This window comes from Oncorhynchus clarkii, chromosome 21, assembly GCF_045791955.1.
Source record: "Oncorhynchus clarkii lewisi isolate Uvic-CL-2024 chromosome 21, UVic_Ocla_1.0, whole genome shotgun sequence".
NCBI lineage: Eukaryota > Metazoa > Chordata > Actinopteri > Salmoniformes > Salmonidae > Oncorhynchus > Oncorhynchus clarkii.
Window position 1 is genome coordinate 31,428,672 of NC_092167.1, and position 137,693 is coordinate 31,566,364.

The window sequence follows — 137,693 nt, forward strand, 5'->3', positions numbered from 1 at the left end:
TGGCAGGGTCTACAGTCAATCACGGACTACAGGAAGAAACCCAGCCCAGTCACGGACCAGGATGTCTTGCTCCCAGGCAGACTAAATAACTTTTTTGCCCGCTTTGAGGACAATACAGTGCCACTGACACGGCCTGCAACGAAAACATGCGGTCTCTCCTTCACTGCAGCCGAGGTGAGTAAGACATTTAAACGTGTTAACCCTCGCAAGGCTGCAGGCCCAGATGGCATCCCCAGCCGCGCCCTCAGAGCATGCGCAGACCAGCTGGCCGGTGTGTTTACGGACATATTCAATCAATCCCTATACCAGTCTGCTGTTCCCACATGCTTCAAGAGGGCCACCATTGTTCCTGTTCCCAAGAAAGCTAAGGTAACTGAGCTAAATGACTACCGCCCCGTAGCACTCACATCCGTCATCATGAAGTGCTTTGAGAGACTAGTCAAGGACCATATCACCTCCACCCTACCTGACACCCTAGACCCACTCCAATTTGCTTACCGCCCTAATAGGTCCACAGACGATGCAATCTCAACCACACTGCACACTGCCCTAACCCATCTGGACAAGAGGAATACCTATGTGAGAATGCTGTTCATCGACTACAGCTCGGCATTCAACACCATAGTACCCTCCAAGCTCGTCATCAAGCTCGAGACCCTGGGTCTCGACCCCGCCCTGTGCAACTGGGTACTGGACTTCCTGACGGGCCGCCCCCAGGTGGTGAGGGTAGGCAACAACATCTCCTCCCCGCTGATCCTCAACACTGGGGCCCCACAAGGTTGCGTTCTGAGCCCTCTCCTGTACTCCCTGTTCACCCACGACTGCGTGGCCACGCACGCCTCCAACTCAATCATCAAGTTTGCGGACGACACAACAGTGGTAGGCTTGATTACCAACAACGATGAGACGGCCTACAGGGAGGAGGTGAGGGCCCTCGGAGTGTGGTGTCAGGAAAACAACCTCACACTCAACGTCAACAAAACTAAGGAGATGATTGTGGACTTCAGGAAACAGCAGAGGGAACACCCCCCTATCCACATCGATGGAACAGTAGTGGAGAGGGTAGCAAGTTTTAAGTTCCTCGGCATACACATCACAGACAAACTGAATTGGTCCACTCACACAGACAGCATCGTGAAGAAGGCGCAGCAGCGCCTCTTCAACCTCAGGAGGCTGAAGAAATTCGGCTTGTCACCAAAAGCACTCACAAACTTCTACAGATGCACAATCGAGAGCATCCTGGCGGGCTGTATCACCGCCTGGTATGGCAACTGCACCGCCCTCAACCGTAAGGCTCTCCAGAGGGTAGTGAGGTCTGCACAACGCATCACCGGGGGCAAACTACCTGCCCTCCAGGACACCTACACCACCCGATGTCACAGGAAGGCCATAAAGATCATCAAGGACATCAACCACCCGAGCCACTGCCTGTTCACCCCGCTATCATCCAGAAGGCGAGGTCAGTACAGGTGCATCAAAGCTGGGACCGAGAGACTGAAAAACAGCTTCTATCTCAAGGCCATCAGACTGTTAAACAGCCACCACTAACACTGAGTGGCTGCTGCCAACACACTGACACTGACTCAACTCCAGCCACTTTAATAATGGGAATTGATGGGAAATGATGTAAATATATCACTAGCCACTTTAAACAATGCTACCTTATATAAATGTTACTTACCCTACATTATTCATCTCATACGCATACGTATATACTGTACTCTATATCATCGACGGTATCCTTATGTAATACATGTATCACTAGCCACTTTATACTATACTATGCCACTTTGTTTACATACTCATCTCATTTGTACATACTGTACCCGATACCATCTACTGTATCTTGCCTATGCTGCTCTGTATCATCACTCATTCATATATCCTTATGTACATATTCTTTATCCCCTTACACTGTGTACAAGACAGTAGTTTTGGAATTGTTAGTTAGATTACTTGTTATTACTGCATTGTCGGAACTAGAAGCACAAGCATTTCGCTACACTCGCATTAACATCTGCTAACCATGTGTATGTGACAAATAAAATTTGATTTGATTTGATTTGATTTATGATCGATAAGGCCAAACTGGTTTGAGATCAGTAATCATACTAAATGACATAGTCATAGTTCTGCAGGGAGCAAAAATTCAAATTTTCTAGTCACAACATTGAAGCATTGTTGCCCACCAGGAGAGTTAGAGCAAATTACATGAGTACACTCTTAAAAATAAAGGTGCAAGTTGGAACCAAATAAGGTTCTTGAGAGCGATGCCATAGGGGAACCATTTTAAGATCTCTGAAGAACTATATGGGATGATTCGTTGAAGAGTCATAAAAAAATCAAAAACCAAAAATGTTTGGCCCTTTAGGACCAAAATTTAATAGCCCTGCTAAAGGTTTTTAAGATTTATTTGTATATTTCCCAGGGTGCCTTTCCAGTGAATTTTAGAGTTACTAGTACCACCCATAACTGTGTTTGCGAGTGACTGGTTGTTACATTCATACATTTTCACTTATATGGCCTTCACCACGTGAGAGCCTAAGTGAATATGTTGTCATTAAAATACAATTATTAAAGACAATACAATACATATTTCATAAGGCCTTTTGAGTTAGTTTAACCCTAAAAGTGTTGCTTGAAATTCGTAGTTTACAGGTCTCATTAGGCATCCAAGTCATATTATGCTGGATTGCAAAGTGATGTGTAATTCCTTTTTAGAATGTTTTACTCTTAATGACTGCCAGAGTTGGGGAAACTAAAATGAGACTGCCTTAATAATCTAAACTGGGACAACCATTTCAGTAACGGATGCAATAAGTCCAAGTAACAGATTGGAAAACTTCAGAAAAAAATGGTTATTTATATTTGAGTAGCATAATATTAATTAATCAATCAATGTACATGCAAAAACATAGATGTTGAAACAAACAATGGTAAAAAATCAACCTGCAATAGAGCATGCTGAGAAATATAATAATGATGGCCATATTTTTGATTCAACTCTGGTTATTAACACCAACACTGGAGTTATTTTACACCACTGAGTGTTCATTTAACTCTTCACAGTTTTAATTTAACTATTGAATCAACACAGAAATGTTTGACTGAAAAATCAACACTAGTTATCACTGGCCAATGTGTTGTGTGCTATGAAAGGTTTGCTGTGTGCTATAAAAAGGGACACATCTGCAGGCTTCCATACATTTCAAGAACCTTTTAGAATTCTGAAGATGCCACGTCAAGAACCCCACACTTAACTCACAGTTTTTTTTCAGTGCACCTGATAATGTTCTCTTTCTCTCTACTGAACACTTCAGTTTACCAGAGGTGCAGTTTGGAGTGCTGGCTCTGGATCACTCGCTCTTTCTCTTTTTGCCTCTCTCGCTCTCTCTTTTTCTGCCAGTGGTGGGTGGTCGTGATGGGTTATCCATCAGACATGGATGCAAACACTATTAGTTTCCTTTCAAATAATTCATCTGTGCTCCATTGAGCTTGTATGGCCGCAATAAGGACAGTGAAATTGTCCCAGAAGTGCAGACCTCAAACCCTGTCGCAAATCTAGCACTCCAGACATCAAGCTCAAGCGAAACCATCTTTTCAAAGTAATTGTAAAATATTTCCAATACTGTTTGAACCCAGGTGGTATGGTGTATCAGTGTGTGCGGCAGGCAGGGTCAGTGCGTGGGAGAGAGAGTAGATGAGACTCGTCAACAGTAGGCAGATAGAAGAACAGTAGCTTCAGGGGCTTCAAGTGGCTGTTTACATCAGCGATTGAAGTGGGCTATGGTCCATGGCTCTGTGACCGAACACATTAGTTCACACATCAAGAGGACACTAGAGGCATGTGTGGGGGGAGATAGCTTGAGAAGCTAAAAGGACTCTGAATAAACAACACACACACACACAAACATACACACACACACACACACACACAGAGTAATAGACACGCACACATGCACGCACGCACACACAAAAGTGAGAGATAGAGATTGAGAAAAAAAACGCAGTTGAAGAAGAGAGATACTTTGAATAAGATGCAAATGAGCTGACACAAACGGATGAGTATAATATGGAGAAATCCGGAGGGAGGACCAGGTGGAGAGGAGGAATATTGAGGAGACGTAGGTGGGGAAGGAGTGGGCATGGAGTGAGAGAAGGAGAGAGGGAAGATAGAACCAAATAATATTTACAAACTCAAAGGAGACAGCCAGCCTTGACACACGTACACACACACACACAAACACGCACAGCATTGGCGATTGGACATTTTTCAAACTGTCATTCTGTTGGCTGCCGATGCTCTATTCTAGTTCTTTTGGATTTCAGTGCCGCATTTCAGACAATGGATCGAAACATCTCTATTGACCGGCTGGAGAGGTGGGTGGGAATCTCTGCCGTTGCCCTCGACTGTTTCAGGTCATTTCTATGTGGCGGACCTTTCTCAGTGAGCATGGGTGGCTCTGTATCGTCTCCAGCACCTATTCACTATGGTGTCTCTCAGGGTTCAATTCTGGACCCCTATCCTTTTTTCCCCTGTACATGCTTCCCCTTGGTGACATCATCCACAATCATAACAATCAGTGTCACTGCTGTGCGGATGAAAAGCATTATTACTTACCAATCAGACCCTGTGAACAAGCTAGCATAGCTACCCTTCACAAGTATTTTGCGCACATCAAATGTTGGATGTCTGACCATTTTCTCCTGCTCAATGATAAGAAAGCAGAGGTTGTTTTAACCTTGGTCATTTGTCCACCAATGTAAAGCCTACGGCCAGAAACCTTGGTTTCTTCTTTGACCCTGACCTAAACCTCAGGTTAAATGTAAAGAAGGCTGTACAGTCCTGCTTTTATCATCTATGAAATATAGCTAAAGGCCCATCTTATTTCAGTTGCTGATCTGGAGATCAGTCACTTTTACAATATCTTTTAAAATTGTATTAATCATGTTTAAGGCTAGGCTTGGTTTAGCCGCATCCTATGTCTCTCATCTTTTATCTCACAACAAGCCAGGAACTATGAGATCCTCCGGCAGGTCACCGTTGACCATTCCAAGGTCTAGGTTGAAAATAAAAAGAGACCGAGCATTTGCCATTAGGGGCCCTAGACTTTGGAATTGGTTTGCCAGAGGAGATCAGGGTTGCAGATTCAGTGGCTCTTTTTAAATCCCCGCTGAAGACACTCAATCTCGAGATTGCTTTAAATGTAGGATTTAAATTATTTGAATAAGCTATTTTTTTCCTTCTCAATCCTCCTGTCTCTGTTTCTTTGTTAGTACTTTTATTTTATTATTTTATGATGTGAATCACTTTGTTACCTGTATTGAAAAGCACTATACAAATACAGTTATTAATATTATTAGGGATTCCACAGGGAAGCCTCATATCCACCGCCCGTTTGACCTAGAGACTTTAAACTTTATATGCAGGTGTCTTTCCTCATGTCCAACAAATTTTGCCTCAAGGACCCATACGCTCCGTCAGGAGAGATTTTCCTCCATCTTAGAAATGTTTGAAAATATTTTTGAGTCCAAATATCACCACATTCAGTATGTAGATCCCATGGATGGTAAAATTTAAATAGTTCTCCAAGTTTCAGTTTATGTGACAAAACAAGCACGCATAGTGTAGAGGTCATTCTACCATCTAAACCGCTGTGAAATCTATTTTCAATAACCAAAAATATTGTATTCCTGTGCTTAACTTTTCTTTTTGCGTCTTTTACTTTCGGTTTTGTATACCAACTTCAAACAGCTGAAAATAACCAAAAATATTGTATGGAAAATATATTTCACTGCAGTTTAGATGGTACAATGATTCTGTACACAATGACTGCTTGTTTTGTCACATAAACTGAAACTTGGAGAACATTAGAATTTTTGCAACCAACCAGGAAATGGCGGAGCGAATTCTTCATATTGCATCTTTAAGAGAAGGCGGAGCTTATAATAAATCTGAAAATCTGATTTTATGTGCCCATTTAAATCCTTTGTAAATCCTATTCGCAATGGCCTATCAAATCACATCAAAATGTATTAGTCACATACACATGTTAAGCAGATGTTATTGCGGGTGTAGCAAAATGCTTGTGCTTCTAGCTCCGACAGTGCAGTAATATCTAACAAGTGATATCTAACACTTTCACAACATATACCCAAAATACACGAACATCTAAGTAAGGAATGGATTAAGAATATACAGTTTTGGAAAAAATTAAGAGACCACTGCTAAATTATCAGTTTCTCTGGTTTTATTATTTATAGGTGTGTGTTTGGGTAAAATTTACATTTTTGTTTTACTCTATAAACTACTGACAAAATTTCTCTCAAATTCCAAATATAAATATTGTCATTTAGAGCATTTATTTGTAGAAATTGACAACTGGTCAAAAAAACAAAAAAGATGCAGTGTTGTCAGACCTCGAAGAACACAAAGAAAAAAAGTTAATATTCCTTTTTAAAACAACACAATACTAATGTTTTAACTTAGGGAGAGTTCAGAAACACTATTTGGTGGAATAACCCTGATTTTCAATCACAGTTCTCTCCAGCAGTCTTTCACATTGATGTTGGGTAACTTTATGCCACTCCAGGTGCAAAAATTCAAGCAACTAGGCTTTGTTTGATGGCTTGTGACCATCCATCTTCCTCTTGATCATATTCCAGAGGTTTCAATGGGGTTCAGGTCTGGAGATTGGGCTGGCCATGACAGGGTCTTGATCTGGTAGTCCTCCATCCACACCTTGATTGACCTGGCTGTGTGGCATGGAGCATTGTCCTGCTGGAAAAACCAATCCTCAGAGTTGGGGAACATTGTCAGAGCAGAAGGAAGCTAGTTTTATTCCAGGACAACCCTGTACGTGGCTTGATTCATGCGTCCTTCACAAAGACAAATCTGCCCGATTCCAGCCTTGCTGAAGCACCCCCAAATCATCACTGATCCTCCACCAAATTTCACAGTGGGTGCGAGACACTGTGGCTTGTAGGCCTCTCCAGGTCTCGCACCCACTGTGAAATTTGGTGGAGTATGATAGCGGGGTGAACAGGCAGTGGCTCGGGTGGTTGATGTCCTTGATGATCTTTTTGGCCTTCCTATGGCATCGGGTGCTGTAGGTGTCCAGGAGGGCGGGAAGTTTGCCACCGGTAATGTGTTGGGCAGACCGCACCACCCTCTGGAGAGCTTTGCGGTTGTGGGCGGTGCAGTTGCAGTACCAGGCGGTGATACAGACCGATAGGATGCTCTCAATTGTGGACCATTTCAGTTTGTCATTGACGTGTAAGCCAAGGAACTTGAAGATTGTGGCAGGTAAGGTGGAGGTGATATGATCCTTGACTAGTCTCTCAAAGCACTTCATAATGACAGATTTGAGTGCTACGGGGCGATAGTAATTTAGTTAAATTACCTTTGCTTTCTTAGGTACAGGGACAATGGGGGCCATCTTGAAGCATGTGGGGACAACAGACTGGGATAGGGAGAGATTGAATATATCTGTGAACACACCAGCCAGCTGGTCTGCGCATGCTCTGAGGATGCGGCTAGGGATACCATCTGGGCCGGCAGCCTTGCGAGGGTTAACACTTTTAAATGTCCTACTCACATTGGCCACAGAGAAGGAGAACCCACAGTCTTTGGTGACGGGCCGCGTCGGTGGCATTGTATTATCCTCAAAGCGAGCGAAGAAGGTGTTCAACCTGTCCGGAGGCAAGACGTTGGTGTTTTTGACGTGGCTGGTTTTCCCTTTATAATCCTTGATTGTCTGAAGACCCTGCCACATACGTCTCATGTCTGAGTCGTTGAACTGGGACTCAACTTTGTCCCTATACCGATGTTTAGCCTGCTTGATTGCTTTGTGGAGTGAATAACTACACTGTTTTTATTCTTCCATATTCCCAGTCTTCTTGCCCTGGTTAAATGCGGTGGTTTGCTCTTTCAGTTTTGTGTGAATGCTCCCATCTGTCCACGGTTTCTGGTTGGGGTAGGTTTTAATAGTCACATTGGGTACAACATTTCTTATGCACTTCCTGATAACTCATTCACCGTGTCGGTAGATGTGTCAATATTATTTTCTGAAGCTACTCTGAACACATCCCAGTCCGCGTGATCAAAACAATCTTGAAGAGTGGATTCGGATTGGTCAGACAAACGTTGAATAGTCCTCACCACAGGTGCTTCCTGTTTGAGTTTCTGCTTATTAGGAAGGGAGGAGCAAGATGGAATAATGGTTGAGGGTTTTAGCAGCACGAGTACAGCAATCAATATGTTGATAGAATTTTGGGAGCATTTGTTTGTTCAAATCCCCAGCTACAATAAATGCATCCTCAGGATATGTGTTTTCCAGTTTGCATAAAGTCCAGTGAAGTTCTTTGAGGTCCGTCGTGGTATTCGCTTGGGGGGGGGGGGGGGGGGGGGGGCAAATGTAGACCGCTGTGGCTATAATTTACGAAAATTCTCTCGGGAGATAGTACGGTCAGCATTTAATTGTGAGATATTTTAGGTCGGGTGAACAGAAGGACTTGAGTTCCTGTATGTTATCACAGTTACACCATAAGCGTTAATCATAAAACATACACCTCCACCCTTCTGCTTCCCAGAGTGATGTTTGCTCCTGTCGGCGCGATATACTGAGAACCCAGCTGGCTTTACAGAGTCAGACAGTATATCTCGAGAGGGCCATGTTTCCGTGAAGCAGAGTATGTTACAATCCCTGGTGTCCCTCTGAAAAGCAACACTCGCCTTGAGCTCATCAATTTTATTATCCAGAGATTGGACATTAGCGAGTAAAATACTCGGAAGCGGTGGGTGGTGTGCACGCTTCCTGAGTCGGACCAGAAGACTGCCTCGGGTACCTCTCCTTCGCCGGGCGTTGTTTTGGTTCAGCCTCTGGAATAAGTTTGATTGTCTCGGGAGTGTAAACAAAGGATCCACTCCAGGGAAGTCATAAACCTGGTCGTAATGCGTGAAGTTCTGGTGAGTTACCGCCGCTCTAATATCCAATAGTTCTTCCCGGCTGTATGTAATGACACAAAACAATTCCTGAGCTAATAATGTAAAAAAAAATAGTACATAAACAACAAAATACTGCAGAGTTGCTTAAAAGCTAGTCGCGATGCTGCCATCTCCGTCGGTGCCATAATGTCTTCAAAGACATTACCTTGATGAACCATGTGAAGTTTGCCATTGATATCTTAAAAAACAAGGAAACTATTAACAACAAACTTTTTTGATGATGTAACGCTAATGCTTAAAATAAACATAACAAATATTTTCTCATGGACTGAAAGTCAGATTCACTCCAAGTTTGGTCTTTGGAATCATCACAATAGTCCCTAGAGAGTTTGAGAAAATAACGTTGATGCATTCAACGACACAATGGCAAAGCTAGCGTGGCGAGGTGGAATACAATGTCCCGCCCTTTTACATTTTGAGCATGTTAGCGTATGTGCTTATATACCAGTAGATGCCTATAAGTACATATGCTAACATGCTCAAAATGTTAAATATTCCGCGGCGGGACATTGTATTCCACCTCGCCACGCTAGCTTTACCATTGTCTCAGCACTAGCAAGCAAATTAGGTAGTGATAGGTATCAACACTCCAATCCACCTTCGATTGTTCAGGCACACTGCGATGTAGCAGAGTATTTGCATAAAGATCAGCTTTCCCCAACTTTGGTCCCACACGGTTCACGTCCCTTGCCCATGCTCGCTCAGCCCAACGGTCCCACTGACCACTTTGCTTCCTTTCATTGGAAATGAGTGGGACTCCGTGGCTTCATCACCCCCAATTGAACCAGTTAAGACATACCGTTAGCTCGACTGCTTCTCGACTCGGGAGCTCATCGGGGCTTTAGGAGCCAGCAGGCTCTAATTTGGAGTGTTCCATCTGAGATTTCAATTAACATAGTAATGCTTTCACTGATTACCCATAAAGGAAGTTCCTACATGATAGTGCTCGCTTTGTTATCCAACTGATTTTATGTCCTTTCTGTCATCCTGTGAACCCCGTTCATTGTTGCTCGCAGCTATATTTATTATTATTATTTCTCAGAGCTCTGTGTTTTTGCCCTCCCTTGGCAGCATCACACACATGCGCACACACATCGCCCCCTCCCCTTGCACAGAAATACCCCAGGCACGCATGGAAGGCAGGCAGATTATTTCTTTAGAGCCTATCATTTAATTTAGCTTTTTGCCCATAACTAAGTTAAATTGATGACGGCAGCAGTTCTAGGCCTCATGATGCCGGGGCGTCATGATTTAAGGTTGACACTGTTTCCCAAATGGCGCCCTATTCCCTACTACAAAGGGAATAGGGTGCCAATTGGGGTGTAGATTTAGACACCGCAGCATTGCATGAATGTATAATCCTGCAGCAACAGGATTATAATTAATGGCAATTTTTGTAGAGGTTGATACATTTTTCATATGGGAAAAATGAAGTCTGAAATTTCAAATAAAAAACTTCCCGAAGCCTTTTTTATTTAAACCTCAAAATGTAAGGAATGACGCTGGAGATGAGAATCAGGTACGGGGAGTCAAAAACATTTCATCGGGAACAGACCTAGAACAAGACAGGAACAGCGTCAGCACACGGGTAACACGGACATATGACAAACAATGCAGCAGCGGGGAACTGACAAGTATAAGGGAGTATCGCTGATGCGGGTGACGAGGGAAGGCAGGTGTGCGTAAAATGATGGCGGCAGGAGTGCGTAATGCAGGGCAGCCGGGGGAAGAGCGGGAGCACGGGTGACACAAATACACTACACTTTTAAAATGTCCTGCATTTTATGTCCTGCAGGTGGTCAACTGAAGATCCTATATCTGTATATCTTCACAGCTCTCTCTGGTACAGACATTACTCTCTAGCAGTTCAGCTCCATATAGCCTGGTCCCAGATCTGTTTGTGCTGTTTTTCCAACTCTTAATGATATGGGACTAGGGTCCATAATCAGGTCTAGGATATGTTTTGCTATTTAGATCATGATGAATAAGATTACATGGACAGGGGGGGGGATCTGATCCTAGATAATCACTCCTACTCTAAGATACTTTGTGAATATGGGTTCAGAGAGCTGAACTGCTAAAGAGCCATGTCTGTACAGGAGAGAGCTGTGAAGATATATGGTCTTCATCCCAAATGGCACCCCATTCCCTACATAGTGCACTACTTTTGACTAGGGCCTATAGAGTAGCACTTTATATTGAAAATGATACAGGGAATATGGTGCCATTTGGGATGCAGCCACGGTCTGTTCTTTGAAGTTATTATTATGGTCTGTACTCTGTAGGCTACTGTCTGGGGGAGTTTCTTCATATACATTTCATGAACCTTCACCTCAGCTGTTGGTGGGAAGAAAGTCCACTTTATCAGCAGGTTTGCGTTGGCAGAGGTTGCAAACTCTGCAAGTTTATAGCGATTTTAAAAATCACCGCTTGGCAAGAAACTAGTTGAGATAAGTAGTCTTTGTACCAATTGGACAGTGTGTGTGTGTGTGCGTGTGAGAGAGTGCGTGCGTGTATCTGTGCCAGAGAAAGCTCTCTCTACCCAAACACTTGATGTCACTCACTATCCGAGCGGGAGCATCTTGTGTTACCAGCTACTCACAAAGCAAATAACGGCCTCACTGTTGTCGGCCCTGTCGATACCTCAACTGGCCCTCAGAGAGACAGAATGGCCCATCGTACAGGATCCCTGCAGCTCTTTTCAAAGCCATTCTTCCCCCCCTTCTCCCTCTCTCATGCTCTCCCTCTCTCTCTCTCTCTCTGGCTGTATAGGGTCCCTGTAAAAGCATGTAACTCTAGACTCTGATAAAAGCACTGTGTTATTGGGTTATCGAATGGGGAGGACGGAGAAGTAGGGGAGTCGTTTCAGCTGTCCACCGTGGACGAACTGGGTGCTGCTGGGATTTTGAAAACGAAGGGGATTGGTAGGGGTTGGGGGGGTCATGGGTTGTTTTTGTGTCAATGTGTAATTTGACTCCCTATTCACATTAAAGAACTCTGCCTCTGTCTGAGCCTCTCTCCATTCCCCCTCCCTCTGGAAGACAGCTTTCAGAATTGGATTACAGAGACTGAATGGGATTTGTTCCCCCTTCGATGTGTTTTTGTTCAGACCCCCCTCCTGTGTGTGTCTGCCTCTCTTCCAGGCAGCCATGCCCTCATTAACAGGGTAAATATATGCATGTTGTCTCCATTGTCTGGGACTGAACATCCCTCTTAGAGGAATAATGACAATGCTTGTTGTGTTGTGATCACAGTCAATGAACCCTTGTTGTGCCCTGTTGACCGAATCTGAAAGTGGCCCTATTCTCTACATGCCCTTCTAGACCCTAATGCATATTATTATATAGACCTAATCCTTGAACAGCAGTCAAGAAGGAGGCCTTGTCTAGTTAAATAAAATAAATAAAAGAACAAGTCAGTTAAGAACAAATTCTTATTTACAATGACGGCCTACACCGGTCAAACCCAGACCCAGACCATCCTGGGACCGAATCTGAAAGTGGCAAGATTCTGTACTGCAGGGCCTGTATTCATAAAGCTTCTCAGGATAGTTGTCCTGATCTAGGATCAGTTTTGCTTTTTAAATCATAATGAATATTATTATATGGACCTGATCCTAGATTAGCAGGATTAGCCGAGGACGAAATCTGAAAGTGGCTGGTTCTCTACTGTGGGTCTGGAGGAAACAAAATCCAGTGATTCGCTCACAGGGCCAACAGACTAGACAGGATTTGACAGGTGAACCCAAAGCAAGCGCCGTGTCTCCAATGGCTACCTATCCATTGGGCTCTGGTCAACAGTAGTGCACTAGGAAATAGGGTGCCATTTGGGACACAAATGAGAATTCAGTAAATAATATTGTATATTGTACCAGTTTTGTTCTAAATCCCCACACAAGAATATTCCTCACTGGAAAATAAAGTTATTTTAATTGAATAAGATTTTTCTATTATTGACAGTATCTACGATATTATCTGTACTATCTGGTGTGCCGTCTGTCTTACTCCTGTGAGAATGTGCATGGTTAATTTGATTAGCATGACTCTTTTCCCTGACAGACTTCCACTGCTCTCTCTCTCGTTCACTCTCTCCCTTTCTCGCTCTCTCTGTCCCTCTCTTACTCTCTCTCGGTGTGGGTAGGGGGAAATGGATGGAGGAGGGATTATACAGCTGCAACTATCGTGCAAATTTGCGATTGCTTTTTAAATAATATTGCATTACTGTCGTTGAGGCTGTGTTTTAGCCAAGCCTAGTCTGGCAGATTAATTTGGTAGCGGCACAGGGATTACCCCAACATGACTTGTCACAATCATGTTTTTGGTTATATTTCCCATCAGTCACTTGCCTGACTGGCTGACACACACACACACATGCACGCACACACACTCTTGCCTGACAGTGTGATGATGTCTCACTTTCATATCTCTCTCTATCTCATCCAATCATGTTCTTTTACTATCTGGACTGTGTTTTCTCGTTCTCTCCCTCCATCTCATCAGATCCCTCCATCTCTCTCCCTCTTCATCAGATCCCTTCATCTATCTCATCAGCTCTCTCTCCCTCCATCTCATCAGATCCCTTCATCTCTCTCTCTCTCCCTCTTCATCAGAGTCGTCTTAAGGTCTTTAAAAAAAAAAGTGGTGAGAAACCTATTATGAACGTGTGTGGTGTCTAAGTGTGTTTATTATTTGAGGCGGCACAGTGAGATGACTAATGCTGAGTAATACAGACTGTTAATGTGGTTGGAAAGTCTTAAGCAGCCCTTTGGCACATAAGAGATGGGGGAAAAGTCATTGAAACATTTACACACACAGACATGCACACGCAATCGCGCACCTTGGCCGTGTCCAAACTATGTCTATTACTTACTAAAACAACATGCGGTGTAATAATTGTACTACATACTATTTAGAATGTTCCATTTAGTTCAAACGAATGCAGTAAGCAAAAAATATCAACATACTAGGCTCACCTCACAGTAGGCTGCTGAACAGCTCATAATAACATCCAAGATGACTGGATGTTACATTTCAAGAACCCTCCCCCCACAAGCCTGTATGACGGGTGCAGTGTTTTTTCCCCCTTTTTTAAAAATTTAACTAGGCAAGTCAGTTAAGAACAAATTCTTATTTTACAATGACGTTCTACCCCGGCCAAACCCTCCCCTAACCCAGGCGATGCTGTGCCAATTGTGCGCCGCCCTATGGGACTCCCGATCACGGCCTGTTGTGACACAATGCCTTAGACCGCTGCGCCACTCGGGAGCCATGGCTGGTCTTTGCTAATGTTACCAACTAAAATATCGAGAAGATGAACCATTATTTGGTTTTTGTAAAGACCCCAAAATACAGAGGAAGTGGGAGAACCTATTTAGGTAAGTAAATACCTTTTTTACTAACTACAGTAGGCCACTTTGTAGACTAACTCAACTGAGCTTCTAGCTAGCTAATTTTAGACACTGTTTAGCTAAGTGAATTAAATATCAGCTAGCTAACTTCGTATTAGCTAGCTATCTTGGGGTAATCATTGTAAATTAAAGTCAGTCTCTAAATGCATTTGTAGATAACAGCCATGGAAGAGGGTGAAATTAGAGCTCCAGCTGTCAGTAAAGAGAGAGTGTAGACTCCTGGATAGGGCAGGGTACTTTGTGTGACGACATTGTGAAGAGATTCTCCAGTTCCTGTCCATAGAGGGTTAAACTTTGAGGACAGAGAGATAATAGCAACATAATATTCAGTGCTGTCAAATTGAGGATATCGAAGCCAGTTTCTTTATGTTGTTTTCTGTCCTCAGATATGGAAAGCCTGTTTGCAGATGAAGAGAAATATCCCAAGATACTACGGCTATATCGTATATACCGTGGGTTATATGTGTAGGCCTACCTACAGTATGTTAGCAAATGTTGTACACAAAAATACAGTTAAACATCACACACAATGTATAAACCAATTACAATTGGAGCAGGCCAACCCTGCTGGAGGTCTGCTGGCCCAGCCATAACACACCTGATTCAACTAATCAAATCTAATGAGTTGATAATCAAGTGTACGTTTGCTGGGCTGGTAGAAGTCTGCTGACCCAGAAGATCAGGGATCAGCGGAGAAAAGTTGGCCACCGCTGCAATGGAGTTTTTTTTGGTTCACCTGAAATGGATGCTTTGGTAATAAGCCTACCTGTTACTACTCAATTATCGACTGTTGTAAAGACTAAGATGACCAATCTTTACATAAGAGTTGGCTTATCTGTACATTTTTTAAGTGATGAAGTGTTGATTCTTTGAAGTGAAGTGTTTAAACTTGTTTTAATTGTTGAACTATTATTCAAAATGAACTAGTATCCATGTTGATTAGAGGGGAAGAGGTTTTGTCTCTGTCTGTGTTTGTGTTGTATTCTCAAATGAACAGTTCCTTTTTGTTAAGTTGTAAGATTTTCAATCTGTTTTATTTGATTGTCACTCTCTCAGTATGTCAGCTATGTGACTCCATTTTGCAGCTTATCATAGGGCATACATCACCAATGCAGCCGTAGGCCTACAGTATGATGGCATTACTGGACTTATGAGCATCTGTCGTCTGAAGCAGAGAATAGCTAAACTCACATGGTTCACATGTTGAGCTAGCTATATGTTCTCAATTTAAATTCATAACAGCAGACAATGTATGCTGCAAACATATCCGATGTTGTACATGCCTTTTAAGTGTTGGCACCAAATTGTTTAGTGCAAATCCACAGTATTAAAGGTACAGTGTGAAAATAAGGATATGACAATTAGGCTACAGGATATGAGCATTACAGGTAGCATTTTATGAGGTTCAATTTAATACATTTTCATTTTAGCAATATTGCTTGCAAAGTATTTGCAGTTGTTCCCATAAATATAAAGCATGTTTGCAATATGTATCAATGACGCTGGATAAGCTAGCGACTGGGCTAACACAGCTAACCTTTTAGGTCAATAATATGCTGTTTTTATGAACATTTTGTTGGCTTTATAATCGTGAGAGAAATTGAACTCGCTAGTTAGTTATACCTATTACCTAGGTAGCTCTGTCTCCCGAGTGAGCGGTCACTACAAACCCGGGTTTGACCCCGGGCTGTATCACAACTACCGTGATTAGGAGTCCTATAGGGCGTGCACAATTGGACCAGCATCGTCCGGGTTTGGCCGGAGGGGGGCTTTACAAGTAAGCCATCATTGTAAATACGAATTTGTTCTTAACTGACTTGCCTAGGTGTAATAATTGTACTACATACTATTTAGAATGTTCCATTTAGTTCAAACGAATGCAGTAAGCAAAAAATATCAACATACTAGGCTCACCTCACAGTAGGCTGCTGAACAGCTCATAATAACATCCAAGATGACTGGATGTTACATTTCAAGAACCCTCCCCCCACAAGCCTGTATGACGGGTGCAGTGTTTTTTCCCCCTTTTTTAAAAATTTAACTAGGCAAGTCAGTTAAGAACAAATTCTTATTTTACAATGACGTTCTACCCCGGCCAAACCCTCCCCTAACCCAGGCGATGCTGTGCCAATTGTGCGCCGCCCTATGGGACTCCCGATCACGGCCTGTTGTGACACAATGCCTTAGACCGCTGCGCCACTCGGGAGCCATGGCTGGTCTTTGCTAATGTTACCAACTAAAATATCGAGAAGATGAACCATTATTTGGTTTTTGTAAAGACCCCAAAATACAGAGGAAGTGGGAGAACCTATTTAGGTAAGTAAATACCTTTTTTACTAACTACAGTAGGCCACTTTGTAGACTAACTCAACTGAGCTTCTAGCTAGCTAATTTTAGACACTGTTTAGCTAAGTGAATTAAATATCAGCTAGCTAACTTCGTATTAGCTAGCTATCTTGGGGTAATCATTGTAAATTAAAGTCAGTCTCTAAATGCATTTGTAGATAACAGCCATGGAAGAGGGTGAAATTAGAGCTCCAGCTGTCAGTAAAGAGAGAGTGTAGACTCCTGGATAGGGCAGGGTACTTTGTGTGACGACATTGTGAAGAGATTCTCCAGTTCCTGTCCATAGAGGGTTAAACTTTGAGGACAGAGAGATAATAGCAACATAATATTCAGTGCTGTCAAATTGAGGATATCGAAGCCAGTTTCTTTATGTTGTTTTCTGTCCTCAGATATGGAAAGCCTGTTTGCAGATGAAGAGAAATATCCCAAGATACTACGGCTATATCGTATATACCGTGGGTTATATGTGTAGGCCTACCTACAGTATGTTAGCAAATGTTGTACACAAAAATACAGTTAAACATCACACACAATGTATAAACCAATTACAATTGGAGCAGGCCAACCCTGCTGGAGGTCTGCTGGCCCAGCAATAACACACCTGATTCAACTAATCAAATCTAATGAGTTGATAATCAAGTGTACGTTTGCTGGGCTGGTAGAAGTCTGCTGACCCAGAAGATCAGGGATCAGCGGAGAAAAGTTGGCCACCGCTGCAATGGAGTTTTTTTTGGTTCACCTGAAATGGATGCTTTGGTAATAAGCCTACCTGTTACTACTCAATTATCGACTGTTGTAAAGACTAAGATGACCAATCTTTACATAAGAGTTGGCTTATCTGTAAATTTTTTAAGTGATGAAGTGTTGATTCTTTGAAGTGAAGTGTTTAAACTTGTTTTAATTGTTGAACTATTATTCAAAATGAACTAGTATCCATGTTGATTAGAGGGGAAGAGGTTTTGTCTCTGTCTGTGTTTGTGTTGTATTCTCAAATGAACAGTTCCTTTTTGTTAAGTTGTAAGATTTTCAATCTGTTTTATTTGATTGTCACTCTCTCAGTATGTCAGCTATGTGACTCCATTTTGCAGCTTATCATAGGGCATACATCACCAATGCAGCCGTAGGCCTACAGTATGATGGCATTACTGGACTTATGAGCATCTGTCGTCTGAAGCAGAGAATAGCTAAACTCACATGGTTCACATGTTGAGCTAGCTATATGTTCTCAATTTAAATTCATAACAGCAGACAATGTATGCTGCAAACATATCCGATGTTGTACATGCCTTTTAAGTGTTGGCACCAAATTGTTTAGTGCAAATCCACAGTATTAAAGGTACAGTGTGAAAATAAGGATATGACAATTAGGCTACAGGATATGAGCATTACAGGTAGCATTTTATGAGGTTCAATTTAATAAATTTTCATTTTAGCAATATTGCTTGCAAAGTATTTGCAGTTGTTCCCATAAATATAAAGCATGTTTGCAATATGTATCAATGACGCTGGATAAGCTAGCGACTGGGCTAACACAGCTAACCTTTTAGGTCAATAATATGCTGTTTTTATGAACATTTTGTTGGCTTTATAATCGTGAGAGAAATTGAACTCGCTAGTTAGTTATACCTATTACCTAGGTAGCTCTGTCTCCCGAGTGAGCGGTCACTACAAACCCGGGTTTGACCCCGGGCTGTATCACAACTACCGTGATTAGGAGTCCTATAGGGCGTGCACAATTGGACCAGCATCGTCCGGGTTTGGCCGGAGGGGGGCTTTACAAGTAAGCCATCATTGTAAATACGAATTTGTTCTTAACTGACTTGCCTAGGTGTAATAATTGTACTACATACTATTTAGAATGTTCCATTTAGTTCAAACGAATGCAGTAAGCAAAAAATATCAACATACTAGGCTCACCTCACAGTAGGCTGCTGAACAGCTCATAATAACATCCAAGATGACTGGATGTTACATTTCAAGAACCCTCCCCCCACAAGCCTGTATGACGGGTGCAGTGTTTTTTCCCCCTTTTTTAAAAATTTAACTAGGCAAGTCAGTTAAGAACAAATTCTTATTTTACAATGACGTTCTACCCCGGCCAAACCCTCCCCTAACCCAGGCGATGCTGTGCCAATTGTGCGCCGCCCTATGGGACTCCCGATCACGGCCTGTTGTGACACAATGCCTTAGACCGCTGCGCCACTCGGGAGCCATGGCTGGTCTTTGCTAATGTTACCAACTAAAATATCGAGAAGATGAACCATTATTTGGTTTTTGTAAAGACCCCAAAATACAGAGGAAGTGGGAGAACCTATTTAGGTAAGTAAATACCTTTTTTACTAACTACAGTAGGCCACTTTGTAGACTAACTCAACTGAGCTTCTAGCTAGCTAATTTTAGACACTGTTTAGCTAAGTAAATTAAATATCAGCTAGCTAACTTCGTATTAGCTAGCTATCTTGGGGTAATCATTGTAAATTAAAGTCAGTCTCTAAATGCATTTGTAGATAACAGCCATGGAAGAGGGTGAAATTAGAGCTCCAGCTGTCAGTAAAGAGAGAGTGTAGACTCCTGGATAGGGCAGGGTACTTTGTGTGACGACATTGTGAAGAGATTCTCCAGTTCCTGTCCATAGAGGGTTAAACTTTGAGGACAGAGAGATAATAGCAACATAATATTCAGTGCTGTCAAATTGAGGATATCGAAGCCAGTTTCTTTATGTTGTTTTCTGTCCTCAGATATGGAAAGCCTGTTTGCAGATGAAGAGAAATATCCCAAGATACTACGGCTATATCGTATATACCGTGGGTTATATGTGTAGGCCTACCTACAGTATGTTAGCAAATGTTGTACACAAAAATACAGTTAAACATCACACACAATGTATAAACCAATTACAATTGGAGCAGGCCAACCCTGCTGGAGGTCTGCTGGCCCAGCAATAACACACCTGATTCAACTAATCAAATCTAATGAGTTGATAATCAAGTGTACGTTTGCTGGGCTGGTAGAAGTCTGCTGACCCAGAAGATCAGGGATCAGCGGAGAAAAGTTGGCCACCGCTGCAATGGAGTTTTTTTTGGTTCACCTGAAATGGATGCTTTGGTAATAAGCCTACCTGTTACTACTCAATTATCGACTGTTGTAAAGACTAAGATGACCAATCTTTACATAAGAGTTGGCTTATCTGTAAATTTTTTAAGTGATGAAGTGTTGATTCTTTGAAGTGAAGTGTTTAAACTTGTTTTAATTGTTGAACTATTATTCAAAATGAACTAGTATCCATGTTGATTAGAGGGGAAGAGGTTTTGTCTCTGTCTGTGTTTGTGTTGTATTCTCAAATGAACAGTTCCTTTTTGTTAAGTTGTAAGATTTTCAATCTGTTTTATTTGATTGTCACTCTCTCAGTATGTCAGCTATGTGACTCCATTTTGCAGCTTATCATAGGGCATACATCACCAATGCAGCCGTAGGCCTACAGTATGATGGCATTACTGGACTTATGAGCATCTGTCGTCTGAAGCAGAGAATAGCTAAACTCACATGGTTCACATGTTGAGCTAGCTATATGTTCTCAATTTAAATTCATAACAGCAGACAATGTATGCTGCAAACATATCCGATGTTGTACATGCCTTTTAAGTGTTGGCACCAAATTGTTTAGTGCAAATCCACAGTATTAAAGGTACAGTGTGAAAATAAGGATATGACAATTAGGCTACAGGATATGAGCATTACAGGTAGCATTTTATGAGGTTCAATTTAATAAATTTTCATTTTAGCAATATTGCTTGCAAAGTATTTGCAGTTGTTCCCATAAATATTAAGCATGTTTGCAATATGTATCAATGACGCTGGATAAGCTAGCGACTGGGCTAACACAGCTAACCTTTTAGGTCAATAATATGCTGTTTTTATGAACATTTTGTTGGCTTTATAATCGTGAGAGAAATTGAACTCGCTAGTTAGTTATACCTATTACCTAGGTAGCTCTGTCTCCCGAGTGAGCGGTCACTACAAACCCGGGTTTGACCCCGGGCTGTATCACAACTACCGTGATTAGGAGTCCTATAGGGCGTGCACAATTGGACCAGCATCGTCCGGGTTTGGCCGGAGGGGGGCTTTACAAGTAAGCCATCATTGTAAATACGAATTTGTTCTTAACTGACTTGCCTAGGTGTAATAATTGTACTACATACTATTTAGAATGTTCCATTTAGTTCAAACGAATGCAGTAAGCAAAAAATATCAACATACTAGGCTCACCTCACAGTAGGCTGCTGAACAGCTCATAATAACATCCAAGATGACTGGATGTTACATTTCAAGAACCCTCCCCCCACAAGCCTGTATGACGGGTGCAGTGTTTTTTCCCCCTTTTTTAAAAATTTAACTAGGCAAGTCAGTTAAGAACAAATTCTTATTTTACAATGACGTTCTACCCCGGCCAAACCCTCCCCTAACCCAGGCGATGCTGTGCCAATTGTGCGCCGCCCTATGGGACTCCCGATCACGGCCTGTTGTGACACAATGCCTTAGACCGCTGCGCCACTCGGGAGCCATGGCTGGTCTTTGCTAATGTTACCAACTAAAATATCGAGAAGATGAACCATTATTTGGTTTTTGTAAAGACCCCAAAATACAGAGGAAGTGGGAGAACCTATTTAGGTAAGTAAATACCTTTTTTACTAACTACAGTAGGCCACTTTGTAGACTAACTCAACTGAGCTTCTAGCTAGCTAATTTTAGACACTGTTTAGCTAAGTAAATTAAATATCAGCTAGCTAACTTCGTATTAGCTAGCTATCTTGGGGTAATCATTGTAAATTAAAGTCAGTCTCTAAATGCATTTGTAGATAACAGCCATGGAAGAGGGTGAAATTAGAGCTCCAGCTGTCAGTAAAGAGAGAGTGTAGACTCCTGGATAGGGCAGGGTACTTTGTGTGACGACATTGTGAAGAGATTCTCCAGTTCCTGTCCATAGAGGGTTAAACTTTGAGGACAGAGAGATAATAGCAACATAATATTCAGTGCTGTCAAATTGAGGATATCGAAGCCAGTTTCTTTATGTTGTTTTCTGTCCTCAGATATGGAAAGCCTGTTTGCAGATGAAGAGAAATATCCCAAGATACTACGGCTATATCGTATATACCGTGGGTTATATGTGTAGGCCTACCTACAGTATGTTAGCAAATGTTGTACACAAAAATACAGTTAAACATCACACACAATGTATAAACCAATTACAATTGGAGCAGGCCAACCCTGCTGGAGGTCTGCTGGCCCAGCAATAACACACCTGATTCAACTAATCAAATCTAATGAGTTGATAATCAAGTGTACGTTTGCTGGGCTGGTAGAAGTCTGCTGACCCAGAAGATCAGGGATCAGCGGAGAAAAGTTGGCCACCGCTGCAATGGAGTTTTTTTTGGTTCACCTGAAATGGATGCTTTGGTAATAAGCCTACCTGTTACTACTCAATTATCGACTGTTGTAAAGACTAAGATGACCAATCTTTACATAAGAGTTGGCTTATCTGTAAATTTTTTAAGTGATGAAGTGTTGATTCTTTGAAGTGAAGTGTTTAAACTTGTTTTAATTGTTGAACTATTATTCAAAATGAACTAGTATCCATGTTGATTAGAGGGGAAGAGGTTTTGTCTCTGTCTGTGTTTGTGTTGTATTCTCAAATGAACAGTTCCTTTTTGTTAAGTTGTAAGATTTTCAATCTGTTTTATTTGATTGTCACTCTCTCAGTATGTCAGCTATGTGACTCCATTTTGCAGCTTATCATAGGGCATACATCACCAATGCAGCCGTAGGCCTACAGTATGATGGCATTACTGGACTTATGAGCATCTGTCGTCTGAAGCAGAGAATAGCTAAACTCACATGGTTCACATGTTGAGCTAGCTATATGTTCTCAATTTAAATTCATAACAGCAGACAATGTATGCTGCAAACATATCCGATGTTGTACATGCCTTTTAAGTGTTGGCACCAAATTGTTTAGTGCAAATCCACAGTATTAAAGGTACAGTGTGAAAATAAGGATATGACAATTAGGCTACAGGATATGAGCATTACAGGTAGCATTTTATGAGGTTCAATTTAATACATTTTCATTTTAGCAATATTGCTTGCAAAGTATTTGCAGTTGTTCCCATAAATATAAAGCATGTTTGCAATATGTATCAATGACGCTGGATAAGCTAGCGACTGGGCTAACACAGCTAACCTTTTAGGTCAATAATATGCTGTTTTTATGAACATTTTGTTGGCTTTATAATCGTGAGAGAAATTGAACTCGCTAGTTAGTTATACCTATTACCTAGGTAGCTCTGTCTCCCGAGTGAGCGGTCACTACAAACCCGGGTTTGACCCCGGGCTGTATCACAACTACCGTGATTAGGAGTCCTATAGGGCGTGCACAATTGGACCAGCATCGTCCGGGTTTGGCCGGAGGGGGGCTTTACAAGTAAGCCATCATTGTAAATACGAATTTGTTCTTAACTGACTTGCCTAGGTTAAATAACAAATTGAAAGGTTTGCTGATTTTTCTAAAAAAAAAACGAATTGTTGCCTAGCTACTTAATGTCCCTCATGCTAGCCTTTACAGCCACATATCACAAGAGAAACGTCCAAATTAATATTATCGATATGGCCAGCATTGTAGACCATTTCTCCCCTCTTGATGCAGATTTAACTCATCTCGAAATAACAGAGAAATACTGTGAAAACCAGCGTGCTGCAAACGCTAACAAAAAGGTTTTGTCCTCACGCACTGCAGCTCCAACTGCACCAATCTGCTGAGCAGGATTAGAGCTCCGCCCCAAGCAGGGCATTTGATTGGGTTGACGTTTGCGAGGCGTCACTGATTTCTGCCGCGTTCAAAACAAAACTCATATGACGTCAACGGCACTACACCGGGTTCTGATCCTCTTCAGCTGATTTCTACCATGGGACTTCCCAAGGCTTCCGGTTATAGGAAAGTCTGGTTCACGACAAGGATCACCCATCTAATGTGCAATTGCGTTGTTTCCTGCCATTAGTTCAGCTAGCGCATCCCCTTATCTAAAAATAAACTGTTGTCAAACAGTCAGTGCTAATGCCACGTTCAAACACTGGGAACTCGGAAATCAATTCAATGGGCTTTATTGGCATAAGAAACGTATTGTAATGACCTGGCTAGATTATAAATGAACACATCCAGACAGAAGATTGCGTTAATACATTTCTGGTTTATTAACCAAACTCAACACAGGCTATTGTCTGGCCTTAGCCCACGCCAAATAAACAAAGGAAAACAGTGACCCATCACTTGTTAAGACCAGATGTAAAGAGAGAGAACAATGGCTAAGCATGGTCTTAAATTTGTGGTGCCCCCACAAGTCTCCGACTTCAGTGCTTTCAAGACAACTGGGAGCTCGGAAAGAATACTAGCCCCGACTGGAATTTCAGCCTGTTCAGGTAGGATGGAGTTTTTGGCCCACAGCATGACATCACAATCTGATCTGATTATTCTGACCAATGACCAGTCATCTTTTATTTGCATATGTATCTTCCTACTTTGAAGGGGTAGGCTCTAGAGCAGGGGTGTCAATCTCATTCCATGGAGAGCCTACTAGTGTGTCTGGTTTGTGCGTTCAGTTAAGACCTAGACAACCAGGTGAGGGGAGATAGTTACTAATTAGTGAATTTAATCAATCCAGTACAAAGGAGAACCGAAAACCCGCAGACACTCTGTGGAATGAGTCTGACGTGCTCTAGAGTAGAGACGATCCTTATCGTTCAATCAGGACGGTGTATGTAAATATATTTACATTTGTATCAACACGCCGCCACACAATCAGACTGAGCATTTCAATGGTAAAAGGAGGCTCAGGGAAATAAATGATTTTTAAAAATACATGGAGTTATTTTCACGAATTTAGCACACTGATTTATTAGACATACAGTGATTTAAAAAAAAACATGTAAAAGACTGCATGGGGGCTTTCAAGCACCCCCCAAAGATACCCCAAATATCTACTATTTAGAGCACAAGTACGGGTATTCCCACATAGCCACACACACACACATCCATTCCCACACCTTTGCCTTCGATCACTCTCAAACACTGTAATACATTGTTTACTATAATCTTCTCCATTCCACCATTATTTGAGCATTAGCTCTCCGAATCGTTATCATGAATGGCACCCTATCCCCCATGTAATGCACTATATAGGGAATAGGGTGCCATTCTGGACGCTCAGAATAGCCAGAACAGCTGCAGTAGCACATCCTCATCCCCCCCAACCCTTGTATTGAATTTGATGTGAGCAATGTTCATGTCCTTGCTATCAGTCAGAGTGAGAGACTTCTACCCCAGCGTTCAGACTGAATAACATCAGTTTCCTTTTATTTCATACTTCACACTGTGTGTGAGTGCGTGCGACGTGTGTGTGCTCGGGGCTCTCTCTGTCAGCTCCAGCTGACTAATTAATAACCGGCTAGATGGGTTTGGTTTCCCAGCCGCTGTCTGTGTGTGTGTTTGTGTGTGCGTGCCAAGCACGAAGCATCAAGCTGGTTATTTTTCCAGTCAGTGGATATGGAGCCCAGAGTGATCTACTGGCAAGGAAGGGGAGGAGAGTGTGTGAGTCCCAGATGCCACCCTATTCCCTAAATAGTGCACTACTTTTGACCGGTGGCCATTTGAGACACAGCAGGGTCTGGTTCTGTCCTGTCATGGCACAAACCCTGGGAAAGTTTACTGTTGGACACATAACATTGTTATTAACATCTGGGTCTGACTGGAGGTTACTTGGTGGATGGAGAAAAACTTTGATTGTTCTAAAATAAAAAGAGACTGTATACAACGACATATACTTTTGTTCCATTCAAATGTTATATCTTATCCATATGCTGTTACATTTGCCCATGGCATCCTAATTGGCTAAGAAAAACATATTCAATACTAATAACTAACTTACAGGTAAAGGTCAGAAATCATTAGGCTGTTGAATGTACATACAGTTGAAGTCGGAAATTTACATACACCTTAGCCAAATACATTTCAACTCAGTTTTTCACAATTCCTGACATTTAATCCGTGTAAAAAATCCCTGTTTTAGGTCAGTTAGGATGACCATTTAATTTTAAGAATGTGAAATGTCAGAATAATAGTAGAGAGAATGATTTATTCCAGTTTTTATTTCTTTCATCAGATTCCCAGTAGGTCAGATGTTTACACTCAACAAATGTTATATAGGATTGAGGTCAGGGCTTTGTAATGGTCACTCCAATACCTTGACTTTGTTGTCCTTAAGCCATTTTGCCACAACTTTGGAAGTATGCTTGGGGTCATTGTCCATTTGGAAGATCCATTTGTGACCAAACTTTAACTTCCTGACTGATGTCTTGAGATGTTGCTTCAATATATCCACATAATTTTCCTCCCTCATGACACCATCTATTTTGTGAAGTGCACCAGTCCCTCCTGCAGCAAAGCACCCCCACAACATGATGCCGCCACCCCCGTGCTTCACGGTTGGGATGGTGTTCTTTGGCTTGCAAGCCTCCCCCTTTTTCCTCCAAACATAACGATGGTCATTAAGGCCAAACAGTTCTATTTTTGTTTCATCAGACCAGAGGACATTTCTCCAAAAAGTATGATCTTTGTCCCCATGTGCAGTTGCAAACCGTAGTCTGGCTTTTTTATGGCAGTTTTGGAGCAGTGGCTTCTTCCTTGCTGAGCGGCCTTTCAGGTTATGTCGATATAGGACTAATTTTACTGTGGATATAGATACTTTTGTACCCGTTTCCTCCAGCATCTTCACAAGGTCTTTTGCTGTTGTTCTGGGATTGATTTGCACTTCTCGAACCAAAGTACGTTCATCTCTAGGAGACAGAACGCGTCTCCTTCCTGAGCGGTATGACGGCTGCATGGTCCCATGGTGTTTATACTTGTGTACTTTTGTTTGTACTGATGAACGTGGTACCTTCAGGTGCTTGGAAATTGCTCCCAAGGATGAACCAGACTTGTGGAGGTCTACCATTTTCTTCTGAGGTCTTGGCTGATTTCTTTTGATTTTCCCATGATGTCAAGCAAAGAGGCACTGAGTTTGAAGGTAGGCCTTGAAATACATCCACAGGTACCCCTCCAATTTACTCAAATTATGTCAATTAGCCTATCAGAAGCTTCTAAAGCCATGATTTTCTGGAATTTTCCAAGCTGTTTAAAGGCACAGTCAACTTAGTGTATGTAAACGTCTGACCCACTGGAATTGTGATACAGTGAATTATAAGTGAAATAATCTGCCTGTAAACAATTGTTGGAATAATTACTTGTGTCATGCACAAAGTAGATTTCCTAACCGACTTGCCAAAACGAGACATTTGTGGAGTGGTTGAAAAACGAGTTTTAATGACTCCAACCTAAGTATATGTAAACTTCCGACTTCAACTGTATACTTTATATATTCTAGCTATAACAATAACATTTATACCATACGTGTCTTAAATGTGGTATATTGCGACATCCAGCGGATGAATGAGGGATTACAAGGTGTAATCTACCCATTACGCACCTGTCTCCAAAACCTCAATGTGCGCCGCGCTGCGCTCGACTAGTGCTGCATCCCTTTTTAGGACACGACTTTTCCCAATCCCCTGCAGTACTATGCATAATCAACTTCAGATGTGTGTACACATTTTTAAATACATATATGCGTCCAGAAATGAAAACTAACGCATGCATTATTACAATTTGGATGTCCATGTTACCTCACCTCTCCGAATTAACAACTAGACAACAACTACATATATTTAAAATTAGTAGAGGAAGATACTAATCATCTTTATCTTTACTGAAGTCATCATTATACAAATTGGATGCAAAAGCCGACCACCTACATTTAAAAGGAGTACAGGCACATTCTCTAGGTATAGGACACAAAAGACTTTGTTGATATTTTACTAGAGTTCTATAGAATGTGAACGAGGAGGGGAGAGAGAGAGCGAGTGGTTTGAGCGGACCTTTGGGGAAACAGTCCGTCCGTGGGGGGATTGGAACACAATCACTACAGAACTTCTCACGCTATGATACAACGGCGCATTCCCGAAAAGACCATTCACAGCATGGCACTCACTGAAAGAGAGACTTTCGCCAAAGGGCAAATGTTGCGGTTACCTGTATCCCCAAATCCCATGGATTTTTAACTGAACAAGAAAAAACACCCAACGAACATCAAGTTAAGCATCTTAAGAAGAATATAAAAAATAGGATAGCAGAGGTAAGTAGTTAAATGTAAGTATGTGGGGGCACCTTTGAACTGCTCTTTCGAAATCACCTGAAGAGCGAGCGGAGTGCCATTTATGCATGTTTATTGTCAGACCTATCGTTACGAAAGAGAAGTTACGGGGAATTGGTAATTACTCGAACTTACTCAGTCGGAACTGCCACGCGCATCATCATGGGGGTGTAATTATATTGTTCATTATTTTTCTTCCTCGCTCTCAAGAACCGTTCCTTCCCCAATCTTCATGCCCGGAAACTTAAAGTCGCGTTGGCGGTAATTGTTTTGGTGGACACTGGACAGTAGGCTACCTCTCAGCTATTTTCAGTAATTTATGCACACTTTGTGTCTAACTTTATCTATTCCAGGCCACTATAATCATCTATGAGTCATGTACAATAATTGTTGGTTGTTTTTTGCTATTATTGTTGTCACATTACGAAAATAGCTGTCTGATGGCACACACAGGTATGGAGCTTCAGACCTGTATCCTTGTCTATTTGATAATAAACTATATATACAAAAGTATGTGGACACCCCTTCAAATTAGTGGATTTGGCTATTTCAGCCACACCGTTGCTGACAGGTGTATAAACTCGAGCACATAGCCATGCAATCTCCATAGACAAACATTGTCAGTAGAATGGCCTTACTGAAGAGCTCAGTGACTTTCAACATGTCACCGTCAAAGGATGCCACTTTTCCAACAACTCTGGAGCAGTGGAAACTCGTTATCTGGAGTGATGAATCATGCTTCACCATCTGGCAGTCTTACGGTGCTTCCCTGATGCCAGGAAAACGCTACCTGCCCGAATGCATAGCGCCAACTGTAAAGTTTTGGTGGTGGAGGAATAACGGTCTGGGGCTGTTTTTCATGGTTTAGGCTCCTTAGTTCCAGTGAAGGGAAATCTTAACGCCACAGCTTACAATGACATTCTTGATGATTCTGTTCTCCCAACTTTGTGGCAACAGTTTGGGGAAGGCCCTTTCCTGTTTCAGCATGACAACAGCCCCGTGCACAAAGCAAGGTCCATACAGAAATGGTTTGTTGAGATCGACGTGGAAGAACTTGACAGGTCTGCACAGAGCCCTGACCTCAACCCCTTCGAACACCTTTGGGATGAATTGGAACGCTGACTGCGAGCCAGGCCTAACTGCCCCAACATCCATGTCCAAACTCACTAATGGTCGTGGCTTGATGGAAGCAAGTCCCCGCAGCAATGTTCCAACATCTAGTGGAAAGTCTCCCCAAAAGAGTGGAGGCTGTTATAGCAGCAAAGGGGGAACCAACTCCATATTAATGCCCATGTTTTTTGAATGAGATGTTTGACGAGCAGGTGTCCACATACTTTTGGTAATGTAGTGTACATGTAGAGGAAGTGGAAGGAAATGGCCAAATTTAAGCAATCTGTTCTGGATTGGTAACCAAATAAAACAGGACTGTTATTCTATGGTATCACTCATCAAAATAGTGTGTGTTACATTGAAAACAAACAACCAACAGTGATATTTTGGACGTCCGCTGTTCAGGGACAGTCAGCAGGTCTGGCTATTGTCTGTGTCCTTATTGACACATTAAAGTGCACAACATTGTCTAGGGAATAACTAGCTTCTTAATAGTAGTATTTGCATACACTTATGTTGCTTTCAATTGTATTTGGTTGCACAAAAACAGTCAACAGGAAACCAGAAGTTAAATACAATTACATTTAAACTTACTGTGCCGGTGGGCCGGAAGGTAGGCGATTATGACGGGGGGGAATTTGAGACAAAATATAAAAAGGATCATATTATTGAACAGACTTTCCAAACGTGGGTCCTCTGCTTACCTCATGTCAAAATAAGTCCCCCACGAGTTATTCCTTTTTTTTTGTCCACATATGGTGCACGTGCAGGACTTTTATTGTGACACGAGTTAAACCTAGAGGAAGTTGAAACAGTAAGTTGAAATTGAATTGTATTTAACCTCTGGCTTCCTGTGGACTGATTTTGTGCAACCCAATACAATTGAAAGCAACATTAGTATATGTAAATACACCCGCGTTGCTAAAAAATAGCTAGGGAATAGCGTGCCCATCCCAAATGCCTCTACTTTTGACCAGGATCTATAGGGCTGGTGCTATATAGGAGCCATTCCATTCAGACTGGCTATTGTCTCTGTTCACCGGGTACCTCAGATTGTGATTTCACACGATTGGATTGTTATATAAGTTTAGCAGAGTGCCATCCTCCTCTCATCCATCCTGCCTGTCTGCGTAGGAGGGCCTCTACTGTTCCACCTCTCCTTTCTATCGTTGCTGTAAAAATCCATGTACATTTGATGTGCTTGAAAAGGTTTTACTCTGCTCTGCATCATGGTGTGAAACATCACTCTGACCAAAAAAAAAGTCATTTTGAAATCAAGTTAATACACTATAATTGATCGATATTGAGCATCTGTCACAACGTATTTTTGTCATATGGAGAATGAATGTGCGGGTTGATGTTATGTTAATATATGGAGAGGCATGTCAACCCCTAGAGTCCCTGTGTGTGTGTGTGTGTGTGTGTGTGTGTGTGTGTATTGGGGGAGGATGGGGCTTGATCCCAGCCTGTTTTGAGGGGGTGGAGTGTGAGTGTGATAGCAGTGTGAAAAGGCATAATGCTGATCTCTCTCTCGCTCGCTCGCTCACTCACTCACTCACTCACTCACTCACTCACACACACACACACTAATGTGCAGTCTGCTGTTCTACAAGTGGTGCCTCCATGAACACTCTAGTGTACTGTACTCTGCTGTACTCTGACTAACACACAGTATGGCAACCCCACAGTCACCTACTGATGACATCATCATAGCCATGGCTGATGTCACACCTACCACTGTAGTTGGAGAGCCAATGACTGACTTTTTTTTAAAGTCCCAGTGCAGATTTTCCACATTATGAGGTTAAAATAATATTGTGAAAATTATGATAATTCCCTTTTAGTGTAAGAGCTGTTTGAAAAGATCACCTGAAATGTCTGCCTGTTTTGGTGGGGTGGAGTTTTGTCCTGCCTTGTGACATCACCAGTCAGTAAAGTAGTTAGTAGACCAATAAGGAAGGGAGTTCCAAAACGCTCTGCTAATAACAGCTAGTTTTCAGTTTTCCCCTCCCCACTCAGACCACTCCCAGACAGTCATAGCAAAATTATTGTGTGAGAAATGTCTCTGCTCAGAAGCTATTTTTGTTTCTTTTTTTTTTACCATTTTAATTGGAAACAATGACAGTAAGGTACTTAATTGTGTCCCAGAAATGATTTGATATTGAGCTAAAAACGGCTACATTAGACATTTTTAACCTTTCTTTAACCAAGAAGTCCCATTATCAAGGGAGACCAGGCCAAGAAGTGCATCTCAATAAAAAACACAGATCATTCAACAGGGTGAATGAGGGAGGTTACAAAATGTTCATACATTCTCACTTTCTAGTGCTTTTCCTATCTCTATTCCTCTGTACATTTATTTTCCAAAAAATCATTACTATTTCTGCGAGGACTGAAACTTTCCTAATATGTCCTGAAAAGCAATTTTGAAAAATGATTTGTTTCAGATAAATATAATATTCACTCTCACTCCACATCAAGTCAAAATCATGTGACATTATCCTACAGTCCATTTTTTTTGTTTTATTGTTCCAAGTGCTTTAGAGCCCATCCCTGTCCATCCAGTATTATTAATTGACATAAGATAGAGGTCTGAACATCCATTAACTGTGAGTTTGGAGATATTTCCACCCATCACTTAGTGACACATCACTTTATCTCAAGGGGTCTGTTGGCTATTTTTTCCCTCTCTTAACACAAGCGTCAGCCAGGCAGCCTGGTCCGTTCTGAGCGCTAAGTAAGAGGGGGAGGGGGGTTTGTAATGACTGCATATGGGGCTGTCGTCACTGATCCAGGACCCGTTTATAACTACAAGTGCCTCAGCCCTGTCCTAGGCCCTTGGATGGAGAAAAAGCTAACCTGATCATAGATCAGTGCACAGGGAAAATGTATCGTCTACACACCATAATCTGTTATGAGCTTCTCTTGATCAAAAACATTGACACACCTACTCACTCAACTAGTCTCGCTCGCTCGCTCACTCGTTCACTCAAACACAGATAACGATAATAGATGTTAGCCAGCTATCAATGAAGATTTAAAACTGTTGATCTGATGAGATAAGCTGAGATGGAGTTGGATACTTATCATCACAATGCCTGGTTGGTCTGAATCACTGTCCTAGCCGTTGGCCGTTTCAGGTCTAAAATTATGAATATTCACAGTTATGCTAGCAGGTCTTCTCTCCTTGCTACTTCTCCCACAGCCTAAGGGATGGTCTGACTCACTCTGCTACTGCTGCCTGCCTCCCTATCTCTCTCTCTCTCTCTCTCTCTAAATTACAGAAAAGTCCATGTTACAAAAAATGGAAAACAAGACAAATAAATTAAATGATCTTCGTAGAGGTATTGCACATGAGCGCCCCCTCTCCCCCCTATCTCACTCTCTCTTTCTTTCTCGCCTGTCACTCTTCCCTTAAACTCCCCAACAACAGCTCTATATTTCAGGCACTCAAAACAGACACCTGTCTGACGGACCCCTTTTCCCCCCTACTCTCCTCACATACACACACAGCGGAGTCACACATATGGCTTTGACTTAATTGGCTAGAACGTGATGACATCCAATGACACCCGATCTAAAGATGGGCAATTCCACGGTAACGGAATTGCGCTGAGACTCAGATTTGTCACTTTAAATGTATGCCAAACAAAGAACATTTGACAAAAACACATTTACTAGAATAATGTTTGTAAAATTTCCCTCTGCTTTTTGAGTCCACCTTTTCCAAAAAACTATCTGCTCCGAATGAAGATTCAACAATGTCGGCAGATAGAATGATATGATATGACGTGACACCTTGACTTGAGCATTGAGCCTTTTGTTATTGAACGACAGTAAGTGAAGGGGATTTACATCCAGTCATGGAATTGCGGTAACAGAATTTCATCATGGGTCACTGATCTGTACTACACAGAAACACATATTTATGGATATGAATGTTATTCTCTTCTGTATCCTAAATATGTGCACAAAAGTATAAATATGCAATATCCTCCTTTGCATATTTGAGTATTATTCTACACACAGGCTATTATTTTAATTAGCTTTGCCCCCAAACAAGACCAAATTTGGTTGGTCCAAAACTGAACCAATCATAGATGTCTATGTTTCACAAGTTTGGACAAAGTACAGCTCAGTAGAGTACAGCACAGAACAGTAGAGTTCAGTAAAGTACAGTAGAGCATAGTACAGCAGAGTACAGTACATTAATGTCCTCAACTCTAGTGTGCTCAACTGTGTACTGAACACTACTGCACAGAACTCTACTCTACTTTTCTTTCCTGTACTGAACTGTGCTGTACTGAACCATACTCTGCTTTTCTTAACAGTGCTGTACTGTACTGTGCTGTCCAAATTTGTAAAGCCATCTGTAGTTTGTGACTACAATGATTTTCCATTGTAGCCCATTCGATTGCAAAAATGTGTTTGATTTTTTGAATTTTAATCACTTAATAATTCATAAACAGAATTGATATCAGTAAAAACAGTAACTAATTGATAGGTCTACCTTTACTTTCATTATCGTCTCTCATGAGGGAGAGAAATTAGAAAAGATCTTAAAGATATGTGGGTTTTTGGTAACGGAATTTCAAGGTACCACACAATGTATCTTAAACTTACAGAAGGCAGAGCATTTCTCCAAAACTAAATCATAAGTGTTGATATTAGTTGGCAGGGATCTTCAACATTATTTGGTTTTGATGTATTTCTAATACGTTTTAAGACTTTTTTTGTAAGATGCCTTTTCCATCCGTTTGACCAGAAATCAAAGCATTTGCTTTATTTTATTTTTATTTTTTTGGAAAGTGGTTGAAAAATGTATATGCCTTAATTTCTCAAATATAGTCTCTTGCTTTCATTTGAGTCCCAATTTGATATGCTCTTATAAACCACATTGGTGCTCACGGGCCCATTTACATGAAAATGACCAGATATCATGTAGTATGTCCCTATTCTGACGAGCAGTTTCACTTTGCCCTCTCCGTAGTCAACGGATGACTTCGCCATTATCATCCCCCAGACATTAGAAAGCCTGCATTGTTATTCAGAACGTATTCTCAGTCATCATAAATTAACAGTATTCCAGAATCTACTGTTTACACTCCAAATGTCAGAGTTCCAGAATAATAAAACAAGGTACTTCTACCAGGTGCGTTCCACTCTATTCCAATACGCTGTAAATAATACTCAAGTGTCTCCCTCATCTTCTCCCTAACTGCCAACCGTATTCTCCATGCCTGACATTCACTGCCAGATTTTCTTATTCTCTCTCTTTCTTCCCTTCCTCTTCTCAGCCCCCTCATTTCCTTTCCTCTCTCTCTCTCTCCTCCTTCGCTGTCACTGCTGCCTGCTGCTCACTTTCTCACTGTGGTGCCGTAGACAGACATGCGTCTCTTCTCGGTCTCTCCCGGTCTCCTTTTCAATCTATCGCTCCACTTCTTACATTCCCTCGCTTCCCCTGGGGGTCTCCCCTACCAGGCCTGCCGCGCTTTCATCCACGCGCTCTCTTTTCCTCCTCCCTCTTTAGACTCTGTCCCCCTCGCCTCTTCTCCCTCATTAGCAAGCTAGATCTCTGCATACGGTACCAAACTGCTCTACAACATCATCCTGTCGACCACTGTTGAAGAGTGGAAACCATTTTAAGTAGATTATATGCTTGTCATTGTTCTCTGTCAATCACATTTTCATATAGACCAGTTGGCTACCCCCTCCGAAAATCAAAAATGTAATATGGATGCCAATGTTTTGTTCTGGCTTTGTGCACACACATTTGCTCTACTTCCCGTCTGGGGCAGCATGGTGCCCATATTGCAAGGCTGATTAGATACACAGACTGGTGTGCGCGAGAGTGAGAACACGACATGCAATCAATGTTTGGTTTTGATTTGGAGAGGGGGGTGTATCATGTAAAAACTGGATTTAATAGCATAGTCTTGTGACGGCGAGGCGTTCTTGTGCGCTTTTGAGTAAATTGTGTCATACCAACTTTTTAAAACTGTTATTAAACATTCCTAGTCTGGTTTTAAATATGCCTAAAAGTGCAACATGTTCCCAGAACTGTTTGTGCTTTTGCCTACTCCATTGTCATTGTTTTTGCATTAACATTCCATTAGGAGTTGAAAGCAGAAATAGACTGGCACCCAGGCTGAACAAGTGCCCAATTAGCTGTGTAATTAGAGGGAAATACTTTTTCTTCAGTTTGTGCATTTATTTTCGACTGCCTACTTTGTGTTTGTCATGTGACTGATGCTCCACTCTTGCACGTCCTCGTTCTACTATGAGGAGCGTCCGCTAACATGTGCGTTTATATCCGCGGTTGCTACCCTTTTTCCCGCAGGTTTTATCATTTTGGTTATGTGCACCCCTGTTTGTTGAGGCAATGGTTTTACCCACAGAATCTCAATGTATTTCTACCTGGTTTTGCCGCTGTTCTGTAAACTCTGAAAAGGATTTAGTTTTAATTGTAGCCTAGCCACTCCTGTTTATTTGACCTTTTATGCCTAAAGGATTATTTATCCTAACCACTGCTACCATCACAACCATTAGTTTGTGAATGAAACCACAGTTTTTGCACTGTCATTATTCTTTCCCTTCCTGCCTGGACTCGTTCTTTAAATGTTATTTTATTTAACTAAGCAAGTCAGTTAAAGAACAAATTCTTATTTACACTCACGGCCTGCCCCGGCTAAACCCTAACCCAGACGACGCTGGGCCAATTGTGCGCTGCCCTATGGGACTCCCAATCCCTGCCGGTGTTGTAATACAGCCTGGAATCAAAAACGGGCCTGTAGTGACGCCTCTAGCACTGATATGCAGTGCCTTAGACCGCTGCGCTAGTTTTCATTATAAAATGCTAGCCGCGATGACTGAAGCCAGGCAAACAAGAGTTGTCATATGGGTGTGGTTTTTATGCTGATGTGTCATTCAATCACAACAAACAAGTGCAGTAGTGAATACAGCGAGGTAAAATAAACTAGCTTTTGCTTTGGGAGAGAACAAAGTTTTGAAGTTGAGGACTTCTCCCCTGACTCACCCATCTCAACATGGTCCGCTAATTCAGTTCTATGTGTAGGCTAAAGCCTGCCTTGACCATGTGTTTAACCAAGATGACAGCATCTTGCTAGCATAGCTTGGTCATAGCTGTTTTGTGTCGTTGTTGTTTTTTTAGCTTGGTGATAGCTGCAGCGGGCAATCCTATCTGGTTGTTATTTTTTCTGTCATCCGTTATGGCAAGAGCCAGTATCTGGAATGTGTTTCATAAAACACTCGTTTTACAACGCCTTGCTACGAAAGTATCTTGCAAATTAGTTTAAACGTTTCATCAAAGTCGGTAAAGTATGAAGCTAAAAGTGCTTCTCCAATAGAAATCCCCGATCACACTTGTAGGCGAGGTCATACCGACGAGGCTCGCTAAACTCATGCATAGAAAACGGTCTAACGGTCGTCTAGCGCCGAACTGCGCGTGTGCAGGCCGTCAAATCAAAGCCACTAATTCGATAAAAGTTGTTTTTGACAAAAATGAAAACGTGTCAGTTTGTCGCTTTCACAAGGTTGGAGTAATAACATGTTCAACTACTTAAGACATTGGCTCAAATTTATACTTGCCTTTAGATTTCAAGAAAATGAACAACTAAGGAATACTTTTTTTCCTCAAACCCCGGCCTGGTCTGGCAAGTTTTCCTGGAAGTATGGGGTTAGGAACTCTGGTTTCATCACGCCATGTAAATACATATTACCGTGGAAATGATACAAACTACTGAGTGTTGAATGCCCGTGGTCTTCAATCAGCTCAAATGTCCAACAGCATAATATTCTATAATGTCGTGAAAAAAAAAATATTTTTCATTTGTTTTGTATTCTATCAGAAGAAATACATACTTGACTTTCAGAAAAACATATTGGTCAAGCTCAGGCACTTAAATCCTAATAAATATAGGCAGGTTGTTCACACATGGACCATGGGCTATTTCACACCTGTTAGGGACATACACATAACTATCTGAAAGTGTGTTAACAATGCATGTATATATCTAGAGTTAGATTTTCTAAGACATCAAATGTCCCTTACTTTATTCCATTAATTTATTTTCTTCAAATAATTATAAATCAATGATTATTGAGCAAAACATGTTATTTTCAGAACCTGGGCTTGCTTCATGTGCATCACATTTTTTTGTAACAGAATTTGGTCAATATTTTTGCATATGTAGTTGACCCCTTCTATCTCTACAAATGACCACAAAGATATGCATAACATTTGATGGTATTGTTCAATTATGATTTTAAATGACTGACCTAACAGGGTGGAATAAAGCATAACAGGGTGGACAGCCACCCAGCCATTTTATGAACTTTGAAATCTGTGAAATGGTTAAAAATATATATATATTACATTTATAATTAGAACAACTTTCTGTCTTTTTGTCTTTTTAAAAACATTGTCAACCTAAGTTTGTAAAACAACATAAAAACAGATTATTAAAACACGTGTATTAGAACAACATAGCTAGATGTAAAACAATTGGAATCTCTTTAAAAAGATTGCCACTTCACTCCCTTCCGAAACCCTTTCCACATCACCCCTCTCTCGCCTTTTCTCCACTCCACTCCATCCCCCCTCCACATACTGCAAGTCCCTTTGCTCCAGTTGTAGCTCAATTGTTTCCAAAGTGGTCCTCCAAGTACACTTTTCCATTTGTACAGACCTTTTATTAAGTGCCTGTGGCGCTGGGATCAGGCATACTACCTGGTGGTCAGAGAACCAGCTGATGTCGTCGCGTTGGCTTGGCCAGAATATATTTTTTATTCCGTTATGGTGCATGCACCTGGATGTTATCCTCCTCCACATCTGTTATGATTCCTGGATATGGCTCATTGTCGTAGCACACCACACACCACTGACAGAAATGCTGAGAGTGAATGGCCTCTGGTCGCCTCGGCAGCTTCTAGAGTTGATATTGGAGCCTCAGCAGTTTCTAGTGACAGAAATGCTGAGAGTGAATGGCCTCTGGTCGCCTCGGCAGCTTCTAGAGTTGATATTGGAGCCTCAGCAGTTTCTAGAGTTGATATTGGAGATCGGCAGCTTCTAGAGTGGATATTGGAGCCTTCGGCAGCTTCTAGAGTGGATATTGGAGCCTCGGCAGCTTCTAGAGTGGATATTGGAGATCTCCAGCTTCTAGAGTTGATATCGGAGATCTCCAGCTTCTAGAGTGGATATTGGAGCCTCGGCAGCTTCTAGAGTGGATGTTGGCACCTCTGCAGCTTCTAGAGTGGATGTTGGTGCCTCGGCAGCTTCTAGAGTGGATATTGGGGCCTCGGCAGCTTCTAGAGTGGATGTTGGTGCCTCGGCAGCTTCTAGAGTGGATATTGGGGCCTCGGCAGCTTCTAGAGTGGATATTGGGGCCTCGGCAGCTTTTAGAGTGGATATTGGAGCCTTGGCAGCTTCTAGAGTGGATATTGGTGCCTCGGCAGCTTCTAAAGTGGATATTGGGGCCTCGGCAGCTTCTAGAGTGGATATTGGAGCCTCGGCAGCTTCTAGAGTTGATATTGGCGCCTCGGCAGCTTCAAGCGTTGATATTGGAGCCTCGGCAGCTTCTAGTGTTGATATTGGAGCCTCGGCAGCTTCTAGAGTTGATATTGGAGCCTCTGCAGTTTCTAGAGTGAATATTGGGGCCTCTACAGCTTCTAGAGTTGTTTATTTTAACTCAAAGCAGGGACAGGCCATGACCCCTCATCTCTTTGGCAGAGACAGGTTATGTTTCTGTACTTGATGTGACCTGGCAACACACTTATCACTTGATGCATCTTCATTGTGCCTTTCACTGCAGTTTTTGGACGATAAACACCCACGGATGTAAAGGCTTCCGTTGGTGCCGCAACCCAAAATGGCCTGAAGGTGCAAAAGAAAGAGTAGGAGATCGAGCCTTCTCCTGTGTAGATTCTTCCTTGGTTGTCAGCAAACTTTTTTTGCATTTTCTGTTTGTTTCGCGTGACCATTTGTTTCTTCTCTGTAGTCATGCGACTCACATCATCCCTTCTTGGATTCAGCAGATGGGCGGTTTCTCTTCGTCCACACAAAGGTACAAAGATCTCCATCCAATCCAGCCGTCTTCTTTTAAAAACCTAGAGTAGTCTGGGCGAGCCTTTGCAGTCGGTATTGCTTCACTATGTTCCCAATAGTTACTCTTGCAATCATCTGCCTCTTCTTTTCTTTTATGGTGTTGCAATATTTAGTTCTAATGTTTCGACCAATGATGAGTGCAACAGAATGAATATTCTAATGGTTGGATGGACAGGATGATGTCTCAGCATGGCATTCACTTTTGAGTCTTTCTGGCCTTTTCTTCTCTCCATTTTTTTCCCTTAACACACCTCTCTCTCACTGACATCTGCTATCCTCCTTTTCCCTGTTTCTCTGACATCTGTCTCTCTTTCTCAAAATACTTTAGTATTTTCTCTGGGTCTGCATCACGGTGTGCTCGGTAACACCGCTGCATTTCAGGAGCCCTGAGTGATGATGCCATTCCCTAACAAATGCATGTAACCGTTTTAATATCTTATAACGCACACACACACAGGAGGCTGCTGAGCGGAGGGCGGCTCACAATAATGGTTGGAATAGAGTGAATGGAATGGTATCAACCACATCGAAAACATGTTTGATGTGTTCAATACCATTCCATTTATTCCATTCTAGCTATTACTATGAGCCTGTCCTCCCCAATTAAGGTGCCACCAGCCGGCTGTGATACACACATATATAGTTGCTAATTACATTACAATTTAATTATTATAATTTCATATACATTGCAATGACATATATCACATATGTCAGTAGTCCTATTCATTGTAATGTAATTAGAAACAAATGTATCTAAATATACATGTATTATATAAATATTGACATAAGTAATTCATTTTCTAGCTTTTTTGACTAAATTTCCACCCTGTTAGATGCATGCATATCCCTAATATGGAACTTAACAGGGTTCTAATTTGGAGGCTAAGTTAGCCATAGCATTGTGAGTGATCAAGATCCCGCTAGCATAATTGTTAACGCTGATAATTTTGTACTTTTCTGTCAAACATATTTTGAAATTCTAAAATTGAATAACATGTTCATCTAATGTAGCCTGACAGGGCAGAAATATAAGAGTGAGACATTGTTACGAGAATTATGTTCTCAATGTTCATAACCTAATTCAATTAAACTACTCGGTCTGCAACCCAGAATTTGTAAGATACTGGTTGAATTAAACAGACAAGGCCCAGCTAAAATAGTCAAAATGTTTATTCACGAGAGCGCTGCTTCATTGTACAAAACCATTCATTTTATACTAGCTCCTTACGCACATACTTTCACACACAAACAGAAGGTATCCTGTTCACATACTGTCTCCCTACCCAACCGACATAGATTATGAAGACCGTGAGAAGCACTCCCTGTCCTCCCCCAAGATTAGGGATGCCGTGAGAAATACTCCCTGCCCTCTCCCAAATCTCTCAGTGGCCCCCAGCCAAGGTCGGCACCACATTTTGCTCAGACAGTCTGTGTTTAAGATACTATAAAGACATTTTGTACAGATATATTGTTTTACCCTAATTCTGACTAAAACTACACACATCATTAATAATAATTGTATGATCCTAATCAATTTCATACAATCATATGGTTTCAGGGTGGAATATTCTAATCATTCATTTAAACATGTAAATTCCATTAACAATCCACCCTTAATGACTAAATAATACACACTGATATCTCAAATACTATATGGAAACATAAATGCTACACAAGAATAATTCAAACCAATACATGTATGTACATTCGATATTCATCAATGACTGTTATAGACCAACATCCAATCATAACGCTTCCTGTTAGGATTTTTATTACAATCTTCATTAAAAAAACAGTCTTAAACATTAAAAATAGTCTAGTCCAACATGGGCTCCTAATAGTTAAAAGAAACGGAGCCATCTCCTAGGCTTGGAGGCTTGTATTCGTCATCCCACTGGCCGGAGCTCGGAATCGGTCCGTACCTCACCACCTGTTGCATCATTGACCTCTCCAGTCCTGGTAATCAAACCTCTCACACAGGGGACCAAACAACAACCACACAGAACCAAAACACTCATACAGGAGAAAGTTGCCCACAACACAGTGATTACGACATTTTTCCATTTCCCAAACATACTGTCAAACCAATTTGTTAGAGAATTATCCACCCCAGAATTCTCTGCTAATTCGTGAGCTAATGTGGTTAAACCAGCCAGGGCCTTGGTCACTGATCCGTCTGGAGCTGTGTTATCGGGGATGAAAATACAACATACTGATGCTATTCTATTCTGCCATACCATCAAACTAGTTGCAGCTGTTCGGTCTGCTAACCCTTTTATCGCCTCTCTAGTATAGTTGATGAAACGCTGTTGGTTATAGTAGATATAATTGATCCAATCTACATTTTTATTGAGAGTTGACCACCAGAAGATGCTTGATTCCAATCCAGCCCATATCTGATTCCTATCTTTGAACTCATCAGGCACCCCCCCCCCCCCCCCCTTGGAACTCCAATGCTATCAATGTAAACTCTATTGTCAAAAGATCCTGACGGCGCTCTACTTCTTTCTCTTCTACCTGGCCCTAGGTCTTTGTGTTGGATAAGGGTGAAGGGCATGCCTAACTGCGCTAGTGCACAAATACCAGTCCAATTTGTAGGCAGGTTAGGCCACAGCTTCATACCTCCACACAACCACCAGACATCCGCTCTAAGGCCTTTTTATCTTACTAAAGTCCTCGGAACTCAACCACCCAGGTCCCTCATTGTCTTGTCGGTTGTAACATTCTCTGTCCTACTGCATGTTCTTACTTCCCCCACATGCCATCCGTGTGTGATGTATCGAGCCATACAATAATAATTTCCTCCTGTAACTGTGAAAGGGGGACGTCTGGATGTAATGGGCACATGGGGATACAGATAAGTGGAAAGGGGATGGTTGTCAACTGAGGTTTTGCTGTGGCGCAAGCATAACATTCTTCTTTCGCTACTGATCTGGCTGTATACTTGGAATCCCCATAATCAGTTTCCATCTCAATCACTTCCTTAAGATCTTTCGTCTGGACTATCCGCACCGGTCCTTGTCTCTGGACGACTCCACGGCCAGGATCTGTTTTGTCAGGGGCTCTGCTTGTATTCTGGCTGACTGTAGAACTATCACCGGCCCTAACCTCTTCTACCCGGAATGGTACTATGGTGTCAACCGAAACCTGATCAAAACCAACATACCATAACCCAAGATTCTCTTTCTTTACGTTATTAATGGTAATTCGTGCCTTTATGCAATACTTCCCTCGCTCTGGATTACAGTCAAAAACCCTCACCTTCACTATACTCCATCTTCTTCCATACTGGGTATGTAGATTTATATAGCCCTCTCTCTCGGTGTGAGCTATGACCTGTTTCCATGAACTACACAGGGACCTGCACAGATATCTTCCATAAAGGCTCATAGTTCTAGACTGCCAAGGGGTCAGAGACCCCATTTGGTCTACATAGAACTCAACTGAGACATCCTTCCCTATCTCCACTCTCACTTCCTGTTTACAAAACAAAAATGTTTTTTATTATCCAATAGGCCCCAAAGTGTGTCCTAACCTGTTGATACATGGCTCTGCCCATGTATCAATTTGCCGCACATCTAAACAATTACTTAGGTAAGATTAGTAAATTATCCTTATGTCTGACATTATCTTGTAGGATCGTCCCTTTCATTTTCCACATGTCCAATTCTCCCTGGGGCGTTCGTTCTTGGCTATCCTGTAACAATTCTCTGTCAAGTGTCTTATCTTATTTAAGATTTATCTGTGCTACTTCGTATGGTTTTAAATGCCTATGTGCTTGTCTGTGTAAATATTCACCTTTCTCCCCTATCTTATTTGGCAGGCACTCGTCAATGCTACTATTTCGGCCTGTTGTGCAGAATCATTTCTAGGCAATGGTTCAGTGTCTAATACCTTAGTTCCTGAAACAAACAAAGCTTTCATTCCCCTTTTGTCTCCACTCAGTAACTGTTATCTACCCATTTTGTGTCACTTCTATCTTCTTTCCTCATGCTACTCCCCAACCCTCAAGGTCTCAGTAGTGCGGGAGGGGGGGCTTCTCTGTCTGCCTTTCCTTTTATCTGCCTGTCTCTCTTTCTTATAACAGTCAGTATCAAATGTGGGTTGTTTCCAAATATTGACTAAATGTCTCCCTGTCTGAACTCATGGATGTTTTGAAAAATAAACAGGTCTATGGTAATAATCTCTAAGTGTCAAATTTCTTACACTGCATGCAACAACAGCGGACTACCTAAAGGAAAATACAACTTTGCTAGCTTTCTAAACATTACTTAAGCCACCTTAAAAGCAGTAGTACAAATTACCTTAAATTCAGACAACAAAGGTAAGCCATGATAGAGGTCAAAAGTCATACCACCCTTTCACAGTAATGTTTCTTACTATATTCGACAAAAAAAAAAAACATCAAACATTTTCTACATGTTGTATTCCAGGTTCCCAGAACATTATTTTACCAAAAGAATGCACGTGTTTAATTAAAACTCAGAAAATAAACTTCTAATATTCCATATGTGTGTGTACCCCTTTAAGATATCGTCTCTAGGAAACATGGAAATCTTCTCAAACCCAAAGGCTAAAAACAAACAAAACATTTCCAGGCCTTTTCAATTTGGTAGAAACATGCCTCTATCTCACTCGCTCCCTTCAAGATTACAGCCCCCAGAAAACATTCCAAAGAAAGACAATGAAGCACTCCTTTTCCCAGAAACACCACTTGGTCAGCATTCATCATACTACCCCGATTCAGAAACCCAAGCGTTGACTACAAACAAAACCTAATGATAATGATAATTCCATTGTACTCCCTCTAATCATTCGTTTTACATTTCCTCAATGGTTATACAGTGGGGCAAAAAAGTATTTAGTCAGCCACCAATTGTGCAAGTTCTCCCACTTAAAAAGATGAGAGGCCTGTAATTTTCATCATAGGTACACTTCAACTATGACAGACAAAATGAAGGAGAAAAATCCAGAAAATCACATTGTAGGATTTTTTATGAATTTATTTGCAAATTATGGTGGAAAATAAGTATTTGGTCAATAACAAATGTCAATAACAAAACAAAATACTTTGTTATATACCCTTTGTTGGCAATGACAGAGGTCAAACGTTTTTCTATTTCTAAGATTTTCTATGGAGTTGAGATCTGGAGACTGGCTAGGCTGGCCACTCCAGGACCTTGAAATGCTTCTTACGAAGCCACTCCTTCGTTGCCCGGGCAGTGTGTTTGGGATCATTGTCATGCTGAAAGACCCAGCCACGTTTCATCTTCAATGCCCTTGCTGATGGAAGGAGGTTTTCACTCAAAATCTCACGATACATGGCCCCATTCATTCTTTCCTTTACACGGATCAGTCGTCCTGGTCCCTTTGCAGAAAAACAGCCCCAAAGCATGTTTCCACCCCCATGCTTCACAGTAGGTATGGTGTTCTTTGGATGCAACTCAGCATTCTTTGTCCTCCAAACACGACGAGTTGAGATTTTACCTAAAAGTTATATTTTGGTTTCATCTGACCATATGACATTCTCCCAATCTTCTTCTGGATCATCCAAATGCTCTCTAGCAAACTTCAGATGGGCCTGGACATGTACTGGCTTAAGCAGGGGGACACGTCTGGCACTGCAGGATTTGAGTCCCTGACGGCGTAGTGTGTTACTGATGGTAGGCTTTGTTACTTTGGTCCCAGCTCTCTGCAGGTTATTCACTAGGTCCCCCCGTGTGGTTCTAGGATTTTTGCTCACTGTTCTTGTGATAATTTTGACCCCACGGGGTGAGATCTTGCGTGGAGCCCCAGATCGAGGGAGATTATCAGTGGTCTTGTATGTCTTCCATTTCCTAATAATTGCTCCCACAGTTGATTTCTTCAAACCAAGCTGCTTACCTATTGCAGATTCAGTCTTCCCAGCCTGGCGCAGGTCTACAATTTTGTGTCTGGTGTCCTTTGACAGCTCTTTGGTCTTGGCCATAGTGGAGTTTGGAGTGTGACTGTTTGAGGTTGTGGACATGTGTCTTTTATACTGATAACAAGTTCAAACTGGTTCCATTAATACAGGTAACGAGTGGAGGACAGAGGAGCCTCTTAAAGAAGAAGTTACAGGTCTGTGAGAGCCAGAAATCTTGCTTGTTTGTAGGTGACCAAATACTTATTTTCCACCATAATTTGCAAATAAATTCATAAAAAATCCTACAATGTGATTTTCTGGATTTTTTTTCTCATTTTGTCTGTCATAGTTGAAGTGTACATATGATGAAAATTACAGGCCTCTCTCATATTTTTAAGTGGGAGAACTTGCACAATTGGTGGCTGACTAAATACTTTTTTGCCCCACTGTATGTACTTAATTGAACATGCGCTACCCTTGGATACAATACTTTCTTCAAATCTATGAAATTCCCCTACTACTTGACTAGTTTAGCCCAAGCTTGCTTTGCAACATTAAAACCCATTCGGTCTGTCTGCAAACAGTCTCTCGAAGTGCTTGATATGAATACCCTGCCATTAGACACCCACAACTGTGATTAATATGCACTATCCCTGTAAAATAAAATTAACTCAACCTGCATCCACTTTACTGACCTGACATTGTTCCACGTAATGGAAACAGATCATAATGTTAGAATACATTAACTTTCTGTTCCAATGCACTGGTGTTACCTAAACAATCAAACCAAGAATCAATAATCAAAACTATCACGAATCGTAAAGGTTTTAACTATTCCGACCTGTATTCCTCTCAACCAAAAACCAACTCACCTATCCTTTCCCGCAGGCGAAAACATAACCCCTACTCAAACAGAGTTCTGCTTTAATTCTATCGTAAGAGTAAAACCAAACTTTCCAACTTTCTCTTCTCTTTTGGCTTCACCCTTATGAAATGTCAAAAAAATTTAAAAGTACCATGTACTTCGCTAAATGTATAACGTATGTCAGTCAATCCATAAGAATGAAAAACATTTCGGTGGGCACCACTCTATCGCCATTATCTCTCTGCTATTATTTAGAATTTCTTTAATTTAGGTAACTGCCCTCTCTATGATACAGTAATTTAAATACGACTCCATTCTCAATACGTTATTCCAGCAGATCAGTTAGGCAAGACAATGTATTACATCGAAATAGCCTCGCTATTATTTAGAATGAATTAGTCTTTCAATTTAACCTAAACCAGCTATTAAAACGTTCAGTTTATATCTTAAACAAACACTAACAACCGTATCTCTCCCGGCAAAACATATCAATATTTGAATTACAATCAGAATGAATTTTAGTCTATTGGTGCATAGGCTGAGATATGAACCTGATTCTCCCACGTTGTTGGCAAGAATTCAACCCCTGGACCACCAAAACTATTGAAATGATGGAGACGCAAATAACACTATTATTATAATTGTCTGTAGTCATAAACTCCGGCACGTACTACCGAGACAATTCCCAGAAAATAGCCCTAATTTAAAGGTCCAAGCGTTTCCCAGCGAGGATTCTCCTTACTCTCTCTCTCTCGTTGTCTCTGCCTCTCTTTTTTTCCCTGTATGTCCCCTTACCTTCTCTTTTCCTTTCCTCTCTTGGCCCTTGTCACTCTTTCTATCTCCTACTCAGCATTTAGGAACAATTACTATTATGACTTTTGTTATTAGGTCTCACATACACATCATTTTTTTCCCTGCTGATATCCTTCTTGTAACTTTCTCTCACCCTTTCTCTACACTTGCCTTCTTACCTTCTTTTCTGGGATTCAGATAGCCAGGTAGTTAACCCTCGACCTGCTGCTTCCCTTGACTATCTACACACGTCTTAAGTATCTACTTTATCATTAATTCTAATTTTTCTACATCTAGATGTCTCTCAAATTCATACTTCTTTCTCCATTTTGGGCATTAGATTTACCTCTCCATTTTGGGCATTAGATTTACCTCTCATCCCTTGTTAATTCCAGGACCTCCTTTGAGGATTTACTACCCATCGTTAGTAAAAACATTGAAGTTCCTATGCTTATTCTCAAAATCTATGTGTTTGCATTTCTATGATCTATGTATGTACTTTTTTCCCATTATCTTATTCTCAAAATCTATGTGTATGTATTTCTAATTCTGATTAAATTACTCCTATGTGTCTCACTATTGATGTGTATGTCACTACTCCCTATGTGTGGGCTCACAGTTACTATGCTTATTTTGCTATCTCTTAACCTATGTGTGCTTTTCCTTTCTTGAAAGTTTATCTATAGAGGTGTCGATTGGACATTAGGTCTCACCCGTATACAACCTATAAGCTATTTTCTAGTGGTGGTAAATCCCTAGTCAGCAGCCTATTTTTCTGTTGTTCCTTGTTATGTTGACATTAATATCTCATATCTCACTCCACTATATTAGGCTTCCCTTCTTCGTTGGATAATAAGACCTAGATGTGCGTAGATCTGACTCTCCCCTTCCTGCTAATATCCCCTTGATCAATTACATTTAGATCTCAATATTCTCTAGTTTTGTCATGCCCTGGCCATAGAGAGGCTTTTTATTCTCTATTTTGGTTAGGCCAGGGTGTGACTAGGGTGGGCGTTCTATGTTCTTTTTTCTATGTTTTTGTATTTCTGTGTTTTTGGTTTTGGTATGGTTCTCAATCAGGGACAGCTGTCTGTCGTTGTCTCTGATTGAGAACCATACTTATGCAGCCTGTTTTCCCACTATGGGTTGTGGGTAGTTGTTTTCTGTTTCGATTTTCATTCATTCTCTTTGTTATTTTGTGTTCAGTTTAAATAAAAATAACATGAACACTTACCACGCTGCACTTTGGTCCACACCTTCTTCATACGACGACCGTTACAAGTTTATATTGGTACTGCAGAGACCCTGTGTCATTACGGACCCCCTTCTACTGCTGCCTAGGTGGCTCTACATCCAATTCCTATCTTTGTTCCCTTTAAAACTTTTCTCTACACGAAATTCTATAGATAGGTCACCGTGTTTGAATGCCCTATGGGAATTTTAAAATCAACACCTAAACTACACAAAAGCAATCAAAAATATATTTCTGAATGTAGCCCAAGTGTCAATTCCCCATAATTTGTGAATAAAGATTTACTGACCTTTGTCTTGTAGACTGGGAAAAGCAATGTAGGTTGGATCTCGTCACCACCTCTGTCATATACCAGTTCACCACTGGCCTGAAATAAACCCTCAATTCAGAGGTCAGGTCTTTGTCTTACGGATCCTGGATCCACCCGTGCACGGTTTTCAGCAGTTCCTTGGGATGACAGAGGCAGGTATTGAGATCCGGCTCGAAAGACTACATTGTTACAAGAATTATGTTCTCAATGTTCATAACCCAATTCAATTAAACTACTCGGTCTGCAACCCAGAATTTGTAAGATACTGGTTGAATGAAACAGACAGAGGCCCAGCTAAAATAGCCAAAATGTTTGATCACGAGAGCACTGCTTCGTTGTACAAAACCATTCATTTTATACTGGCTCCTTACGCACATACTTTTGCACACACAGACTCCTTACGCACATACTTTCACACACAAACAGAAGGTATCCTACTCACATACTGTCACCCTACCCAGCCGACACAGATTATGGAGACCGTGAGAAGCACTCCCTCTCCTCCCCCAAGATTAGGAATGCCGTGAGAAATACTCCCTGCCCTCTCCCAAATCTCTGTGGCCCCCAGCCAAGGTCGGCACCGAATTTTGCTCAGACAGTCTGTGTTTAAGATACTATAAAGACATTTTGTACAGAGATATTGTTTTACCCTAATTCTAACTAAAACTACACACATCATTAATAATAATTTTATGATCCTAATCAATTTCATACAATCATATGGTTTCAGGGTGGAATATTCTAATAATTCATTTAAACATATAAATTCCATTAACAGGCATACTGACAAACATCATGAAACATTAAAATATAGAAAAAAACAAGTATTGATACTTACTTGGCTTTGCGCTGTTGTTTTCTCACCCCAAAACATGATTGACATTTCCTGAATGTGATGTCAATGTGGGAAGGGGCTGTTTTTTAAAGGGGTATTACTGCAAACTAACAGGGTGGAAAGTGAAATCAGGGACACACAAAAAATCTTAAATACAGCATTGGAGGTTACTGAGGGGAAGACGGCTTATAATAATGGTTCTAACCGAATTATTCAAATAACATTTTATTGGTCACATACACAACGTTAGCAGATGTTATTGCGAGTATAGCGAAGTGCCTTGTGCTTCTAGTTCCGACAGTGCAGCAATATCAACAAGTAATCTAACAATTCCACAACAACTACCTAATACACACAAATCTAAGTAAAAGGATGGAATAAGAATATGTACATATAAATATATGGATGAGCAATGACCGAGTGGCATAGGCTAAATGCAATAGATGGTATAAAATACAGTATATACAGTTGAAGTCGGAAGTTTACATATACTTAGGTTGGAGTCTTAAAACTAGTTTTTCAACCACTCCACAAATTTCTTGTTAACAAACTATAGTTTTGGCAAGTCGGTTAGTACATTTACTTTGTGCATGACACAAGTCATTTTTGCAACAATTGTTTACAGAGATTATTTAACTTATAATTAACTGTATCACAATTCCAGTGGGTCAGAAGTTTACATACACTAAGTTGACAGGTACACTAAAAGATTCCAGAAAATTATGTCATGGCTTTAGAAGCTTCTGATAGGCTAATTGACATAATTTGAGTCAATTGGAAGTGTACCTGTGGATGTATTTCAAGGCCTACCTTCAAACTCAGTGCCTCTTTGCTTGACATCATTGGAAAATCAAAAGAAATCAGCCAAGACCTCAGAAAAAAATTGTAGACTTCCACAAGTCTGGTTCATCCTTGGGAGCAATTTCCAAACGCCTGAAGGTACCATGTTCATCTGTACAAACAATATTACGCAAGTATAAACACCATGGAACCACGCAGCCGTCATACCGCTCAGGAAGGAGACGCGTTCTGTCTCCTAGAGATGAACGTACTTTGGTGCGAAATGTGCAAATCAATCTCAGAACAACAGCAAAGGAACTTCTGAAGATGCTGGAGGAAACAGGTACAAAAGTATCTATATCCACAGAGTCCTATATCAACATAACCTGAAAGTCCGCTCAGCAAGGAAGAAGCCACTGCTCCAAAACCGCCATAAAAAAGCCAGACTACGGTTTTCAACTGCACATGGGGACAAAGATCATACTTTTTGGAGAAATGTCCTCTGGTCTGATGAAACAAAAATAGAGCTGTTTGGCCATAATGACCATAGTTATGTTTGGAGGAAAAAGGGGGAGGCTTGCAAGCTGAAGAACACCATCCCAACCGTGATGCATGGGGGTGGCAGCATCACATTGTGGGGGTGCTTTGCTGCAGGAGGGACTGGTGCACTTCACAAAATAGATGGCAACATGAGGAAGGAAAATTATGTGGATATATTGAAACAACATCTCAAGACATCAGTCAGGAAGTTAAAGCTTGGTCGCAAATGGATCTTCCAAATAGACAATGACCCCAAGCATACACTTCCAAAGTTGTGGCAAAATTGTTTAAGGACAACAAAGTCAAGGTATTGGAGTGGCCATCACAAAGCCCTGTCCTCAATCCTATAGAAAATGTGTGGGACCTGCAATGCTGCAGACATTTTTTGGTACCCTTCCCCTGATCTGTGCCTCAACACAATACTGTCTCGGAGCTCTACGGACAATTCCTTAGACTTCATGTCTGACATGCACTGTCAACTGTGGGATATTATATAGACAGGTGTGTGCCTGTGCAAACTATTGAACTTACCACAGGTGGACTCCCAAGTTGTAGAAACATCAAGGATAATCAATGGAAACAGGATGCACCTGAGCTCAACTTCGAGTCTCATGGTAAATGGGCCTGAATACTTATGTAAATAAAGTTTTTTTTTTTTTTTAAATGTACATCTGTTTTCACTTTGTCATTATGGGGTATTGTGTATAGATTTCTGTAGATTAAATTTGATTTAATCCATTTTATAATAAGGCTGTAACGTAACAAAATGTGGAAAAAGTCAAGGGGTCTGAATACTTTCTGAAGGCACTGTATTTACCTAGTTACATCACAGTATCATATCCTAGTGTCATAGTGGCATAGCCTATCCAATTAATGACGTAGCTAGCTATAAAAAAAACTTAGTTACTTACCAACAACACACCAGTCTCAGGTTTGACGTTGACAGCCCAAGTAGAAGCTACCCATACAAAAGCCTAATATAATAACATATATTTAAAATCTATTTATGTAATATGTACTAATATTTCTAAATAAGTACTGTATATCTAAATACATGTGTTACTCATATGTCCATAAACAGAATGTCCAATATATTTCAGACATTTACATATTCGATTTTAGCTGGGGTTTTTTATGTGGTAGTATGCATTTTACATACATGTGCTATCCATATATTTACATGTATTCGTTTAAAATATATTTAACAGTATACATGATTATTTATGGTCAATATATTTATATATGAATAATACATATTTTATATATGAGTAATGCATAGTTCATAATATCTTGTGATATATGTGCAAGAAATGTAAGTTATTAATTATTAAAGCACACAACACAAAACAAGAAAGAATGGGAAAAGAAATTCCCCTTTGTGAGCTCATAAAGTCACTGAAAGGTCGCATCTGAAAAATAAAATACGATGTACAAATGACCTCTGTGCACTTATCTGTATTTGAAAATAGGCTCTTTAAAAACAAGTTGACAGTAATCCTGAGGATAATGTGACAGAGTCACTGAAAATAAAATCCACACAAGATGAAGAATTAGGGGTTAATGTGTGGTCGGGGACCCAATGAGGTCGGGCTACCTGATTTGGTTGGGCTCCACTGTTAGCAAAGGTTCCGTATGCCCCAGTGGCAGGTTAGGTGAATTACAGGTTAGGAAAACCAAATTGGCAGGGAATGGATAATTAACATAGTAGGTTGGGTGAATTAGCGTGCCAGATTAGGTGAATTTACATGGCAGGTTAGGATAATTATGTTAAGGTTAGGAAAAGGGTTAGGGTAGGTAAGGCTTAACTACAATGCACCCCGGCCAAATCAGGTTGCCCGACCTAATCAGGTCGTGACAAATGTTCATGAACATCAAATTCATACTTACAATGCAGATTCCTTAACCTCCAATGTCCATTTTCAGACTCACAAGTTGACAGTTGCCCTGTGGATAATGCAGAGACAAAGAGTCAGTGAAACAATTCCACACAATATGAAGAATAAGGGATGACTGTTCTTGCCTGAAGACTCATACAGAATTCTTCCACTGCTCTTATCGTTCGCATACTTCAGTCAGAAACTGATATATTTTAAGTCGTTTGTGGTTACGTCAAAATAAGGGATGTTGTACAAAACAAAGTCATCAGCAATTGGATCGTCTCTTACCAATCAAAGTATCAAAGCCAATGACGAATTTTCTAAACGTTGCTGTGTTCTCGCTCTAGCCCAAACGATCAGTTTCTGGGCCTGATCAGACGGTCTAGAATGATTACCAATCCAGAAATCATCAAGGATGTTCTCAGATCCAGACTCATTGCGGAAAAGAAACTAACGTCTGTAGGCGTGGTGTAACGTTTGGCCGGAGCAAGGAGTTTGGGTAGCCAGGCAATTCATGTTCAGAATCTAGCTAGCTAAATTATACAAAGGACTAACTTACATTGGCTGGTGTCTGTCCATAGGCAGTTGAGGTTCCAACACATTCCTTGGTAAGCAACATTTAACATTAACTAGCTAGATTTGGCAATTCAATTACAGTTGAAGTCGGAAGGTTACATTCCCCTTAGCCAAATACGTTTAAACTCAGTTTTTCACAATTCCTGACATTTAATACTAGTAAAGATTCCCTGTCTTAGGTTAGTTAGGATCACCACTTTATTTTAAGAATGTGAAATGTCAGAATAATAGTAGAGAGAATGATTTATTTCAGCTTTTATTTATTCCTTTCATCACATTTCCAGTGGGTCAGAAGTTTACATACATTCAATTAGTATTTGGTAGCATTGCCTTTAAATTGTTTAACTTGGGTCAAACGTTTCAGGTAGCCTTCTACAAGCTTCCCACAATAAGTTGGGTGAATTTTGGCCCATTCCTCCTGACAGAGTTGGTGTAACTGAGTCAGGTTTGTAGGCCTCTTTGCTCACGCATGCTTTTTCAGTTCTGCCTACAAATTTTCTATAGGATTGAGGTCAAGGCTTTGTGATGGCCTCTCCAGTACCTTGCCTTTGTTGTCCTTAAACCATTTTGCCACAACTTTGGAAGTATGCTTGGGGTCATTGTCCATTTGGAAGACCCATTTGCGACCAAGCTTTAATTTCCTGACTGATGTCTTGAGATGTTGCTTCAATATATCCACATAATATTCCTTCGTCATGACACCATCTATTTTGTGAAGTGCACCAGTCCCTCTTGCAGCAAAGCACCCCCACAACATGATGCTGCCACCCCCGTGCTTCACGGTTGTGATGGTGTTCTTCGGCTTTCAAGCATCCCCCTTTTTCCTCCAAACATAACGATGGTCATTATGGCCAAACAGTTCTATTTTTGTTTCATCAGATAATCTGTCTGTAAACAATTGTTGGAAAAATTACTTGTCATGCACAAAGTAGATGTCCTAACCGACTTGCCAAAACTATAGTTTGTTAACAAGAAATTTGTGGAGTGGTTGAAAAACAAGTTTTAATGACTCCAACCTAAGTGTATGTAAACTTCCCACTTCAACTGTATATCTAACACATACATGACTTATTAATTCAGAGCTTTAATATCCAAAATAATTCTTACCTTGTTCAGTCACTCTGTATATTGTGGTGGCAAGCTAAAGGAGCTAGCTAGCTAAGTAGTTGTGTTAGCTAGCTCAGTGAAAACTCTTGCTTGTAGGCAGTTAAGGAAAATACCTTCTTCCTCTGTCACCCGCAATAGGAAAAACACATTTTAAATAAATGTTATGATTATATAATTAAATAAAATGCCATTATCCATGAGAAAGATTTTTGGCGCTGACAGCTGTTCTTCTCTTTCATCTGAAGAAAATGTTAAATTGCTGCTCTGTCAATTGGAGGCGGAGTTAGGGAACATTAAAAAATTGGGATTAACAGTACCAGATAAATATATTATGGGTTTATGTGTCTCTTTTCTAAATACATTTAGCTAATTTACTTTGTTTAATAAGTAGTAGGTAGCCTCAATAGTTACTACAGTTTTGGACAAAATTATCCTAATTACACTTTGTAATACATTTTGACACTAGAATAAATGTTTCTGACTCATATCGATGCGAAAATGTGTTTTTCAAGGGCAGTTTCCTTATTTATTTATATTTTTGTATTTTATTTATTATTATTATTGATTTATTTGACCCCTTTTTCTTTTTCGTGATATCGGGTAGTTAGGCTTGTCCTATCGCTGCAACTCCCATACAGACTCGGGAGAGGCGATGGTCGAGAGCCATGCGTTCCCCGAAACACAACCCAGCCACGCCTCACTCGCTTTGTAATGATGCCTCAAGCATTGCGATGCAGTGCCTTAGACCGCTGCACCACTCGGGAGGCGGTAGTTGACCTATTAAAGGAAAAATATATATTTAGCTATTTTTTATACAGTCCCAAAATGTTTTGCATGTCAGCAGTCAAGTTTTCAAGATGTAGGATTTTCAAGATGTAGGATTTTCAAAGAGCAAAGTGTCACTTGCCACACACATCATCATGATGATGTACTTTGCATCATATGACGGGCCAATTGTGTGCCACCTCACTTGAAGGCTGGCATGCAAAACATTTTTGGAATATATTAAGTGGACTAATGAAAAAAAATATATATATCGTTTTTTGAGTGGATTTTTCTTTTAAGACCATAATACATGTTTACCTTTTCAAGTCTGTAAGAATACATGACAAACAACACAAATCAATTACATCCTACTCGTAGATTTAGGATATTGCATATGAGCCTCTCCATCTTTCTCTCTTCCCTTACTCCCTCTCTCCCTCTCTGGGCATTACGTGTGTGTGTGGAGGGGCGGGGGGCCGTGTTGTGTTTTATGTAAGTGGGACCTGGAAGTAACCAGCATGGTTTTTCTCTCGCCTTTGGCGTTGTGTGTGTATGTGTGTGTGTGTCGGCCTTGCTTTGGGTGGTATGGTTGACCCCTACACTGCCCTTCGCGCTCACTTGAGGTGGGAGGTTGTTTATGTTAGTCATAGAGGACACAGGATGTGTGTCACTTGTGTTACTATATTACCATGTTAAATCAGTTTGTAAAGACCAGGGAATTGAGCCCTTCAGATTGAATGATAATATAGAGACTGAGAGTTTTCTCAATTATGACTCCGGCTGATAATGGTGATAATTGCATTATGAGACTTATTCGTACTGGAAAATATTTTCTCTCACACAGAAAATGACGAGAAGGGGTTTGAAGTGTTAAATCTGCTGCGATGTAGTAATTAGACAACATGAACGTGTTATCCTTCTTGTTTCTAAGTGATTTCTCCTACGTGGCTGACTCCTATAATGACTAATGTTATCATCATCGAGTCATAAAAGAAAACAATAACAAAACCTTTCTCTAGGATGCGAGGGATGAGGATGTTGTGTTTACCAGTAGAGAGGAATTGCCAATAAAACAAAGGGTATAAATACACTTGCAACAGTGGAAAGTCACGGTACTTTCTAGAAATATACCAAAGACTCTTCACCTTGTCAGTAGCTTCCATGCACTCCTGGAGGGGTTTGTTTTGTTGGTGTTTTGTGTGTTTGTGTGCGCTTGTGCGTGTGTGTGTGTGTGTGTGTGTGTGTGTGTGTGTGTGTGTGTGTGTGTGTGTGTGTCCGCGTGTTGGAAGAGAGGGGTGCTGTTACTGAGCGGGAATGCCTGGTAGGATGTGTAGGCCTCGGTAACCAAGGCAACCATCTGCTGCTACGCTCGCAATGCTCTTCGGCAGCCCACACAATGTCACCACTGTGACATCCACCCTGCAGTTTTGAGAGAGAGAGGGGAAAACAAGAGAGATACATAAAACCCTTCCTGTGTTCTATTTAGATGCAGGGGGACCTGGGCACCCAGAGGAGTTTCAGTGTGTTGGACCGCCTCCTCCACACACACCCTATCTGGCTGCAGCTGTCAATCAACGCTGACTCCGCCCTCTACATCTTGCTCAGAGAACCTGTCGGGGTGAGGAGAGCCAATCAGATCATTCCATCAATTTATGAACTATCCCTCACTCTCAGGTGAACCGCATCTGTTCAGTTTAGTACAGCTTTCCAATGGAGTAGTATACAAGATACTCAGGAACTTACAATCCAACTTCAGCCATGACTTACTGTTACTTACTTACTATTGACAGCACTTATCGAACATTTACAACAGTACGTCATTATGTGTAGTAAAAACGGAGGAAGGGAAGCGCTTCTAATGTACACAGTAGTAGGTCTTTGGAAACAGAAGGTTCTCATTGGTAAAAAAAAGCATAAATTGGTCATCAAAAAGAAAGGAGGTCCAAGGCACTCTTCATGTAATTAATTAAAATGCCTTTATTTGTATGGCATGTTCAATGGGAACAAAATGTAACGCCATGCAGCCGAAACGCATTGTGAGTTTTAAAATCTTTGTTTCCATTGAACGTGCCATACAAATAAAGGCATTTTTGATTAGGTACATAATTATTGTTCTCTTTGCCAATGTTTATGGATGGCTCCTGTAGACGTTCCTGGTGCGTAAATGCAGCTCCAGCCAGAGGAAGATGTTGTGTGTCCGAGTGACAGCTGACAGGGCAGCGTCCTCCATCAAGGAGTGTCTCATATGTGAGGAGGACTCAAGTGAGTACCATATGCACATCAAAGTCAACACACACACTAAACTCCGGTCCTGAAGTACTTCCAACAGCACACGTTTTGATTTTAGCCCAGGACAAACGCTCCTGATTCAACTCATCAAGGGCTTGATGATTAGTTGAATCAGGTGTGCTTGTCTGGGGCTACAGTAAACATGTGTACTGTTGAGGGTACTCGAGGACTGGAGTTAAGAAACACTCCTCCTAAACTAACAATGAAACACATGAACAATGAAGAATGCTGCCAAATGTTACAAGGCTGTGATTCGTTTTAAACTCTCTGTCCTATCACCAGCCTTCGCCCTGGAGAGCTCCGCCCTCAGCTTCCCAGACCTCTGCCGATTGGTGGCCTTCTACTGCATCAGCAGGTGATTAGCACTACCTTTGCACCCATGTACCTGTCAATAACACTGCCACTGCTTTGGTCTGTTTTGTCGACTGACTAAAAATACTCTGTAATGGCACTCCCATTACAAAACAGGGCACCCACATGTTCCAGCCCACTATGTCTTGGGAACCACCATATCATTTGATCTGAAATAACTATGTGTGTGTGTTGTCTCCAGAGATGTGCTGCCTTTCCCTTTGGAGCTCCCAGAAGCCATTGCTCAGGCCTCTTCCCACAGAAAGCTGGAGGCCATCTCTCATATGGGATTAGGTAGGGCTCCATTCAACAGATCTATAGCTTAGCATTACATTGAGACTGTGGATGAAACGTATACCTATCCAATTCATTCAGATCTACACAAGTGTCTAGGGCTTGTTTTCTGGACTGGGTCTTTATGTCCATCACAGTAGGATATGGTCTTCAAAGCACTTCAATATCAATCTCTTTATGGCGTTAATCACTGACATATCCTCTGAACACTAAACTATGGAAACGTTCAGTACCAGAATCTGAACCAGACTGCATTGTCTTGCTACTTCTTGTTTTCCCCACATCCCAACAGAGTTCTGGTGTCCCCTGTCTGACACCCAGAATGGACCAGGGGACCGGCAGGCTCCACCCACCATCATTAAGGCCCCACCCAGCACCACCAAGGCTCCACCCATCAGTGCCACCCAGGTCAAGGCAGGTCTGTCCCAGGACCTGTGTTACCTGCTGTCCTGCGGAAGACAGGAGTCTCTCTGCTTCATCAACCCACTCTTCCTACAGGTGGAGGTAATTCCAAACCATAACCATTGGGGGGGTGAAAATTATTTCTGACCCTGAATCAGTTTACTTGCCTTCTTCCAGCTTGAAGTTCAAACTCATAGACAACAAAATGGCTGTAAGTGGCAAGTCAGCCATCCCATTGTTTAGGATGGTGTCAACTTGCAAAGTCTACCTTTAACCACAGATCTAGGATCAGTTTACCCCTACCACCAATCCTAACCATAACCATTAGGAGAGTGAAAAAAGATATGATCCTGAATCAATGGTTATGTCTAACTTCAATCCTCCTCCTCCCCCCTACCCCCCCCCCCCCCCCAGCAGCAGCAGCAACAGCAGCCAACCCAGGTGGCGTCACACAAACGCCACCGCTTCAAACGCAGTATGAGGGTCCGTGTCTCCACCGAGAGCTCCATGACTCTGTCTGGTGGTGGGGGGGCTGGGTCGTTCCCTTCCTCAGTCCAAGAAGAACCCCAGGACCAGGAGAGGCTCCAGCCCACCCCCCTCCAGCCCAGTCCCAACCCACACAGGAAGATCCATCCTGGGGCTGGCGTCCTGAGAAGGACCCCTGCACTGTCCCCAACGTCGGCAGAGGATGAGGATCTCGTGCCAATAAATGTACCGCCACCGGTAAAGGTAACTTTATGAGATATGTCTCTCTCTCTGTCTCTTCTCTTTCCATATTCCTCTGTCTTCCTTTATCTCTTTTCTTTCGTGTCACTCTCTTTTTCTCCTTTATTGACGCAAACTCACACACTCTTCACACACTCGTCACACTGACAAATTGATGCATCGAATGAAGATATGACCTTGACGCCATCTCTCCCCAGGCTCCAACAGAACAGGTGGTGGAGGTAGAGGAGGACCTTCCTGCTCCAGAGGAGCCTAGCATCGAGGTGGCGTGCCTAGCCTTGGAGGGCCGCCCGGCCCCCTCTCTGGCCGAACTGGACAGCAGCAGCTCATTCAGCAGCCTGGAGGAAGAGGAACCAGAACCAGAGGACCAGTTCTTTAAACAACCAAACCACAACCCCCAGCACCGCCCGCCCATGGTGCGCTCACGGGGGGGCCACGGAGGCCTCCACAGGATGAGTGCGGCGTTTGTGTGTTTCTTCGCTCCAGAGAAGAGGCTTGCCAGGCTGGTGGAGGAGCTGTCCAGGGATCGGAGGTTGGCAGAGCCATATGTAAACATAGAGAGGGACTTTGGCCAACTTTTACATTGTCTGGACGCCATATTAGCGCCTTTGAGCATTCAAATGGTCTGCTGTTTAATTGTGTACCCTTGTGTAAATGCATCATAATGTTTTTGGTATAAACTCTCTCTCTCTCTGGAGGTCTGCGTTTGGTTCCCTGGTCCAGGAGTTCATCCAGAGACAGAGAGAGGAGCTGAGAGAGGTCCTGGCGCAGGCTGCATCCTCATCATCGTCTTTCTCATCGACGACCTCCGTGGGGGTGCTCCAGGGACTGCGGCGCTTCCTGTCCCAGGCCAATTGCTTCCTGCTGGACAGCGGAGAGCTGTCACCCCCCCTAGAGACCCTGGTGCCTGACAATGAGAAAGGTAGCTTTTTCAACTTTAGTTGTCTCAAGTTCCAACCACTACTTTGGCAATCATGAGATTGAGAGCGGCACAGAGGTGTCACATGATAGACAAGAACACAAATGTAATTAGATGTGAGCAGCATGTCAATGAGATACTACTGTCCATTGGATTTACAGGATACATAATAATGCACAGTAAACCCACCATTACACAGAGGAGACGGTGGCAGAGAGATAATTCTGTCTGTGGAAACAACAGGCTAGCTTTAGATGAGACGGGGAGTAGACTGTCCACAGAGGATTTGAGTGAAACGGTATTATCACCACAATGCTAGTGCGTAGGGGTAGCTCTTCATCCAGTGGAGTTCATATTGTCACTAGGATTTTAAAAGCTTTGCTAGCCACGCCAGAGAAACCCATCTATCACATTGAGCCAGCCAAAAAGTACGTTGCTGGATAGGAGATATAGGGCATACGTTCATTGAGATTTCAAGGGGGGGGGGGGGGGACTATGGTTGGTGTATGTGTGTGATACACTGTTGCCTGGTTGAGCAGTGAGTGTTGAGGCTTTTGGAAAGAGTGGAGCAGACTCTGCTGATTTTAGTTCACCGTTGCTTCGATTTGCGCAGACACACACACACACACACATACATTGCGTTGGTGGAGGCATTTGCATTTTTTTCCTCGCTCATCGTTTATCATAAAAAGATATCACAGTCCCACGCGCACTTGAAGAGCAGCACGATTCTCAGTGGCTCGGGAGGGAGCGAGAGGGAGAGGAACAGAAAGGTAGAAAGAGAGAAAGGGAGGGAGACAGAGGAAAAGAGGAAGAGATCGAGGGAAGATGGGGGCTTGGTATTGATGTAGACCTGAGGTTAGCTTTATGTGTGTTGGACAATGTCAGCCTGGTCAGGCAAGCCTGTATACCGCCACTTCCCCCAGTCCCTCAGTAATGAAGAATAATTTCCTCTGTAAAGTGGTTGGTGTGTGTAGGGGTATGTGTATATATAACTGGTACTTTGAGATGTTTGAGAAAAGAGTTTGTGCTCAGAAATAAAGTGTAACTTTATACAATGTGTTTCCTCAATCTTTAACTGCTAGTGTGTGTCTATGTGCACTTGCGTTTGTTTGTGTTTGTGCATGCTCATGCATGCGTCTGTGTGTGCGTGCCTACCGACGTATGTGTGTGTTTTCCCCCATGCAGACTTAGCCCTGGAGAAGGCCATGTTTGGCTGTGTGTTGAAGCCTCTGAGAGTGCTGCTTGGCCAGGCCCTCCTCTCCCTCCACAGACAGGATGGCTCCACCCAGCGCCTGGCCTGCAGTCTCCTGGACTGCCAAGAGGGGGCGATGGAGCACCTTGGGGTGCTTGTGGGCGTGCCCGACACCCGTGGCGTGGAGAGGGTGAGGCAGAAGCTGGCTCTCATGCAGCGCACACACTCGCCCATAGACAAGATGCTGCTGCTTCTGCAGATGTGCAAGGCGGTCCAGAAAGCCATGGGGGCCCTCCACGACGGTGGTGAGTGGGCCTTCACTTTGCTTGATTTAATTTAATATAAAGTAGCTAAAGCGAGTCATTATCTATTATAAATGTAAACATTTTAATAGCACAATTGATGTGGCTGTTATAAACTAGAAGCTGTTATCCACTGTCATAATCAATCAATTAACTGTTAAAGCTGTCTTGCCATCCTATTCATGCTCCCAGGACAGGAAGTGAGCTCGACGGACTTCCTGCCGGCGCTGTCCTATGTGATAGTGATGTGTAACACACCTCAGATCCTACTGGAGGTGGAGTACATGATGGAGCTGCTGGAGCCCTCCTGGCTCACTGGGGAGGGTACGCACTACACCCCAAGTACACCCTTTATAGCCTACACCCTGTCCACCTTTAATCCACCTATATCTGTAACTTCACACCTACTCCACTCTTTTATACACTACACCCCACAATACACACCTGGTTACACTTTATTTTAACGCTTCATTATGAACCATTCATGAGGCATTGATAAAAAAGATTGCACACCATTTACGTTTAAGGTTAGGTAAGGGTTAAGGTTAAATAGGACTCACTTTAGATTAGGGACTGTAAAAATGCTTTACTGTAATTAGTAAATGGTTTATAAATGTGGGAGTTATGATTAATAAATGTTTTTTTACAGACCATTAAAATAAAGTGTTGCCACATACCTTACTTCTACCCCAAAGGAGAGGGTACCACTATGGACCTCACCCACTACAACCCTTTCTCTCATATACCCCTCCACCTTTAAAATAATAACATGGGGGATAATGAAGACATATGTGGGTGAATGGATATTTAGATGGCATTCAAAGTCACTGTATTGACATTTCGCTGTGCTCTGTGCCCCCACTCCGTCTCCTAGGTGGGTACTACCTGACCAGCGTCTATGCCAGCCTGTGTCTGATCCAGAGCCCGGAGGCGGAGGGGGACCAAGTCCCCCCAGGAGGTCTGACTCGTGAGGCCCAGGATGGGCTGAGGGAGTGGGGCCGCAGACGCAGCCTGGAAGCCAAGAGCCACCAGGAGAGACAACAGAACCAGGTAAGACACTATTTCAATCAATCAATGTTATTTTATAAATCCCTTTTCACATCAGCAGTTGTCACAAAGAAATGTACAGTTATATTTCAAATACTTGTTTCGATATCTCACAATGGGATTGTCTCAGTGGATCACATCTCCTGGATGTCTGCCCGCTAGTCATTCTCGCCTCTCTTCCTTGCGGAAGAGACCACTATCCTCAGCACGACTAGATCCCTGTCTCCCTACTGAACTGTTCTCAGGTGAATCGCAAGGTTAATGCTGCCGAACATAGGACAATCAGCTTCCATTGATAGTGTTGAGTACTGACCATAAGGAAGGTTTTGCTTCAAGTAGAATACATTTTCTACTCCTCAGTCTCCAGTGGTAGCTAACGTTACACAGCTAGCTACGCCGCAGACATTAGCTAACCTGGCTAGCTAGCTAACCACACTAACAAAGGGCTAGCTCACTCCACAAGGCTTAAGCTAACCTGGTTAGCTCGCCGGAAAGCAAGCTAACCATACCAGCATCACTACCTGCAACACGGTAATATTGCTAGCTCCCTTCTGTCGTCTAGTTTAACCTTGGTTTACTTGTTTGTGTTAACTAGACCGACTGGTTAGCCTCATGGCTCTACGGTCGTGGGAGAATACCTACCCGAAGTCGAACTGCCACCACGTGGTTCCCTCCGGTTAGCACTGTACTAGCTACAGCGTGCCTTAGTCATGAGGTAGCTGCTAGCTAGCTAACGCATTATTGCCTCTAGGCTTGGGTGGTATACCGTATATACCGTATACAGGGGTATTTGGAAAAAGCCACAAGATAGTTTTTCAAAACCGTCTAAATGATTTTTTTTACATTTTTTAAATATGTGAATATTTGCAGCTAATTTTAAGTTTATACTTGCAGTCAACTTGTGCAATACATTAGGAGATAATGCAGATTGCGTTCTTCATTTCATCTCTCACATTATTTCACATTATGAAGCTTACCGTAGTTCCCCAGAACAAATCAAATTGTATTTGTCACATGCGCCGAATATAACAGGTGTAGTAGACCTTACAGTGAAATGCTTACTTACAAGCCCTTAACCAACAATGCAGTTTTAAGAAAAACGCCTAAAAAAGTTAGAATTAAAGAGCAGCAGTAAAATAACAATAGTGCGGCTATATACAGGGGTTACCGGTACATAATCAATGTGCGGGGGCACCGGTTATTCAAGGTAATTGAGGTAATATGTACATGTAGGTATAGTTATTAAAGTGACTATTCATAGATAATAACAGAGAGTAGCAGCAGTGTAAAAGAGGGGGAGGAGGCAATGCAAATAGTCTGGGTAGCCATTTGATTAGATGTTCGGGAGTCTTATGGCTTGGCAGTGCTGTTTAGAAGCCTCTTGGACCTAGACAGCTTGCCGTGCGGTAGCAGAGAGAACAGTCTATGTCTAGGGTGGCTGGGGTCTTTGACAACTTTTAGGACCTTCCTCTGACACCGCCTGGTATAAAGGTCCTGGATGGCAGGAAGCTTGGCCACAGTGATGTACTGGGCCGTACGGACTACCCTCTGTAGTACCTTGCAGTCGGAGGCCAAGCAGTTGCCATACCAGGCAGTGATGCAACCCGTCAGGATGCTGTCGATGGTGCAGCTGTAGAACCTTTTGAGGATCTAAGGACCCACACCAAATCTTTTCAGTCTCCTGAGAGGGAGTAGGTTTTCTCGTGCCCTCTTCACAATTGTCTTGGTGTGCTTGGACCATGTTAGTTTGTTGGTGATTTGGACGCCAAGGAACTTGAAGCTTTCAACTTGCTCCACTACAGCCCCGTCGATGAGAATGGTGGCATGCTCGGTCCTCCTTTTCCTGTGGTCCACAATCATCTCCTTAGTCCTGATCGTGTTGAGGGAGAGGTTGTTGTGCTTGCAATACACGGTCACGTCTCTGACGTCCCCCTACAGGCTGTCTAATCATTGTCGGTGATCAGGCCTACCACTGTTGTGTCATCGGCAAACTTAATGATGGTGTTGGAGTCGTGCCTGGCCGTGCAGTCATGAGTGAACAGAGTACAAGGGGGGACTGGGCATGCACCCATGAGGGGTCCCCGTGTTGAGGTTCAGCTTGGGAAATGTGTTGTTAACCAACCCTTACCACCTGGGGGCGGCCCGTCAGGAAGTCCAGGATCAAGTTGCAGAGGGAGGTGTTTAGTCCCTGGGGCCTTAGCTTAGTTGTGATGCTTTGAGGGAACTATGGTGTTAAACGCTGAGCTGTAGTCAATGAATAGCATTCTCACATAGGTGTTCCTTTTGTCCAGGTGTGAAAGGGCAGGTTGGAGTGCTTACTGCATCATCTGTGGATCTGTTGGGGCAGTGTGCAAATTGGAGTGGGCCTAGGGTTTCAGCCTTTCAAAGCACTTCATGGCTAGAGACGTGAGTGCTACGGTCGGTAGTCATTTAGGCAGGTTACCTTAGTGTTCTTGGGCACAGAGACTATGGTGGTCTGCTTGAGACATGTTGATATTACAGATTCAGACAGGGAGAGGTTGAAAATGTCAATGAAGACACTTGCCGGTTGATCAGGGCATGCTCGGAGTACACGTCCTGGTAATCCGTCTTGCCCTGCCTTGTGAATGTTGACCTGTCTAAAGGTCTTACTCACATCGGCTGCGGAGAGCGTGATCACACAGTCGTCCGGAACAGCTGGTGCTCTCATGCATGTTTCAGTGTTACTTGCCTCGAAGCGAGCATAGAAGTAATTTAGCTTGTTTGGTAGGCTCGTGTCACTGGGCAGCTCTCGGATGTGCTTCCCTTTGTAGTCTGTTATAGTTTGCAAGCCCTGCCACGCCTGACGAGTGTCCTGTATTGAGACTCTTTGCCTGTTTGATGGTTCGTCCGAGGGCATAGAGGGATTTCTTATAAGCTTCCAGGTTAGAGTCCCGCTCCTTGAAAGTGGCAGCTCTACCCTTTAGCTCAGTGCGGATTTTGCTGTAATCCATGGCTTCTGGTTGGGGTATGTACGTACAGTCACTATGAGGATGACGTCATCGATGCACTTATTGATGAAGCCAGTGACTGATGTGGTGTACTCCTCAATGCCATCGGAAGAATCCCGGGAAATATATTCCAGTCTATGCTAGCAAAACAGTCCTGTAGCTTAGCATGTGCTTCATCTGACCACTTTTTTATTGACCTAGTTACTGGTGCTTCCTGCTTTAATTTTTGCTTGTAAGCAGGAATCCGGGGGATAGAATTATGGTCAGAGTTGCCAAATGGAGGGCACGTGTCTCTGTGTGTGTGGTAAAGGTGGTCTAGAGTTTTTCCACCTCTTGTTCCTCATTTAACATGCAGGTAGAAATTAAGTAAAACAGATTTAAGTTTCCCTGCATTTAAGTCCAGTTGAGCTGTCACTTGTTTGTTTGTAAACAGCACAACGGGAGAAAGAGGGAGCCGATGAGCACATAGTGTTCTATATCTAGAGCGTTCTATAGAATTCACTACGAAATGTTTGCCATCAGATATTTTATCATATATTTCTGCCAGAAGTCACAGATTTCTGGATGAGTTATCTGTACAGTTGCCATTTTCCCCTGTGCTTCCTGTTAGCGTTTTTTCTCCTCCTTTCTTCTCACATCTGCTCCGTGTACACAAGCTGCTTCCTTCAGAAAAGCAATCATCACAACTTTGTTCATTTGCACAATTTCACTCATTCAACTTTCGCTTGTAAGTGTCCACTCACTGAAAATCACATTTGGTAGCTACTAAGCTATGCTTGCATAACTTTATGAGTTGGATTTACTTGTCGTTGCAATTAGTGTTCGTTATCGTTATCGCGTTTGTTGTCGCTTGTTGGCATTTAGTTATTTCGCTATTAGTTTGTGCTAATTTTGTTAGCATTCTGATAATAGAGAACCAATGGGCTTTTCTTGTGTTTTTAGTGCCCCCTTGTGTGATATGCCGGTAATACCTTCAATCCCAGGAGGAGAGAGAGACTGCATGACATAAGCTAGCTTCTACTAGCTAGCTTATGCCTATCAAAAGCCCAGGGCTTAATATGACACCCTAGACCCACTTCAATTTGCATACCGCCCAAATAGGTCCACAGACAATGCAATCTCAACCACACTGCACACTGCCCTAACCCATCTGGACAAGAGGAATACCAATGTGAGAATGCTGTTCATCGACTACAGCTCAGCATTTAACACCATAGTACCCTCCAAACTCGTCATCAAACTCAAGACCCTGGGTCTCGACCCCGCACTGTGCAACTGGGTACTGGACTTCCTGACGGGCCGCCCCCAGGTGGTGAGGGTAGGTAACAACATCTCCACCCCGCTGATCCTCAACACTGGGGCCCCACACGGGTGCGTTCTGAGCCCTCTCCTGTACTCCCTGTTCACCCATGACTGCGTGGCCATACACGCCTCCAACTCAATCAAGTTTGCGGACGACACTACAGTGGTAGGCTTGATTACCAAAAACGACGAGACGGCCTACAGGGAGGAGGTGAGGGCCCTCGGAGTGTGGTGTCAGGAAAATAACCTGACACTCAGCGTCAACAAAACAAAGGAGATGATTGTGGACTTCAGGAAACAGCAGAGGGAGCACCCCCCTATCCACATCGATGGGACAGTAGTGGAGAGGGTAGTGAGTTTTAAGTTCCTCGGCTTACACATCACGGACAAACTGAATTGGTCCACCCACACAGACAGCGTCGTGAAGAAGGTGCAGCAGCGCCTCTTCAACCTCAGGAGACTGAAGAAATTCGGCTTGTCACCAAAAGCACTCACAAACTTCTACAGATGCACAATCGAGAGCATCCTGTCGGGCTGTATCACCGCCTGGTACGGCAACTGCTCCGCCCACAACCGTAAGGCTCTCCAGAGGGTAGTGAGGTCTGCACAACGCATCACCGGGGGCAAACTACCTGCCCTCCAGGACACCTACACCACCCGATGTCACAGGAAGGCCATAAAGATCATCAAGGACAACAACCACCCGAGCCACTGCCTGTTCACCCCGCTATCATTCAGAAGGCGAGGTCAGTACAGGTGCATCAAAGCAGGGACCGAGAAACTGAAAAACAGCTTTATCTCAAGGCCATCAGACTGTTAAACAGCCACCACTAACATTGAGTGGCTGCTGCCAACACACTGACTCAACTCCAGCCACTTTAATAATGGGAATTGATGGAAACTGATGTAAAATATATCACTAGCCATTTTAAACAATGCTACTTAATATAATGTTTACATACCCTACATTATTCATCTCATATGTATACGTATATACTGTAATCTATATCATCTACTGCATCTTTATGTAATACATGTATCACTAGCCACTTTAAACTATGCCACTTTGTTTACATACCCTACATTACTCATCTCATATGTATATACTGTACTCGATACCATCTACTGCATCTTGCCTATGCCGTTCGGTACCATCACTCATTCATATATCTTTATGTACATTTTCTTTATCCCTTTACACTTGTGTGTGTAAGGTAGTAGTTTTGGAATTGTTAGGTTAGATTACTCGTTGGTTATTACTGCATTGTCGGAACTAGAAGCACAAGCATTACGCTACACTCGCATTAACATCTGCTAACCATGTGTATGTGACAAATAAATTTGATTTGATTTGTTGTTTTTACAAAAGGTGTCTTGTCATCAGCTATCCCTGTTCTATACAATGGCTACTGCTGCCCCACCCCAAGGCTAGCTGAGCCAAGCACTCAAACCCCCGTGTTCTTGCGCTTGCGGCTCCATGATTGCAGAAAATTATTTTCACCTTCTATGTATCAATTTCCTCGAAAGGGAGCATGCTCAGGAAGCATTCAACAACCCCAAGTCCTGTTGTCATTGTAAATTGCTGAAATTGCTGTGGGTATCAGGAGGAGGCTAAAATGCTACACTAGCTCTACCCCCTGCCTCACCTCGCAGCCACCAACCAAGGTTGAGGCTCAACCCCCCCACAACCGAGGTAAGCTGGGGCGAGCCCCTCACTGTCTGACGATATCGTGTCGGGAAAGCGAGCTAGGGGATGACAACGGGGATAAATATTTTGCGTGTCCTCAACTTTGAGACTGAGATTGAGGTTGAAGACACCGTTGTTGTTCCCCTCTCAAGTCCCTAGGTCTCCCTGCCCCCAGGACGGAAGAGCCGCAAATCTCCCTCACTTGGAGTTTAGGCTCCTCAGCAGTTGCAAGTGAGCCACGGCCAGACTTGGCATCGAGTGTCCGGCACCCTTAGGGGGCCAGGACTCCAGAAAGGACCTGTATGATGGGGAAAGACTCCCATCCTGCATGTCCCCCGTTAAGCAACTGCTTCCTGCGGTCCCAGTTTGCCTCAGGGAGGCTAGGAGCTTATGGGACGAGCCCCTTAACAGCAAGATCCTGGCTAGGGACTCCCCTAGCATGCACAATATGGAGGAATCCGGATTTTGCAACACTCCCATGGTGGAGCCGTCACTGGCTGATTACCTCCACCCCACATGGCGTGCTACTGGCACTATACTAGTACTTCCCTCTTTGTAAAGACAGAGCACTTTTCTGCCTGTATTTTCCATAAACGTACAAAACCTCAACCCTATCAATCAGAGTACCCCTCTGTATTGATGGGCTACCAGGCAAAGTTACTGGAGGAGGTGGGGAAGCAACTGGATTTGGATCCTGAGGATGAGATCTGTATGATTACAGATCTCAACCTACGCACCTCCCATATGCCATCCAAGGCTGTGGATGGCATACGGGGAGAAAGGGGCACTTTGATTAACCTTGTCCAGTTTATCAGACAAAGAGAAAGTAGACCTCCTGTGACACCAAGACGTTTTTCAATGCACAGATGTGAATACTAGGAGCATGTCCGCTCTCCCTCTGGTCACCCAGACCTGGGTTCAAATAGCATTAATTTTCCTTCAAATACTTTAGCTGTGCTGGATTGTGATGCCTGGTGCAATGGAAACAATGGAATAGTCCCAAAATAACAAACCCCGCCCATCTAGCACTCCAGACAGGCGCACCCTCCTCGTGCTTGTTATTCCCCAAATTCTGACCTCCATTCACCAGTTAACATAGTACAGTGGATAGCTGATTAGTGACGTGTAGTATACTCACTCCCTTCAAATAGCTGCTAGTTCTAACACACACACAGACACACCATTCTCCTAGTATTTGAAGCGTCCACAAATGATGACCACCATTCACCATATGAAATGGTACAAATACTGTGGTTAGCTATTCAGTCACTTGGGCTGCTCACTCTATTCAAATAGCTATAACACACACGCACACCCGCCAACAGATTTGCAGTACTGGCACTGAGGGAGATCAGTGAGCTAGCTAAGTGCTATGAAGAAGTGGGCGGTCAGATAACATGAAATTTACTGAGCAGCAGCAACCCACTGAAGAGAGCAAACACAATATGCACACGGACAGCGAGGAGCTCAGTGACTCTGTAAGTTGCTGCTTTTTAATGTTGTTTAATGACGTGGTTATAATAGTGGGTAATGGGAAACTTTTTTGCTGGGGCTGTATCATGTGTGTGTGTGTGTGTGTGTGTGTGTGTGCTATATGGCGCTGGTACTGTAGGTGGTTCTCCAATTATGTAATACATTTGAACAATACTGAACATTCAGACAGTGTTATGTGTATTATGGTACGCTGTGTTCACATTTAGTGGAGATGTATATTATTGTACATTCGTGTAGTTATGTGTAAGTGTATGGATTATTTTTGTCAAGATGAAGGGACTGTATGACTTAATGGAGCTGGTTAAATGTATGTTTACAGTGTGTGCGTTTTAAAGTGGGTGTGTTTTAACGTAAAGATATAAAAGTAGAGAATTTGTTAGAATATGAAGACTATACATGTCTATGAATACTGTTGAATAAACAGTGAAGACTGTATGCACTGTAGGCTATTTGAGAGTGGTTGGTATAGATTTATTTTGAGGAATGAGAATTTATGGTGTATATAGCCTACAGTATGTAAAGCTGTGTTAATGAACAGTAGCCTATTGAGCCTGTGTGTATTATGTACTGTGTTGAGTGTTGAATTTGTTAGCTTGGTTCAAATTAATGGAAAATGATCTGTTATTTTGAACCTCTCTGAGCTTTGTATGGTCTCGGAGGGCTGTGTTATAAAGGCTGCTTATGTGAGTTAATAAGACGATACATCTTCTAACTTATTTTGTGTGTGTGTGTGTGTGGGGGGGGGGGGGGCTGGGCTCGTATGTATGTGTGTGTCTGCTTCTACGTGTGTGTGTTTCTGCCTGTGTGTACGTGTGTGTGTGTTTCTGCCTGTGTGTCTTTCTGTGTGTGTGTGTGTGTGTGTGTGTGCAGAGGTGCGTTCGGGTACTGTTCCAGGACGGCGAGCGCAGTGCTGTGCGGACGCTGCAGTGGAGAGCCGGTGAGAGCAGCGAGGCCCTGGCCCAGCTCTGTGCCTCCACCTTCGCCGTCTCCGAGCCCCAGGACTACACCCTCTACTGGAGGTCCGGGGGGGAGATGAGGACCCTTCCCACCCAGGCACAGCCTAAGGACCTGGCCAGCCACAGCGAGGGAGGCCCCTCTCTCTCCTACCTCCGCACGGACCACGACTTCAGCAAGATGCGGCGGCTGACCAGAGGGGGAGCTGTGGACCTGGGGGAGTCTATGTGTGAGGAGTGATTGAGGGAAGGAGAGAGGAAGAGGAAGAGAGGGAAGGGTACTTCTCGGATCTCAGCGTTTTTCGATTGGTTGATTGATTAAAAAAGCTGTGTTGTGTCTTGGACGTGTTGTCATAACTACAGCCCACACTAAAGACTAAGGGGCAAGTCTCAAATGGCACCCTATTCCATAGTGGAGGTTTAAAGGTAGTGCACTGCACTACATGTTTGTTGAAAGTAGTGCACTATATGGGGAATATGGTGTCACTTGATACAGCCTTAGATAAAGGGGAGGGAGGTTGGTAGTCTATTATTCACATCACTTCTGTGCATCAGTCTGCTGCTCGCTGTTTGGAACCATAGAATTAGATTGAATTCTATGTCTATGTTCAGAACCCTGTTATCGAGGGTTGGGGTGGGGGGCTAAACCACTAGCTACCAGTATGTCCTTTGGGAGTATTGCTACTGTACAAGCAACATAAATATTTTTTACAAGACCAAACCTCAATACCAAAGTTAAGAAAATAAAGTCATACACATAGGAATGTGTGAAGCTTAAAGGATAATCTTTACTTTAACGTAAGATGGACGTGGTTCTTTTGACTTATTTACAGTGTTACAGATATAGGAGTAAATAAGAGCCAATACAAGCAAATGCCATGAAGCCATTTTGTGATTCTGGGTCTGAGGTACTGTTGATGTTGACGCTGCCATTGACGCTGCCATCTCTCGTCACATATTGTCGACAGTTGACAGGGTGGGGGGAAATATTCTAAACTTTACAAGTAGACAACATGTATGAGGACTTTTGTTAAATGGCACAATATTTTCTTGTTTTGCCAAATTAATTTCACTTTACGATAAGAAAGGGACATATTTGTCAGAATAATACCTTTTTTTCTGTTTTACTTTCAATTACTGTTTCTATAGAACTGCTGTAACATTCCATGAAAAAAGGAGCTTCTCAGAGAAAAGACAATCCGTGACAACGGCCAATGAAAATGGGACCATGTAATACCTCATGGTGATTGGTTGAATGTAAAGTCACCATGGTGACTCCTCCCGCTGCAGGTCATCTTTGTCAACTGACTGTTCAACTCAATGTTATTTTTCAAAAAACAACTTATGATAATGTATTATTACAATAATTGTTTAAAAATGTGGAATAGTTATATTTAATATGAATCACAAGTTTGTTTATGAATGTGAAATATTTTACTTAATGAAAGTTTCCATTGGACGACGGTTAATTTAAAGACCAACAATGACACATTCTCTGAAGACTATTGCATGCTGTTTTCATTTTATGTAAAGAACCTGCAGGTTTCGTATGTGATGCATGTGTTGGTTGTGTTGAAAAATGCAACATTATGGCATTCACTTTCTTTTCATGTATAACACATTGCTGTATTTTGTCCAGAATTACAAAATCGCAATAAAATTGCAATATCTGTTCATAGTGCTGGTACATGATGTATTCTTTATCAGTGTTTGCTGCCTAAAATATGTACCGTAATATCATGATGAAGTTATAATGCAGAGGGGATGTTACAAGTCCGAACTGGGAGACAGCTAATTACCATTCTTATATAGCAGACAGATTCTGGCAACCTCAAACCACCACGGTCACAAGATCTTTGACTAATCATGTTCTCTACACTGTCAGAATAAACAAACATGGCTATTTTTCCAACTGCGTTTACACACATGATGGGTGACAGAGAATAAGTGATAACTGACATTCTTTAAAGACACAAAGATATAGTCCAACACTGAACGGCTGGCTATTCAGTCAAAGACCATAACATTCACTTTATTCCATTTGGCATTTAGATTAAAGTCAGTTGTATTTATTTTCATATGTATTTGAAACAACATAACAAACCTCATCAAAAGGGTTCAATTTGACACAGTGAGAATTAAAATGGTAAAAAATGTGAAACATTACAATTGTACAATTCTATTGTGTAATTGTACTGTGTAATTGTTGTACTGTATGCAATACAATATGTCAATTTGACAAGGAAAACATCTTGGAAAGTTGATCGTTATGAAGAGGAGAATGCTATTCTATGTCATGCTTCTTATAACAGAGATTTCTAATCAGAGCTAATGGCTGGCCCCTATGCATCCAGGAAAGCATGATCATTTCTCTATTACAGAATCACAGTTTTTAACACAGTATCATATACTCTTTCTTTTGTATTAAGTCTAGCTGACCCCGGCCACCATTTTATCCAGTGTCGTGTTCATTAGAGCACAGCGTTTTCTTCCATTTGTGCCAAGTCAATACGACCGAGCACTTCTATCTATTGCCGCGCCCCAGTTTGTCCGGCACCCCCAGACCTCGTCTGTGTGAGACCCTACCTAACCCCTATTTCACCTTTATCTCACACCTCCTCCCAGTTTGTCCAGAACCCTTAGGCCTTTCTCCAGGTACTCAGCCCGGCTCAGCCAGAAGGACTCCTTGTCCTTCATGATGTTAGCCAGCACTGCGCCACCCATGAACACCATGTGTTTACGCCGTGGAGGGTCCTCAATGCGGATCTTAAACTTCTGTACAGAGGGAGGAAAGTAACGGGAAAGGGGAGTGGGTCGAAAAATATGTGGTAAACTAAAATGAAGGAACACAACATATACACAGGTTTACTTATTGTAGTGTGTGTGTGTGTGTGTGTGTGTGTGTGTGTGCTTACAGAGAGCTTCTCAGTGTCCCCCTGCAGCACCCTCTCCAGGTAGAGCTGTTTGATCTCTCTCTCCAGTCTGGAGGGAAGGCCGGGGTACATGGTGGTGCCTCCAGACAGCACAATGTGCTTGTAGAAGTCAGACCTTCCGGAATCATGGAATCAGACATAAACCATAACGTGTGCAAACAGTTCTCATTCATTTAACGGGTGGGTGAGGGAGATTGAGGTCATCTAGCTACAGATGTATAATATTATGGCTTATATAATACATTTATTACAGCTACCAAACAACTACAATAACCTACACGTACACGTGTATGTAACAACAATATATAATGTGTGTAAACATATATATTACAACTATGTAACGACTATTGTGCAGATCTCTAACTTTAGCACGGGCCAACAGTGTATTGTACTGTACTGTATAGCTGACCTGATGCTATAGCCTAGCCTCCTCCCATACTTGTATGACATTAAAACACACAATAGAAAGGTTTACTACAACACATAGAGTATGAGACAAGGCTATCTAGCGGTGTTATGTCCAGCCATTAAACCATATGGAGACCAGCAGCAGTGTGGTGTATCGCTGACCTGAGATCTATGTCAGCAGCCTGGATGGTGTTGAACAGCAGCTCAGCCACGCCGGCTCCCTCTACATTGATGAGGTGGGGCTGGAAGAGGGCCTCAGGGGCCCCGAAACGCTCCCCTCCCACCATCACCTGACGACCGTCAGGGAGCTAGAACAGAGAGCGAGTAAGTGAATAATTACACATTCATACCTCTTTATTTTCTGAAGTATTTTATGTCACATTTACAGTAGCTATGGGCATGGGGTAGAGAGATTTATATGAGGTTATCCTGGGTGTCCGATTGTTTCTGAGTTTTGCAACAAGCTAAAAGAGCATTGGTCACATTCATAAGCATTCGCTCTAATTGACATGTGTGGATAGGGTTAGCTACAGTACTATGTATGACTCCACTAGCACGGTGGTCTCTGTGGCCAGTCTCTGCTCCTGTTCTATGTTGTATCCCACGTAGCATAGTTCCTCCTTCATCATGCGGACCGTCTCAAAGTCCGCCGACTGGTTGAAGACATAGCCGCGCAGCAACAGCAGCTGGGAGATGGGTGAGAGGTGGGAAAAAAACAAAGGAGTCTTTTATATTCATCCCCAGAAAGTAATTTTCATTACAAAATAGTTCACGAGGAATGTGTAGTCCTATAGGCTATGTATTTGCAAAGATTTTGCATGATGATTGACACAAGGGAGAGAATTAACGTTGCCATATATCCGCTAAAGTTCATTTGGATGCGTCCCAGGTGGTAGCCCAGGTAGTGTACTGCATAGGGAATAGGGTGCCATTTGGGACGCGGCCCTTGTACACACCTTGATGAGGTAGCGTGTGATGTCACGCCCTGCGATGTCCAGCCTGCGCGTGAGATGCGGGAGAGAGAAGCCCTCGTACACGGGACAGATGTGGGTCACACCGTCACCCGAATCCACAACCACACCCGTTAGCAACCCTGGAGACAGGACAGGGCAGGGCACACAGGGTCACGTAACAGATGGTATGATGGTGACCGACTGGGTTCAAACCTGCGCCCCCACAAGAATGTGTTATCCTGTTGAGCTAAAGTCTAGGCATTACTATATATATATATATATAAAACAGGGAGAGCCATGTCTTTGGGTCTAGTCTCCCCTTACCCTGGGCATAGAGTGTGAGCACGGCTTGGATGGCTACATAGATGCCGTGGAACTGGTAGGTCTCGAACATGACCTCAGCAATCTTCTCCCGGTTCTTAGTGGGGTTCATGGGCGGTTCCGTCAGCAGCACCTTGAATCAAATTCAACTGTATTGATCCCCACACAACATACACGGAGGGCAGAGGAATGTAAAAACAGTTTTTTTAACTTAAAGATGCAATCCTAAGGTTTTATGGAATGTCTAAAAAGTAATAGTCTAAAAAAACATTGGAAGTTTAACAGACTAAATGCACTTCATACCTAGGTCTCTCTTGCAATTTATTTGTGTTTTACCTCAATTAAACTAACATGTATATAGAATAACTGACCTTGCAGTCTGGGGGGCTGATATTGAGGCGCCCAGGGCCGAAGGTGTAGTCCCACAGGTGAAGCATGTCTTCCCAGGAGCGCACGATGCCGTTGTCCATGGGGTAGGACACCTCCAGCATGGAGCGACACTCACTGGCCTCATCACCCACCATCAAGTCCTAGGTTTAGGTTTGGGTGGTCACCAGGGGAGTTGGTTTGGATTTCTTTGATTATTTCAAAATATACAGAGGCTACAGACATGGAACTTTGAGATATTACCTCTATATTGTGATTGTCAGAGAGGGAGTTTACAGTCATGCACAATTAAAGGAGAATATGCTCAGCTGAGGAGCAATCATGTTTGGAGAAGAACTTTTCCCTTGACACATAAGAGTCGGTGTTTATCTTTAGGCTGGAAGTCAACTGCCTCCTTAATTAACCTCACCTTAATCTCGATGTTTCCGACCTTGGTGTTTGAACGAATGATGGGCCGACCCACCAACGCAGGGAAGATGTGCTCGGGGAAGTTGGAGCCAGCGAAGCCACACTTGACAAACTGCATGGAAACCAATTTGAAATAAACATTCTGTTGGTTACACGTTCAATACACTTTCAACATGAGGTGAAGGACATACCAGTCTGCTGAAAAAGTCATACATTTTTGTGCATTGAGTGGAAACCAAAATGTGACCACGGAGAATGCCACTCATGCTAAACTTCTGCAAAATGTTTTCAGTTCAACTTTAAAGGCTGATGTGTCAAACAACTGCATCAAGTCATCAATAAAAACAGTGTAAAATGCATCTTGAAATAGTAAATTATACATTCTATTTCTGTCTATTTACCTGTGTGCTTACAACACACACAGAATCCTGTTGTTTTTACGGTAACTTATTGGCAGCCAGTTACCCGTAAATTACTGTCAAAAAAGGTACAAAGGGTACCAAAGCAACTCTTTGGAATTTACGGTAACATACCGTTTTTTTTTACAGTAACATACTGTTTTTACAGTAACTTACTGGTAACTGGCTGCCAGTAAGATACTGTAAGAACAACAGGATGTTTTGTGTGTGTTGTAAGCACACAGGTAAATAGACAGCAATACAATGTATAATTTACTATTTCAAGATGCATTTTACACTGTTATTGTTGACTTGATACAGTTGTTTGACACATCAGCCTTTAAAGTTGAACTGAAAATATTTTGCAGAAGTTTAGCATGAGCGACATTCTCTCTGGTCACATTTTGGTTTCCACTCAATGCCCAAAAATGTATGACTTTGTCAGCAGATTGGTCTTTTTGTACAGTGTATTCTTTAAATGTCCTAACTTGTCTTTTTTGGCCAAGACACATTCCATACCCTGTAGATGTGCAATACATTCCAATCATTCCCGCGGGATGCCCCAACAGAGTTCATTTTGCGGCGCGGCCTGCATTTTTCATGCTGCAGGCGTTCAGAAATATTGTTTTAGAAACACCTCTGTCGCATTATTCACAAACTCTCAGCATTCGCAGCTTCGAGTTCAGTAGTCTACCTCTCCTCTCCTAGTTGGACATACAAGATCAAGTGTGCTATACGTGTGGTCTCAATTAAATAGAGTAGCCTGCCTACCCAGTAAAGTCCAAGGCCTTTTTTAGTCAAATACTTCTAGTACGTTGAACTCAAAGTCAATGAAGAGTCATTATTACTTAAAATATTTGTGCTATTGACTCAAAACTAAATGATAAGCCACATGAACTACATTTTTTTAAAGAAGCACTATGCAGAAATTGCTCTACCATTTCCTGGTTGCTAAAATGTTTATAGTCGCCTAATTTCAGTTTATGTGACAAAACAAGCAAGTGTAGTGTAGAGAATCATTGTACCATCTAAACCGCTGTGAAATATAATTTCCACAACCAAAAATATTGTATTTTCAGCTGTTTGAAGCTGATGTTCAAAACCAAAAGTAACATTGGGTGATTGATTGAGTAATCTTACGCTACACAAAGATAAATAACTATACTTTTTCTAAACCAATCCAATCATTTAGTTATATTTGGTTGTTCCAGTTTAAACGGCTTAGGTAGTCTCCTCACACTGTTCCTAAATCTGGAACTCATTATGGTTGCAGGTGAATAAAAATGTCTGTTGAATTTCCTAGCTATGGCTAGATTCCAATAGGAATCACACATCACTTTGCAAGCCAGTCTAATCTGACTTGTAGGTAGGGTTGCAAAATGCTGTTACATTTCTCAGGTTATCTAGTAATCCCGGTTTGAAGATTCATGGAAATCCTTCAACCAGGATTTGTTTTAAATCTGGGAATTTTGGGAAAGTTTCTGGAATTTTGCATCCATACTTGCAGGCCTGATGTGTCCTGTAAACCATCAGTTTCCGGCAACTGTATTAAGGTAACGCTAGGCCTACAAATAAGGCCTTATGAGATATGTATTGTCATAAAGAGTTGAATTATAATGACGACACTTGACTAGGAACTCACTTGGTGAAGGCCACAGGACTGAAAATTAACGAATGCAACAGCCATGTCTATAACCAGGTTTCCATTCAACCTTTTTATCTGAGTAAAATGGGAACCGCTAATTTGTCAGTAAACTTTTCAAATGTCGACAAAACAAAATATGCTAGACATGATGGGAACTTTTTTTGTGTCAGTAAAATTAATTATGCAATAAATGACGGAGGAAACGCTTTTATGCGCAAATATTGATATAATAACCATCATATCGACGTAAACTTGGAGTCAAGCGATGACAAATTGTGTGGTCCTCCCACTGCGACTAGGGAAAGCATGCAGTTTATTAGGCTACAGACGTAAATTATCATGAACTTCAGATAAACTCATCGTCTTGCACTCTGTTGATATAATTATCGATGCTTGGCTGCCGTTTGACAAATAAAAAGTATCGGTCTTTTGTCTATAATAATATCATCATGTAGCCTATACCTGCACTGCAAATTGTTGGCTAGAGCGCACGTGCCAATTCCAAAATGTAGTTATAACGCAACATTTTGGGAAAATATGATAGAAACCCATTTAACTTTGAATTTGTATTCGGTACATGGGAATTTAACGGCAAAATAAATGTTTATATGCACTACATCACTCACAGCATTTTATATTCAACAAGTTCATTTGATGAAAACACATCTCAGGTGTGAAAATGGGCATATTGTTTCTATGCAGATTTTCGAATATCCGCATGAAAATCTGTAGCCAATTGGATGGAAACCTAGTTTATGTCATTACCAAATACAGTCATTGGTGGTAACTCTACAATTCACTCGAAAAGGCAAGGCACACTGGGAAAGTATATTGGAGCTGTGGTTTAGTGGGGGCTTCACCCCCCCGAAAATAAATGTATACAACTCAAAGTGACTCTATCGGTTTGAGTAATGACTACAAAATCACTTTAAGTATCTGTATCCACTTAAGTGCAACTGGTTTCCTCCCCCCAAAATTGTAACGACAGCACATTGGGGTTTACAGTGTATGCATGGGCAGAGCATCACGTGGCAGTTATCTTTCCAAGGAAATTGACTTACATATTATTATGCTATAGTTTACTACAGTGTCTGTAAATAAATATTGATACTGGAAAGAAGTGGAGGGCGCCCAACAAGCGTGATTCGATGTGCAGTCCAAAAATATGACCATCACTGAAAAGGAAAAGGCGCCACCTGCGTTCACCATGGTCAATAGGCTAAATATGAATTACCCATTTATTTGTCTCTACCTACAAATAGTCCCACTCCTAAAAGGTAGGCTATATCGTATCTGCAAAACGTACTGTAGCTCAAGAGAAAGTGCAAGTGTCCGCGGTCATCATTCTTGCTGCTTCAAATTCGGTAGCCTTACATATCCTCTTGGACATGCGAGATCAGGTGCCGTATTGTCTCAATTAAAAAGAGTAGGCTATATGCATGGGCGGAGAAGCACGGGGCAGATAAATACAAATGAACTACATTTCTAAATATGATTTGGCTATAGTTTACTACATTGCCATGAAATAAAAATGCCTTGATTACCAATATATGTCTCTGTCTGAAAATCGTATCTCAAAAGAAAGCGCAAGTGTCCGCTCTCTCTCCAACTATGCTCTAGTCAAACTACTGTACGTCTAGCCTACTGGTTTATATAGCCCAGTAAAACCGATCGATAGTCTAATATAATGGGCCACGTGATAATCTCTTGTAATTTAATCTAATCTATTTACTAGATTATTTCTGCGCATTTGTTTATTGCCTATAGGGCGCAAAATTGCTGGGACAATAGCTGCCAAATGAGCTGCGTCACACACATTCAATTTCATTGCGCGATTTAAATTGGGTTCGGGGCCAGTTCTTGCGGGAGCAGGTGGGAGTCGGACATAAAGCCAGAGAGAGTGGGCGGGAGCAGCATTAAAAACTGCGGTTGCGGGCGGGAGCGGGATTAAGAAATCAGTCCCGCCTAGACCTCTATTCCAATCAGTAGCACCAGCCGCAAGTGTGGAGGCTGGGCCAGTAAACTCTTGTAGCTCATAAATCTATGTTGTACCTCTGCAGGACATGAAGTTTAAAGGGTCTTTTAATATCCATTTGTTTCGTGCAGATGAAGAAGCAAGAAGCATGGGGAATTGAGAATAATCTCAGAAAGTATTGGGTTGTGTTCCTTCCTGGTTCCTGTCCAATAACAGCTCACTCCAACACATCACCACCATGTATGGCAGTTTGTGTGAATAAGAGGAGTCGGCTGTGACAAGTCCAGACAGATGTGCACTCATAACAGACCCACACCCCAACCTACTACCTGCGCAGAGAGCAGCATTCTACATAGGCTTCTACAACATCATACTTTTTTAGTGACTCTCTGTTACCATATTTATGAATTAAATGTTGCAACTTTGTAGCAGGATACTAGAAAATAACTTAACTGTGCTGTTATCAACACACAACACAGCATTTTGGGGGCCCTAAGTGAGATATGGTTGCAACTGTATAACATATTTCATGCAATTCTACTTGTTTTACCATGGGGCAGAGATACATTTTTGCAGTTTTAAAGTAAGTTTTCTGCAGTGCTACACATATTGCCATGGGGCTGAGGGAGATAATTTGTTTCAATTTCATATTCAAATTTCCTGCAATCCTACTAAGATACTTGTTTTCAGTTTTAAAGCTAATTCCCAGCCATTCTACCCATTTTGCCATGGTGTGGAGAGAAATGTTTGCAGTTTTAAAGCTAATTCCCAGCCATTCTACCCATTTTGCCATGGTGTGGAGAGAAATGTTTGCAGTTTTGCAGTAAATTTCCTGCAATTCTACACATTTTGCCATGACTTATTCCATATTAATGATATCTGAGTGAGAGTGACTAACAAAATCAGCGAGGGCCCCCTGGAGGTCTGGGCCCCTGGGTCAGGATTCGGCCATGATTACTACAAGTTTGGATAACTGACTAGACTAATTCACCAATCTGAAAATTGTTAGCTGACATTTTTTTGGGGGGAGGGCATCTAGCCAAACCGACAAATACAATTGATTAAGATATAGCGTCACACACCTATATTACTTCTTGCAGGTTGTTAAATTCCAATTATGCATACACTCATAATTCATTCCCAAATCCTAAATGAGCATTCAATATTATAATTGTTTTACTCGGTGGGGTAGTGATAAAACTATTAAAGTTATTAAAACAACGTTTTGTCGACATATTCACTCACCCCTGTGCCATTGTCACAGACGACAACCTTTCTGCCCTCGCTGTCCATGTTCCACTGATGCTGAGTGAAGGTACCTCTATATATTCCCTCCCGTCGGGGCTCTCAACGCAGGTTAGTCCAATTAAGCAACACTTAATTTATCTCTAAACACGGGGAAAGATTCTTGCAAAATGCAAAATACGAGGGACTGCAGCAAATTCTTCTTCCTTCAATAACGTGAAGTGTGGGCGGAGTCGAGACTAGTTGGGTAGGAGAAAAGACAAAGGGGGGGGGGGGGGGGGGGGCGGAATTGGCGTAGGTCTACAGGTAGGCAATGTGTCAATCTCACTGTCTAATTGTTGGTCACAAATCTACTCTGATTGTTCAATTATTAAAAAGTGAAGTCAGAGGATGATGCCGTCAAACCCAGCACACATGAGTCCTCCTCCCAAACAAACAAACAACCTATGGCTTCATCCTCTTGATCACTATCCAATATTCGCTCCTTTTCACCTTTAAACGCTCATGCCTCGTTCGTGCAGACCTCGACATCAGGTTTGGATCAACACTGTTTCATTTATTCCACATTCATACACAACCAGACACATTTTTACAAAATACTTCTTTTCCAATGAATACATCGCACAACAATGTATTGTTTGGTGATGTTAATGTGGGTATATTTATATAAAGATAGAACAGTCATATATATGAACCAGGTCGTTATTCTGACCTCAAAGGTTTATAGGCACATCAAGGAGTTGTGCTTCACGTTCACCCTTAGGCTACTTATCAATCTTGCTTTTATATTTCGTAGTTTCATTTCGTTCCTATCCCATTCACTCACTTACTGTTTTGCTCTGAAAGGCAACGCATGTATGAAGTACATCTCTAGAGAGCACTGAATAATGCCTCATACAACAGTCTAAAGAATATACCAGGTTGGAATAATATTATAATGGAGATGTTTTGGACACATCATCCAAAGCAGCATAGTTATACAGTTGTTACATTGTCATAATAGAAGAAGAATGTTAAACTATCTCATCTAAATGCAAATGTGTGGTGATGACGTGGGATGTCTTTTCCATACATAACAACATTGTCTGGAGCCTAAGTCTATTTGTTGTTCTGTTAGCTTTCGGGAACAGTAATGGTTTAGAGCGGTGGCTAAATGGAAGTGAATCACAATTACAAGAGTTCCGTGTGGCTGTGATGCCCACAGAACTATGATACCCACGGAATGAAAGTCGACTGAGAATCTGTAGTTCCTTTTTAAGGCGGTGACGTCATAAGCAGTTCTGAGTTGACAGACGCCTGCTCATGTTAGAAACCAACAGCCTACCGAAGGCATTGTTCATTGTAAGGGGCAAACTAAGAAACGGGATTAAAGCTAGTACTCAATGATAGACTACTAAAAAAATAGACTCCCTATGAGTTGAAACCGGTCAAAACATATGATATTATAATTCAGGTTCAGTATTTACTCTAACTCTAAGACTGTGACGATGTATATTATTTCTATAAATAATGTGCCTGAGAATAGTTATTGCTGTTATAGAATATGTTCTTGCTCCTAACTGACTGACTACCCACGTTCCAGCCCAAATCTACAGGACAGAGAATTGTAGTTGGTAATTCTTTGTACAAGTCAGCAGCACAGTCATAAAGTACTACAGTGGCTTGCGAAAGTATTCCCCCCCCCTTGGCATTTTTCCTATTTTGTTGCCTTACAACCTGGAATTAAAATTGATTTGGGGGGGGGGGGGGGTTGTATCATTTCATTTACACCACTTTGAAGATGCAAAATATTTTTCATTGTGAAACAGACAAGAAATAAGACAAAAAAATTGAAAACTTCCGTGTGCACAACTATCCCCCCCACACAAAAAAAACCCAATACTTTGTAGAGGCACCTTTTGCAGCAATTACTGCTGCAAGTCTCTTGGGGTATGTCTCTATAAGCTTGGCACATCTAACCACTGGGATTTTTGCCCATTCTTCAAGGCAAAACTGCTCCAGCTCCTTCAAGTTGGATGGGGTCCGCTGGTGTACAGCAATCTTTAAGTCATATGACAGATTCTCAATTGGATTGAGGTCTGGGCTTTGACTAGGCCATTCCAATACATTTAAATGTTTCCCCTTCAACCACTCGAGTGTTGCTTCAGGAGTATGCTTAGGGTCCTTGTCCTGCTGGAAGGTGAACCTCCATCCCAGTCTCAAATCTATGGAAGACCGAAACAGGTTTCCCTCAAGAATTTCCCTGTATTTAGCGCCATTCTTCAATTCTGACCAGTTTCCCAATCCATGCCGATGAACAACTCCCCCACAGCATGATGCTGCCACTACCATGCTTCACTGTGGGGGTGGTGTTCTCTGGGCGATGAGAGGTGTTGGGTCTGCCCCAGACATAGCGTTTTCCTTGATGGCCAAAAAGCTCAATTTTAGTCTCATCTGACCAGAGTACCTTCTTCCATATGTTTGGGGAGTCTCCCACATGCCTTTTGGCGAGCACCAAACGGGTTTGCTTATTTTCTTCTTTAAGCAATTGCTTTTTTCTGACCACTCTTCCGTAAAGCCCAGCTCTGTGGAGTATACGGCTTAAAGTGGTCCTGTGGACAGATACTCCAATCTCCACGGTGGAGCTTTGCATATCTTTGGTCTCTTTGTTGCCTCTCTGATTAATGCCCTCCTTGCCTTGTCCGTGAGTTTTGTTGGGCGGCCTCTCTTGGCAGGTTGTTGTGGTGCCAAATTCTTTCAGTTTTTTAATAATGGATTAGTGGTGCCAGATTCTTTCCGTTTTTTAACAATGGATTTAATGGTGCTCAGTGGGATGTTCAAAGTTTTGGATATTTTTTATAACCCAACCCTGATCTGTACTTCTCCACACCTTTGTCCCTGACCTGTTTGGAGAGCTCCTTGGTCTTCATGGTGCCGCTTGCTTGGTGGTGCCCCTTGCTTAGTGGTGTTGCAGACTCTGGGGCCTTTCAGAACAGGTGTATTTATACACTGAGATAATGTGACAGATCATGTGACACTTAGATTGCACACAGGTAGACTTTATTTAACTAATTATGTGACTTCTGAGGGTAATTGGTTGCACAAGATCTTATTTAGGGGTTTCATAGCAAAGGGGGTGAATACATATGCACGCACCACTTGTCAATGTTTTAGAATTCTTTGAAACAAGTAATTTTTTTCATTTCACTTCACCAATTTGGACTATTTTGTGTATGTCCATTACAAGAAATCCAAATAAAAATCCATTTAAATTACAGGTTGTAATGCAACAAAATAGGAAAAATGCCAAGGGGAGTGAATACTTTTGCAAGGCACTGTAAATAACCGTGTACCTCACAGTCGTGTGCGATGGTGCATTTTAAGTGCATGTGTTTGTGAATGGTCCAATCCCCAACCCCCCACCCCTCCCCATTCTTCCACTAGCAAACACATCAAGTGTCCATATCGAGTCTTTTGTCAATGTGTTCAATCCCAACTCACAGACAGATAGTACTTCTACAGTGTCTATATTGTCTCTATATCTGTGGGGCCGGGGCTTCCTGGCTGAGAACCAATAATAGCTTCTCCCTTGAGGACTCAACCAATTAGAGCCTCTCTCCAGCTGCACTCAATGACCCGACCTCAGGATTCAAACTCGCTGTCGCTGCTGACGGAGATGTCGGGGGTGGAGGCTCCGGTGCCCCGAGGGTCGGTGCCAGTGCTGCAGTCGCTGGCCTCGGGGCTGCCCGGGTGACAGGGGGAGGCAGTCAGCAGGCGGGGGTGGTGGGAGTGGCGCTCCTGGACAGAACCCTCAGGGGAGCATCCCGAAGGCAGGTGGGTGGGGTCTTGTTGCAGTCTGGGAACAGGGAGAAGGAGATTGTGAAGTTAGTTTTAGAGACACATGGTTGGTTGAAGTGTTACCTAAGTGGTACACTCTGTGACTAATCGTAGTGCTTTTGTCTTGAGGTAAAACAATAATCAATTGGCTCACACTCAAAAAGCAGTCTTTTGATAAATTGCTTAATTTTTCAGTTTAGAATTTAGAACATCTTCAACAAGACACAGAAAGTCAAAGGTTCCAGCTGAGTAACCTTCTCTCTTGCCTTGACTTGAGTCTTGACGTACCTGTTTTTTGCCGACGCGGCCCTGTCTCTCTGGCGTCGGTTCTTGAACCAGTTGCCGACCTGTGTAGGCGTGAGTCCCGTAGCCTGGGCCAGGTGCCGTTTCCTGGACGGGTTTGGGTAGGGGTCCTGGAGGTACCACTCCCTGAGCAGGCTACGAGTTCTCTCCTTGGAGACATAAAGGACACAACAATGGTCAGTTCCCTGCTTCATGTAACCAACAGTGTTCATAATAATCTATATCTTTCACAATCAGATATGACATATGCAGCATATGGGTGTGATATCTTTCATTAGGCTACTCCATTGATATTGTTAAGAGAAGATTTCCTGCAGGAGACCTAAGCCATGCTGAAAATAATCGTATTAAATTGGATTTAAGGGATAATATTTATAATCTACATTATCAACATAAATATGTTATACTGTATATTGGCTCAGGATAAAAGGGCTTAGTACTGGAGAGAGGGCTAGATGCCTTACGATTAGTAGAGGTTTATACTTTGTGGGGCAGCAAGATGATTTGCCTGCAGTATCTGACTCTACCACAAGAGGGGGATGTTAACGGGGGAGTTGGGACATTACCTAAACTCCACTGACCTACTGTACGATCTATAGCAAAAGTCAGTGCTCAGCCTTAGACCCTTCACCTAATGGTCTTGCACAGACTTTACCCATTCAATATTGTCAACAACATCCTGGGCCAGAGAGTGATGTTGTTTCTGTGGAAATGTGACCTGCTCAACGCGTGTATCTGCCCAGCGTTAAGTCTAGGACTACTCAGTCCGTCACAATCTTTTTTTTGTGCTGTGTGTAGCTACTGTATCTTCTAAAATGACCTATTCCTTGCCCTGATGCAAGTGATTTCATATGCATTTAGTAGTGATTTTGTTGGTTGAAGTGCATTTCGAAGCAACCAAAATCCTGCAATGGTTAACAGGAATAGGGATGCCTTATGCCTGTGTTTGGTTGTTTTCTAAAGATAACTGATGATGTCTATACTGATATCCAAAAGGTTAAAACACTGTTAAGCCCAACATTTCCCCCTAGACCTAATGATTGTCAGCTTGGTTCCACAGACCTTTGCGTTGGAGTGATGTTGACTGCAACAGTAACCTGGGCGTGATCCAAAACGGAATATCTCTCTGTTTCACTTTAATAGTGAAAGGTTCCGATATTCAGTGGAATCGGCTCCTAAGCAAATATCAAAGACACTGGCCATCCAGCACCAAGGAGAGTGGTGCTTATTTTTTTTAAAGTTTGTTTCATGTTGCATTATCGTTGCCCCGTCCTCTGTTATTTGTGTAACCAAGTGTAGCCTAGTAGCTAGGTCTACTGTGTAGCGTAACCTACGATGTTTATGTCTGTTCTTTTTCTGAACCACTCCAAAAATAAGTTCCTTTGCAGGAAAATAAAGTTATTATATTCTATCCCAGGCTAGGTGATTGCTCACTGCTGTTTAGTTGGTGGAAACTCCAGAGTAAAAGGGAGCTTGGCTTATACCGCCACGGGGGGTCTCTGACACGCAAGGTTTATACTGTAGCAAGCTGACTCCCTCTGTGACTGCATCCCAAATGGCACCCTATTCCCAATGTAGTCACTACTTTTGACCAGCGCCCATTGAGCTTGGGTCAAAAGTAGTGCACTATATAGGGAATAGAGTGCCAGTTGGGACACAAACACATGCACTATAGCCTACAGCCTATAGCAGCACAGTCCCCATTCAACATGCTCTTATGGAGCTCTTTAACCACAGGATTACTGCAGGTTGAAGTAGCCTGAAATCTAGACCTATTTTGTGCTAACACTTCCCCTCCTTGTACTCTGTGTCATATGAGGAATGGATTGGTTGTCACAAAAAGATTGTTACCCAGGCTAAGGCTGAAGAGCAGAAGCATCTCTTCTCACCTATGTCATTTACATGCTGAGATGTAGATTTTTTTTAAATGAAAATACTTTAAAAAACAAATATATATTTTGTGTAGCCTATTGAGTCTTGATTTGGCTGACATTGCTTGTTTCTTGGCTATAACACTTATGTGCTTGTTTTTATGTTTTGTGAATCCACACAAAGACACTAATGCATATTGCCAGTGGTTCAGCAGAGAGACTGTAGATAATCATGTATTGGTCTGTCCCTCAGTAAAGGAAGTGACATGTGCAGCCACATTACTACAGATAAGATATGTCCTGTTTGAAACTTTGCCATCGAACTTTGCCATCAAACTCAAAGCAGTGAATGGTAGAAAGTGAAACGCCATAACATGACATATTAGAACATAATTTAACAGGATCTCTGTGGGAAACACCATTGCATTAATTTGTTTCTCTATAGAAATAACCTACAGCCTCTTATGTGAAAATCTTTTACTATGTCTAACCTAACCTTGCAGGAGGGAATTGACCTCCTATTATCTATAGTCTGAGTTAACAGAGATCAGGACTGGAGAAAAAGAGAGAACCCTTGTCAGTGACTCAGTATCATTAGCTTGATATGCCAAGGTGCCATAATGAGACCATCTGAAGTTATTTCAGATTTGTTGTTTTATTTAATTAACCTTTATTTAACTAGGCAAGTTAGTTAAGAACAAATGATTGTTTACAATGATGGCCAAGGAACAGTGGGGTAACTGCCTTGTTCAGGGCAGAATGACAGATGTTTCAGTATAAGAATTTAAAAATGTTTTACAAATGTACAATTAACAGTGAGCCATTATTGGTTACAGTCAGATATTAGTTACGGGTTTCGTTCATTTCTAATTTATAGCCAGTTAGTGTATATAGGCATGTATGCATGATGAAGGTGCGTAACTATAGGTATGGTGCGAAAGAATAATACTTACAGCTTGGTGTCTCACCTTAAAGCAGTGCGTCTTCTGCTCTCCGTCCCAGATGGTGCGAGGCAGTGGGAACTTCTTCCGGATACGGTACTTCTCCACCGGTCCCAGGGGACGGCCCCGGAGCCGCTCTGCCTCGCGGTAATGCGCGTCCAGCCACAGATCTTGGAGTTTGGCGTGAGACTCGCGTGTAAAGCGGTGGCTCTGGAGGATCTGGTAAAGCGCCTCGAAGTTTCCTCCGTGGAAGGCGACCAGCGCCCGGGCGCGCATCACTGACTCGTGGCGGTTGAGAGCCTCCCCGGCGGAGCCAGGGACAGCATCAGGCAGGGACCATAAGAACCGACCCAGGCGCTCGATGTCGCCGGTCTCTTCGAGGTTCTCGCACACCCGAGCCACTTGTTCCGGGGTGAACATAGGCAAAGGGAACATCTTTCCCCTTTTTCGTTCTTCTCAGACTTTGTCACAAATAAAATAGTCTATATTATCATATATCTAAAAAATAAATGTTGGTTCAGCTAAATGGACATGGCCAATGGTCGTATCATTGGTCACACCAATTGTCTGGTGCGTGAAGTGTCCTTTTACGCACCACGTCCCAGTGAGCCTCCCAGTGATGCAGAAGTTTAGTTGAATCAAATATAGTTTTGTAGTAAAAATAAATCTGATTGGCAGCGAGTTCCTTATGTAAGTTGTTTCTCCTGTCTTTTCCCGGTATTGGCAAGCTATGCTATATGTGACAACAGTCGCGTCGGAGCCAGGCACTTCCTGGAGTTCTGTCGGTTCTAGTAGGCTAAAGAAAGAACGCCAGGAGTCGACCTGTATTTATAGATAGAAACAATTAGCATCTTTGTAGATGTTTTGAGAGGGATTATGCGCCTCGCAGTCATTAGCCACTTAGCGGGGGGTAATGTGTATAGAGGTGACAGCCTGATCAGATTGTTTGTTTTAGCCGAGGGATACATTGACTGTCAGGATGATTGGGAAGCTAACAACAAGGATATTTAATTGGTCTGATCTGCATGATTGGCCGGCCGGGGGAAATCCAATACAGGCCAAAGGACAGGGAGGAGGATGTGGAGAAGAGAAGAGAGGAGGAAAATGTGTGTAATCAAGCGTTTTTTTTTACCCATTAGGCCTGGTTGGTATTTACTAGAAAGTTAATTCACCTAAATAGAATGAAGTGATACATAATCAATAACTTTTCTATAACCAATCACTTGATAATTGGAATAGTAGAATAGTGACATATTATTGTTGTGTTTATAATAATGTGATAAAATGTTTGGTTTAAAAACATCTATATTTGACTCGTACGTATAGTTTTAGTTTACAGTTTGTCAACAAATGATTATAGGTCTTCGGTCAAATGTGCATATATATTTTAGATAGGCCTAACCCAAACTGAAGTAATTATATTCGGATATGTTTTTTTGTTTGTTGTTGTTTTTTCATCCTGGTGAATGGATGCACCCTGGTTCATAACATGTATGGGTTATAGATGACAGACCGCTTCACAGCTATAGTGTATGCTCTGATTTGAATGCAGTTTGAATCTGAGCGCCAGAGCTACCGCGCTAAGGCCTTGGCAATCTGTATCTGTATCACCTACGCGGCGGCCGCTTCCATTTGCCCACGGCGAAATTTCCCGAGATGCATGTTTGGCAAAGCTGCTAAGCATCTTCTCAACGCTCCCGGCAAAAGTAATCGCCTTTTAATTAAAGTGGACACTCATACAGTAGACCTATCCTCCTCCACCCCGGTCCATCCCCAGGTCAGGATAGTTTTTTTTAAACGTCTCTGGAGGCAGGGTGATGGACGGCAGTGTTACTCGGGGACACTGTATTACATGATCCTGCTTCATGGGTTCAATCCCGTTCTGATTTTATTAATCCGTCTTTAGGGGACACATTTTTTATTAATCCGGTTTAGGATAAGCATCTGTCCACGATTGCGGTACAACAAGCACACATAATAAACTATATTATATGAGTATAGGCTATAGGGAATTGATATATGCTCTGGGTCTTTAGGCACATTCCATATTATTTTTTTATTATTCATAATTGTATTTATTAGGCTACTGTTTTGTTTAGGGGAATAACGTTAATACGTTTGTGTATGGTGGTGGGGGTGGGTTGGGGTCAGTTCAGGAAAATCCTATTTGAAAATAATTTTTTTTTTTTATTATGGAATTTGAATTTCATTTAGTCTCCAGAATTGATGGAATTGAAATGGAATTGACAGTAACCCTGGACAGTTTACATGCATAGTCTCTAGACTACAGAACCACATCAATGCCGTGCCAATCCAGCAGACCATGCTTATGAATTTTGTGTGCATATAGGTTTTAAAATAGAAGTTGTGGTCATGTAAAGAAAGGGTCATGGTTTAGAAACAGGTCAAGTGGTTTACTCTTGTCCAACAATCTTTCTACGAAACACAAATATGCGTTTACCAGACAACACAGGCTAAGCTGGAGACCTTCGAGGTCATGATTGATTATATCATTTAGACAACAGACAATTAATTCGGACTTTATGTAGAATTGAACTGTAATAGCTAAATAAATACTTTATTTTATTGGGAGATTTTCTTTCTTTAGTTTTCTTATTTTGTTTTATAACCTAAAACCTCTGAAAATTACTAGCATAATTTAATTGACTACAGACACACTACATGTCCAAAAGTAGGTGGACACCTCCTCGTCTAACATCTCATTCCAAAATCATGGGCATTAATATGCAGGTGATCCCCCTTTTGCTGCCATAACAGCCTCCGCTCTTCTGGGAAGGCTTTCCAGTAGATGTTGGAACATTGCTGAAGGGACTTGCTTCCATGCAACGGGTGTGGCTGAAATAGCCGAATCCACTAAGTTGAAGGGCCGTCCACATACTTTTGGCCATGCAGTGTAAGATGTAATGTTCTAAGCCAGATGTAAATGACCAAATACACTCAAAACCAAGACATATATAAACAAAGCTAGATTTAATTTGTAATAATGTAGGCGAGGGTCTGGAAGCAAGTTCAGGGAGTGAGTGTTTTAATAACTAAATGATAAACAGTCAAAATAGAGAAAGTCGCACACTCCATGTATAATCTCCCAGCAATTGAATGGGTATTTACCAACGTTTCGGCATTTAACTTCCCTTCCTCAGGGATAAATAAATGAAACATAATACAAACCACGAACTACGCACAGACAAGAAACAGAAACAATGACGCCTGGGGAAGGAACCAAGGGCAGTGACAGATATAGGGAAGATAATCAAGGAGGTGATGGAGTCCAGGTTAGTGTCATGAGGCGCAGGTGTGCGAGACGATGGTGACAGGTGTGCGGGATAATCAGCAGTCTGATGACCAAGAGGCCGGGGAGGAAGTATACATGACAATATTATTATTTATTTAAACAACTGTATACCTTCTGTGCAGAATACATGTTCAATGGATACATTTCTTTGTCACAAAAAGGCAAATGGAAACTAAAGTAGCTTGTGAAAGTAACAATATAAGCCTAGGCAAGATCATTTTAAACAAAATTCTGCCAAGTTCACGAGACCCCAATGATGTGATGCTCTTGGTAATGGCCTGAGTTGCCTAATGGTGAGTCCGCCAGTGTGTACAGGAACATTGATATTTGAAATGTTTATACATTATATCCTTGTAAAATATTCATTTTAACTTCAATATTATTATATATTTTTTAATTACTCTACTAACACAATTGTAATGCTCGTCATGGGTGGAAGAAGAGGAGGACCAATGCGCAGCGTGGTAAGTGTTCCTATTCTTTAATGAAACAACTGAACACTGGAAAAAAAAGAAAAAAACGACAAACGAACAGTCCTGTACGGTGAAGAAAAACACAGAACAGAAAATAATCACCCACAACTCAAGGGTGAAAACAGGCTGCCTAAGTATGGTTCTCAAATCAGGGACAACGATAAACAGCTGCCTCTGATTGAGAACCATACCAGGCCAAACACAGAAATACCAAATCATAGAAAAAAGAACAGACTGCCCACCCAACTCACGCCCTGACCACACTAAAACAAAAACATCACAAAGGAACTAAGGTCAGAACGTGACAACAATGTATAATAAACTGTGACAAAATTCTCATTTTTCAAATGGAAGTAAATCCAAACAGTCCATAGCTCAAGACAAAGGTATAGATTCCCTGTACAAACAGTGGGCAGAGGATGATAGCCCATCTAGATTATCAGGGCAGTGGGGTGCAGTGTGTGTGTGCCTATGTGTGTGTCTGTCTGTCGGGAGGGAGGGAGGGAGGGATTGTACTGTGTGTGTGCAAGTGTCTGTTCACACAGCCAGTATAGAGGAGCACAGAAGGGGGGAGAAATTAGATGAGCCGGGGGAAGATCATACTTTATAGTTAATCTGACGCTGTTAGGTCTTAGACACTTCTCGCGTTTGAATGCACACTTGTACACACACTTGCGTAAACATATTCACACACACACACACACACCCCTCTACCCCCTTCCAAATCCCACCAATCTGTTAACACTTTGAGAGCAGACTGAGTGAGATTACCAATCTTCTTAATCATAGATGGAGATGGGATGAGGAGATTATGATGGTGTGTGCCAGTCAGTATCAGTGTGTGAGGGGTGTTTAAACTGTATTGATTTTTTGAATACCGCACATCCTTATAGAGGCATCGTTTTGATATGGTACAACACGATAGCGTGTCAATAAAGCCTGCTAAAGTTTATATTCCTGGCTGTGTTGTCAAAATTGCACTCTTGCCAGCTTTGCAAGAAAAGTTTACAAGCTGAACCAAACACAATAGTGTTTAACACATGACCACTGAAGAGTGGTCATCAACCTTGTAGCAACATTTCCATCTATTTGTCCTGATCATTTTTTTGTTACCAGAGTTATATAGTTACATACTTTTGTGTTCTAATTAATTCTGTGACCATATGCACATATCGAGCCCTCATTCCCCTCTTCCCCTCCCCTCCCTGCACCTCTTCCCCTTTCTGGACAAAACAAGGTCTGCATCCCAAATGGCTCCCTATTCCCTATAGTGCCTATGGGCCCGGGTCAAAAGTAGTGCACCATAGGAAATATTGGGTTCCATTTGGGACGCAGGCCAGGACATGATGGTGGAGTTGGAACCCCACTTGGCATAATTAATTCGACTTAAACAAGAAGTCGCCTGCTTAAAAATGAGCTGTTGATTTTGCCAACACGCAAGGCAGGGGGTGGGGTCTGGGGCCCTGTGGGGCGGGTTATTACCCATCCAACCATGCTGTATAAATCCACAACTCAACGCAATTAACAAGCAACTGGGAGGAGAACTAATTAGTGTTATCGTTATCACCGGCCCCAACCCCTATTCCTCCTAAAGAAAGGAGGTCAAACACACACGCAACGAGCTCAGGAAAACACACCGAAACAAATGAATTAAGCACACATGCACTCGCATAACACACACTGACACACACACACACTAATTCCATCCCAGCAAGTGAAGTAGGGGCTAATTACAAACTTGTTTGCAACTCAATACCAGTATCCTCTCAGACAGGTCGAGTGTCCCCCACCCCCTCCCCACATAGGAGGGTCTCCCAGGCAGCACCATATGCCCAGGGGTCATTCACCAAACAAACAATATATTCACTTCCCCTTCCGCTGTTGTGAGGTGCTATAGGAGGAGAATGAGCAAAGTCTCTAGCCTCAATTGGCCCAGGGTGAGCACAGAGGATTGAGATAGCAGTCACTGTGGAGGCAAATATTTGTGGTGGATTGAAAGACAAGGAGTGAATCCCTGTCTAAATTTTAGCACAGTCAGAAAGACCCCCACAAAGCTCTTATTTTAACCAGCATCTACCACGTATTATTAACAACATAACTGTTTTTGTTGTTTGAATTATACTCAATCTCAGTTTACTGTTTTTAAGCGAGGTACAGTATATGGCAGGATTATACATTGCCTTTACGATCCCTTTGACTTTTCCCACATTTTATTAAGTTACAGCCTTATTCTAAAACCTGTATTTGGGGAGTTTCTCCCATTCTTCTCTGCAGATCCTCTCCACCTCTGTCAGGTTGGATGGGGAGTGTTGTGCACAGCTATTTTCAGGTCTCTTCAGAGATGTTCAGGCTCTGGCTGGGCTACTCAATGACATTCAGAGACTTATGGGGTATTGTTTGTAGACTGATGAGAAAAAACAAACAATTTAATCGATTTTAGAATAAGGCTGTACCGTAACAAAATGTAGAAAAAGTCAAGGGGTCTGAACACTTTCCGAATGCACTATAGATGGGATATCATCACCCAGAATAACATGCTGTACCCCCTCATTCTCTGGATGACACATCATCAGCCTATCAATTGATTCTGAATTATTCAGGATTTGTAGAAGGTTGTTCTCTAGGTTCAAGTCTCCATTCTCATGACCTTTGTATAGAGAGAGTCTGGCACTCCAATACGATGGGGAGACTTGTGTTAGTAAAAATTCTAAATTAAATTGTGTTATCTGTGTGTGTGTGTCCAACCTGTGTGTGTGTGTGTGTGTGTGTGTGTACTCTGAGTCTCTTGTCTCTCGACGTGTATGTCTCTCTGCCTGTGTCCAACCCCAGGGCTATCTGATAGCGAACCACCTCCCCAAGGAGGACCTGTTTGACGTCTCTCTCTACTGCCAGCACTACTGTCTCCTCCCCCTGGATGGGTTTTTTTCAGGTTTAGTTAACAAACGGCCCGTCCTCCTAACATAGTCCCAGACGGCACTCCACCACAGAATGTGGTCTTGGATGGGGATGCCTGCTCTAGTATTTCTATAGCTCCACCTAAGGAAGGTATCACCGTTGCTGTGTGTGAAGATGAGCTTACACAAGGAGATCTCCTTTTGATGACTTATCAACCAACCAACAATGCTGTCTAATTTATGCTCTATGCACTATAAAATAGACTTGAGGATGGATGGGTGGATCACTCTCAGGGTTTGTTTGATGGGCTGGTCGTTGGCCCTTGTGCTTATGATTACTGTGATTTGTGACTAGCAGCAATGGCTGCTAGTGGTCATGGTGGTGATGTAAGGGGTTAGAACAATAGGAGGGCCAATGTCCTGTCTGTCTGTCTGTCTGTCTGTCTGTCTGTCTGTCTGTCTGTCTGGCTGGCTGGCTGGCTGGCTGGCTGGCTTCACTGCCATGACATTATAGCCTTAGAGAACTCAGAGACGAGAAGCTTAGAGAAGAGAACAGAGAATCTTAGAAGCTCTCTGTGTCAAAGAAAGAACACTGTCCACTTCTGGATTCTGTCTGTAACTCAATAGGCACCTCTGTCAAATGTTGGTTTGTGGTCAAAATGTTATGACTCAAATTGCTATTGAGTTATATTTTATTTCTACCAATTGTAGTCAAATTGAATATAATACTCACAGAAATTGTGCTTAACATTTTAATTGACATTGTCTTTCAAGTTGCTTTACTTCCATGCCTGTGAACTCACAGAGAACTATCTGCTTACCAGTTTGGCCATCATGTCTTAGGTGACTTAATAGGAGAAAAATAATTGAATTCTCACACCACGCAGCCTCGCTGCGATTCCTTGATATAACAGGTGTTATTGGAGTTGTTTAGGAATGCTAAAGGGCTTAAAAGGTAGGACTTATTCTCACCTAATACTTTAATACTCATTAATTCCTGATTCAGTGACTTACCTCTATTGAGCCCCCCCTTCCCCCCTCCCTGTCCCACCCTGCCCCACCTGCCTGCCCCAGCCCAGCCACTCTGCAGCTGCGCCAAATTACCCCCCGGGAGGGACAGGTGGATAAAGTGAGGGCTGGGGGAGGGATGAAGGGATGGAGGGTAGAGGATGGTTATTTAAGAGTGCTTAAAGGCTCAGTAAAGTTTGTTTGTTGTGTGCTAATTTTGTCTGCCTTCATGTCACCTAGATGTACTGATATAAGTGCACTACATACACACTGACCTGAGCTTATACATACTCTTTAGAGCACTGAATAGACTTTAATGATTGACTGATTGATAGTTGCCCATAGAGAGACACACATTCTGAGACATTGTTTGCAGCATGGTTATTATTAATGTATTGCAAGAAATGGAGAATAAGTGGAAATAAGCCACGGCAAAAATCAAAAACAACTTCTAAAACTATCTCCTCTGCTTTTTCTTATGAGAAAATACATGTTGTATATCACTGTATGTACTGTACTGTGTACTGTACCAGAACTATGGATAAGCTCCTCTCCTCTGAGATTTAATGCAGATCCTGGGAGCCAAACTGTGAGGGCCCAGGGAATGTGCAGCCAGTCTACAAACACAGTACAATAGGCCAATTGCATCATGCCATCCTTCATCTGTTACTAAATTATTGTGATAGAGGAGCTTGCATTAGCTCATTGATCGAGGAGACAGATTTAACTTAGCTCTATGTGGCTAGTGTCAGTGTCTGGTCAGTGGGTTCCCGACTCCAAGGTTCTGGTTCCTTGTTGTGTGTGTGTGTGTGTGTGTGTGTGTGTGTGTGTGTGTGTGTGTGTGTGTGTGTGTGTGTGTGCGCGCAACTCTGTGTGTTTGTGTATGTGTGTGACAGTGTGTGCGCGACTGTGTCAGAGGGGGATGCCCTGTCCAGCCTGCCCCCGTCCGTTTGTTCTCTCCTGGTGAATTCCGGCAACAGTGGGTAGGAGGAGTATACAAGCAAGGCACTGGGGAGGATAAAAGAGGACGGTGGGAGAAGGAGGGGGAGGCTATAAGCAAGGCGCTGGTGAGGTTCAGTGAGAGGGATTACCTAGATCCATTAGGCCTGATTTTTCTTCTCCCCCCCGGGCGGTGTCACGTCCTATTAGAACTGCAACCGCTAGCTGAGTACCACGGTGGTGGAGGCGTATTTAGCGGGATACGTTTAAAGCGCAGGTAGCCAGGGCGTCCAAGAACACTCGACTTAACTGGCCATGAGTGATCTGGATGCGTGCATCGGTGGGAGCTTGTTCCGTAAGCAGACAGGTCGCCTGCTCCTAAAGCTGGCATTGGTGACTGATAAGCTCACACTCGTTTAAGTGAAACGGATGTTTCAGCTCACTTCTGTCCAGGCTGCTCTGCCTGGTGTTAAGTGTTACCAGAGGTGACCTGTTCCTGTTCCTCTCGCCCCTGAGACACAAACATGTCTCACCTTTTCACTGAAATGGATTTTGGTTTCTACTTTTCACATTGCTTTGCATCTTTTTTTATTGAAGAGTTTCTGGTAGAGTTCACATAAATGTTTTATTTTATAAGTATTTCATTTCATAAGTAGTTAAGTTGTAACATGTTGATCGTCATGACCTGACCTCATAGTGGAATCCAGGTGAACTCATCAGACATGTAACACTCAACAACTAGTTCTTGTTGGACAGCATAGGGCAGTCATACTCAATAGGCAGACTTGGTCCCGGATCCAAATCAAGAACGAGGTCAATACGGACCGCGGGTCCTGACTTTAAACAGGTTTTCTTTTTTGGGGGGGGGGGGGGGGCGACTCAGTCTGGCTGTGAACTTTCTGCTGTTGGGAGTTGTAATAGTGCATTGGCAGTTTTCCTATTTTTATCACATTCACTTACAGCTATTTATAACCGGTCAAATAATATAAATCAAATAATAGAATTCAAAAATGTCCAGTTGATCAACTTGCCCATGTTAGCTAAGTAGGTAAGCTAGGCTAACCCCATGGCAAAATGTGTAGATTTGCAGGAAATTAGCTTTCCAGCTGCGAACTGTTATCTCCGCCAACAAGAGGCGTGTGAACAGTTTGGGGTTGCATGGGTAGCGAGGGGTTTCTTACTACGCGGATAAATTCAAATATCTACCCGGACCTTTGCCACCTAGGAAACTTGTGTGACCGGACCTTCTCAAATATTATTTGAATACCGTGTACCGACATTTTTGGGAAATGTTCAATGTGTTTCCATCACATTTTCAACTCTACTGATAGTTTTGTCACAGAAACTGTTGCGTTAAATAGCAAAAATGTTCCTACTCTGGTCTTGGCATGTACTCTCTAGCCAACAGCAGGCAGATACAGTGCGGGTAGATGAAAAAAATGATGTTGAACTTCACAGGGTGGTGAAAGTGCACGGTATGAGCTTGAGGCTCCTTTCCAATAAATTCCGCCGGTCTGATTATTTTTCTTCGGTACATGAAGTAACAGAAGTTGTCATCAAGCACTGATTTCTATCTGCAACATATCCTTTTGGTGGAGACCCACCACTGGTGGGAAAATTCGCAAATGTTTACGTATGCATACAAATCTGAAGCTAATTGGATGTAAACCTAACTTGTACTGACTAATTTGTTACAGAGTAATATAGTTCAAGTAAACCCAACATACAGAGACGCGTTTGAAGTCAATTCGATACAACTTTCTCTCCTCAGGGGCAATCAATTAAAAAAGGCATTGATTTCCAGTCAAGTGCTTTCCAATGGTCAATCAACAGGGGAAGCCGTCATTAGCGCACAGTAAGGTCCTAATGCTGAACATTTTCAATGACTGTCTGTTTAACATGCTGTGGCAATAGACAAAAGGTAATTCAGCTCTTAATACTTTGTCTGTGGGTGCACCCCAAATGGCATCCTATTTAGTGCACCATACAAAAGGGAATTGGTGACATTTGGGAAGCTGCCGGTCTCTCCAGTCCTCCGAAGTTTTGGGGTCACTGCTACCTCACTGCAATTCTCATCCATGAAGTGACCCGCAAAAAAAGCCCCCCTCAAAAGCCCCACTAGGCCGAGGGCTCCAGCATGTCTGGTCTTCCCTCGGTACACATACACCCCTCCTCTGCCTCCTCTTCTCCTTGTACACAGCCAATCTAGTGGTAGGCCTCCTGCTAGCTCCACACAGAGGCCAGCCCTAATTGCTCTTGTCGTAAAGCTCCCTGACCCTAATAAGCTGCAGCTCCCCAAAGCTGTCGAGATAAACCCCACTTTACCTCACCAAACCTGCTTAATGCCACTCCTTATCCGTACAACCCCCCCCCCCCCCCCCCCCCTCCACCCCCCCCCCCCCCCCCCTCCCTTCCCCCCTCTGCCTTCTGCCACTCAAACACCATGGACGGGACGGTGACGTACTGAGGAAGAGTGAAAAATAGGAGCAGAGGGAAAGCGCAAGAGAAAAATAAACAACGTAGTCCGAGTTATTGGTCTGGTGAGATGAAGAGAGGCACAAAAACAAGAACGGCCTACGATGAGAATGTTGACAAAGAAAATCTGCTAATATGGTTGAAGGTAGAGTTGTTGGAGTGAGAGAGCAGGGACGAGATGTGTATCTGCTTAGATAGATCACTGGTGTGATAAGTTAAAGTGTTCGGATGATGAACCAAGTGCCCAGCAGCAGTGATTACGTGTTATTCCCTTCCGTGTCTCACCACCAAGTTCAATAAATGAGATCACAGGGCTTTGTGGAGTTCACTTCAAAACAGGTTGTGTTAATTACTAAAAAAGATAGGATGTTAGGTCGAATCACCTTTTAACCCAGGCGTCAGCTTCTATTGGTTTAGTTAGTGACATCTTTTAAACCCAGAGACATGTTGTGTCCTCACAAGATGTGAGCAACATCACATTACATACAGTGGGGAGAACAAGTATTTGATTCACTGCCGATTTTGCAGGTTTTCCTACTTACAAAGCATGTAGAGGTCTCTAATTAACCCAGGCGTCAGCTTCTATTGGTTTAGTTAGTGACATCTTTTAAACACTGAGACATGTTGTGTCCTCACAAGTTGTGAGCAACATCACATTACATACAGTGGGGAGAACAAGTATTTTGCAGGTTTTCCTACTTACAAAGCATGTAGAGGTCTGTAATTTTTTATCATAGGTACACTTCAACTGTGAGAGGCGGAATCTAAAACAAAAATCCAGAAAATCACATTGTATGATTTTTAAGTAATTAATTTGCATTTTATTGCATGACATAAGTATTTGATCACCTACCAACCAGTAAGAATTCCGGCTCTCACGGACCTGTTCGTTTTTCTTTAATAAGAAGCCCTCATGTTCTCCACTCATTACCTGTATTAACTGCACCTGTTTGAACTTGTTACCTGTATAAAAGACACCTGTCCTGTTCCCACTGTATATGATTTCCTCTAAAAGAAAGATAAAAGTTAATTTGTCAATTCAAAAATGTAAAATTGCCCATTGTTTTATTTGTGGATTTTTCACATTGAAAACTGAGAGAAATTGAAATCATGAATAAAAAAAACTGCCCTATTTAATTAGTTTTTTTTCAACTTGTTAATTACATTTCTTAAATTGACAACTGAATTCACCCCGAACCTGATTTGCAAACCCTATCTGAGGGAAATTGAGATCATGAATAAAAAAACTGCCCTATTTAATTCGTTTTTTTTTCAACTTGTTAATTACATTTCTTAAATTGACAACTAAATTCACCCCGAACCTGATATGCAACCCCAATCACCAAAATATTAGTGAAATGTAGAGAGAAATCTGTTGATTTCCTTCCCAATCATCATAGAAGTAAATTGGTTAGCATGAAAATCTACTAGATTGACGTACTCAGGAACTTGATTTAGACTCAACAGAATAAGAACTGCGATCCAACACGACAAGTCTTATTACCATAGGTAACCTTACTCAATTGCCTCCTACTTGGTTGAGTCGCTACTACACACAATTATATGTGCCAAAAGCATTTCATAGTAACGCCAACTGAAATTATCAAAACATTTTACTTAAAAAAAATTTGGTAATAACATAGGACAGTCAATTAATTTTCCCATAAATACAACATGTAATGAAAAGTAATTTCAGAAACAAGTTGTAGTTTTTGTTGTATTTTAATATTTGAAAAATATCACAATGAATATGTAAACTTCCAACAACAAATATTTTTTTTCACTCCCAAATAACTAAAGAATATTATTTATTAGTGGTTGGAGAACAGAGTTCTGGCTATTCTGTGCTACATTTAGTCCTTCACAGGGCTAACAAGTCAGTGACCACCGCTATGCAAAATAGTAATACTGTACCATATATTCACAATGCAAAATAACCAGGATGAATACTATGGATACATCCTAAATGGCACCCCATTGTTCCGCAAGTAGTCTATAGGGAATAGGGTGCCATTTGGGACGTGACCTAGGGGATCATACTCTGTCGACATCCCTACTAAAGAGAACAACATACAGTTGAAGTCAGAAGTTTACATACACTTAGGTTGGAGTCATTAAAACTCGTTTTTCAACCACTCCACAAATTTCTTGTTAACAAACTATAGTTTTGGCAAGTTGGTTAGGACATCTACTTTGTGCATGACACAAGTAATTTGCCAACAATTGTTTACAGACAGATTATTTCACTTATAATTCACTGTATCACAATTCCAGTGTGTCAGAAGTTTACATACACTAAGTTGACTGTGCCTTTAAACAGCTTGGAAATTTTCAGAAAATGATATCATGGCTTTAGAGGCTTCTGATAGGCTAATTGACATAATTTGAGTCAATTGGAGGTGTACCTGTGGATGTATTTCAAGGCCTACCTTCAAACTCAGTGCCTCTTTGCTTGACATCATTGGAAAATCAAAAGAAACCAGCCACGACCTCAGAAAAAAAAGGTTCATCCTTGGGAGCAATTTCCAAATGCCTGAAGGTACCACAATCATCTGTACAAACAATAGTACGCAAGTATAAACACCATGGGACGACGCAGCCGTCATACCACTCAGGAAGGAGACGCGTTCTGTCTCCTAGAGATGAACGTACTTTGGTGCAAAAAGTGCAAATCAATCCCAGAACACCAGCAAAGGACCCTGTGAAGATGCTGGAGGAAACAGGTACAAAAGTATCTATATCCACAGTAAAACGAGTCCTATATCGACATAACCTGAAAGGCCGCTCAGCAAGGAAGAAGCCACTGCTCCAAAACCGCCATAAAAAAGCCAGACGACGGTTTGCAACTGCACATGGGGATAGAGATCATACTTTCTGGAGAAATGTCCTCTGGTCTGATGAAACAAAAATAGAACTGTTTGGCCATAATGACCATCGTTATGTTTGGAGGAAAAAGGGGGAGGCTTGCAAGCCGAAGAACACCATCCTAACCGTGAAGCATCATGGTGTGGGTGTGCTTTGCTGCAGGAGGGACTGGTGCACCTCACAAAATAGATGGCTTCATGAGGAAGGAAAATGATGTGAATATATTGAAGCAACATCTCAAGATTAGTCAGGAAGTTAAAGCTTGGTCGCAAATGGGTGTTCCAAATGGAAAATGACACCAAGCATACTTCCAAAGTTGTGGCAAAATGGCTTGAGGACAACAAAGTCAAGGTATTGGAGTGGCCATCGCAGAGCCTTGACCTCAATCCCATAGAACATTTGTGGGCAGAACTGAAAAAGCGTGTGCGAGCAAGGAGCCCTACAAACCTGACTCAGTTACAGCAGCACGGTCAGGAGGAATGGGCCAAAATTCTCCCAACTTATTGTGGGAAGCTTGTGGAAGGCTACCCGAAACGTTTGAACCAAGTTAAACAATTTAAAGGCAATGCTACCAAATACTAATTGAGTGTATGCAAACTTCTGACCCACAGGGAATGTGATGAATGAAATACAAGCTGAAATAAATCATTCACTCTACTATTAATCTGACATTTCACATTATCAAAATAAAGTGGTGATCCTAACTGACCTATAACAGAATTTTTACTAGGATTAAATGTCAGGAATTGTGAAAAACTGAGATTAAATGTATTTGGCTAAGGTGTATGTAAACTTCCGACTTCAACTGTATGTGTTCATAATATTAACTATTTGTACTTCAAACAAATGCAAACCATACAACTCCAATCCTTGAATAAATAAATAACCATTTACATTAAATAGAATTTCATTTCTCTAAACGTTCAACAGTGTTTTGTTATACCTGCAGGTAAACGCAACTAACTCTTTCCAGTTAACACACTGGTATCACAGCAGTGTTAGACTCAAAACACCTGTCACTCTTTCCCACTACATCTCTCTATGGGAGTGTCAACCAAACCCAGCTTCTATAGAACAATGAGTCTATTTACAAAAACAATTGTGGTCTTCAGCAGGCACTAGAAATGACAGGCCCACCCTCACTGTCAATGCATAGGTAATGCTGATTATGATAATGATGTGAAAACCTTACAGTCAAGTGTCTACTATTGCCATCTAGTGGTTGACCGACTTGGACAAATGAGCAGAAATTCAGGGACCAGTGATCATTTCATGTTTATGTTGTAGTGCAGTTGGTAAGTTGTTGATTTCTTGATGGACAGAAGTCTTGTGAACTCATAGGAATGCTGAACTCCAAATCAACACCTAGCCCGTACTTAGGGAGAAGTGATCCAACGCTGATTCACACTATAGGGCCAATCCGTACTGTTCTGGCTTGGATATTTTCCTCCTACCCAGCAACAAAGATGGATGCGTAACCAGGCCAACCCCTAGTTTAACCCTATAGTGTCAATCAGGCACCAGTGTTCTCAACTTGTCTCCTCAGCAGCGTTGAGGGGAGGAGGGGTACTTGGTCTTCAGGCCCTCCTTGAAGCTGCGGAACAGGAGGCGGCTCCTTCGGTTCTCCTCATCCTTCCTGCTGTGGAACTCGCCATGAACTTTGAACCCTTTGTGCACCACGAAGGCAGAGTTGAGGACAGAGAATCCGTAGCCCGTCACGTGGAGCTTACAGGCCTGGGGAGGGATGAGGAGGAGATAAGGGGGACAACATGAAATGGTGAAAACTTTTAATTGAATGACGTGTCAGGACAAAGTATTTATTTATATTCTATTTGTCTAATGTATGTTTTACTGCTGTGCAGTGTCCTTTGTCTGTTGATAATGTAATATGGTCCTAACTGTTTTCAACCATACACACACACACACACACACAGTTTTTCTCAGTTTCCATTTTTCTTGCCAGAGCTCCTGAAAAGCTCAGAGTATCGGTAGCGCTGCTGCTTACCGTGCAGTTTCGATAGAAAGGAGAGGTAAATCAGTTGCAAGACTGCTACCATTACCAGAGCAACACTTTAAACACGGAACATTCCTTATAGTAATGTATTCCCGGGCACTGCATGTACACCACATACAGCAAAAACCCTTTAGCAATATGCCCCAGGTAGGTATAAAATTGACCACTGCAAGGTGGCTAACTAGTTACACGGAGCTCATTTCGGAATTTATTTATGGGGGCTCTCCTCGACTGTCTCATGCCGTTGACATCACGCAGTGCTGCCGTAGGATTCGATAAGATTTTCAGTAGTGAAATCATTGCACGGGCCTCCTTCATATTTGATGATATGTGTTTTTGTCAATCTCATAGCATTAAAAAACACATTTGGAGAATGGTGAGAATTTATACATTGTATAAATAGACGGGGTTTATGACTTTGTGGCTGTGGTAACTAGTGACCTTGTGGAGCACGACTACGCTTTTCTACCACAAACCCTAGTATAGAAGGGCACGTAGCTAGCTACTGCCCTTGTGGACCATTTATTGTGTTCGTAGCAAACAACTGCATGTTCAAATATGCTATTTGGTTTGCTTGCACTTTTATGAAAATGCTCTCTCGAATAACATAACCCAAATAAATTCATGAGAGTAGTTATGGGGTGTGATGTGGAGGACGAGGTGGCCGAGTGGTTAAGGCGATGGACTGCTAATCCATTGTGCTCTGCACGCGTGGGTTCGAATCCCATCCTCGTCGACAAATCTTTGTTGTATGTTACCGCTGTGCAAGAATCTCTGCAGTGTCTGTTGATAATGTAATGTAGTGTTTTCAACCACACCTGTGGCTACTTTTATCCATACAATACATACCTGGCTGATGCGGTTAAAGCCATACTGCCTGAAGCCGTGGTACAGGGGCACGGTGCGGGGCCCAATGTAGAAGGGCTCCCAGGGGTCCACCCAGGATAATGTATAGATCACGTCCAGGGGCCCCAAGCCATGGCTATCTATGTCTGTTCACCCACTAGGAGTAGTTGGTGGGGGCCTGGCACTGTGGGTATGGCACCTCATAGAAGGGCTGCACCTCTCCCACCTGGTACAGCTGTGCCAGCTCCGACTTGTTGGCAGGCATCTTGTGTACATGGCAGAGGCATGCAGGACGATGACCTCGTCTGTGGCAGGTTCACGTCTCATGACCAGCGCCAGGAACTGCTGGTGGAGGTCGGCACTGGTGCCATGTCGATGACCAGGATGTAGTTGGCTTCCATGACGCCGCTGGCAAAGTTCTAAAGAAGATTGTTTGGATAGGAGGCATTACCCCCGATGGCATAGTTCTGGTATTTGTCTCGGTGCGTCTCCAGCCTGGCGATCACCGCGGCACAATCCTCCAGACCTGTACCCGTTCCTGCTCAGGGAAACTCGCCATCTTCCCGGAGTGGCACACCATGTGGAAGTCCACTGAGGGCAGAAGATGCTGAGGGCTGTGGCAAATGTGGCATCTTGCCCATGTGCGAAAATGGCCACAGAGAGGGTTCTGCCAACATTCCACCAAAGAGTCCTGGGGATGCAAGTTGTTGATGGATGTGTGCCTTGCGTGTGCCTTGCTAAGGCCAATTGGGGCGAGCTTGCATCCGTTCCATTCTTCTGATTGGTGGAGAAATGGCTGTTGACCAAGTTATTGTACACACGGTATTTCCCGCTGGCATCAAATATATCCCCGTGGACAGAGAGTACCTGAGACACTCTAACCGTGAGTTTTTCTCCGAGTGGCCATTTTTCTTGCCAGAGCTCCGGAAAAGCTCCGAGTATCGGTAGCGCTGCTGCTTCAGTTGCAAGACTGCTACCATTACCAGAGCAACACTTTAAACACAGAACATTCCTTAGAGTAATGTATTCCCGGGCACTGCATGTACACCACATACAGCAAAATCCTTTAGCAACATGCCCCAGGTAGGTATAAAATTGACCACTGCTGGGTAAGGTGGCTAAGTAGTTACACGGAGCTCATTTCGGAATTTATTTATGGGGGGCTCTCCTCGACTGTCTCGTGCAGTTGACATCACGCAGTGCTGCCGTAGGATTCGATAAGATTTTCAGTCGTGAAATCATTGCACCGGCCTCCTTCATATTTGATGATATGCGGTTTTGTCAATCTCATAGCATTAAAAAACACATTTGGAGAATGGTGGGGTTTCCACTAGATAGCACATCCACAAAGTTGTCTATATCGTAAAAATTTATGAAAACAAAAACGTGCTTTTTGGTCATAATTTATTTTGATGTTAAAGTTAGTCATAAGGTACGCAGTGGGGTTGTGGTTCAGTTTCAAATCAGATTTTAAGCAGATACATTGTATAAATAGACGGCGTTTATGACTTTGTGGCTGTGGTAACTAGTGATAACCTTGTGGCGCACGTCTCCGCTTTTCTACCACAAACCCTAGTATAGAAGGGCACGTAGCTAGCTGGTTTGACGTAAAATGGACCATTTATTGTGTTCGTAGCAAACAACTGCATGTTCAAATATGCTATTTGGTTTGCTAGCATATTGAAATAATATAACCCAAATACCCCCCTAAGTTTAAGATAAATAGGGGTTTTGGCCTATGGTGTGACTCAGAGGACGAGGTGGCCGAGTGGTTAAGGCGATGGACTGCTAATCCATTGTGCTCTGCACGCGTGGGTTCGAATCCCATCCTCGTCGACAAATCTTTTCCTATCTCAGGAATAGAAGTGGTATCCGGTAGCTAGTTAGAGTGAACAGTATCTGGCCAAATATCCTCCTCCGTGTGTGTTGAAAATGATATTGGTCAAAACTCAAACCCCGCCCAATAACCACATCAAATTGACACCTTCTTGCTCGAATACAAGGAAGAAACAAAAACGTTCAAACCATATTTATTGTCCAGTCGTGCCCCACACGATACACTATCGTGTGCTGTTTTTTGGGTACTCTATAGCTTACTGCTCCAGAGGATGGCATGCCATAGCACTGTCATTTATGACAGCTGGTAGGAAGTCCTTTGTTGAGACCAGTGCATCGGAAGACGTCATCCAGGTAGGTTTCATGTTGTCTTCACCCATGAAATGGTCCCCACAGTATAAGACTGCTGACAGGCCAGCTCATAAATGCCTAAAACAGTGCTATGGCATGCCATCCTCTGGAGCAGTAAGCTATAGAGTACCCAAAAAACAGCACACGATAGTGTATCGTGTGGGGCAGCAAAACAGCAAACCATATGGACTGAATAATATATTACTTATGTATTATTTCAATTATTATTTGTATTCCTAACATGAAAATATATATATATTCACAAAACTACACGATGAAAGTTAATATAGGCTAGGACAGTGTACTTCAGATCCTTTGGGGGCACTTAAGACTAGTACTGTATCAGACTGGAAGTCTGTCCCAAATGGCACCGTATCCTCACAAAATGAGTGCACTATGTAGGAAATAGGGTGCCATTTGGGACTTGTATTTATGTTATCCAACTAAAACCGATGCTCAGAGCAAGGTTTCTTTCCAAAACAGATCAAAATGATATGGTGAACAGTGCTTTCCCAATCAGATTGGCATTACTTTTGCATGTGTTGTTCTATGGCATGCCAGAGACAAACCTCTCAAAGACAAAACACCAACAATACCATAATGTACATTGAAATATGACAGTATTAATAAACATCAAATAAATGTGACAGACAATATATGGTCATCAAGAAGGCATGTTGTTTAATACAACTATCATCCCGTAAGATTTTGATGAAACACTGCCTCGAGTAAAAGGCGAAAGGCTTGTTCATGTCTGAAGAGAAAATAAACCAGAGTAAGTCAATTGTTGGCTTAAGTTTTGTTTAACTATAGGTGAAAAGGATTCAATAACACACGGCTTCATTTATCTCAATTGAATGGTCTTGAGAATCTGGCCCTTGTAACATTGGTTTATAACCTTCATGCAAGACATACGTAAAACTCGGGCCCTTGAAATGCCTTTCAGGGTCTGTGCTGACTCGATGCTTGATGGCATTCTGCACAATTTCCTATTTTACTAAAGCCTTTTCACAAAGCTACGAAACTAGAACGCCGGCACCGCCTTTAGACGCGCTCCCTTCGCCCCCATTGGAGGACGCTGCAGATTTGCCCTGGCCTTCCTCCCCTTCTCCCACCAATCGGATGTTGTATTTTTCCCGGTACTCTGTGAGCTCCCGGCCTTTCGACTGCATCTGTGTGTTGAGGGATTCTACAATCTTTGAGATCTGTAAGGAAATGAGAGAGGGGAAAGCAGATCGTTAATCATAATGTCTGACCAGTAGTGATTTAGTTGATTTAGTTGTATAGGATAGTACTGCAACAGCCTTGGTACCATAGCCTCGCACCACAACGAACATCAGTATTTTGCAGTAGATTACCTGCTGGGTGTCCACGAACGGTAACGATTCAACATGTAGAAGAATCATTAAGAAATGAAAAGAAAATGACTCCCGATATTCTGGTCAGAGGCGATAGGACGTTCACTTGCTGTAGAAGTACACTCGGCCGTTAGTTGCTCAAGTCTGTACACTCTATTAAAAAACTTCCAAGCGAGTTTACCTCACCAGTCGGACTACAGCCAATGGCCACCACATCGCACACATATTGACATATTCATGGCATCTTACCATCAATCACAATTATTTTGGAATTCCCATTTTACACCAGCACTTTTCACAAAGTGTTTTACAGTAACCTGAATTATACCCAAAAGAGCAAGCCAGAATAAAAATGTTACCTGTTCTTTATTGCTTTCCAGAGCTGGTAAGACTTCCTTAACTGTCCTCTCCACAAGCACCCCACCCACCAGCCGGAAGCACTTCCTTGTTGGGTCTACGTCTTTTAGGGTCTCAATGACTAGACTGAGAAAAGAGGGAATTTGTAAAAGGAAAGTAACAAGGGTGAATCTTATCCTCTTTCTCAATACACATGGGAAGAGAAGATAAGGTTCCTCCCCCCATACCTTCTCCTACAATGTATGTTGCGAGGGAGATGAGAAGAGAGGACTCCAGGGAAGACTTGAGATTCACCCCAAGTCTCAGAATCTCATCTCTAACGCCTTAGACTGAACAATGATTATTCCTCTTTTTGGTTAAGTCCACTAAGGTGAACAGTGAGTGAATTGGTAGTGGTAATAGTAAAATGTCTGAAGCAAGCATAGCCGCGGGAAGTAATCCCTCGCAATATGCTGCAGCAACCCCGGGAAAATCTGAATAAAGTATATTTTATTTTTGAAATAAGATTTTTGCACAGAAGTAGCGCACTGGGCCTTTACTAAACTCAGCAAAAAAAGAAACGTCCCTTTTTGAGGACCCGATCTTTCAAAGATAATTCATAAAAATCCAAATAACTTCACAGATCTTCATTGTAAAGGGTTTAAACACTGTTTCCCATGCTTGTTCAATGAACCATAAACAATTAATGAACATACACCTGTGGAACGGTCGTTAAGACACTAACAGCTTACAGACGTAGGCAATTAAGGTCACAGTTATGAAAACTCAGGACACTAATGAGACCTTTCTACTGACTCTGGGGAGGAAAAAAAAGATGCCCAAGGTCCCTGTTCATCTGCGTGAACGTGTCTTAGGCATGCTGCGAGGAGGTATGAGGACTGCAGATGTGGCCAGGGCAATAAATTGTAATGTCCATACTGTGAGATGCCTAAGACAGCGCTACAGGGAGACAGGACAGACAGCTGATCGTTCTCACAGTGGCAGACCACGTGTAAGTAACAACACCTGCACAGGATTGGTACATCACACCTGCGGGACAAGTACAGGATGGCAACAACTGCCCGAGTTACACCAGGAATGCACAATCCCTCCATCAGTGCTCAAACTGTCCACAATAGGCTGAGAGACTGGACTGGGGGCTTGTAGGCCTGTTGTAAGGCAGGTCCTCACCAGACATCACCGGCAACAACGTCGCCTATTGGCACAAACACACCGTCGCTGGACCATACAGGACTGGCAAAAAGTGCTCTTCACTGACGAGTTGCGTTTTTGTCTCACCAGGGGTGATGGTCGGATTCGCGTTTATCGTTGAAGGAATGAGCGTTACACCGAGGCCTGTACTCTGGAGCGGGATCGATTTGGAGGTGGAGGGTCCATCATGGTCTGTGGCGGTGTGTCACAGCATCATCAGACTGAGCTTGTTGTCATTGCAGGCAATCTCAACGCTGTGCGTTACAGGGAAGACATCCTCCCTCATGTGGTACCCTTCCTGCAGGCTCATCGTGACATGACCTTCCAGCATGACAATGCCACCAGCCAAAGTGCTATTTCTGTGAGAGATTTCCTGCAAGACAGGAATGTCAATGTTCTGCCATGGCTAGCAAAGAGCCCGGATCTCAATCCCATTGAGCACGTCTGGGACCTGTTGGATCAGAGGGTGAGGGCTAGGGCCATTCCCCCAAGAAATGTCCGGGAACTTGGTGGAAGAGTGGGGTAACATCTCACAGCAAGAACTGGCAAATCTGGTGCAGTCCATGAGGAGGAGATGCACTGCAGTACTTAATGCAGCTGGTGGCCACACCAGATACTGACTGTTACTGTTACTTTTGATTTTGACCCCGCCCCCCCCTTTGTTCAGGGACACATTATTCCATGTCTGTGGAACTTGTTCAGTTTATGTCTCAGTTGTTGAATCTGGTTATGTTCATACAAATATTTACACATGTTAAGTTTGCTGAAAATAAACCAAGTTGAGAGTGGGAGAACATTTCTTTTTTTGCTGAGTTTAGCATTAGCGGACTGATATAGACCTCTGTAGCAGGAAACACTGTACACCTGGCGACAGTGTCAGCATGCATGCGCCCGGCCCGCCACAGGAGTCACTAGAGTGCGATGGGACAAGGACATCCCTGCCGGCCAAACCCTCCCCTAACCCGGACGACGTTGGGTCAATTATGCGCTGCCCCACGGGCCTCCCATTCACGGTCAGCTGCCAAAGCCTGGACTCGAACCAGAGTCCAGAATTAACAAAAATAATTAACAAAACCCTGTCCACAAACATTTACATCAAAAGGGCAAAGACAAAACATCCACATCAAATAACAAGGAAAACAACCACTTTTTGTGCAGTATGACATTTACCATCCTTACAAACCACTTAAGTGTAAATGTACATTACTGTATTGTACATAGGCTGGTCAACTAGGAAGAAAAACAATGCACAATACAGTAATTGAGCACATTGCTACAGAGGTCTACAGTGGTTTGTGATGCTCTGGCTCAGTTGGTAGAGCATGGCGTTTACAATGCTAGGGTTGTGGGTTGGATTCCCACGGGGGGACAAGTATGAAAACGTATGCACGTATGTAAGGTGCTCTGGATAAGAGCATCTACTAAAATGGAAATTTAATGAATACACCATTTCAGTTCACATAGAAATAAGTTGTATTTGCAAAGTATTTCACAAAACTAGAAAACATATCAAGAAAGTATTTTTATATTCCACAAGTATTATCAGATTAACTGTTTTGTAAATACTCAAATAACTTATATATATATAAAAAAAAATTAAACACTAAAGTAGTGCACTGGGCCTTTACTAGTCCTGTATTAGGGACCGATATAGATGTCTTAAAATTAAGCGCAGGAATTTTTGTTTGTTCGTAGCACCCCCCTCCCCCCAACTACTTCCCGTGCCTATGGAAGTAAGAGAAAGAACTAAAACTGAGTATCTACTGAAGCAGGTCACACTAACTAGAGCTAGTTACCTATGCTCATTGATCTCCATCTCCAACTCTGCAGCCTTGGAGGCCATGCTGCGCTGCTCTGAGCGCATCCTCTGGAATGCAGCCACGACCTGTCAGACACATCGAATACATAAAATCAAACATTCACTCATAATAATAATAAGAATAAAATGCCATTAAGCAGACAATTTAGTCAAATGACTTCAATTTTATTTGGTGACCTACGGTTAAGAGCATTGGGGCTAGTAACCGAAAGGTTGCTGGTTTGAATCTGAGCCGACTAGGTGAAAAATCTGTCCATCTGCCCTTCAGCAAGGCACTTAACATTAATTGCTCTGGATAACAGCGTCTGCTAAATGACAAAATAAACAAATGGAAGGCAACAAGTTTAGTCAGTGTAAAAACCCTCTTGCAGTAGTGCACACATACATTTTTGTCGGGGGGTCCCTAGTTGGAATCGAACCCACAACCCTAGCCTTGCAAGCACCATGCTCTACCAGCCACAATACACACAGATTTCTCAACTTACATTAGATTGAACAAATTTGCAAAGAGCCTCGTTATATAGGCCTACCTGGACTATGAAATATCATTAGACCATGTTTTGTTATGAGTAAATGCAATAGCTAGTAGTTTTTGTAATTGAAAAAAAACTGACTGCATTAGTTACTAATGCTGTTTTGTGTCTGACACTGCAGGACTCCAGACTGCAACCATTTAGTCGCATTAAGTGACCCTTGTACTTAGCTGTGCGAATAAAACATTTAACTGGTCACATCGGTGCGAGCTGCACATTCTACATGGTCACCTCACTCAAAACGACCCATTTTTTAGGAGGCTAAAACCATGACTTGGGTCAAACTGTAAAAGTACATTATACTCATGACTCCTGTAATGAAAGTGTCTGCCTACCCAGGTGCCTGTATCACTGGGGCCCTGCTGTGGTGTAGAGCGAGCCACTTAAAGTGTTCTGATTGTATGACATTTTAAAATGTGTGGGGGAAAACACACTTGTTGTCACACTTAAAAGAGAGAAGGTTCTCAGCTTTCTGTAGGTCTTATTTTCTCAACTCTAAATTTGTTGGTCAATAGTAACTATTTTACCATTTGAATTTCATATGCCTTTGATATACAGAGCGCACGAAAAGCGCATTGGCCATTGCGATTGCATAGGCCTCATTTTAGTTGTAGGCTGCAACTGCAACGTTGTTTTGGACTAGAGGTTGACCGATTAATCGAATGGCCGATTAATTAGGGCCGATTTCAAGTTTTCATAACAATCGGAAATCGGTATTTTTGGGGCGCCGATTTCCGATAATTTTTTAAATAAAAAAAACGTTATACCTTTTATTTAACTAGACAAGTCAGTTAAGAACACATTCTTATTTTCAATGACTGCCTAGGAACCGTGGGTTAACTGCCTTGTTCAGGGCCAGAACGACAGATTTTCACCTTCTCAGCTCAGGGGTTCCAATCTGGCAACCGCACAGTTAACTAGTCCAACGCTCTAACCATTGCACCCCACGAGTAATCTGCCTGTTACCCGAATGCAGTAGAAGCCAAGGTCAATTGCTAGCTAGCATTAAACTTATCTTATAAAAAACAATCATAATCACTAGTTATAACTACTAATCCAGTTTAGCAGGCAATATTAACCAGGTGAAATTGTGTCATTTCTCTTGCGTTCATTGCACGCAGAGTCAGGGTATATGCAAGTTTGGGCTGCCTGGCTCATTGCAAAGTAATTTGCCAGAATTTTACATAATTATGACATAGATTGAAGGTTGTGCAATGTAACAAGAATATTTAGACTTAGGGATGCCACCCGTTAGATAAAATACCGAACGGTTCCGTATTTCACTGAAATAAACGTTTTGTTTTCGAAATTATAGTTTCCGGATTCGATCATATTAATGACCAAAGGCTCGTATTTCTGTGTGTTATGTTATAATTAAGTCTGATTTGATAGAGCAGTCTGACTGAGCAGCAGCAGGCCCGTAATCATTCATTCAAACAGCACTTTCGTGCGTTTTGCCAGCAGCTCTTCGCAAGCACAGCGCTGTTTATGACTTCAAGCCTATCAGCCTAATGGCTGGTGTAACCAATGTGAAATGGCTAGCTAGTTAGCTGGGTGTGCACTAATACTGTTTCAAACTTCACTCGCTTTCAGATTTGGAGTAGTTATTCCCCTTGCGCTGCAGGGCTGTGGATTTTGTGGAGCAATGGGTAACGATGCTTCGAGTGTGGCTGTTGTCGATGTGTTCCTGGTTCAAGCCCAGGAGGAGGGGGACGGAAGCTACACTGTTACACTGGCAATACTATAGTGCCTATAAGAATATCCAATAGTCAAAGGTATATGAAATACAAATGGTATAGAGAGAAATAGTCCTATAAATACTAAATTAACTACAACCTAAAACCTCTTGCCTTGGAATATTGAAGTCTCATGTTAAAAGGAACCACCAACTTTCATATGTTCTCATGTTCTGAGCAAGGAACTTAAACGTTAGCTTTTTTACATGGCACATATTACTTTCTTCTCCAACACTTTGTTTTAGCATTATTTAAACCAAATTGAACATGTTTCATTATTTATTTGAGGCTAAATTGATTTTATTGATGTTTTATATTAAATTAAAATAAGTGTTAATTCAGTATTGTTGTAATTGTCATTATTACAAATAAATAAATTTAAAAAAATATATATATATATATATATATTAATCGGTATCGGCTTTTTTGGTCCTCCAATAATCGGCATCGGCGTTGAAAAATCATAATCCGTCGACCTCTATGTTGGACATCACAATTTACAGTTAGATTAATACATGGCTACTAGCAGTGTGTTTTATATTGAGAGTTAGCACTCTACACTGCCTTCAGAAAGTATTCATACCACTTGACTTAACCCACATTGTTGTTAGCCTGAATTCAAAATGGATTACATTTTTATTTCTTTTAAATCACCCATCTACACACAATACCCCATAATGACAAAGTGAAAACGTGTTTTTATAAATGTTAACTCATTTCTGGAAAATGAAATGCAGAAATCTCATTTACATGACAGTATTCATACATGTTAGCATCACCTTTGGAAGTGATTACAGCTGTGAGTCTTGCTGGGTCTCTAAGAGCCTTGCACATCTGGATTGTACAATATTGGCAATATACACTGCTCAAAAAAATAAAGGGAACACTTAAACAACACAATGTAACTCCAAGTCAATCACACTTCTGTGAAATCAAACTGTCCACTTAGGAAGCAACACTGATTGACAATAAATTTCACATGCTGTTGTGCAAATGGAATAGACAACAGGTGGAAATTATAGGCAATTAGCAAGACACCCCCAATAAAGGAGTGGTTCTGCAGGTGGTGACCACAGACCACTTCTCAGTTCCTATGCTTCCTGGCTGATGTTTCGGTCACTTTTGAATGCTGGCGGTGCTTTCACTCTAGTGGTAGCATGAGACGGAGTCTACAAACCACACAAGTGGTTCAGGTAGTGCAGCTCATCCAGGATGGCACATCAATGCGAGCTGTGGCAATAAGGTTTGCTGTGTCTGTCAGCGTAGTGTCCAGAGCATGGAGGCGCTACCAGGAGACAGGCCAGTACATCAGGAGACGTGGAGGAGGCCGTAGGAGGGCAACAACCCAGCAGCAGGACCACTACCTCCGCCTTTGTGCAAGGAGGAGCAGGAGGAGCACTGCCAGAGCCCTGCAAAATGACCTCCAGCAGGCCACAAATGTGCATGTGTCTGCTCAAACGGTCAGAAACAGACTCCATGAGGGTGGTATGAGGGCCACAGGTGGGGGTTGTGCTTACAGCCCAACACTGTGCAGGACGTTTGGCACTTGCTAGAGAACACCAAGATTGGCAAATTCGCCGCTGGCGCCCTGTGCGCTTCACAGATAAAAGCAGGTTCACACTGAGCACATGACAGACGTGACAGAGTGGCGACGCCGTGGAGAACGTTCTGCTGCCTGCAACATCCTCCAGCATGACCGGTTTGGCGGTGGGTCAGTCATGGTGTGGGGTGGCATTTCTTTGGGGGGCCGCACAGCCCTCCATGTGCTCGCCAGAGGTAGCCTGACTGCCATTAGGTACCGAGATGAGATCCTCAGACCCCTTGTGAGACCATATGCTGGTGCGATTGGCCCTGGGTTCCTCCTAATGCAAGACAATGCTAGACCTCATGTGGCTGGAGTGTGTCAGCAGTTCCTGCAAGAGGAAGGCATTGATGCTATGGACTGGCCCGCCTGTTCCCCAGATCTGAATCCAATTGATCACATCTGGGACATCATGTCTCGCTCCATCCACCACAGCCACGTTGCACCACAGACTGTCCAGGAGTTGGCGGATGCTTTAGTCCAGGTCTGGGAGGAGATCCCTCAGGAGACCATCCGCCACCTCATCAGGAGCATGCCCAGGCGTTGTAGGGAGGTCATACAGGCACGTGGAGGCTACACACACTACTGAGCATCATTTTGACTTGTTTTAAGGACATTACATCAAAGTTGGATCAGCCTGTAGTGTGGTTTTCCACTTTAATTTTGAGTGTGACTCCAAATCCAGACCTCCATGGGTTGATAAATTTGATTTCCATTGATCATTTGTGTGATTTTGTTGTCAGCACATTCAACTATGTAAAGAAAAAAGTATTTAATAAGAATATTTCATTCATTCAGATCTAGGATGTGTTATTTTAGTGTTCCCTTTATTTTTTTGAGCAGTGTATATTTTTATTTAATTCTTCAAGCTCTGTCAAGTTGGTTGTTGATCACTGCTAGACAGCTATTTTCAATTCTTGCCATAGATTTTCAAGTCAAAACTGTAATGGTTCTCGAACTTTCAACGTCATCTTGGTAAGCAACTCCAGTGTAGATTTGGCCTTATGTTTTAGGTTATTGTCCTGCTGAAAGGTGAATTTGTCTCCCAGTGTCTGGTGGAAAGCAGACTGAACCAGGTTTTCCTCTGATTTTACATGTGCTTTCCTTAGCTAAAAACTCCCTGCTATTTGTGGTTGAATCTGTGTTTGAAATTCATTGACCTTGCAGATAACTGTATGTGTGGGGTACAGAGATTAGGTAGTCACACTATTATTGCACAGGAAGTCCATGCAATTTAAGCACATTTTTACTCCTGAATTATTTAGGCTTGCAAAAACAAAAAGGGATTGAACATTTAGACTCAAGACATTTCAGATTCATTTTTTGTTAATTCATAAAAATGTAGAGAAACTTAATTCTAAAGGAGGCCTCCTGAGGTCAATTTATTTTCTGTTTATTTATAATAGATTTGCATACATTTCTACAAACCTGTTTTTGCTTTGTCATTATGGGGTATTGTGTGTAGATTTTTTAAATCCATTTTAGAATAAAGCTGTAACGTAAAAAAGATAATGGAATTCATTATGCTACTTGCTATGAGCATCACAACTGACATTTGGACCAGCAATGTCAGCCCCATGAGTATGCCGAGTCTGACAGCACAGTGGGTCGAAGAGGGTTTCGTACTGAGTAAAGCTGGATTGCATACTCAAGAATGTGCTGGTTCTCATACCGCTGCTGCCAACTCAATGACAATTGGGAACATGTTTGAAACCTGGAAACATGAACACACTCCTAGCTCCATTCGAAGGACTGACTGGAGAAATGAGCTCAACTGCATCTGCAGAAGACGTGATACCCTCTGTCATGGCTTTGGAATGCCTGCCAAGGACAGACAGAGCTGAAACTTCACTGCTTGACATGTACGATGAAATCCTGGTTGAGAATGAAACGACTGAGCAAACGAAACAGCACAGCAAGAAAGTGAAAGAAATAGGTTTTGATTATGTTTTACTGGTAATTGGGACATATGTAAATGCCAACAAAATAACTTTTTGGTCGGTGTGGTGTGTGTAACCTTTATTTAACTAGGCAAGTCAGTTAATAAATTATTATTTACAATGACTGCCTACCCCGGCAACGCTGGGTCAATTGTGCTCCGCCCAATGGGACTCCCAATCATGGCCGGATTTGATGCAGCCTGGATTCGAACCAGGGACTGTAGTAATGCCTCTTGCACTGAGATGCAGTGCCTTACACCGCTGCGTCCGTGTGTGTGTTTGTGTTAGCTATTTAACTGTACTAGAATGCTTAAAAGGCAGCTAAAATGTAAAAATATCGCTATTGTTTTTTTTTGCAAGGACAATAATCGGATTTTGTATCGGCCAAATCTATAGTATCGGTGCACCCGTATACACTATTTACACACAAAAGTATGTGGACACCCGTTCAAATTAGTGTATTTGGTTATTTCAGTCACACCCGTTGCTGACAGGTGTATAAAATCGAGCACACAGCCATGAAATCTCCATAGACAAACAATGGCAGTAGAATGGCCTTACTGAGGAGCTCAGTGACTTTGAACGTAGCACCGTCATAGGAAGCTACCTTTCCAACAAGTCAGTGAGTCAAATATCTGCCCTGCTAGAGCTGCCCCGGTCAACTGTAAGTGCTGTTACTGTGAAGTGGAAACTAGGAGCAACAACAGAGGTCCATACAGAAAGCAAGGTCCATACAGAAAGCAAGGTCCATACAGAAATAGTTTGTTGAGATCAGCGTGGAAGAACTTGACTAGGCTACAACCTTTGGGATGAATTGGAACGTTGACTGCGAGCCAGGCCTGATCAGTGCCAGACCTCTAATGATTAAAAAAATAATAATAATAATTCCTGTCCATCAAAATTAGCAAAATATAGTCCTCTATCCACCGTTGTTGGAATTTTCCATTCTCCCCGACTGTCTAGTGATTATTAGTGAGGTGGACAGTCAAGCAACTCTGAATATAGGTCCATTATAATTTCAGGCCTTGCAGGCTGGAACCCTCCCACGGGCTGTATGTTTGATACCCCTGCGGTAAAGTTTACCCCATTGTATTTGGTACGTGACAAATATAAGTGTGTTTGATGTAGTGGGCGCAACATTTTGTAATCGCAATCCTCAGACAATATTTAAATCATTGGCTGGTGCCACCAACTAAATAAATGTGTCACCTGGGGAAAATGTTAGTCTGGAGCCATACACTGGTAGACAAGGTAGAGGGGACGCACTAACAGTGACAGGCAGAAATAGCATCTTATCTGCTCGAAGAGCACAACCATTCCCTTTTTCAGACATTCCCCCCTGAAGTTCGTATGGCTAAGCTAAATCCAGAGAAACCTAGTCAGACTGACAGATTGCAGTTAGCTAACATTATTATTAACCCAATGTCAATAGATATTGTTGTGAATCAATACGACCTATAACGTCACCATATTTTCTTCTAAATTATGAAACCTCAGTTGAGGAACACGCGAGTAGGAAGCAGACCATGGTGAGGGAGCGAGTTAACGTTCGCTAACGTTACTGTGAGCGTTAACTAGTTGGATGCGTGACTGACAAATCCGGGTTTGTATCTCAGTCCACAACGATTAAAAAGCATTTGCTAACAAATCAGGAATATTCTGATACGGAGTGACGATACCTGCTCGGCCGACGGCCCTGACTGTTTCCCCCCGGTACTGTTGCTGGGTTTGCTAACCGTGCTGCTACTGTTGGCTGCCATCTTGGAAAGGTGCCGCTGCTAGTGGGCTGAGGGCCCAAACTCGTCACTAGTTACGACAGCCACAAATGGTTAACCCCGCCTATTTCTAAAATGTCTCTTCTTAAATCAGATTTTAAATCTAACCCTAACCTTCACCACACTGTTAACCTTATACCAAATCCTAACCTTAAATTAAGACAAAAAACATAATTTTGTTTTCATACATTTTTACGATATATCCTATTTCAACTTTGTGGCTGTAATAGCTAGTGACATCCAAGTTTACCATATTGAGCTGTCTAATGTGATTGCCTGTTAGGAATGAGGAGAAGATAGCGGAAGCAGACGCTTCTTCTTCAATGGGGTTTAACGGTGGTTGGCATCCAATAAATGTTGCATTACTGCCACATACTTGACTGGAGTATTAACTCCCTTATACTTCCCTTTAAAAAAAAAAGTTTTACAAAAAAAGAAAATTCAACAAATACCCTACCATCTTACACTACACTTAATACACTCATACACTACACTTAATACACTCATAATAAATACCATACTCCACTATTTAAATGAATTTAGTTATACTTCAGGCCAACAGCCTGAATGAATGGGACACCGCCACACCCTGTAACTCTTCTGATGTCAAGTCTCGCACACCCAAATACCTCTCTGAAGCTGCCACCACAACCACGATTTTCTGCGACTTGCGTTCTATCCCTGCTGTACAGTTGATAACCATTACTATAAATGCTAATATCCAATCTTACTGAAACATATATCACTTGTTGGTTTATCCCTCTGTATTGGTACAGATCTACTACTCACACCACTCCTTTCAGGATCCCTCCCCCTTGATCCATTTCCTCTACTTTCTTCACTGCCTCAGCATATGACAACTAACACATACCCCTACTTTCCCCAATGCTACACATTCCTTTGTCTCATGCCTGTTGTTGGTCAATTCCGTCAACAGATGATCAATTCTATATAATTATCAAACGTATATATATTGGTAGTAGAAAGGAAACACAGACTCTTTGTTTAAGTATTACAATTCTCCTTTAGTAATACAAGTGTAGGCAGAAGTTGGTACAGAGTACAGTATACGATAGCTCTCCCAAGGTTCTGCAAAGTGTCTAACATAGCCTCCCCAGTTCCCCTTGCGTCACTTTCCCTGGCAACTACATTATAATAAATCTAACCTCCCCTGACAGCAGCATCTTATCAGCAATTAAAATCTCAGAAGTGGGTTTGACCGAAACTTGACCTTTCATCACAAGTATAGGGTCATAAAAAGGTGAACTGTTTTCATCAGGCCTGCAGCAGCCTTGTGTTCTCAGAAAACCAGTCATATTTTCAGAACCTCAGAAAGCCACGGTGGGGCCCAGATCGGAGGAGTATGAGCGTAGGCAGTTCAGCCTGCTGATAGTGTCTGAAGGGCACAACATTCAAAACAGGTGTAAACACACACACACAGATGTCTCCTAAGAGGAGACCTTAAGGTTTATCATAACACAATTTATTTACCTTTTAGAAGGTATGAGGCCTTTGTTTAACCCCTTCACCTTCTGCACACTTCTCACACTTAGGAACCTCCCTCCTACACACTGCTGCCACATGCCCATAAGCTTGGTACCTGTAACAACGTAATGTAGTCGGCATAAAAGCTCATACAGGATAACTTATATATCCTAACATCACTTTGTTGGGCAAAGACAACATCAAAACTCAAAAGAATAAACAAGGACTCATCTGTTCCTCCACTCACACCAACCTGTCTGCGTCGCACCAAACAACGTGCATCACAAACAGCAGGAATCTTCCCCTTCATTTTGTCAGCTTTCACATTTACCGCTACCCATGTAATCACTCCTTTCAATGGTGCCCTTTTCTTGAGAGCAAAACAATATTTTGCCCCCATCCGTTTAACATGGAGAGCCTGCTCCCTCTGACCAGCAGAAACACATACAATTATCACAAGACCACTTTAGGTTCCCCTCACCAATTCCACAGCACCCAACTCTATTTTCACCCACCCTGAAACCTCAAATGGATCAGCCAAAAGGCAAGGGTCCACTTTTTCAAAAACCTCATCTTTATCCTGACCATCGGTGCAAGCCTCAGGGCCGAGAACTTCACCACACCTACCACCTCCGATACTTCGCCCTCATTCACTTCCATTCCTCCTCCTGTCTTCAATTCTCTCTGCTTACACTTTCTACCATTCTTCTTTAACAAACCATCTCCTTTTTCCACCATTTATAACTGACTCAAGCTCACTCTCTTCCTCCCGCTCTCTTTTAGACCTCCTCTGCCTCTCTTTTTCCCTCCATTCCTCCTCCGTATTCCAAGTATAACTCTCCTTATGATAATGCTGCACTTCTCCTGACATGCATCTTGTTCTTGTCTTGTCAAGGGACGCCATTTAACCGACTGTCACAATCTCCGTAATATAAATGCGGGGTAAAGTAGCATACATTGATGAGAATGTCCTTTCCTTTATTTGAATTTCCCTTCTTATCCAATGCAGTGTGATCATTGTAACGCTTTTGGACATGTTTCAAGTACTTGCAGAAGGGAGAATCCGAGATGTTCAAGTTGTGGAAAAGATCATATCATGTGTTTTAATAGTGGTGAAAATGTGTCATGTTGCAATTGTGGTGGGAATCATAAAGCCCCATCTTTGGAATGCCCAACAAGGGTGAAAGACAATGAGGTGGCCAAAGTCAGGGCTGTCCAGAGCATTTCATGTGCAGCGGCTGTAAGGCTTGAGGGTTCGAATGGTGGTCCTGAAGAGTCCATGGATGTGGATAGGCCTGCAGGGGTTGCCGTTCAACAGCAGGACCCAGATACAGTGAATTCGGAAAGTATTTAGACCCCTCGCCCTTTTCCACATGTTGTTACCTTACAGCCTAATTCTAAAATGGATCAAATAAAGACATTTTTCTCATCCATTTACACACAATACAAAGCAAAACCCCGTTTTTTAGAATTTTCTGGGATAATTTATATTTAAAAAAAAGAAGAAAAAAAAAGAAGAATATTATTATTTAAGTAATCCCTTTGATATGAGACTCGAAATTGAGCCTTTTTCCATTGATCATCCTTCAGATGTTTCTACATCTTGATTGAAGTCCACCTGTTGTAAATTCAATTGACTGGACATGATTTGGAATGGCACACACCTGTCTGTATACAATGGCTTGCAAAAGTATTCACCCCCCTTGGCATTTTTGTTATTTTGTTGCCTTACAACCTGGAATTAAAATAGATTTTGGGGGGGGTTGTCATTTGATTTACACAACATGCCTACCACTTTGAAGATGCAAAATATTTTTCATTTTGAACCAGACAAGAAATAAAACAAAAACAATGAAAACTTGAACATGCATAACTAAGGCACTGTAAGGTCCCACATTCTATACTCTTGCAAGGCACTGTAAGGTCCCACAGTTGACAGTGCATGTCAGAGCAAAAACCAAGCCATGAGGACGAAGGAATTGTCCGCAGAGCTCCGAGACAGGATTGTGTCGATGCACAGATCTGGGGAAGGGTACCAAAAAATGTCTGCAGCATTGAAGGTCCCCAAGGACAGTGGCCTCCATCATTCTTAAATGGAAAACGTTTGGAACCACCAGGACTCCACCAAACTGAGCAAATGGGGGAGAAAGGTCTTGGTCAGGGAGGTGACCAAGAACCCGATGGTCACTCTGACAGAGCTCCAGAGTTCCTCTGTGGAGATGGGAAAATCTTCCAGAAGGACAACCATCTCTGCACTACTCCACCAATCAGGCCTTTATGGTAGAGTGGCCAGACGGAAGCCACTTCTCATTAAAAGGCAAATGACATCCCACTTGGAGTTTTCCAAAAGGTATCTAAATGACTCTCAGACCAAGATTCTCTGGTCTGATGAAACCAAGATTGAACTATTTGGACTGAATGCCAAGCATCACATCTGGAGGAAACCAGGCACCTCTCATCACCTGCCAATACCATCCTTACGGTGAACAAGATTCTGGTGGGAGCATCATGCTGTGGGGATGTTTTTCAGAGGCAGGGACTGGGAGACTAGTCAGGATCGAGGGAAAGATGAACGGAGCAAAATACATAGAAATCCTTGCTGAAAATCTGTTCCAAAGCGCTCATGACCTCAGACTGGGGCAAAGGTTCACCTTCCAACAGAACAATGACCCTAAGAACACAGCCAAGACAACACAGGAGTGGCTTTGGGACAAGTCTCTGAATGTCCTTCAGTGGCCCAGCCAGAGCCCAGACTTTAACTCGATCAAACTTCTCTGTAGAGGCTTGAAAATAGCTGTGCAGGTGACGCTGCCAATCCAACCTGACAGAGCTTGAGAGGATCTGCAGAGAAGAACTCCCCAAATACAAGTGTGCCAAGCTTGTAGCCTCAGACCTAAGAAGACTAGAGGCTCTACTTGCTGCCAAAGGTGCTTCAAAAAAGTACTGAGTAAAGGATCTGAATAGTTATGTAAATGTGGTATTTCAGTTTTTATTTGTAATACATTTGCAAAAAATGTTACAAACCTGCTTTTGCTTTGTCATAATGTGATATTGTGTGTTGATTTATGAGGAAAACAAACAATTTTATCAATTTTAGATAAGGCTGTAATATAACAAAATGTGGAAAAAGTCAAGGGGTCTGAATACTTTCCAAATGCAATGTAACCAAATTCATGTAGCCACCCAGATGAAAGGCACACGGACACCCACACTTCAGGTTGACTTGGTTTTTTATCTGCAATACAAGTTATCAAACAGTGACGGCAGGCATTGACAGGACCGTCACAGCCACACATTCACTTCTCTCAGAATATCTCTCTCCGACTGAAGAGCAGGCAGACCAACTTTCCAAATAGGGGAGAAGCGCTCAAAAACCCCACTAGCTGTTCTTTCAAGGAAAATAATACAAAAAAGGTAAGTCTGAAGACTTTTCGTATTGTCAGCCTTACTACAATGGCAGTCAATTGTTTTATGAATTCAATAACACATAATGATAGGTGACTTTATTGATATCACACGCTATTCTGAAGTGAATGGTTTCTCTACTCTGCCTTCGAATGGCGGTATTCTTCGATGTTGCATTGCTCGCAGCTTGAGTGAGGTTGATGGAAGCTACATTTTCCCTTTGCACAGAAACACACCACTAACTGGGTTTCCATACAATTGGATTTTCATGCTGAATATTCAACAATCCGCATTAAAAACAAAATTCACATTTTTCCCAACAGACATGTTTCCATCAAATGTCATTATTGCGGATAAAAGTCGGTGCAAAATTAAGGCTGTTTTTTTCCTACAATTTTAAAAACATTACAATGCATTCACAGATTTCCCAACACACTGTGTGCCCTCAGGCCCCGACTCCCACATATCTACAGTACAAAATCCATGTGTACGTGTGTGTAGTGCATATATTATCGTGTGTACAGTGCCTTGCGAAAGTATTCGGCCCCCTTGAACTTTGCGACCTTTTGCCACATTTCAGGCTTCAAACATAAAGATATAAAACTGTATTTTTTTGTGAAGGATCAACAACAAGTGGGACACAATCATGAAGTGGAACGACATTTATTGGATATTTCAAACTTTTTTAACAAATCAAAAACTGAAAAATTGGGCGTGCAAAATTATTCAGCCCCCTTAAGTTAATACTTTGTAGCGCCACCTTTTGCTGCGATTACAGCTGTAAGTCGCTTGTGGTATGTCTCTATCAGTTTTGCACATCGAGAGACTGAATTTTTTTTCCCATTCCTCCTTGCAAAACAGCTCGAGCTCAATGAGGTTGGATGGAGAGCATTTGTGAACAGCAGTTTTCAGTTCTTTCCACAGATTCTCGATTGGATTCAGGTCTGGACTTTGACTTGGCCATTCTAACACCTGGATATGTTTATTTTTGAACCATTCCATTGTAGATTTTGCTTTATGTTTTGGATCATTGTCTTGTTGGAAGACAAATCTCCGTCCCAGTCTCAGGTCTTTTGCAGACTCCATCAGGTTTTCTTCCAGAATGGTCCTGTATTTGGCTCCATCCATCTTCCCATCAATTTTAACCATCTTCCCTGTCCCTGCTGAAGAAAAGCAGGCCCAAACCATGATGCTGCCACCACCATGTTTGACAGTGGGTATGGTGTGTTCAGGGTGATGAGCTGTGTTGCTTTTACGCCAAACATAACGTTTTGCATTGTTGCCAAAAAGTTCAATTTTGGTTTCATCTGACCAGAGCACCTTCCACATGTTTGGTGTGTCTCCCAGGTGGCTTGTGGCAAACTTTAACCGACACTTTTTATGGATATCTTTAAGAAATGTCTTTCTTCTTGCCACTCTTCCATAAAGGCCAGATTTGTGCAATATACGACTGATTGTTGTCCTATGGACAGAGTCTCCCACCTCAGCTGTAGATCTCTGCAGTTCATCCAGAGTGATCATGGACCTCTTGGCTGCATCTCTGATCAGTCTTCTCCTTGTATGAGCTGAAAGTTTAGAGGGACGGCCAGGTCTTGGTAGATTTGCAGTGGTCTGATACTCCTTCCATTTCAATATTATCGCTTGCACAGTGCTCCTTGGGATGTTTAAAGCTTGGGAAATCTTTTTGTATCCAAATCCGGCTTTAAACTTCTTCACAACAGTATCTCGGACCTGCCTGGTGTGTTCCTTGTTCTTCATGATGCTCTCTGCGCTTTTAACGGACCTCTGAGACTATCACAGTGCAGGTGCATTTATACGGAGACTTGATTACACACAGGTGGATTGTATTTATCATTAGTCATTTAGGTCAACATTGGATCAGAGATCCTCACTGAACTTCTGGAGAGAGTTTGCTGCACTGAAAGTAAAGGGGCTGAATAATTTAGCACGCCCAATTTTTCAGTTTTTGATTTGTTAAAAAAGTTTGAAATATCCAATAAATGTCGTTCCACTTCATGATTGTGTCCCACTTGTTGTTGATTCTTCACAAAAAAATACAGTTTTATATCTTTATGTTTGAAGCCTGAAATGTGGCAAAAGGTCGCAAAGTTCAATGGGGCCGAATACTTTCGCAAGGCACTGTATATGCATGTGTTTGTGGCTATGTTTGTGTTGCTTCAAAGTGCCCGCTGTTCCATAAGGTGTATTTTTAAATCAAATTTTACTGCTTGCATCAGTTACTTGATGTGGAATAGAGTTCCATGTTGTCATGGCTCTAGTACTGTGCACCTCCCATAGTTGGTTCTGGATTTGGAGACTGTGAAGAGACCTCATGTTGCATGTCTTGTGGGGTATGCATGGACTGCGTTCAACATGTCAATACTTCTCATAAATACAAGTAGTGATGAAGTCAATCTCTCCACTTTGAGCCAGGAGAGATTGACATGTATATTATTAATATTAGCTCTCTGTGTAGATCCAAGAGCCAGCCGTTCTGCCTTTTTCTGAGCCAATTGCAATTTGCCTAAGTAACCTGTTAGACAGGTTACTCTTCATCCACAATATAGCAGGGGGTGTAAAGACATAACACATACGTTTTTCCAGCAGAAGACTATGATTGATAATGTCAAAAGCCGCACTGAAGTCTAACAAAACAGCTCCCACAATCTTTTTATGGACAATTTATCTCAGGCAATCATCAGTCATTTGTGTAAGTGCTGTGCTTGTTGAATGTCCTTCCCTGAATGTTTGTTGTCAATTTGTTTACTGTAAAATAGCATTGTATCTGGTCAAACACCATTTTTTCCAAAAGATTAACTAAGGGTTGGTAACATACTGATTGGTCTGCTATTTGAACCAGTAAAGGGGGCTTTACTATTCTTAGGTAGCGAATGACATTTGCTTCACTCCAAGCGTGGGGGCACACACTTTCTAGTAGGCTTAAATTGAAAATATGGCAAATAGGAGTGGCAATATCTTCCGCTATTATCCTCAGTAATTTTCCCTCCAAGTTGTCAGACCACAGTGGCTCTTCCACAATCAGTTTATGGAAATCAAAATTACAATGCTTGTCTTTCATAATTTGGTCAGATATACTTGGATGTGTAGTGTTAGCGTTTGTTGCTGGCATGTCATGCCTAAATTTGCTAATCTTGCCGTTGAAAAAAACCAATAAGTAGTTGGCAATATCAGTTGGTTGTGTGATGAATGATAAATCTTATTTCAATGAATGATGGTGTCAGGTTGTGCGCTACTGGTAAGAAGTCAGGTGCAGGAGAGCGGAGTTGTGATCAAGCGCATACTTTAATAGGCAGAAGAAACAGACGGATGCAACTGTGTCAAAAACCTCCAGCCAAATGGCAAAAGTGCAAAGCGCGACAGTCACAATAATTAAAACAATTAAACACACTCTGGTACAACACAGTACCTGGGGAAACCCAGCCTGGCGCGTAACATGAAACAAGTAACAAAAACAATTCCACACAAAGACATGGGGGGGGGGGGGAACAGAGGGAATATATATGTAGTGTGATTAGGGAATGTAAACCAGGTGTGCGGGGAAACAAGACAAAACAAATGGAACAATGAACAGTGGAGCGGCGTTTGCCTTTTTTCCTAGAATTTCATTAAAGGTGCTCCAAAGCTTTTTACTGTAACGGGATTCTTCTGTTGAAGGAGAGGCAGACCAAAATGCAGCGTGGTTATTTTTGTACATCTTTAATGATGATAAATGAACAATATACAAAACAAGAAATGTGAAAAACAACCCTATTTTAGAAAAAATAATTTATTACATTCAATACCATTCATTCTTTACAACTCATAATTCTCATTCATACTTCAATAATGGTATTTTAACTTACCTAAACAAAAACCCCAAACAAAACCTCAGGGGAGCATCTTCCCTCCCCGTCATCCTACAAACTACCTTTCCCTATCTCCCCGTCCCTAATCTATCCCCTTACAAATCTAAATGACACCCAGCCCTAAACCCCCCTTCCACCTCTCCCGGGCAGCATGCTGCCCCCACTTCCTCTCCTCCCTCTTCATCCTCCCCTTCAAATCTCCTTCCACCCTCCTCACTATCCCTTCCACCCCCCAATCTCTCCCTGTCTTCACCATGTTCTGCCTGGCTTCCCACAGCCCCCGTTTAAAGAGACTCATGAGATGCCAGAGCAGAAACCTGTCCCTATCCGTCCCTCTCGCTACACCTCTCTCTAACCTGGCCCACGTCAATACAAAATCCCCCCTTACCAAACCTAACACCCGTGCCCTAGCCCATACTACTCCGGCAAAGGCACAGTCCCAAAATACATGGCGCACAGTCTCCTCCCTGCCACAAGAGGATCTTGGACAGGTGGGGGATTGCACCAAACTATACCGGTACATGATGGAACGTACCGGCAAGCACTTATGGAGGCTCAACCAATTCAGGTCCTTGAGCCTGTTGTCCAGACCCCGCGCCTGCACTCCCTCCCAGACCACTTCCGAGATGCCCACTACAGGCGCCGGACTCCCTGCCTTTCTGACCTCATTGTACCATTAAACCTACTCGGGCAACTTCAATCTCAGGGTGCGCACGCAGCCACTTGGCCGCATTACCAAAGTGCCACGGCAGCTGTTCCGCCCGAGGACCCGTGTTAGACCACACCATTAAGCTTCTCTACGAGAAGAACACCCGCAGGAGGTAACCGGATGGGTGTATCACTGGATGAGCAAGCTCCGTTAACAAGAAAGAAACAAAAATTGCGTCGGGCTTCAGGGGGAAATGTGGTACCCCCCTACCTCCCTCCCCGATGGGACAGAGCATGCGTGCCCAGGCGACCCACTCGCACCTGCCACTCCACATGAACTGAAACACAAGCCTCACTAGAGGCCTCCTCAGACAAGCCGGCAATGGGTAGATGTACGCCAAATACAAAAGAGACGGCAACACATCCACCTTTAGGACCAGGACTTAAAGCCCATAAAAGACAAATACCTAGCCTTCCACATTGCTAGCTTCCTCTGTACCACTGCGATACGCATGTTCCAGTTTAGCGTCGCTAAGCCGGAGGTCTCAAAATGGACCCCGAGAATCCTCAGGGCCCCCTCACAGAGAGATAACCCCCCGGGCACATCCGTTCTACCGCACCATCTTCCGAAAAACTTGACGGTTCAGAACTGCTCCCGACGCTCGGGTGAAATCCCCAAAGATGGCAAGGGACCTTGTCAGGCACGAGTCCTTGCACAGCAGCAAGGAAGTGTCGTCGGCGTACTGCGTCATCTTAACACGCAGCCCACCACTTCCAGGGATCAACAAGCCTTCCACCCCTGTGTCTGCCCTAATGGCAGCCCCCAGAGGCTCCATGTACAGAACGAAGAGGAGAGCCGAGAGTGGGCACCCCTGCCTGACCCCAGACGAGAGGTCAAAAACGTCACCCAAGTGACTATTTACACTAACTCGGCATCCCGCTCCGACATATAATGTACGAATCCATCCTATGAACTTCTCCCCAAATCCTAATTGACCTAACACTCTGAATAAAAAGGATCTATTCACGCGATCAAAGGCTTTCGCCTGATCTCGCGCTGCTACCATTAAAGGCAATCCTCTATCTTAAACCCAAGCGATGGACTCCCTGATTAACTGTAGGTTCCATCTAATAGAGCGGCCCTATACCCCACACGTCTGGTCCTCATGGACGACGTAGGGAAGGGCTGTGCGCAACCGGTCTGCTAAAACCTTTGCAAGTAGCTTGTAATCTACACACAGCATGGTCAACGGCCGCCAGTTGCCACGGTCTGTTACTTCCCCCTTCTTATATAAAAGTGACAGCACACCAACAGCCATTGATCCCCCCGGGACCCCCGTCTCAAGGATGGCCTTCAAGACTTCGAGGACCACTGGTCCAAGTATACCCCAAAACTTGAGATAAAACTCAGCCGGCAGCCCATCCATCCCAGGCACCTTCCCTTTTCCCCATCCTCCTAAGAGCGCTCTCAACCTCTTCTAGTGAAATCTGGGCCTCCGTCACTTCTCTAATGTCCTCCGGCAACCGCCTGGACAAGTGTTCTAAAAACACATTTCCCTGCTCTACATCTATTTCCCTTTCCTTAAATAAACCTTGGAAATGATCAGTTGTCACCCTGACCATATCCGCTGGTTCTCTAACTATACTACCATTTTCTTCCCTAACACCATGCATTACCTTCCTACTCTGTCTGGCCCTAACCAACTTAAAGAACATAGCAGAACAAGTCTCATTGTGTTCTAGAAAGCCACTATGCGCACGCTCCAGGAAAGCTCGAGCCTTCCGCTCCTGCAACTCCCTGAGCTACGCCTTTAGGGTTGCGGATCTCTCCCAGTCAAACGACCCGCCGAGGTTGCCTGCCTCATACTCGAGTTCAATTAACCTTTGGATACGATCCACCTCCCTCCTCTCCTCCCTTTTTTTCCTCTTGCAATACCCTATTATAAAAGCCCTAATCCTCACCTTAACTAATTCCCACCACTCTAACACCCCCTCGCACATGGACCGGAGGCCTTCAAGCCTCCAAAAGAAACCAAAAAACCCGTCAACAAAAGCCTGCTCCTCCAGCACATCCCAATCTAACTTCCAGTACCCCCTACCAAAGAGGCAGACTGGCGACCCCACCTGCAGGAGCACCCCGTCGTGATCCGAAAAGAAAACAGGCAACAGCCGCCCAGACAACTTACCCAAAGACCTGGGTACAAAAATATAGTCGAGCCTCCGCACAACCCCCCTGGAGTTGCATCATGTAGGACCAGCCATTTTCGGAGTAGTGTGCAGGCCACCATCAACCAGGCCATGGCAAGCCATTAGCCCGGTGATGGCGCCTGCACTGCTATCCCCCCCTATTCCTAAATCTGTATTAAAATCCCCCCCTATCACTAATTTCCTATTTGTGACACACAGGGGCGCCAGACCACACCACCACTAATCTAAATTTACAATCCCTTATCGTGACATCCACCCCTATAACCCTCCCCTGCATCACCACAAAAGAACCCTCCACTTTTACCTCCCTGTGCCCACACAAAATCCCTACCCTCGATGAGTGCACACCCCCAATACCAAAAAACGACTCCCCTTTGCCCCACTCCTTCTTAAACCTACTAACATCCCCTCCATCCCTCAGGTGAACCTCCTGTAAAAAACAAAAATCAAACCCCACACCCTCCAAATAACTAAAAACCGCCCTCCTCTTAACATAATCCCTTAAACCCCTTACATTTAAACTAACAAAAGTAAAATTAGACCCCATGAAAGAATAAAATAAAAACATGTAATACACTCAAATACTAAACACAGACAGAAAAAAACAAAAACAGGAGACTCACCCGATGCTCCCCTGCTCCATATCTACCGGTGATAACACCATCCGTACTCCCTACATCCCCCCCTCTTCCTCCATCTCACCAACCCAGGATGCAGGAATAGTGTTTGGCTCCGGGGTGCCCTGCACCCATACAGCGCCTGCAAAATGGGGGCTGACGTGCATAAAACAACGTCCCCCTGTCAGCCCCCAGGGAGAACATAGCAGGAGGATGGAGGTAGCCACCATGTCCCTTTGGGTCCTCCCTGAGGAGGGCCTGGAAACCTCTCCTCCCATTCCAAAACCCAAGGGAGTCTTTGAGGTGCCTTGCTGAGGAGACCATTATCCATGTATCTCCCCAGAAAGGCCCTCACCTCTTCGTCCTTAACGTATGGGTTGTAAATGTTGACAGTTACAACCCTAAAGTTGTTCCTCGCCAGACTTGTTATTTCATAGTGGCACATCGGCCTCTCACCTCCCACTGCTCTTGCTCTTCTCAGGATATCATCGTGTTTCTCCTCTGTATGTAGTGCCACGTCGTATGCTCCCTCCAACGAGTTGCCTTGGAAGCAAAACACGTCCTTCACCGTCAGCTTTAGAATCCCCATCAAAATTGTCCTTCCAAAAGTTTCCCATCCTAAAGGCTCCAACTCCTTTTCCTTCCAAGCAAACCGAATCGTGTTGGCCAGCCCAATCCCATGGACCGACCGTGTTGATGTATTTTGCACCATCTCCGCAAGGAGAATGGCGCACCCGGCTCACGTTCTCTTCTCTTCCAAAACAAGGAAAATAGAAAAACCAAAGTGACTGAGCCTTATCTGGTGCAAACAAACACAGAGACAGGAACAATCACCCACAAACCCCAACACCAAACAGGCTACCTAAATATGGTTCCCAATCAGAGACAATGACTAACACCTGCCTCTGATTGAGAACCATATCAGGCCAAACACAGAAACAGACAAACTAGACACACAACATAGAATGCCCACTCAGATCACACCCTGACCAAACAAAACATAGAAACATACAAAGCAAACTATGGTCAGGGTGTGACATTTACTATCATTCTCTATGTCATTTATCTTCGTTTCATAGTGTAGTTTCTTATTTTTATTCAGTTTAGTCAAACAATTTCTCAATTTGCAATACGTTTGCCAATTGGTTGTGCAGCCAGACTTATTTGCCATTGCTTTTGCCTCATCCCTCTCAACCATACAATTTTTCAATTCCTCATCTATCCACAGGGATTTAATCGTTTTTACAGTCATTTTCTTAATGGGTGCATGCTTAGTAACTGGAATAAGCCATTTCATAAATGTGTCAAATGCAGCGTTTGCTCCTAATTACACACCACGGACCAACAAATATTCTTTACATCAACAACATAGGAATCACTAGAAAACATATTGTATGACCTCTTATACACTATATAAGGCCCAGCTTTGGTTTGGTTATATGGCTAATATATTGTGATCACTATATCCGATGAATCTGGATACTGCTTTCAAGCAAATTTCTGCAGCATTAGTAAAGATGTGATCAATACATGTTGATGATTTCATTTCTGTGCTGTTTGTAACTACCCTGGTAGGTAGACTGACCAGGTTGCAGGCACTGCTTACAGTTTGAAGCTTTTTCTTGAGTGGGCAGCTTGATCAAAGCCAGTCAATATTTAAATCACCAAGAAAATATACCTCTCTGTTGATATCACATACATTATCAAGCATTTCACATAAACTCAGCAAAAAAAGAAACGTCCTCTCACTGTCAACTGCGTTTATTTTCAGCAAACTTAACATGTGTAAATATTTGTATGAACATAACAAGATTCAACAATTGTGACAAACTGAACAAGTGTGACTAACATAAATGGAATAATGTGTCCCTGAACAAAGGGGGGTCAAAATCAAAAGTAAGTCAGTATCTGGTGTGGCCACCAGCTGCATTAAGTACTACAGTGCATCTCCTCCTCATGGACTGCACCAGATTTGCCAGTTCTTGCTGTGAGATGTTACCCCACTCTTCCACCAAGGTACCTGCAAGTTCCCGGACATTTCTGGGGGGGGAATGGCCCTAGCCCTCACCCTCCGGTCCAACAGGTCCCAGATGTGCTCAATGGGATTGAGATCCGGGCTCTTCGCTGACCATGGCGGAACACTGACATTCTTGCCTTTTAGAACGAGCAGTATGGCTGGCATTGTCATGCCGGAGGGTCATGTCACGATGAGCCTGCAGGAAGGGTACCACATGAGGGAGGATGTCTTCCCTGTAACGCACAGCGTTGAGATTGCCTGCAATGACAACAAGCTCAGTCTGATGATGCTGTGACACACCGCCACAGACCCTCCACCTCCAAATCGATCCCGCTCCAAAGTACAGGCCTCAGTGTAACGCTCATTCCTTCGATGATAAATGCAAATCCGACCATCACCCCTGGTGAGACAAAACCGCGACTCATCAGTGAAGAGCACTTTTTGCCAGTCCTGTCTGGTCCAGCGATGGTGGGTTTGTGCCCATAAGCAACGTTGTTGCCGGTGATGTCTGGTGAGGACCTGCCTTACAACAGGCCTACAAGCCCCCAGTCCAGCCTCTCTCAGCCTATTGGGGACAATCTGAGCACTAATGGAGGGATTGTGCGTTCCTGGTGTAACTCGGGCAGTTGTTGTTACCATCCTGTACCTTCCCCGCAGGTGTGCTGTTTGGATGTACCGATCCTGTGCAGGTGTTGTTACACGTGGTCTTCCACTGCGAGGGCGATCAGCTGTCCGTCCTGTCTCCCTGTAGCGCTGTCTTAGGCATCTCACTGCACGGTCATTGCAATTTATTGCCCTGGCCCACATCTGCAGTCCTCATGCCTCCTTGCAGCATGCCTAACACGGAACCCAAACTGGCTGCGCGCGTGCGCCATCGTGCGCTATCGTGCATACATTTATTTTGCCCCCCCACACCAAATGCGATCATGACACGCAGTTTAAAATATCGAAACAATGACATTAATTTGGGGACAGGTCGAAAAGCATTAAACATGTATGGCAATTTAGCTAGTTAGCTTGCACCTGCTAGCTAAAGTTAATTTGTCCTATTTAGCTAGCTTGCTGTTGCTAGCTAATTTGTCCTGGGATATAAGTATTGAGTTGAGAGGCAGGACTTGCAGCGCGATCTGCGTCAGAAATAGGAATGAGTTCTATTTTAGCCCTTGGCTTCACAGACGCTCCCTGGCGCGCGCGAGCAGTGTGGGTGCAATAATTGAATAACATGGATTTCTAAATTTATTTTGCACGCTCTGTCCGGTCTGGTCAGCTTGTGAGACACGTTCACGCAGATGAGCAGGGACCTTGGGTGTCTTTCTTTTGGTGTTTTTCAGAGTCAGTAAAAAGGCCTCTTTAGTGTCCTAAGTTTTCATAACTGTGACCTTAATTGCCTACCGCATGGGAAACAGTGTTTAAACCCTTTACACTGAAGATCTATGAAGTTATTTGGATTTTTACGAATTATCTTTGAAAGACAGGGCCCTGAAAAAGGGATGTTTATTTTTTTGCTGAGTTCATGTTGTACAGATATTGACTGTTAGCACTTGATAGTTGATAGCAGCTTCCCACTAGAATGGGTTTTAGGTGAGACAGATTAACCTTTTTCCAAATTACTTCAACAGTATTTAACATGAGATCCTTTATAATGACATAGGGCACATAAACATAAAAAATATAAGTTAAATGGGTTTCCATCGCGTTTTCAACTCTACTAATGGTTCTCTTACAAAAAAAAATGTTGCATTCTTTATGAGCCCACTCTGGTATTGGCACGTGCGCTCTAGCCAACAGTTTGCAGATACAGTGTGGGTATAGCCAACATGATGAGATTATTATGGAAAAATTAGCGGCAGCCAAGCATCGATGATCATGATACCAGAATAAGATTCTCGATATATATTGGAAAGGAGCATCAGCTCATCACCTTGCACTTTCACCCCCCTGTGAAGTTCATCATAATTTATTCCATCCGTAGCCAAATAAACTGCATGGTTTTGACGACTCATAGTGGGAGGAACACACAACACGCGCAGCATGTCATCGCGTATCTCCAAGTTTACTTTGACATGATATTATATCAATACTTGCGCACAAAGGGTTTCCACCTACATTTCTGCAATAATTAATTTTACCGACACAAAACGATCCCACCTTGTATAGCGTTTTGTCGACATTTCGAATGTTAACCTACACATGTTCTGTTCCCATCTGGCCTGCCATGACATGTTTTATCCAACACGTAGGCAATTTAATGCGTATTATAAGGTTGGATGTAAACCTGGTGGTAGCTTGGTTTCCATCCGATTGGCACATATTTTCATGCGAATATTCTAGAGAAAATATGCGCATTTTCCCACCATTAGTATGTTTCCACCAAATGTATTTATTGGAGATGAAATGCAGTGCCTGATGACATAGTGCACACAAAATGTTTTCTACTTTTTCGTTTAGATTCTCATGTAGTCTACCGAATGAAAATCTAAAGTTCAATGTGTTTCCATCGCATTTTCAACTCTATGGATAGTTTTGTCAAAAAAAATGTTGCATTAAATAGCAAATGTGCCTACTCTGGTTTTGTCTCCAGCGCTCTAACCAACAGCTTGCAGATACAATGCGTGCAGGCTGTGCGCCTTGTCCAGTCTACATAATGAGATTATTATGGATAAGAGCGTGAATATTTTTATTTGTCAAACGGCAGTCAAGCATCGATCATCATGTCACCAGTATAAAACGCTCTATATTGGAAAGCTGCATCAAGCTCATCACCATGCACTTTCACCACCATGTGAAGTTCAGAATTTATTTAATCTGTAGGCTAGCCTAATAAACTATATGGTTTCCCGAGTTGTAGTGGGAGGACGACACACCATATCATCGCGTGACTCCAAATTTACTTCGATACGATGGTTATTATATCAATTTTTGCGCATAAAGGCGTTTCCATCACCATTTCCCGCATAATACATTTAACCGACACAAAAGATCCCACCATGTCGAACAAAATAATTATTTATAAAATTACACCGAAACTTCCTGTTTCCATTACAGCGGTGTGATTATTAAAAAATATGTATTATATGACTTTACTCGCATAAAAACTGTATGGAAACTTGGTTACTGGTAAGGAAAATATATTTTCTTTATTCGGATTTTAGAATATTCGCATGAAAATATGTAGCCAATTGGATGGAAAGCTAGCTACTGATCCACGTTGAATGTGTTTCAGATTTCCTTCTCACTCTTCAAATAAAATAAAATGTATTTTCTAACCATACTCCAGTGTTAGCCATGATGATGATCCAGGAAGGACAAGAACATTCATGGATAACAACAGTGCCAAAACCTAATGCATTAGTTTTTTTCTAGAGTCAACAAGTAGTCCATGGAAAAAATATACTTTATTAATCCCCGAGGGAGTGTTTAATTTGTACTTGTATGTTCAGCAAACGCGTCTTATTATGGATGAGGACATTAATAAAAGATAATCGTTTTATATAATATAATTTATATAATATGTGGCAAAAAAAATGCACTCTTATTATTGCCAATCCAATTTCAAGGAGGCTAATTTTGGCTACTTCTAATTTATAATGTTTTATTGCACGTTATTAAAATAAAAATATGTTCTATCCAGGCTCCTTGCCCCCATTTCGCGCTCCTTACGGCTGTGATGGGGTGGGAGATCAAGAAACCGGAAGTAAACGTCATTGACACAGGAATGGGACAGAAAAAAACCCATCA

General features: G+C 42.5%; 5 protein-coding genes, 2 non-coding genes and 1 pseudogene across 12 annotated transcripts in view; 4 read left to right on the forward strand and 4 right to left on the reverse strand.

Annotated features, from left to right (window-relative positions):
- Positions 1-56,356: 56,356 nt before the first annotated feature.
- LOC139379400 (ras and Rab interactor 2-like) lies at positions 56,357-71,719 on the forward strand. The gene is made up of 12 exons (XM_071122206.1): positions 56,357-56,488; positions 57,018-57,132; positions 57,442-57,514; positions 57,713-57,804; positions 58,097-58,308; positions 58,621-58,935; positions 59,130-59,464; positions 59,631-59,854; positions 61,040-61,351; positions 61,541-61,672; positions 62,223-62,398; positions 70,718-71,719. Exons 1-12 carry the CDS (start codon positions 56,357-56,359, stop codon positions 71,039-71,041), a joined length of 2,442 nt encoding a protein of 813 aa, XP_070978307.1. The 3' UTR covers positions 71,042-71,719.
- A 1,092-nt stretch (positions 71,720-72,811) lies between these two features.
- LOC139379401 (actin-related protein 2-like) lies at positions 72,812-81,670 on the reverse strand. Its single transcript, XM_071122208.1, has 9 exons — positions 81,474-81,670; positions 76,212-76,322; positions 75,787-75,945; positions 75,419-75,548; positions 75,098-75,234; positions 74,678-74,827; positions 74,304-74,449; positions 73,716-73,848; positions 72,812-73,575 (listed from the first exon to the last, which is right to left on the reverse strand). The coding sequence occupies exons 1-9, from the start codon at positions 81,519-81,521 to the stop codon at positions 73,405-73,407; spliced, it is 1,185 nt and encodes a 394-aa protein (XP_070978309.1). The 5' UTR covers positions 81,522-81,670; the 3' UTR covers positions 72,812-73,404.
- A 3,160-nt stretch (positions 81,671-84,830) lies between these two features.
- On the reverse strand, positions 84,831-88,950 carry LOC139379402 (homeobox protein SIX6-like). Of its 2 annotated transcripts, none has more exons than XM_071122210.1 (3): positions 88,432-88,950; positions 85,578-85,741; positions 84,831-85,308 (listed from the first exon to the last, which is right to left on the reverse strand). In XM_071122210.1, the coding sequence occupies exons 1-3, from the start codon at positions 88,837-88,839 to the stop codon at positions 85,095-85,097; spliced, it is 786 nt and encodes a 261-aa protein (XP_070978311.1). In that variant the 5' UTR covers positions 88,840-88,950; the 3' UTR covers positions 84,831-85,094. The 2 variants fall into 2 exon arrangements, with proteins under 2 accessions (XP_070978311.1, XP_070978310.1); XM_071122209.1 differs by having other exon boundaries at positions 88,417-88,950.
- Positions 88,951-103,874: 14,924 nt separating this feature from the next.
- LOC139379188 (beta-1,4-glucuronyltransferase 1-like) lies at positions 103,875-106,273 on the reverse strand (annotated as a pseudogene).
- On the forward strand, positions 105,040-105,121 carry trnas-gcu (transfer RNA serine (anticodon GCU)). Its single transcript has one exon. It is a non-coding gene; the product is annotated as a tRNA-Ser (tRNA).
- A 712-nt stretch (positions 106,274-106,985) lies between the features above and the next one.
- On the forward strand, positions 106,986-107,067 carry trnas-gcu (transfer RNA serine (anticodon GCU)). The gene has a single exon. It is a non-coding gene; the product is annotated as a tRNA-Ser (tRNA).
- Positions 107,068-108,076: 1,009 nt separating this feature from the next.
- LOC139379403 (prefoldin subunit 2-like) lies at positions 108,077-119,726 on the reverse strand. The gene is made up of 4 exons (XM_071122211.1): positions 119,614-119,726; positions 112,121-112,209; positions 109,136-109,259; positions 108,077-108,623 (listed from the first exon to the last, which is right to left on the reverse strand). The coding sequence occupies exons 1-4, from the start codon at positions 119,692-119,694 to the stop codon at positions 108,435-108,437; spliced, it is 483 nt and encodes a 160-aa protein (XP_070978312.1). The 5' UTR covers positions 119,695-119,726; the 3' UTR covers positions 108,077-108,434.
- Positions 119,727-137,629: 17,903 nt separating this feature from the next.
- LOC139378881 (H(+)/Cl(-) exchange transporter 3) overlaps positions 137,630-137,693 on the forward strand; it is a 65,795-nt gene continuing 65,731 nt past the window's right edge. For 4 of the 5 annotated variants that reach the window (XM_071121458.1, XM_071121455.1, XM_071121454.1 and 1 more), the window contains exon 1: positions 137,630-137,693. This exon is cut by the window's right edge and continues 98 nt beyond it. The gene's annotated coding sequence lies outside the window, so the exon portion shown is untranslated. The other variant, XM_071121464.1, reaches the window with a different exon arrangement.

Coding starts and splice junctions, on each gene's coding strand:
- LOC139379400 (XM_071122206.1), top strand. CDS start 56,357: ATGCAGGGGGACCTGGGCACCCAGAGGAGTTTCAGTGTGTTGGACCGC. Junction 57,515..57,712: donor GCCTTCTACTGCATCAGCAG/GTGATTAGCACT, acceptor TGTTGTCTCCAG/AGATGTGCTGCCTTTCCCTT. Junction 58,936..59,129: donor ATGTACCGCCACCGGTAAAG/GTAACTTTATGA, acceptor ATCTCTCCCCAG/GCTCCAACAGAACAGGTGGT.
- LOC139379402 (XM_071122209.1), bottom strand. CDS start 88,839: ATGTTCCCTTTGCCTATGTTCACCCCGGAACAAGTGGCTCGGGTGTGC. Junction 85,742..88,416: donor TTAAGGTGAGACACCAAGCT/GTAAGTATTATT, acceptor TATGTCTCCAAG/GAGAGAACTCGTAGCCTGCT. Junction 85,309..85,577: donor GCCGCGTCGGCAAAAAACAG/GTACGTCAAGAC, acceptor CCCTGTTCCCAG/ACTGCAACAAGACCCCACCC.
- LOC139379401 (XM_071122208.1), bottom strand. CDS start 81,521: ATGGACAGCGAGGGCAGAAAGGTTGTCGTCTGTGACAATGGCACAGGG. Junction 74,828..75,097: donor TCACACGCTACCTCATCAAG/GTGTGTACAAGG, acceptor CCCATCTCCCAG/CTGCTGTTGCTGCGCGGCTA. Junction 74,450..74,677: donor TGCTAGTGGAGTCATACATA/GTACTGTAGCTA, acceptor TCTCTGTTCTAG/CTCCCTGACGGTCGTCAGGT.
- LOC139379403 (XM_071122211.1), bottom strand. CDS start 119,694: ATGGCAGCCAACAGTAGCAGCACGGTTAGCAAACCCAGCAACAGTACC. Junction 112,210..119,613: donor CAGGGCCGTCGGCCGAGCAG/GTATCGTCACTC, acceptor TGTGTCTGACAG/GTCGTGGCTGCATTCCAGAG. Junction 108,624..109,135: donor TGGAAAGCAATAAAGAACAG/GTAACATTTTTA, acceptor ATTTCCTTACAG/ATCTCAAAGATTGTAGAATC.